This window comes from Acipenser ruthenus, chromosome 9 (assembly GCF_902713425.1).
Source record: "Acipenser ruthenus chromosome 9, fAciRut3.2 maternal haplotype, whole genome shotgun sequence".
Classification (NCBI taxonomy): domain Eukaryota; kingdom Metazoa; phylum Chordata; class Actinopteri; order Acipenseriformes; family Acipenseridae; genus Acipenser; species Acipenser ruthenus.
Window position 1 is genome coordinate 50396630 of NC_081197.1, and position 144179 is coordinate 50540808.

A 144179-nucleotide genomic window follows, 5' to 3' on the forward strand; every position below is an offset into this window, starting at 1 on the left:
AAATATATTTTTACACCTCATGAAGTGCCAGAAGACTAAATTAAATTATACAAAGTTGGTACTTATACAAACAAGGTCTATTGCATTACACCTATGTGTTCAGAGGCTTTTGCCCCAGTATATAAAAACAAGTCCCCAAAATAATTACACCTCATTTTGATAGGACTGCCCCTATTGAACTGCAGTAGTTTTGTTCTGGAGGATAAATGCCAATCAAACTACCTCCCTTATATGTTCATTTTGTCCATTGACAATAGATTTTTTCCGTTTTCCGAGGCTTTTTTTTATTATTTTTATTTGTTTTATTATTTGTTTATTTAGCAGACACCTTTATCCAAGGCAACTTACAGAGACTAGGGTGAGTGAACTATGCATAAGCTGCAGAGTCACTTACAATTACGTCTCACCCAAAAGATGGAGCACAAGGAGGTTAAGTGACTTGCTCAGGGTCACACAATGAGTCAGTGGCTGAGGTGGGATTTGAACCGGGGACCTCCTGGTTACAAGCCCTTTTCTTTAACCACTGGACCACACAGCCTCCGTTTATGCTATAGTTTAATTGTGTGCAGTGTATTACTGTCAGGTTATTTAATCTGCTATCACTGATGATGACCATAATTGCACTAGTCAATATACTAAAGAGCCACTAGGTTGTTAATCATCTTATGGGGTCCAAATGGTTAAAAAGTATTTTTATTCATCCATCTTTGAAGTACTGTATAATTTGAACAGTGACTTTTAATATCAAATCCTGGAGAATGTTGATGTTTTTCTTAGATGTTTTTCTAGGATTTGTGTTACTTAAAATAACCACTAGGTGGAGATGTTCAAATTACAGCATTCCGATAAGATAAGGAAGTGGTGTAAGATTGTTAACCTAACATTTTAAGCCCAATATAACAGTTGTTTTTGTATTAACGTTTCTGTTCTTTACATATATTTGTTTTTATTTTGTGTGTCCTTACATTTAGAAATTTGATTTATTCATATTGTTTATTTTCTAGTAAGTTAATAAAGCTTAAATGCTGTCATCAAATAAGTATTTGGAAGATTTATACCAAGCATTAAGAGCATTCGACACTGAAGAAGATGTACTTTCTGTAGAGAGTTATAAATGTCCTGGAGGTCTCTGGGCTCAGATTGTAGAAAAATGTGGTCTTCCAAACACGCAATGCTGAGTGCTGTAAGTTTATACATAATGTGTCTTTCCTATACTAACTGATATAGATAGACCATGAATACCACCACATACTGTACAGAACCTACTGAACGCTGGAGGCCAGGGCCTAGTAAGGGGAATCTCTGCCAAGTCTTGTGCACCTGATCAGTAGGGGTTACCAAATCATGTTGGGATGAACTATCCCCAGAAAATCACACTCCTAAATCCTGTGTGAGGCTAAAGCACAGCTTCCTGTGGTCCCTCGAGCCAAGATCAGCAACAGGACACAAGCAGGATTTGACCTACGCTTGAATCGAACACCCTGCACGTCTAACGACAGTGCTTTTCACTAGACAAACCACTGGGTATCCAGGATAAAATGCATTTGTTGAGTATTTAATTTTACTAGGGTTATGTTTCAGAAGGATTAGAAGATTATACTTTGGGCAGAAGAAAATAAAATAATATATATATATATATATATATATATATATATATATATATATATATATATATATATATATATATATATATATATATGTAATCAGGTAGCGGACCAGATTCTTTATTTCCTAGGGGAGTAGGTTATAGAAGTACACATTGACCCCAGACATGAATTCAGCCAGGTGCTGTGACATGTGACCTGACTGCTGGCATCACCGCTCCCCAGCTTCCTGGAAGACGCTGTGGGCTGAAAAACAGATGAAGGCACCTTTTTGGAATAGTGATATCTGATTCACTGAGGTCAAGAATTTTTGATTAAAAAGACAAAAAAAAGTGAACAGCAAGCAATGGATTTCTTGACTGTGGCAGTATATCTAAATGCAAACTGTATGGTTTTATTTTTACCTAAGGCAGCAGGCGGAAAGCATCTTGTTTAGTGTTCCAGTAGTTCTAGTGTTAATACAATATGAATTATGTCTGTCTAGATTTGTTTGGATTTCTGAATTCCAAACCTTACCTTTTGCCTCTGTGAGAATGCTGTTCTCCTTTGATCACAGCACTGGTTAACTTCAGCTTGGACATGGCACGCCTGTAGACAATCTCCTCTACCGTATCTCTCCCAATCAGACGGATGATTTTCACAGGCCTTTGAAAGGCGGGGGGCGAATGAAATGTGAAATACACCTTCACTAACTGCTTTCACTCACAGAACCTAGCTATTTAAATATTTAGTATCATGACATACCAGTTCTACTATTCTCCAGTTTCATAGCCAGTTTAGCCACTGTTTAATCCAATATTTTCTTGAAGATTTAGAAAGTCGTACCATTCTTTCTGTTTAGACCAAGCACCAATTGAGATTTACCCCCTAATAACAATTCATTTTTCAAACATTGAGCTGTAGTTTGGATTTAAAACTCATTGCAATCAGATGGGGAGGGGGGGGGGGAATCAGCAATAAATCCAGAACCCCCGTTCACTTCACTACTACCTTTTTGGCCAATCCAATGGGCTCGAGCTGCGGCCTGTAGGTCATTCTGGGGATTGAAATCACTGTCCACAAAAATCACTGATGTCAGCAGCAGTCAGGTTCATGCCAACTCAACCTGGGAAATGATTAACTTGTTGATGCACAGCCAGTCTCCCCCAGGACACATTTCAGTACTTACACGAGCTAGAAAACAGTTCCTTAGCTGGAAGATTTTTTTTATGTCATCTAACAGGCAGTCATCTCTCTTGCAGGCCTGTTATTTCGCCATTTTTTTTTTTTTTTTTTTTGCTTCCTGATTCTTCAGAAATTATATCAAATTGTGACCATTTATCTCTAAAAAAAATGTAAATTGCATTTGCAGTTATTCAGTACAGTATGTCCTTCAGCTACTACATGAAAATCACTCATTCATGTCACTTCTGAATCATTACAGAATGTGCCTTGAAACTGCTTAGATGCATACAAAATATGCAAAAAGACATTATGCTGTTTTGTTTGGCTGAACTGCTGTGTGGTTAAGTTTGGATCTTCAGGGTGCACTTGCTCTGCCAACTATTCCTGTTAGGACCTTGTGGCAATGTGCTCCGCCCCTGTGTGCATTTCTGTTTTGTACGTTGCGTGTAAATGTTGGTGTATAGAGATGGTACACGGGATATAAATGGGTCTGTGTTTCACGTGTATTTAAAAATGTAGATTTGTATTTAGGCACGAGGATGGCACAAATCACTTCACGTGCTGGTTAAAATGTAATGTGTGGTCACGGGAGTGCACTTTAATTAATTCACGTGCAGTTGTACCGAGATTCCAATTGAATGATTGACTAGCAATCGAGTCTCGGTACAACTGCATAAAAGCAGCATGTTTTCACTCACTCGGGGTTGGGTGTTCGGTGAGTGGAGAACGGGTGTGGAGAGGAGTTAAACGAAAAGAGTAATAAAATAGTGTTTTCCCTCACCGTGTTTGTTCGTTTGTCTGTGCATCCACCGTTTGTTAAGGTTTGTGCGTTTTGTTTGTCTGTTTATTTTGGCCTCAAGTGCCGTGTCCTGTTTTTGTGTTCTCTTGTTTTGTTTATTAAATGCTGAGCACAACCAAGTGCTCAGCTTCTCCAACCTCGCTGTCTCTGTCTGTCTGTTTCTTCCGGGTCTGACGTGTCACCACTCAGCCAGCCTTGTGACAGACCTATACAAGACACTTGAACCCACTGTGTCTATGGGGTTCATAGCACTCACCTAGGGGAAGGAGTATGGATAAGGATGTTTATTTAAAAAAAAAAAAAAAAAAAAAAGTGTGCTTTGCCATGTTTTTGTTATGCCTCACAGTGGAACAATGGGAATACAAGGTACAATATCTGTGATTCTATTTCATGAAAACTCACATGCCATTACCTGTCACTTAGTCATCAGTGTCATGAGTGGAGCCGGTCATGGCTACAACTGTAGGTTCCTGGAAAGCAAAGTAGACTATGAAGCTTGTCTTACCTGCTTTTGTGCTCAAGAGAAATACCAAGACATCTTTGGAACTGAAATTCTTGATTACAAGGTGACTTTCTTCTCCCCTCACAGATCCATCAAGCCGTTCACAACTATAGTCTATAAAGAGCATGTAGCTTGAGGAAGAATAGAACTTCGCAAGACTAACAAAACAGGAAATGAAAAAGTCTGGCACAAGCAGCTACTTTCAGTTCTAAGCTTAGCAGACATTTACCACTGAAATAACGACAGCTGAAACGGACTGGCTCAGATGATCTTTGAGGTTTGTAGTTAACAATAAAACTGCATTTATCACAAAAACAAAGGTATTAGGTTTAATTCCAAGTGTTATATTCATTTTTACTATTTATAATTTGGTCACACCTATCAAAACTGCTGTATCACAGGTGGCATACTTTTAGTTTTTGAAGGAAGGAATATCTTTCACTCAAATGATAAGGTAATCGAGAACAAGCCAGCAACAATAAATAATGTACATCAGTTTGCTGCCAGGTGTCTCGACACCCTATTAACAGTGTTATGGCAGGTATTCCTAGTGCTCTGTATGTATGATTGCATACCGCTTGCATAACATGGTTATGGATTATCTGTCTGTCACAACATCTGCCTTTGTTATTGACTTTCATTTGTTAGTGGTCTAATTTTTCAAGGTGTTATTTGTGTAGGAGTACAAAATATATCCATGTGTTGCTCGGCTAATGAAGAAAATGGGCAGAATGGAAGTGTTCCAAAAGCAAACAAAAATGAATTGTAGATTTAAATGAAGCTTGGTTATTAAATAGAACATCTTAATGTCTGCACAAGTTGAACAATCCTATAAGCCTATCTGCAAATGTTACGACACCAACGTAATGTTAGTCGCTGTCCACAGTTTACCTCTGTATTCCATCTAATCCTGCAAGATATCCAGCATTCATGTCATCTGAGAAAACAGCAATACACGATGGTCCCTATTGAAAGGGAATGATGAATCAGTAAATATGTATCATTTATCACTTCTCTCATGGTAAAGTCATTGCCTTCTCATGGGCACTTTGGGAGGACAAGAAGGTGGTCTTATGTCAGCTGCATGTAAACCTTATTATAAATTATCTTCAGTTAAAATGAATATGAACATTGGTTAGAGCCCATAACATATATTAAACATGTGCATATAGTTATTTGTGTTGATTTAAATGGAATAAATGCCCCATCCTACACTTACCCCCCTGCTGTGTTGCCCCTTCCGGCACACAGTTGTGCCCTCCCAACAATACCCTCCCCAGCTCTTATTTATACATGCAGCAAACACTATGCCTTGTGTGTCAATTTTCAGATCACAATTTAATTTTTTATTTTTTTTTTTAAAACACATTGGGCTCCCGAGTGGCGCATCCAGTAAAGGCACTCTGTGTGGAGTGCAGGATACATCCTATAGCCTGGAGATCACTGGTTCGGGTCCAGGCTATTCCACTGCACGTTTTTTCACAACTGGATTGGTGGTTATCTTGGAATTCATCCCCAGGGGTATGTTTAAACTATTTATCTCAATATGCCTGTACATGTTCCAAGGTCAGGCTCTGGTAGCAGCAGCAGGCATACCCAGGTCTTTGGTGAAGACAGCCCTGTAGTACTTCTTCTGCAGGACTGACATGTCGTGATACACCACCAGCTTGCTCTTCCTTGGCGGCTCAGCCACCACATCCGTCTTCACTCTGCTCAGCAGGAACGGCTGGAGGAGGCTGGACAGCTCTGCGGCTAGGCAGGGGATACACCACACTGTTACCCGCTGCGTTGTGTGTGCCCGATTCAGAGAGCGCCAATTCAGATGTTATTTAAAGACTGTGGGAGAGATTCTAAAGAAGTTTTTTTTTACTCAAATGAAAAACAAACAACTTAAGACTACTTACAATGTATTATTCAATTATATTTTGTTAAAGAAGCAGTCTTGAACAGTTTCATGCACAAAAATATTCAAAAACACAACGTCATATCTAGAAATTCCAAAAAACGGAATTCAATGACAAACATTTTGACTAGAAGTTCTTTTCAATGTCATATTTAAAATATAAATGAATCTCACCATATCAACACATACAGTAAATAGTGTTAACTTTCATTAGCTTAATGCAGAAACTGGGAAGATCTATACAGTCAATTCAAATTTCAAAACCCCCATAACAGTACACCAATCATAAGTAGGTGACCCAAACCTTGATTCCATAACCATCAAGAACAAAAGTGAAGTGAATAGTTTTATCATAATTGTGTGAAGGTGTGCTTCTCTTTATATAGCTAACTTGAAATACACATCCTATTTTAAAAGGGATTGTAACCAGGAGATCCCCGGTTCAAATTCCCCCTCAGCCACCGACTCATTGTGCGATCCTGAGCAAGTCACTTAACCTCCTTGTGCTCCGTCTTTCGGGTGAGACGTAATTGTAAGTGACTCTGCAGCTGATGCATAGTTCACACACCCTAGTCTCTGTAAGTCACCTTGGATAAAAAGGAGTCTGCTAAAAAAAACAAATAATAATAATGTTACCTCGCTCTTTCTGTGTCTCCACATCTCTGTAGCTCGTGACGAAACCCTCTGCCTCATGACCTGGGGCTCGATAAAGCTCAGCAGGGAGAGGAGCTCCTGGAGACTGTTCTGAACGGGTTTTCCAGTCAGCAGCACAGGGAACCCCACTGAAAACTGAAACAACAGCAGCATTGTCAGCCGGGGAGCGGCACAAGAGACTGGCAATCCCACATACAGAACAACTTCACTTTGTCTTTAAACTGAGTGTAGCAAGCAAAATAATTACATACATTTTCCAGGCCATGCACATTGATTCACTATATTGGTCAAAAATAGGAAGTTTTTAAAGAAACTTATGTTTTAGCAAACTTGTATTTTTATATAAACTACAATATTTGGTACTACACTGAGTCCCTTTCACACTGGTTAGAATCCAGTGTCATGCGGATCGGCTTCGTGATTTCACATTGCTTTTGATAAAGCAGGGTTGGCCTGGGTGACACCTCTGGATTGAACCAAGTGCCTAAATGTTGATTAGAGCAAATGTTTCTTCATCCCTGCTGCAATTTGGCTCATGGTTGTGTCTCAAGGACCAAAAATATGGCTGAACAGAATAAATATTCCTTGTGGAAGTGAAACTTTCTCGCAGATGTGGCTGTTTGTTATTGCGTCGGCTCATGAACAGCCGTCAAGCATTTTGTCTCGCTCGATCCAGGTCAAAGTGTGTTAACCCACATCCTGAGGTGGGTCACTGGGCGGGATTGTGACCCGGTTAGTCAGGACCTGGGTCTGGACCCGGGAAGGAGTGCCAGTGAGAAAGGGGCTCCGGTTAAAGAAATCTGGTTGCAGGCCCTTTCTTGGTAATTTAATCTGGAGAGTGAATTTGCAATCAACCTGCTGCTTCCCCTATTACCTAACATTCTTTGCAGCCAGTAGGATGCTTTGACCAAAAAGACACTGCTGAGGTGAAATGACCTAGAAAGACAAGGAATGCAAACTTAGAACTTTCTTTTACCTTGTATAGTACCAGATGGTATGTTTTAAAATGGAAAAGTATGCTTGCAAAACATGTTTCTTTCAAAACTGCACATTTCAGACCTACATAGTATATGATAGTGCATGACAGGTAAGATGTATGTAATTGTTTGGTTATTGACAAACCCTTTGTGCAGTACAGGCAGAGACAGATAAAGCCAAGTCAACCAAATGCATTTCTCTATGTGCAAGCAGTAAATAAGCTAGAGAAGAAATTGTGATTACTTAAACCAGGTGTAACTGTAATTCAATTTGAATATGCATGATATGGTTTATTTGTACTTCGCTTGCTATATACTGTAGTGTGCTTAATATCAGTGAATGATGTAAATCACTTTTATTCAATTTGAAAGTTTACTGGAAATATGAATCAGGGACATATGGGTAAAATGAAAGGCTGAGTTAACAGTCACATGTAACAAACACATTATATCGTATATATAAATCTTATTCAGAATTCAACAGAAGGACTTTCAGGTTCTGAGGTCTGTGATGATTACCGTATCTTACAGTATCAGTTAAGCGTGAACTTCTCTGTGGATGGTTTTCTCCTCAAGCTTCATCACATCTGATAAGGCACAGTGAATGGTACATGTAGCAGCATAAATAAATAAAACTTTAGAAGTATTTTATAATCTTAGTTGTCTCACAGTGTATGTTTAAAACGTTACTTGGCCCTATCAAGTTCCTTTCTGATGAAATGTATTTATCAGTAAAAATTGTGTTTTTATTTGTTATACTGTATTACTCCAGTATGCAAACATGTGCACAATTAATTCATATACACACAATAACAATGTATACAATCTGTTTGAGATACTGTAGTAGCAGTGAGACCTCCCCCAAAAAAATCAATAAAACCTCATATCTTACTTAATAAAAATAAAGCGACCTGCTCACAGAAGTATCTGATTTACTGGAGAGCAGCTTTTAGATAAACGTATCAAGCGTTTGCACGGTATTAAGGCCATAAACACATTTTCTATTTACATTATATTCTACTGATGTAAATTGTCTAAATGTGTTATCGTTGATAGTTAATCCATAACATTACCCAAAAACCAAGACTGAAACATTTTTTAACATTTAGCCTAGCTATTGAGTCAACTCTTTAAAAATGTACATTGTAACTCAATTCGCTATTGAAGCAATCTTTAAAAATGTAACAAACTTCTGCTGGAAACAAGATGTTTAAAATGTTCTGCATTTGGCTGCAAAAAAGGAGCAAGCAGACAAAATTGATTTTTTAAAAACAACCTTGAGTGACAAATTCAGCAACATTTTCGAGTTTTATAAGCCTTTAAAGCTTATGTTGAAACATCAATTAAATTGGCCGTGTAATTCCCATAGCCTGTTTTGCTGCCTCTAATCCCAAAATACAGGTATTAAACATGGGAGAAACGTTAACTGCAAAACCTGGAATGACAAAACCGAAGCTTTTGTGTTTTTCATTATACACACTGTACGTCATTAGTAGTAGTTTATGTAGAAATGTCATTGTACAGTATGAGGAATTCACCAATCATGAAGCCGGTGTTTGTTTAACCCCGTTGCCGTAGTAACTAAATGCATGGCATTGAGACGGACAGTGTACACTACAGCTGCCTTAGGGCTGCTTCTACTTGATAAAAGTATTACATGAACAGGGGAGGTGAAGAGTACAGTAATGTAAAATACTGTAAGGAAAATAAAATGCATATTTTTCACAGAAGGCAGTCAAATGCACGTTTCCGTGAAATTACTGATATCGTGAATATCTTACGACGGAGAGTTCTGGCTCCTAACCTTTCTGAACAAGGAACTGGAGAGTACTGAGAAGGGAGAGTATTTATGATCTGCATTACCCTTTTTGATCTCCCCGAGGACGAAATTATAGCTCGATTCCGGCTATTTCATTATGTGCAATTGTTTTTATTGGTCGTATCATAAACTTGGTTCATTATATCCTTTTCATTATGTATATTTGTTTTGATCTGTCGTATAATAATAATAATATAATATAAAGTCACTTAGTCAACACGGCCATTGCCTCTCCAAATGACCTACCTATTGTTCAATTGAGGTAGACAATTTGGATGGGAGGCGATATTTTTCAGATTGGTCTGTGCTACTGTAGCCTATTTTTAGGGTTTGAGAACACTGGAGCTGTCGAATTTTCGCATTTAAATGCGCCAATTTAGTCTCATTCATTTTGGGCCATTTATTGCATTTTGTGCTGCGGCAGAGCACTACTTTACACTCCGCCAATTTAGCGCTGCGTCGGCCGATCTTGATACTTGCCCCTATATATGTGCACACCGTGGGGAGGATAGACTAAAACAAGCATGTTCCTAACATGTGCTCCACAGATGTGTAACTAGATAATAACATGACATTGCATGACTGTGTGTTGGAAATGGAAATGGAAATGGTCTAGGGGCTATAGAGTTCAAACAAATTGTATGCAGCCTGACTTTGTTAAGAACTTGCTTTGTTCCTTCCAAGAAAAGAAGCAAAAGCAGAAGGAGCACAATAGTATAAGATCTGTACAAGAACAAAATAATACAGCTTTTCTAAAGTTTGGATTTCTCATGGTAATACCTTAGATTTCCATAACATTTGGTCCTGTATAAAATGCGAAGGAAGTTATTTCTCTGCATTACAACATTTAACAAAACATATCAAAGCCTATAATCCAGTGCCTATTTTGTCCTTTAAAAAAGGAGTCACTATATTCCTCATGGTATTCTAACTTGACTCAAAACACTATTATTATTATTTTCTTAGGAGACACCCTTATCCAGGGTGACTTACAATTGTTACAAGACATCACATTATTTTTTACATTTAATTACATTATTTTTTTATATACAATTACCCAGTTACACAGCTGGGTTTTTATTGGAGCAATCTAGGTAAAGTACCTTGCTCAAGGGTACAGCAGCAGCATCCTCCACCGGGGATTGAACCCATGACCCTCCAGTCAAGAGTCCAGAGCCCTAACCACTACTCCACACTGCTGCCCCTACTGCTGCCCCTACAGTATATGTAGACCTGCTGGGGTCTCCTTTGCATGCTATATATGTTGCAGTATACAGTAAATAGCTTTCCAACTAGCTGTAGTCTTTTCAATTCCAGATTTCTCAATAAGATTTGTCAATGTTTAGCTCACAGTTTTTCTGATCATATGCATTTGAAAATGGTCGCTTATAGTGATGAAGCTTTTTGATATTTTAGCAGCATATCTGAAAGCGGGTGCTTAAGATTACTCACAGGGAGGATATCACAGTGACAAGTATTTTCATCTCGATTACTGATCTATCAATATTGTGATATGGCTGTTGTAATTTGAATGGTGGTGTTGCAGTGGGTTTTAACCATGGGACTGTCAAAAGATATTTAGATTCATTAGAGAAGCCTGAGTCACAGTCAGAGTCAGAGAATAGATTAAAGATGTTGGATTATTAATTATCCATGCAAACCAAGGTTTGCACAAAAAGCTGCTTAGACAGCATCTTGTTCAGCAAGGAATTCTGATTCTTCAACCTGTGAGCCTCATCCACAACCAATACCCTCCAATCAAATCTACACAAATAAATGGAATCTGTCATGTTAACTATGTAGTAGTGAAGATCATTGTCCAGCAAAACCTTTTTTCAGAGAAGTGCTTTGACTGTCCTAGAACAACATCCCTAATTTGCAATCTGACAACGTCTTCTGTCATTGTCAGAGAGGTATGCAGTACAACACAGTGAGTCCTGTATGACAGGTACACAGTAAAGTTGGTATTCTATGACAGTGTTCTACAGCAATCATAGAGGTACACACTGGCTATTACAACAGCCAGTTATAAACTGCTGCTGTAAGTGGATGTGTTCCAAGGAGCTAGCACAGGCAGCTATGTATGACTGTCATACATGGATTACTTGAGATAGCTAGCAGTAAAAAGCAATGCCAGTAGTACCAAGTGACTGTTAAATGTCAGTATTTAGAGAAATAAATGGCAGTAAAAAAGCCTCATGAGTTATACCCTTATAAAAGATTCCCATAGTAAAAGTACAGCAAAGCCTAATAAAGTGTTGAGAAAGCATAGGTAAGCATTGCAAATATTAGAGGTATGGTAAAGCTTATTAGAAACCATGGTAAAATAAGGTAAATTAATAGCATAACTATGGCAAAAGCATGGGGAAACTGTAACATTACTGTGCAAATGTACTGTGGTAAACATTTCTGTTTTGATGATGTAACTGTTCCAATCCAGCTTCTCCAACAACAGTCTAGAAACAATTGATAACTGCTAGTCATTTTAATAGTTAAATCCTCATGAACCTGGCTCATTGAGTCCTCAGAGACGAATCCATCCTCTCCTAGTACCTGCAGCTGTCAAAGCAAAACCCCTCACCTCTTCAGAAATCAGGCATCTCTGATGCAGATCTGAAAGAAGGAAAAATATTATCTTGAAATGATTTAACCAAGATGAAAGTGCAGCTCAGGGCTGTCCAGAGGATGGCTCACATGGCTTACTGAGTTCCACGTATGGCTCTCTTGAGGTTGAGATTTCTTTCAAATGCATATTTTCTTCAGTTGTCAGTATTCTTTAATTTTAGTAAACAAAAACTATTTAAGGTGTTTTAAATTTAATTCAATTTGTATTGTTTTTTTTTTCAAAGTGTTCTTTCCAACTTGACTGCGGTCTGGGATGCATGGGCTTGGATTTCGACAGAGAAATATGAGGCAGTTTAAAAGAAAAATGACATAAAAAAGAAAAAAGCATATCGTTCTTCCTGCAGATAACATTATGATTGAACTTGTATGCAACTAACTTCTTTATATTCGTTAAGAAAAACTATGAGGAAGATACAATAGCGAGTTTTAAACCTTGCACACAACCAAGGTATAGTAGTACATATCAACAGCAATGCTTTAACTAGGTGAGCCACTGGGAACCTCTTTTAGTCATCTGTACTCAAATCCAGTTAGCCTATTTGTTGGAAAACTCTGTGAGCTTACCAGGAAGTAATTCAATAAAATATTTAAAAATGCATCCATAACATTTACAGTTGGGGTTTATATATTTAAATTAGGGCCATCAATTAATCTCAGTTAACTCCTCTTTCTTGACCCTCTTGGCATTCTGTAATCCATTCCCTGAGGCACCATTTTAATATACAGTACTCGAGCGCATGCAACGCAAAGAGTGCAGTCTGCGTTATAGTAGAAAGTTATAATACATGATCAGCCAAAACTCAGAAAGCCCTTAGTTTTGTAGTTTGCTGCACCCCTGTAAGACTAAGGTTTTCTGGTATCATTTTGTTCCTTTTATGTCTAGATTCCATTTCTGCCTGTTGCCAAGCTGAATAATTGCCCATTTAGATGCGAAACAACTTGTTTTGGACCTGCCCTTACTGCGCTTCAGACAGAAAAAGAAAAACAATCAACAAACCTATCTGCTCACAATTTTAAATGTAAATAACATTATGTAGGTGCCCAATGAGCTATTGATGTAAAACTTAGACTGTTGCGTTTCATTGTGCATCAGTATATATAAATGTATAAGGCCATTTTCACACCTAGTTTACTTACAAGTGATTCAAATTGTCATTCACTTGCAAACAAACCACATTTTTTGAGGTTTGCTTTGGTTAGTTTCACACCAGAAACATTCAAGCAAATTTGAGTTTCTTTTAAAGTGAATTTGAATATGTTTGTTTGGTTCACGTGCGGCTTCATCCATAATAGAGTTATATTGGTTTCACATTGCATATTTCCATATTTGGGTCTCATGCTGATTACTAGAGCGGAAGTTCTCTCTGAGAAAATGTTTTCCATCATGCCCAATAATGAGAATACCTCACGTGATGTGCTGTCCGTGTTCTTTTGGTTTATTTGGTGCTTACAACATCAAATCATTGCCGAAGAAATGGAGCGTGCCTAAAAAGGCTGGCGTTTAGAAGATGTTTCAAGGAAAGGCAAATATTGATAATAATAATAATGAGAATAATAATAATAATAATAATAATAGCTTGTTGTGATTGTTGTACTCGTGACAGTGTGGTGAGATACAGATGCAACATAACAGCTGGTTTACTAAACTCAGGTGGAGCAGCGAAAATACAACATTAATTGTACCTCGGCACGATGTATGCCTGCGAGTTTATAATGAAGCCAGACGTAATACATGTGCTAAATAATTAAATAAATTATCATTTCATATTGTCCCCAATTACTTTTCTTTGACTTGTGACAGTTTTGGTAGTATGAACGCACATGCTGAAACAGTAAATCTCAAACATTGGTATTAACGTAACTTCATTGACTAGCCTCGGGTTGGGCCAGTTTGTAAACCTACTTGCGTATGTGCGACAGTGGCGAGACACTTTCCTTGGTGCTTGCTGAAGTACGTCACTTCCACAATTTGCTTCACTGTTTGGAGCGGTTTGTTTCCAAGTGAACTGGAGTACGTTTGGTTTCACATTGCAAAAAGTTGAAGCATACTGTGTCCCCTTCCAAGTGAACCGAGACCACCATTTCAGGTGATCTCGGTTCACTTGGTTTGATGCACATCCTGGTGTGATTACGTGGTTCTCAAGAGGTTTCACATATAACTCCACACAAACCGAACCACACTTCAATCCACACTAATGGGTCAAACAAACTAGGTGTGAAAGTGCCCTTATTCTCTTTTTACGCTGGTCCCCACCACAACTGTCTCATTTGATCTTGGTGAAAGCCGAGTAATATTAGCATGAAGTAAATAACAGCTACTGTCGTGTCATAAAAATAATTGAACATATCAAATCTACAAATGACGTGTGTTTTTTTACACTGTATTTTATTGTATTAGTTTAGATGTCAGATTTGACATTAACACAGTTTACAACTACCCTGTGCTTTTCATCCAGTTATCCAGGCTTAAATACAACGTTTCATCAGGCACATCTGAACTTGTTACCTATAAAAAAAAAAAATAATAAAAAAAAAAAGTGTAATTTGCACTAATCTGTATTGAAAACAGAAATCTGAATAGGGTATTAGTCAATACAAATTACACTGCTGGAGGGAGATGTGTTGCCTATATAATTTTCAAGCATAGTAGCACAATAGCCAGTTGTTAATATTATTTTATTATTTTCATACTTCAAGAATTACACTATGCAGTGTTTACAAACAAAACACATTGTTTTACATGAATGTATCCTGTGAATCTGTATCACAGACATGTTTTCTTAAACCTCATCCAGATTGTTTAGACATTTAAACCTCATCCAGATTGTTTAGACATGTTTATTCACACATTATAGAATCCTTTAAAATGGCGTGCTTAAATGTATAAAGGCTGAATATTTTTCAAGTTATTCCATGAACATGTTTACCATAAAAACAACACTACCATAAAAACAACATGAAAACAATATTCTAAATATAAGACTTGTTACCTCAGTCATATCAGTTGAACTGGGCTAACTCAGATTCATGTTAGTAGAATGTTTTACTTCTGTCCTCACATTCCACCCAACTGAGCCATGACCAATCAGGAGTCTTTATTTCCAATGCTGTGTAATGACAGGGGTTCAATCCAAATGGATTCTTACTTGGCAAGTCTTCCCAAGACCCATTTCGTCTCCCAGAATACAGCCATGCTGGTTGTCAAAGCACTGGATCAGCCACTTTAAGCCATCAAGGTGGTAGGATCTCAGCTTTATCCCTTTGCATCGCAACATTAACAAAACAAAACTAACAAACAAAAAACAATATCAGCATCCAGTGGTCTTTTATAGACATAGTGTGCACAAAATGGTAAACTATGGAAAATGTATCCAGGATTAATGCTAATGGTATATGGTAAATATTTAGTTCAAGTGCGACAGATGTAATTATAAACGTATCAATATCGTACATAGGCGCCTTAGATCCCTTAGGGACTTTTTTTTTTCTGAACCAGCACGGCCAGTTAAAAAACAGCAAACCATCAGGTCTGACAAGAATAAAACCGTGCCGACAGAACCCGGTAGTAAACAAAACCGCACTGCTTGTGGTAATGGAGCGATAAAATACGATGTGCGCTTCTTATTTCCAACCGCAAGCGTAGTAAATGTCAAATGGTATTTGTTTTCACGTGTACACTGTCACTATTGACATTGTGCTGAGCCAGGTACAGAAAGCAGCAGCATATACTGCATCTGCATAATCCGCCGCCCATCTGCCGGAACTAAACTTGTTCAGACTTGTTGTACTGTAACATTTTTGTAATGGTGAAACTAGGTGTACAGAGCAAAACAAAGCATTTATAACTTAAATACAGTATCTGACTTTAAATGGGCATATCGCCAAAGCACATAGTAAGACTAATGTACTGTGACGGTTCATTTTTTCCCATAGAAAATACAACTAACAGTAGCAACCAACTTTTTGTTGGTGCCAGACAGTTTTAGTTTAATAACATGTTCAGAGTGAACCCTGAATTGAAATTTTTAAAAAGTAGCGATCCTGTCAGCCGCCATGTCCCCTGGTCCCCAGGTCCTGCTCCTTTATGTCCCCTTTAGGCTGTTTCGGTTTACATTTTTGCTTGACATTTTGCAGAAACTGTGACATGTTATCGAACAGCCGACGTGAATCGGCAATGTTGATAGTTAACATGCAGCTCAGGAATTCCTGGGAGATGAAAGCCTCAGCGTGATACAGGAGTATGCCAGCAGAGGGCGCCAATGTTCAAATTAAAACTGCAGTGTCCCTGGTTCAATTTTATACTTCATCATCATGGGTTGTTCTTTACAACATTCCATGTAAGAAGAAACAATACGGTTTTTTTGTTTCTTTTTTTTTTTTACTGGATATACAGCAGATATGCTTTTAAAAAGTTTGCACAGCTTACGGTTGCTGCTTTTACAGCACATTTGAAGAGTCTGCTTTTAGATGTCTGGTTTAACATCTAAATTATTCAGAAAGAATAAATCAACATATATTTCTTTGTAAGCATTGCTCGACTTAGACCCAGAGGAGCCGTGCGACTTCCACACCCTCTCCACGTCTCTCCAGCGCCGCTTTGGAAAAGTGGAGTCCGCCATCAACCTGTGACGAATGTGTGAGAGAGGCAGCACCTGTATTGAAAACCAGAAGAAAGTGGGTGAAAAAGGAAGTTGTGGAAGATGCAAAGGCTGCCCTTTGAATCAGTGATATAATGGGGCAAGTTCAGCTCCTCCTACATGGAGTAAAGTACCTTGCTCAAGGATACAACAGCAGTGTCCCCCACCTGGGATTGAACACTTAATAGACTGAAACCAGATAGACCAAAAAACCATAAGTATCTATTGCACGACATAAGACCCACCTTGATATACATCAGGTTGTAGAATGCACTGGTGAAATCTACACTTAGAAAACCGAGTTCTGTTTTGGTCTCTGCATTACCAAAAGGACATTTTGCTCAGCGCTGCCAGGAGCAGTCACGCTAATCGAGGATGGTGTGAGTTATGAAGATAGCCTGAGGGAACTGAACCAATGACTATAAGTCATTGAAAAAGACTTTGAGTCGAAACATTTGTGTGACAGAGATTGACTGATTCTTGGTGTTAAATCTCCCTCCTGACCTGTGAGGGCGCTGTGTAAAGGGAACAGAATGCCCTGGACTAGATGGCCCGACAGTTCATTCCCAGGGTTAGGTGGAAGTCGGCCATCTAGAAAGGGGACTGAGCTATGGTACACTAAATCATCGACCCGGAAGGTTAACGGTGTGGCATCCGCGGATCGGAGGAGCGGGTGTGCTCGTTAACCAAGGGGTCATGGTTGACGGTATATAAAGGGGACGTAGTGAGGTGATCTGTTCCTTGTGATGGTTACGCTAAACCGAAAGGACCTGTATAGAGAAAAGCACTGTGAGTGTTTTGTTTGTTTGTCCGTCTCGTCTTTAATAGAACTGTTTGTTTGTTATTAGATTAGACGGCTAACACAATCCGGAGCTGTCGCTTAGGGCCAGCACTAAAACCGGACAACACTGCACATTGTATCACAGATAACTTGTACTTCACCACGAGCATTACAGCACTCACTTTGGACTTGTGACCGTGTTTGTGTTTTATGTGTATGTACTGGATTATTGTTATTTACGGGACTGGAACCCATAATTATCCACGGCGCAATACGCATCGCTGTGTACTGCCAGCCAGCCCTCCTTTTGTTTACTGTTTGGTCATCAGACCGTTTGGATTTACAAAATAAAACAGAAACCATTTCAGCCGTACTTTGGTGTCTGTCTTTCATTGTGGGATTACTGCACCAGCTCTACACCTGCACACTTATTACCACTATGCTACAGTTTGTCCATGATCTTTAGTTTCTTTTCGTATTTGGAGACACATTTAGAACAAATGGCAGGAGACAGCGTGGCTGGTATATGGAATGGGTTACCAAGCCATGCTGCTGCTGATCACTGGTATCCTTTGAGAGCTGACTAAACAACGTTCTGGGATCAATCAAACAAGCACTGGTGGGCTGAATGGCCTCCTCTTGTTAATAACTTTTCCTAAGTTGCTGTGAAGCTCTCATTCAAATGACTGTTTATCTCACAACAGCCATTACATCCAGAACACTGTAACCTTGAATGAGATAAATGAACTATTTCAGCTGTCAAGCATCTCCCCATTATAATCCTTGGAACCTGTACAAAACCTGTTCACATTCATGTACATCAGAAATGTGGTGTCGCTTGCCAAGTCCTTATTGGAGGCATTGAGTTTTCATTTTATTACGAACATGTGAAAACAACCATTATTTGAAAAACGCTTTGAAGAGGGCAAACAAATATTACAGTATTATAATTATGTTTTTTTTGGTAAACAAATAAATGCAAATAATAGCAATAATTGCAATATATTGCCTGTATGTGCAAGTATCAGAAGCTATTCTCTGCTGCCTACAGAAAGTAAACTTTGATTTCTAAGTAAAAACATGGTTATCATATTTAAGGTGCTTTGGTACCTTTTTTAATGTGCATCTTTTTCATGTATTGTCTTCCAATACTCATAAACTGACATAGATCTAACAAATTAGCATGGGTACCCCTGTTCTTTAAATCAATGTTGTTGTTTTCTACTGTATAACGCTTGGGATTCTAATGTTTGTTATGGGATAAACAATTTTCAAAAATGTATTGTGGCAGGCTATTGACAAGGACTGGGAGAACCAAACATATTTCTCTTGTACTCCCATTCAGCCACTGGCTGCCAGTTTGTCTTCAGAACAATTCCAAGATCCTGTCCCTAACTCTGCATATGGTCGGGCCCCTGCATCTAAATGAGCTCAGTCTCTTCACTCCCCTGACCTTGGTTTACTTTTCACCCCCAGTACCAAGCACTCAAGGTCACAGGGCTAATGCGTACACTCCCAGACTGTGAAATTCCCCCTCCCCTCCCTCTATCATAGACTCTGGTACAGGGGATGTTTTTAAATCTTGTTTTATGCAAAACATAGCTTGTGGCATTTGTTTCGAACCAGGTCTATTCAGCTGACCTGAACACTGCAATTTAAATCATTAAAATTGAGTCTTTCCTGGCATTTGCTTTTAAATACTAAAATGCACTTCATTCTCTTGGCACAAAAAAGGTCCCACAGTGCTGAGATATGCTACTGTTTATTACACAGTTATTGCTTTTTAATGAACATTAGGCAATACAAATACAAAACACATATAAATAACAAATATCCACTTTTTGTAATATGTGCAGAACACACTTAAAGTCTATATCATTTGTAATTTTAAAAGGCGTACATCTGTACACATTTTCTTGAAAATAAACAAAGAAGTATAAATTGAGGCACTTTTAATGTGGGGGGGGGGGGGGGGGCAAGGGTTCAATGCGATGACCATGCCCTTAGAAAAGTCTCCCATAGTAAAAGCATAGTAACATGTAATAAAGCATATAAAGCATAGTGAAAGCATGGTAAAGTGTATAGGTAAGCATTATAAAGCACAGAGAGGTGTGGTGAAGTATGTTGAAAACATGGCTAACCATGGTAAATGCAATGTATAACCATGGGAATACTGCAAAATGACCGTGGAAATTTACTCTAGTAAACCTGTCACCAGCTCTCCCAACCACATTTGCTATCATGACGGCCAACCATTAATTAACATATGCACTCTGATCCCAGATTAAGATGCCATAACCCTGTAACTGTTTGATCATCTTTAGGTGAGGATTAAACTCTTTCCATTAGAAGGCGTGAGATGAGAGTGTTGTCCAGTGTGCATGCTCTCCTGGCGTTTCCATGGCAGCGGATCCTCGCAGCACTTGGTTCTGAGAATAACTCATAGCTCCCCCTGCAGGACTGGAGGTGTTGACAGTGCAGTTGCTGACAGTCCATAGACAAGGGTGCTGACTGGGAACAAACAGAACACAGACTTAAAACACGGACACAAACACAAACTTGTTATGGAATGCTCTGTATTATGCAGTAGCAGGCCACTTTCTGTACAGAGGAAAGTGTTTTGGGGAAAAAAAAAAGTAATTATGGAATTGATCCAATTAAAGTAATTTTAGCTATCTCCTCCTGTATCTCTACCTGTCTCTCAGCCACCTCTTCCTGGATGCACTCGCATCATCTTAAACTCAACCTCTCCAAATCAGACCTCCTTTTCTTCCCCCCCTTCCTCCCCCACCACTGAACTCTATCTCAAGTCTTCTTGAATTCACCACCCTCTCTCCCTCCTCATCCACTAAGAACCTTGGTGTCACCCTCGACCCCTCCCTCTCCTATTCTCAGCACATCTCTACTCTGGCACTTCTGTCGCTTTTTCCTCAGCAACATACGCAGCTCCTAGTTCAGGCCCTTGTACTGTCCCGCCTTGACTACTGCAACTCCCCCCCCCCCCCCCCAGTGATGGAACGACCTACCCACAGATATCAGGACTGCTCAGTCCCCGACCACCTTTTGGCATCTCCTCAAGACACACCTGTTCAGACAGCATCTGTAAACCTCACAACGACTATACTGGACTATATGGCATCCAATTGTATCAGTACTTGCATTATCTTTTACTTGCACTTGACTGCTCCACACTTTGCTGTATTCTACTACTGCTCTCAGTCGATACTTTCTGTATCTTGTACTTCATTTTACTCTTAAAGGTAACTGTATTCACATTTTTTGTAAGTGCTCTTATTTGAAATCGTTGTTATCCATTTATTGTACTTACAACTTGCTCCTAATGGAATTTACTCTTATAACCAAATATTTTTAAGTTTAACTGCACTCAGTCATAATCACTCTCAAGCATAAATATTTACTGTATCTTTTACTTTCTCTCATTTGAATTTGCTCTTACTACTGATTTTATTGTATTTTATAACTGCTCTTATCTGTAATGTGATATTTTGTATTCTGAGACATGTGTCATATCAGACATACATTTTCATTTAAAAACATGATATCTGGTACTGCATTCTATACCTCATTCACAGGTTATCGGTTTGCTTTTGCAGTTGCTGGGTCATTTCACCTCAGCAGTGTGTTCTGGGTCAGAGCATGTTGCAGGCTGAAAGCACGTCACTCAGTAGGGGAGGCTGCTGATTGGTTATTGACAGGAAAGAAGACAGTGAAGGGGTGGGACAATTTTAACCTCCAGGTAATTTACAGATCTATTTTGGGCACGGTATTCAGTTCTATTAATATTCATAATTAAGTCTGAACATTTATGTTATGCTGAACTTGTCTCTTACGGCATACAACCGTCTCCCAATGTATGATATCCATTACAATAATCATCTTTACTTATAAAAAGAACATCATGTAATTGCAGAGGGAGGGGTATAGGTCTAGGAATTTTGATGAATTCTCAATCTACATACAGTAGAGCTCAACCATTCCAGATTCTTAATATTGTTAGTAAAGGAGGTGAAGCAGCAATTTAAATACGGAAGCCACCACGTGTTTTATCTCGAAGCCTGTCAATGACCTCTGTCCTGGACATTTCCCAGCTGTGTGTTCTCACCTGGCACTGGAGCTGGCTGCTGCAGACGCGGGGGTGATGGGCAGCATGCTGGCGTGGGGTGGTGTTGGCGACAGAGCTGAGCAGTTCTCATGAGCAGGGAAAACCGGTAAGCTGCTCAATGTGCTCTCTGTCAGCGTCACAGCTTTAAAAAAGGCAAAGTAAAATGATTAATAGGCATCAAACTGCTACATATTTCTCTCCTGGCCTGAGAAAAACTTCAGCTCCAGAGAAAATTGTAATGGATATCAAACTTTGTTTAATTACTCACGAGTGGAAGTTTTGTGACTAGCGCCCAATGTTACAATATATAGAGGTTATATACAATCTATCAAAAAAATGTACTCATTATGTTATTACCAGTTCCAGATTATGATAACAAAATATAAAAAAAATTAGATTCATGTATATAACCATCCTAAACTAAAGTGTTAATGTTCATATACAGCACTTCCAGTCCTGTTCCACTGGGGTCTGGATTAAATTAAAATGATGGCACAACCTTAATTAAATATTGCTATGACGTTTTTTCAACATGTATTGTCATTAACACTGCTCTCCAGTGCACAGAAAAATTGCACCCAGCCACAACCCACATGTGCATCGTCAGACCACAATAAACTATAAAAGACTAATTCATTCACAAAAAAAAACTGGACTGTTAGTGGCCCTAGGACCAGTGGTTAATTTGTATTTGGTCATTTAAAAAAATGGGGGATTGCTCCCAAAGTAATTTCACTGTTACTCAGACTGCTTGTCTCATTGATCAAAATGACAGATGTGTGTTTTCTTTATAGTACAAACAAGCTTGTGGAAACCTGAATTGAAGAGTGCAAGGCACCCCTTGCTGGCTGTGTTACCTGAGGAGTGATTGTGATGGATGTAGGGCGTGGGGTAGGGGGCTGACCGGTGATGGTGTAGGGAGGAGTAGCGCTCGTAGCTGTGGTGAGAGGGGTTAGGAGGCAGAGGCAGGCCCCCGCCGTACTGATAGTTAGGGCTTCCAGGAGCACACAGGGCTTCTGAGTTTGAGATCAACCAGCCACCTGCCAGTGAAACAACACTGAGAACATCAACACCAAACACGTACAACATCATATTCACTTTATAACAGTGTACACTTGGGGCCTGATTCACGTACCAGTGGTAAAACTGGAGTTAATGACTCAACAAGGGAGCACATTTGTAATAAGTTTGTTACATGAGTTACTATTTTAAGCAACAGTAATGTGTATTATTGTATACTGTATATGATTTTCTGTGACTTGTCTTTTTTTGTGAGATTATTATTGTTGAGGCACATAGAAAACGTAGGTCTGAGATATCAGCATTCAAACAATTCCTGATTTAATTAAGTGATTACAATTCCGTACTATAATTAATAAATTTTTAGTCATTCTACCTGTAGCCTATATTGAAACAGACAGTGGGTGAAAGCTGGACAAAACTGCCCGGAAGGGGCACTAATTGAAAACTATACCACATGATTACTCCATCTCTATAGTGTACATATTAAAAAGAATTATCATTATATGAATTTTCATATATTTTGTCATAAATTGAAATGCTTCTGGAGCAAGACAAAACTGCCCCGAAGGAGCACCAATGAAACCCATAGAATGATCATTATTTTTAATATATAGACTAGAGTAATTGAGCGGTACCGTTTTCAAGATGTTTCGCTTTGTTTTAGAACCCTGTCCGGGTAGTTTAGTCTTGGTCCAGCTTTCGAGCACTCCCATTAAAACATACGTGCTGCTACAGCTCAATTGCATTTAGTTGAATAAACTATAAAATGAAATGTGGAAGTCAAGGAACAAAACACAGCTAATCAAGGAGAGGCATCATTTGGAAATCAATATTGCAAACTAAAATAGTGAACAAAAAAAATTTTGGACTGAATTAGAGTGAAATACTAAAGAAAAAATAGCCTTGGCAAAAAATCAGCTTGAGGGGTGAACCGCCGCTGGATACTTATTTAACCCCTCTGGAAATAAAAGCACAATCAACTATTTACATGGAAAGTATCTAAGGATTGGGGGAACGGATAAGGCATTCAGTCTTCAGACATTGTATGTATCTCCAGGTTTGTTCAAATAGGCTATGTAATATAAGCACACTTTTGCTTTTATTTAATTTGTAACCTACATTCATATTTATTCATTGGGTGGGTGTGTATTTGCAATAAGGTAATGTAATAGGATTATATATAACCTTTTGTTGCAGAAACAATACATTCTTAAGAATTTGGTGGCAAATGGTTCATTAGAAGCATTCTCTGTGAAATCTGCAGCAAGACAAGCATAGGGATTTGGTAGCCGAAACCCTGAAATAGATGGTGGCTTGAACCAGGGAACTTTTTTTTTTTTCATTGCCTTACTATCATATTCAAACTGCACACAAAGACAGAAAGAAAACACAGTAATAGGGCATATTGGACACTGATCACACAAGACATATTAAACAGACATTTCCCTACATCTCCAAAATGTTTGATTCTTGGTTTGCCAGAACATGCTCAACATTTATCACCCAATTTGATGCATTGGGTTCTAGTGTTAATCGTCTAATAATACGAAGGGGTGCAAATCGTTTTGAAAATGGGTGCTAAACTGTTTAAAACGTTTAGCACCAGAGAGCCTACTGGTGCTAAATTATCAAACCCTGCCCTAATAGAGTCCCCTTCCCCCGCTCTTCAATTTGTTTTTAGTGCAGTTACACTTCCCACATGACACAAACCTTCTGTCCTGTGTATGTGGATGAGTGTGAGTAGTGCAGACCCAAGAGAAACTATTATCATCTATGGTTGCTAAGGAGTAAATAAATCATTTGCTCCAAGAAAAACCATTTTCCCACCCACAGTACTGAGATGGACGCACATGATTGGAGCAGGATTAAGCCCATTGTCTCTTCATTATTCTCCCAAGCCGCGGCGCTTAATGCATTCTATTTATTTCATCATATGTGATGTTTTTCACGCATAATGTAGTCTACTGAACAGGCTAATCAACACATCCATAAATTGTTAAATTGTGTCAGTTACTGTGACTTATAAAAGGTGTTTGCCAAACAAAGAAATAATAAAATAATAATTATAAACAATCTGAAAGATTCCTATAGGATATTCTTATAGGAATGTGTAGTATTTAGGTGTATGACTTAATTATAATAAGTATAATAGGAAATAACACACACATAACATGTTAAATGCCATAAAATTACAGAAAATTAAGCTGATAAAAAACAGATACTGCATGCCATCACCTGGTAGCAGATTCCACTGCTGGGAAATTGGTTACATTTATTCAGGGTCTGATCTGGGATGGACGGGATTTCCCTTGCCTAATTCTTGCTCACTGACGTCTTCTACAGTATGTAACCAAACATCTTCCCATACTCCCATGTATAAAAATCGGGTTAACACCTCATTTATTTAAAAGCTGGCCTCCATTGAGAAGGTGCTAACAAGTGTCCTAAACCTTGCATAGATTGTATAATTAACACAGGAATGCCCCAATTGCATTCACAAAGTGCTATTAAGAAAATATGTTAATAGCACTAATTCAAGCACACAGACTGACCTTTGTGAGTTAGATAATTTGCTGAAGAAGGATATTAGCACTGATATGAAGTCAGAAATGGTACTTACTCATAACGGTACTGTCAATGTCAAGTTTTTGTTTTTCAAGACTAGCTAATATGCTGCTCGTAAAGAATCCTTCATAAAATATTATTAATCACATTGTCAAGCGCTGCATTTCAATAAAGATGTTAATGAGTTTAAATTAAAAAAAATTCCCATAACGGTATCAACAACATGTCACAGAGATATCTGCTGTACAGCAAACCTCTGGATATCAACTTCGATTCTAAAAATGACATTTCTAAAATTGAGTAGAAAATGTGAGTTGCACATGGTTAATAAAACACTTTAACGTTTCAGTTACTGTAGTCCTATCGTGTTTTACATTTCTTGTTAGGGCCTCATCGCTCTACTGTTTACAGGACTTACAGTGGGGCATTCCCATGTGCTGGTTTTCAGAGGGGCTTTCCAGGATGTCCTTAGGATGGGTTCTGAGGAGGCAATGAAAAGGTAACAATAACATGGTGATAATCACAGTGAGATGAAAACATGAAGTAAACCCTATTGAGTTCAGAGGAAGTCACAGGACGTATTACAGCAAAACTGATATTGCAGTTATGATAGATAGAGATAGATAGACAGATAGATAGATAGATAGATAGATAGATAGGAGACCAAGAAGACGACCTCCAGGAAGATGGCAAGATGAAATTGGGAAACACGCCGGAGCAACGTGGATGAGGGAGGCAGCAGACAGGCTTTTGTGGAAGAATCTTGGGGAGGCCTTCATCCATTAGTGGATTGAGAAAGGCTGAAGATGATAACTGCAATATCAGTTTTTAGGATTTTAGGATTGAGACAATTAAAAAAAAAAAAAAAAAAAACTATGAACAATTTAGATATTTTATTTAAACATGTAATATCTCAAAAGTCTACTTGAAGCCATAATAGTTCAGTATTTCATGTTAGATTTCGAAATGTCACATTTTTCAATTTTTGTTAGGTTTTCGTTAAGTATATGGAAAAGCAGTATGTCTTTAAATATGTTAAGGTGACATTATTCAGCAACTTTCATTGGCCTGGAGTGAATGCTTTGTAAATTTAATTTTTTTTTTTTTTACGGATCTAAACACATCTAATAAACAACACACGCTTGTTTAATATGGGGTGTTCACTATGTGGACTTACCTTTCCTTTGCATCCAGGAAGGCTTTGGCAAAAGGGTTGTACTTGATCTTCAGGGCTGTAATCTTGAAAAGAAAAACAAATAAAGTGGGAAATAGACAATTAAAGCAGGTCTGTTTGGATTTCTGTCTCTCTGTTTGGATGTATTGCTTAACTGTTTCAGCACTGAATAAACTGTATACAGGTCTGCAGTGTTGAATAAGTTATATATGCAGTATCAACTACAATGGTTGTTAAAGGACTTTTTGAATGGATTTGTACAGACCTCTTCATTCTGGTATGCTGTCACAGCAATAAACTGCGTTTCGGGGAACAAGAGATTGGTGACCATCTTGTGACTCACTCCAACTCGAATGATGTGGATCTGGGGTTCGTACTTGTGTAGAGAATTCAACATAATCTGGAAGAAAGGGGGCCAGATATGTCACTCAACAATATATTCAATGTCGACAAGGTACCATTCTTAAATATTTCAACACTACATTCAAATTAAAAGGGTCTTTGCCTAACATGCCAATGTAAGCTCACAAATGATCATAGGCCTATTAAAACCCAGTGGGTGTTTTTGAGGATCACTAATAAAGCCATATACATATTTTCAACTCAATGCAGTTCATAGTTTACAAGAGTCTTGAGCTTTCATAGAAACAAATAAAAATCTAAACATTAATAAAAGCAGTATGGAGTAGTGGTTAGGGCTCTGGACTCTTGACCGGAGGGTTGTGGGTTCAATCCCCGGTGGGGACACTGCTGCTGTACCCTTGAGCAAGGTACTTTACCTAGATTGCTCCAGTAAAAACCCAACTGTAAAATGGGTAATTGTATGTAAAAAATAATGTGATATCTTGTAACAATTGTAAGTCGCCCTGGATAAGGGCGTCTGCTAAGAAATAAATAATAATAATAATAATAAAAGAAAACATAAAAATAGCATGTGTGCTGCAAGCTCGCACACACTTAAACACTTTGCCAAATCCCCACTGTGTCCTATTGCCTTTACCAAACATCCCATTTTCGAGCATGAGTGTTGATCTGATGGACCCCATCACACAGCCTACGTGTCAGACACTGCTAACCAACAAGAGCATTCAGAGGGACTGGTATCCTTGTAGCTTTAGAACTGTCACCCAGAATTGTTCAGGAGAGTGACCCAATACTACAGACAGCAAACACCTGGCTGTGTCCCTCAGGATTTATCAACACACTCAATACATAGGTACCCCTGTACCTCAAGCTCTTCAGAATCATAGCTTAACCACAACCATAGCTTAACCACAGCACAAAAGAGCCAGGCTCTCATGTGAAAGCTGTTATAGACCTGGTATATTTCCCTTTGCATTACCTCATACCTCATCATTCTGAATTTACAGCCTGGTTGGAAAATCAGTCAAGGTGCTTCACTGTCATTTAAATTGCACCTGGGTTTCTGTTCTGCGAATGGTTGTCATAGCAGCCGTTCGTTCAGTATCATAAGTCTATGTTTTGGCAAAGCTCACATTAAAAAGCCTAGATTTTTGGTCCTGCAAGAAGCCTGTTGATATAAACATTTTAATACCCACCCCCCCACCACAAAGTGCTCATCAATGCTGTTCATTATAGCTTAACTTTGCAGCAATGGCCAAAAGTTTGCTTCATAAAGTCGAATGAAACCTGCTGAATAATGTTACCTTAACATATTGAAATACATACTGCTTTGTAGTTTTCCATATACTTAATGAAAAACTGACAGAAATTTACAAATGTGACACTTCTAAATCTAACATGAAATACTACTATTATGGCTTCTGGTAGACTTTTGCGACATCATTTTGTAGCTTCTTTGATTACATGATGTTAAATAACAATTTATGGATGTGTTGATTATTCTTTTTTAATTATGTCTCATTCCTAAAATTCTAGGTGATGCAAAATTTGTGACCATAGCTGTAGTGTGAGAGTATACACTTCTAAAACCTTCAGCATTTCCAAATACATCATTCACAGGCTTACCCTCTCTGACAGAGAACCTAATAGCAGCAAAAAGGTGTTAAGCCTGATGTAGATGTTTTGTGTTTCCCTCGGGGTAGTTTCAACAGACCTGGCCAACCTACCTCTGCCTCTGTACATTTATTGAGCTTGCTCCGTAATTTAACAATTATTATTTAAAATGCCTGAAAAAACAAACCATTTTCATATTTAATTGAGAGCTTAGCTTTACCTTTAACATCAAAATCATTGAAAAGGACCAAATGCCCATCATTTTTTTTCAGAACATCTAAAGACTGAGGGCTAAATTGACATAAAAAGATAATTATTATAATGTACAACTAAACACAGCAATTATTTCACTTATTGCCTGGTTCTCATTCCTGGTCCGGCAGTGTTGCCAACATAGCATTTAATGCCAAAGAAAGCGGAGAAGGGGGAACACAGTACAAACAAATACCAGCCACGATTTCAGCTCTGAAGTCATTCTTGAAAAAAAAAATTTAAAAAATAACAAACGCAGTCTCTGAAAGCCTGGATGACTACCTGAAGTATAGCTCTCTTTTTAAACATCAGGAAGTCCATTAAATCCCAAAAGAGGCAATTAAGACCTGTTTATTCCTGTTTACATGCACTCCCCAGTGAACAAAGGGTCTCCATGGGTGAAGTGGCCCGAGAGGGTTTCTCTAATTGTATAAATGCACACTTGATATTTTTTGATTGCTGTGCCTGTGAGGCTGGAGAAGGTTTCTAAAAGCCTTGTTGGGCCCCAACACACTAATGACTTGGCAAGATCCTCAGAGCAGGGTTTCTAAGAGGACTGGCGGGTTAGGAAGAAAATATTGTTGTTCTAGAAACTTTTTTTTTTTTTGGTCTCAATACTATAACTATATATTTAGTTGTAACTTAAGGCAAGCGACATCTCTATGCAGTGCAGGAAGTGTGATGGAGATGCTGGTTTGCAGTACTTGTGTGTTGGTCTTGCTTACTTCTGGTCCTTGATTAGTCTTTGCTTTTACAGTTGCTTCAAAAAAGTGTTTCACATTTTTCCAATATTTGATATTAATTATAAATAACATGCGACTAAATTTCCATTAAATTATGTTTGTTACAGTATGCCATTAAAAGTTGTGACCAGGTCTTTTTTTTGTTATAGTAAAATACTGTATGGCAACGCAAACACCTTATTTTGCTGAGCATACTGCGTATCATTTTAAAACAAACTATTTACAAAATGTTGTTCACAAAATACCAATTATTTTAGGATGGTACTAAACATTGATTTAAATTTCAAAAAGCCTTTACAAAACACTGGGTCTGAAAAAGACAAGCTCCGTATTGCCCACTCTGTACTGCCTTGTAAAAAGCAACAGATTATCATACAGTACCTTCAAACGAGTTAGGGGAGCTACAATATATTTTATTTATACAGTATCTTCTAGCAATTGTAAACATTCAGTGTGCAGTGGAAGAATAGTAAAAATTTGCCCAAATAAAGTATAGCACACATGTTCATAAATTTCCATACTAACTAATTAAGGCTGAATTATTCCAATGGCTGGTTCTTAAAATAAATTACTACCAAGTGCGGTACAGTAAATGTTAAGGATTGTTTTATTAAAGTAACAGAGACTGGATACCTGTCCTCCCACATTGAGCTTGTTGGTCAGCTTGACTTTGCTGAAGGAGATGGGGGATTTCATCCAGTGAGCTCCGAAGTTGGGGGAGTCAGGGTGGATGTACACGCAGCTGTGGGCCTGTGGCTCAGGCTTGCCAGCAGGGATCCACTCCCCGTTCACGTACTTCCAGCGATGACTGTCAGCAGGCGCAAAGTCCAGCAGAAAAGAGTACATGGCGTTGGGATCCAGACCTGACACACTGACCCTGAGCACAGGGAACATTCTCCTGCAACAGCCAGAGGAAGAAAGAGCAGAAGGGTGACATGAAGGTCACAAACACCACAATCAAAGTTTGTTTTGATAGAAGTTACTATCAGCACAAAAAACAGAGCTTAACCGAAGTACCAATAGTTATTTCTACTACCACTGTGCACTGTGTATGTCATTTTTAGTAAACGTGTTTTCTCGAAGACGAGACTGCCGAATCCTGCGTGTGAAGCGTCTGTAGCCAGGCTGAGGTCAGGAGCTGACGTTTCGGCGGGCGTGTACCTGAAGTCAGGAATAAAAGATGGGATTCAGGCATGCGGCGAACCTAGTATCAGAAACTGCACGCATTGACTTGGCCAGAGTGTTTGGGAAAGGCTGCATCAAAGCAGAACTGAGGTCAGGATAGGAATCATGGGGAAAAAGGCCCTCTCCTGCACCCCCCCGAACTGTGCCTTAAGGCTGACATACATATATATATATATATATATATATATATATATATATATATATATATATATATATATATATCTCACACACACACAGTAGATGCTGGTTATTAGCAACCCTAATAAATACAACTTTCGGTTATTAACATTTGCACGGGAACCAATCCCATCCCACAGACTAATGTTAATGGACTATGTGAACCCGGTGATAAACAAGTACGGGTAGCAGAAAAGTTTGGCAACTCAAAATCTGTTGTATGCCACATTTTTAAATTGACTATGAAGCTGCATGCAAAATTGAGATTGATTTACAGCTGGAGGTGGCGAATCGTAAAAAAACAAACATTGGACAACTACTTCTTTTAAAATGATGCTTCTGTATTAAATGTAAGTCCTGTATGCCAAGTGTGTTTACTGTTTTTAAGGATATTGATAGTACGTTGTTGTAGTACTATACTGTATGTACAATACAGTACTGTGTATATGATTTTGTTTTACACATGTGTAGTATTAGTAAACAGTTGTTTGTTCTGATATTTGGTGTTTTTCGTGTTTATTTTTTAACACTGTAATGAACCAAGACGTGTATTTCAGTGCGTTGTTTCTGCAACTATAGTATACATCGTTTTTCCAGATACATACACTTGAAAATGTGGCTTTTCACTTACTAACAACGTTCGGTTAATAACCGAATAAGCTTTTTGCTTTATATATATATATATATATATATATATATATATATATATATATATATATATATATATATATATTACACACACACACACACACACAAGGGGTTTTAATGTTAACATTTTCTATTGACCGGTTAATCATCCGATCTACGATCTATTAATCAATTAATCACACCTGTTTGCTAGGGATATGACATTCTATTGAAAAACAATTACAAGTAATCACTTTTAGTGACGTAATGCCATGTCTAAAAGAAAAAGATTAATCGATAAGCAAATGTTGCAAGTTGCAGTCTTTTTCTTCTTTCTGAGATAGTGAAATATTGGGTATACCATCCAGTTGCCCCTTTGCAAAGGTCTTTATAAGTACCCATTTTTCTAGATTTCCTTGCACGCGACTTTTGATTCTGCTGTTATTGTTTGTAACAAGCACTGTACTGAGAATCTCACAGAAATCACTTGAAGTGGGAAAACACAGTTCTAGATATAGCCATTTCTAATTTTCAAAATATTGAAAAACACTACTGAGACAGAACCATCATTTTAATTCAAAACTTGTATACTAGTGATAGTATTTAAGAGGTAGAAATTCTCCCCCTCACACACATACACAAACAGACAGACACACATATGGCGTATTGTGGTCACAAACTGGATTCAATTACAATATACAGATCCACTTTATGTTCTAGTCTATTCATCTGTTTTATGGCGCTATTCAGTCAAATTTCCATATGCTGTATAAGAGGACACCCCTTAACACACCACTGCCTTTGAACTGAAAACACTGTAAACCTGTTAAACAGTAAGAAGATATAGAAAATGAATACGGACAGCATGCACTGTGCCTCTCTGATCCCCTAGAGGAATTGTTTTCCCAGATGCATCGCAGTCGGAGGTAGCATCTTCACCCCTAGCCCTTCGCTCAGTTTGGTAATTGATCTCCCAATTGATCTGTCCAGGGTCCTGGAATCGGTGGCTACCTCCAATGTATTTGTCCAATTCCTGTTTTGTTTTTTGTAACAGATTAAAAAAGTTAAAGGTTTGTGTACGCTCTCTTAGACAAAAAATGGTTCCTGGCTATTCTATAAATAAAACCATATGGGCTGTCAGTCTTTGTTTTAGGTTTTACCATTATATTATTATTATTATTATTATTATTATTATTATTATTATTATTATTATTAACATATTATATTAACATTATATTGTATAAAACATCTGTTCTATATGTTTACGGATTAAACAAAATAAAATTAAATAATGACAATAATAATAATAGTATCTTCCTAGTCTGTATAGAAATCATACACATGCATTACATTATATATATATATATATATATATATATATATATATATATATATATATATATATATATATATATATATATATGTGTGTGTGTGTGTGTGTGTGTGTGATTTCTATGTGGTTTTTTTAAGTAAAACAATTTGGTTCAGTTTGATGTCTGACGTCATATATTTGAGGCAATCAAAAACACCCAGACGTCATTGACTAAACTGATTTGGCAAATTAAGTACATCACAGTGAAATGTGCAATACATGTCGTCGTCTTCTTCTTCATAATATTATTATTATTATTATTATTATTATTATTATTATTATTATTAATAATAATAATAATAATAATAATAATAATAATAACCATTGTGGCATTTGATAAAGAATCACGTGATGTATATGCATATATATTATAAATAGATAACTAGATATTAAAGTCATTAAAAGCATACCACGAACTGTTTACACATTCTATGTTGGATGTTATCAATTGTATTGTACATCATTATTATTATTATTATTATTATTATTATTATTATTATGAAGAAGAAGAAAAAGAAGAAATAACAATGTGGTACCGTATGTCAATCAAACAAACAATTTATAAGTGAAAAAACAAAAAACAAATAAGTGAGTTATGTGAGACTCAAATGCGCAGTGTGGGGATGACTTGGAAGTATGGGATTTCTTAATAGGAGACTGTATAGATGTCATTGATAACGCTTTTATTAACCAGCAGCTATAATGTTTAATACATTACCAAGTCTGTATTTTTCCTTTTATTTCTCTAAGCCTACTCAACACTAAGTTTAATTGAATAAGTACTGACCGTTAATACGGAGAAAATTACAGACAATTAGCTAATAATCACTCTGCAATATCTAAATTATTGTCCTGTTCATGTAAATTGTGAACGGTTATTTTCCCATTATTGTATGGCTGTTAGCCGTCCCTTCTAAATGATTTATGCTGCTAATCTCTCATGAACCCTGTGCCTCTAGGCTCAGCGTCTTTTACTGATCGAAAACGACTTACTGTAGCCACATTTTTGTCGTCATTAAATAGTTAAGACCTGTACATCTCCTCAGATTTTAGTATCCCTTTGGTAGTAAATGTAACGTTTTTTTCCACCACGGTAATCAACCTGTCTAATCTCCCGCACCTGGTTCTATACAGTACACCTGTCCAAAACACCCTTATTCGTCCAGGCACATATTGGCTTTTGCAGGACAATTTAGGCATACTTATTTATCAATCAATCAATCAATCAATCAATAAAAGGCCAATATTAATAGTATGCCTCCTAAAGTGCGTAAATGCACGCTTTCCATATAGATGTGCCTGGTTTCTATGTGATTTTTTTAAAGTACAAAAAATAGGTTCAGTTTAATGTCTGATAAAGTAAATTTCATTCAAAGCAAACAAAAACACCCATACTCCAATTAATAAACTGATTTGGCAAATTAACTACAGTGAAACATGCTATAAAAAATAAATCAGTTTGGAAAAATAAAGGGCTGGTATTTTGAAAAATAGAACGCTGATTTAAAGCACATTGCTTCGGAAAACACCACAGTGAACAACTAAACAGGCTTTTTGACTAATTTTCAACATCTTTAAGTATCTTAAGTATGGAATAATTGGAACTTTAATAAAGTGTAACTTTAGATTAAAAACAAACAAACAAAAACAAACAAACAAAAAACACCTTTTAAAAAACACCAAGGTAACAAAAAAATGCATCGCATCTATCCTCCACTTCCTTTAGGACATATTTGGATCAATGCCTTAATAAATTAGTAAACATTCTGTTTTAAAACAAAATCTTATATCTGTATAATAAGTTCCAACAGCCAACTTTTTACTGGTTACTAGATTTCTCTATTAATACATTCATGAACAGATTGTGTTGTGTAAGAGCGTCTGAAGTTACTTTTGCACGTTATCCACTGTGAACTGGACATGGATTAAATATTCATAAACATAAGAGCGCTGTCTCTCTGGGCAGCACAGGTTAATAAACTGACCTTCCGTTCTTGGTGACGATCATCTCATTAGTGATCTCCTTGAATTTCCTCCAGAGTTCCCCATCCTCCAGAGACACTTTGAGTTTCTTCTCGGTGGGATCCCCCTTCTCTCGACCCGCCTGCAATTCACTTTCAACCACACTGAGCAAGCGGGAGATACAACACTCGCTGCCCTTCTTACAACGACTACTGCCTCCTAGATCATTCATGGCGATTTCTACTTTCATTGGGTGAACTAAAAGAAATAAAAAAAAAACTGAACAACAACGTATCAATCAATATCCAACAACACAGTAACTTCACAAGCTGGCTTTAAAAACGAATCAATTGGTCACAACTTTTGCCTAGGACTGCCGCTATACTGCACGGGGTTGAGCAGGGATGCGATTCAAATTCGTTGTCACTTCTGAAAATATGACACCATCTCCTGAGAAAGATCCTACCTCATTCCCAATTACTTGCACGGTCACATGATGGAGAAGTAATTTACCGATTGGTGATTTTATTAATTTTATCTTTAGAACAATTTTAGTCCAGACCTCCTCCCTTCTCCCACTCCCCAATTCGTTAAATGTGAAGCAAAACATTATGTGCAGCCCAACATTCTCTTAAGCAAAGAAATGGCTTATAATTATTATTTAATTGCATGGCAAACAACTCCAATTTAAGTACACATTATTTATATTAAAAGGTTACATACAAAAGCAGCTTCTTTATTTTAGAATTGCGAGACAAATCTATTTGAACACGTTGTTGCAAGTAATTAGGCGATGTACTACAAACTAAGGTTTTTATTTTACATTGTGTTTCTATTAATGTACTACATGACTCATTCAGCTCAAACCCATCTTTTAATCCAAGAGTTTTGAATGGCCCCTTTTAATATTCATGGACTGTAGACAAGTATCACTTAAAAACGGAGCACAGGTTTTACTATCTCATCTTTGAGAACCTACGTCATTTCTGCTCTTCATTCTGAATGATGAATATTTATGATTTAACGAATAAAGGTTAAACACACACACACACATCACCTTATTCATGACAGGCGTATCTTCAGATATGTTTAACCCTCTATTGGTCCTTCAAATACAGTTCACAATTAGTATGAATTACTATTTAAATGAAACATGTATACTTTTAAGTTGTTTTTTGGTTCTGTGGAGATACTTGACCATTTCTCAGTTACTTCATTGGGTAATCCTTTTGGAGGTTATCACAAATTAAGAAAATCTAAATTATATCCTTGTGTGTTCTGCATTTTTATGATTCATTCTACACATTTACATGGTGTCAGGTATCGAAAGTGAAGCTGTTTTCATGTCCATATTTCCCAACGTTATCACTACACCTCCAGCTCATGTGTCATGTTTATAGGAACACCCTGACATACATTTCTGTGGTTTCAGTCTAGTTCCTTGTGCACAGATCACAAAATACAACAACACATAGCTGCTAATGTGTGAATGGATGAGCTAGACCCAAGGTATACAGGTAGGGCTCTTATGGTTCCTGCTCTGTGGGTTCAGCACCTTGTATTGACAGAGGAACATGAGAATATCTCAGCAGACTTATGACCCCAGAGCGATCTTCACAGTGATTCACTTCACTCTGATTTTTCACAATATATGAGCAGGCAGTCACAAGAGCCCTCTGATTCTGACTCAGTAAAATATTCTGAACATTGAGATAACATTAATAGGCACTGGCATAGGTCCATTCAATTGATTTGAACAATGGTGGATCTAAATACTTTCAAAACTGCACATTTGAGACCTATAAAATGAATACTTCTGCATGGCATAAATATTCTATGGAACTATTTTGTTAGCTATAAATATTGTAGGTGACTAACACACCTGTTGGAGATACAGCAAGAGCCTCACTTTGCAATGGTAGGGAAGAAAACTCAAGTGAGTGGTATTAAAATAGCACATACATAATCAAACATTTTCCATCTCTATTTAAAATGATCCACGTGTATTTGTTATAACTTCCCACTGATTACTAATCAAACACAGTCTAGGTGGATACTATTATTAGATTAGGTTGGGTGGATACTTGTGATAAAAAGTACTGTACAATATTAAATATCTTAAAAGGAGCTCCTAGATCCATTTAAATGTAAGAATGACTAAGACTAAAATAATCAGCTACACAGGACAATACCGTTTTCATCTTGATTATTCCCTCATAAATAACTAGCATTGTAGTCACAAAGAACACGTGAAGTGTCTTTTGCTTGCTGATCTTGCTGGTTTGTTGATAGAAAAACAATGGTTTGTTGTGGCCATGGCCTGGATCCCTTAAACAAGTTTCTCATGGGAAAAGGATAGCAAACCATAACACTGTGAAAGCATGGTAAAGGATCAGTAATCATTGTAGAGACAACAGAGATAGGGTAAATCATATTTAAAAAAATATGATCATTACTATTTTTTTTTTCTATAAAACATTAAGCTGCTTGGAACAAAAACGTAATATTGATGTAGAATATTCAGAGGAAGAGGAACATTATATTGCTTTTACTGGAGTAGAGAATTTCTGTACAAAAATAATTAAATGTATATTGCAGCCTTTTGTACAGAGATACTGTACAGAAAGTGTTTGTCAGAAAGTTTGGGTTGCACTAATAAAGCCCACTACAGCACCTCTGCTGACTTCTAGTAGCTCCTTGGTGAAACGCTGGGGTGCTAGGAGGACATTAACTGGATTGCCAGCACATCACATTTAATCTTCCTATTTTGCCGGTGTGTACACTCAGACCCACACTTCCTAGAAACAAAACAGCAAGCTTCCTAAGTTAGAAGACACCCAAAAGAAAATACACCCAATCAGTATTTCCACCTCCTGTACATTATCCAAATCAAGCGAAGCAGAAAAGCACACTGCATGTTCTTCGGTCCTGCAGAAACCAGATCTCTCCCCATCTACACAACTGTCATCAATTGAGGCCGAGCTGCTTCTTAACAATAGTTCAGTACTAATTGAATTATTGCAAACCCAGCTGCCTAATCAGTCTTTTAATCAGCAGCAGGTCGGGTACAAAGATTAGAGGATTTAGGAAGATTTAAGGCAGATTAAGGTTTTATTAACAGTGGACGTGTGTGCCCACTGAAAGTGGGAAATTTAATGCTGGGCTGCTTATTTATTTATTTTTTTTTTAAAGTATGTTTCACAAAAAGCACTGGTCTTTTTCTTTGAGAATAGATAATTTTACATCTTTAGAAATCAGTGTTCAGTCAAATCAAATTTGTTTCACCTTTTAAAGAGCCTGTTGGAAGTTGATTGTGAAATGTTTTTCTTTTTCATAATTCTTGTCTTGTGTGGTAGTGAGGTTCGCATCTCTAATTTTATCATATTTTTTCCAAAAGGCTGCAAATCCCAATGCAGCCTTGTGGAACAAGAGGGCAGCGGATGCCAGGCACTGCACAACATCACCCCCCCCCCCCCCCCTCCTCCTCCTCCTCCTCCTCCCTCTCCCTCTCCCTCTCCCTTTCCCTTTCTGTCAAAGATTCTTTCTGGTTAAAGTCTATCCGTTTGTCCATGTCTAACAAGCAGCAATGTGTGTTGTACTGCTCTGGTGTGTAGCAGGTACTGTCCATGTCATATCCCAATATCCTTATAGCATGAATAATACTAACCAGTAAAAATACATTATATGAACTTTGGCACTGTCTCTAAACTGCTACAGATATGTCACACATAATTCATACTGTACTGTAAAGAAAGTTGAAATACAAAAGCTTACTAAATTAGGAAGAAGCACAATGTGGAATTATCTACCAGGCGAAGTTTAAGTGCACCCAGTAGTTATTTAAGAAGCAGTGGGATGTCAACCTCATCAGATAAATTGAAAGGGATAAGCAAAATGACCTATTTGCATTTTTCTTTTGGGTGAGTGTATTGACTGTCATTTTAATGAAGAAAGAAAAAACTGGAACTGTTTGGCCTATGAAACCTTGGCTGATGATTGAACAAGCTTCAGTCAGGGAGCACCAAATTAAAACCACTATAATATGATAATGAAACAATGAAGCAAGAAAAAACACTGTAAAGAAATAAGAGAAAATAGTCTTATGTAACTAGTTAGATATCTATGTTGAAAGAATTATGCAAATTAAAAATATCACCAACCGGATAGTAATGCCTATTATAAATTAACAGCAAATAGCAGGCCAATTGAGAAACCTGAACAGTCATATGTAGCACCTTTTTTTTTTTAACATCTATAGGAAGTTAGTTCACAGATCCATTCCAAGTATAATGTATAATACCTAAGTTTAAATGGACAAATGTTAAATAGTATTGATACTTATTTGCAATATTTTAATATACTGCTGAAATTCTATGGAACTACAACATATGCTCTGTGCAAGCAGTAAACTTTTTAGCAGATATAACTGATACTTAAACATATGCCAACCTCTTGGCTAAAACCTGAAACACAGATTGATGTTTACCCCAAGAGGTAAATAAAAGCTTGGACTAATTTGTGTTTTTATGAAAATTAATTGTTTGCTTTTTAAGGTAATTTTGAAAGGACATTGTTGGATAAAACGCAACAGTTCACAAAGAATCTGGTTTATTTTTAACCTTGATTTTACCACAGCAAAGACTGAATGTTTTTAAAGTAACAGAATATATATATATATTTTTTAACCTTTCGTATATTTAAAAGCTAAACAGATACATCAACATAAAATGCATTACAAAAGTTAGCATTCAAACAGTGTAAAGTAGAAGAGATTAAAGTACAGAACTTTGTCTTACAGTGTAACTCCCTGTAAAATACTTAAATTTTCAACAAAACGTTAAAAAAAAAAAAAACAGCCACTCAACCACAAGACCCTTACTTTGATTCATAACATGTTTCCTTTCTCCCCAAAATAAACTTTTAGTGTTTTACAGTGGTATATTCCTTGCCAACGCACTGCCAAATACATAGGTTTAAGACAGAACTGAATGTACTTTGTAATTTCTTGTAATTATGTTGACTTATCACTATTGTACCAGTGTTTAACCTGTTTGTTCTCCATTTTGTTGGAATTTAACTCGTAACTGTTTCACTAAGTTTTATATATTTATAATTCATAGACTGTCAAAATGCTTTATACTACAGATGTAAACTGCATGTCTGTGCACATTTCATGTTGGCCAAAATTGACAGTGTAGCTAACAGAAGGATTTTCATAAGTAACAAGATAAATATTATTGAAATAATGTTGGGGCCAGATTGAAGATAGTGGAGGAAAGGGGTGATGTGGCAGAACATGGTCTATAAAAGGTTGCTTCCTAAAGCGGCAGGCACTTCAGACGCACCTGTTCTTTTTTTAATTTGTAATTTTAAAGTGGCGCAAACTTCACTGGAGCAAAAGCTCAATAAATCTAGTGCTTTACACAATGGAGGTTGTAAAGTTGGCTACATCATATAATATTAATTTACATTCTTAGCCTTAATCTGTTTTTCCATTAGGAACAAATTACCAATATTGGAATGTAAATATTCTCATTATGTGTTAGTAGGATTATTATATTTACATTTTCCAAATGTTGGAATAAAAATCAGTAATATGTAAGGACACTTTCAATACAATCGATATCTATCTATAAGGACACTTTCAATACAATTGGCAGCAACTTCCATTATTCTTTTTCTACAGGAAACTGAAATTAAAACTGTAAGTCTTTCAACACTGCATATCTCTTAACCAGGCACGGTCTTGGGTATGCCCTTGTATTATTATTGTTTGTCTCCATATAAGACACTGAAGCTCTTTAACTAGTTACAAGATAAATGGCATATTGGATGCATCGATCTACCAGGCAGACATGGTTTGGACACTCCTGCAGTATCAACACCATCAAAATATTTGTACCAAAAGTTTGTTATCATTATTTTTAGGTATGTTTTCTCTCATATGGTGTAAGATTCCTGTGAGCTTTTTGATGCTTTGATCAAAGCTAAATCTTTATTTATTTTATTTTATTTAACAATTTAATAATTATTTCACCAAAAAAAAAAAAAAACAGTAGGCAGACATTATTAAGACACTGTGAGATACAGTATAGGCTTGTTAAACATAACTTGCCCCACATGTGAAGGAGCCTGTGTGGCAGAACACTGTTTAAACTAAGATTTTTTTACAGTATAAAAGCAAATTACCCCACCTGTGTTAGTATAGAGTTTAGTATTAGAGCTTTGGACACCACATTCTCCCCTCCTACAGACCACCTTCACACATATATATATATATACACACACACACACACACACACATACATATACATAAACAGAGCAGAACAAGGCATCTTTAAGACAAGCAGACTGAAAAGCAACTCTTCACAGCATCTCTGAAAAAAAGAAAAGGAAAACATACATATTTTTTCACCATAATTTCTTTTCTTTAAATTATTACATGCATGATGCTTCAGCAGGGTTGTGAGTTTTAGGGTGGTGGTGGCATTTACATTCACAGCAGTTTAGATCATTAAAATATATCCTATTAATTAAAAGCTATACCAGCTACTGTTATGGAAACACCAGATTCTCAAATGCTGAGTTTAAAAATAATTCTATACAGGGAATTTACACGGGACAAATGTAAAGCTGCTGTTACGGCAATGGGTTAGCACCACACTTAACAGAAATATTAAATCTGTTAAATCTCTCACTCACCTCGCAAATGGTATAAAGGATAAACTATACCTGTTAAAATAAAATGAATAAGTGTTAAGGGTGTTAATGTTTTTTAATTAAACATTTTTTAAATATATACAGTATGTACAGTCAAATCCGCTTAATATCGCTCCGTTTATTATCATCAAATTGAAATGTCCCGACCACAATATAATGGAAGTCAATGGAAACACACTCCTGATAATATCACTTTGGTTAATGCCACACTCCGCTTAATATCAAGGAGAGGTCACAGTCATACAATTGATTTACACTCCACTTAATATCACTTCAATATGCCTGCACAGCTGTACTGTATTTTGACACATTCTGTATACACCATACTCGACAGCCTTGTGGTCACATGATCACCCAGCTTGACTTGTGCAGATGAAAAGTGTGTTCAGTGATTTTTTGACCAATGCATATTAAAATGAAAAAGTTGTGAAACTAACAGATTTAAGAAGGCTGAAACAATTGCTCTATCCGAGACAGGAGAAAAAAAAAAAAACTCTCACTGAGATATATGTATATGTATATATGTTTATGAATGTGTAATCAACACACACACAATGTGATGAAGAATGATTAATGTTCTCAGCAGAAGTTGCAATTTAGCAGTACATCATTTAATGATCTTAATTTAGCTAAAGTGAAGTAGCCCATTTCTGGACTTTTAATTGTTAAGCTAATAGAAATATTATTACAATCAATCAAAGGTTTAGAAATCTAACTATATACTACTAATACAGTAACTATAGAGTTCTAGTAACTATAGAGTTACTAGAGTTAGAGTTACTAGAGTAACTATAGAGTTACTAGAGTGTGCAGTGTACCAGCTGAATTCATTTTCAACAGGAAAAGCGAGCTATCAAAATAAGTGCTTTAAGTACTGCTATTTTGTCAATCTCTCCCTGCGTTGTGGGGATTTGTTAGAAGGGTGCTTGACAAGACAAAGGCCAGAGCATTTACCAGGCTTCATGCTAGCAATTTTGCCCTTATTTAAATTAGCCAAGCTAAAAGCTAGACAAATAATGTTTTTTTTTTTTATTTATTTGTTTTTTTTTTTATTGTGATGTCTGCCAGGAAGCCATCAGGGAAAAATAAGCCTCCTGGCATTTTCAATCCCCTCCATGCTTATTTTTCTGGCATCGACACCTTCGGGGTTGTGAGCCTGAGGCAACTGTTTAAGTGCTTAAATACAAAGTAGTGAAGGGGCTGGTGGCTTTGCAGACAAGACAAAAAAAAGTAACATTTAGATTTCAAACCATGCTGGGGCTCTTAAAAAGGTTGAATCCGTCCTGGGAGATCACAAACATAATCATCATAATTTTGCCAAACAAAACTGATTAAGATCTTTACCAGTCTAGTGTCTGCAACAGTGTAGTCTACATTGTTAAAATAATCCTGTAGTGCAAACATTTTTCTAAGACGATTACAAAAACATTCAAATTTTACTTACCATGCAAATGCGAAAAACTGCATAATGCAAAACAGCACAGCAAGCCCCTTGTTCTTCCACTGCAGACACAAACATTAGAGTATGTTTCAATCTACTGGAGATACACTAACACCCTCCACTTACTGTAATAAAAATCATCATCATCATCTTTAATTTAAATATAGCGCCTTTCACACGGAAGTGTCCCAAGGCACTGCACATCAAAATGTCCATGATACAAATTAATTTATAAACATTGTGAATTTAAATACAAACAAGATTTTAAAAAAACAGCATTTTCCAATTACATTGGTAAACAGTGTAAGAATAAAAACAAGAAAGAACTAAGGAATCTTAATTCATATTTCAAAACCTAGGAAGCCTTAGAAGAGAAGACATACAAATGGAACTCGTATGTAGAATTTCAAATGCAATTGGGCAGAGAGTTCCATAAGTTCCATAAGGAAGGGGCAATGCAACTAAAGCTACACCCACCAACAGTAATACGCTAAGGTGAAATGCATTTAGAAGTCTGGAATTGGAAGACCTGAGCTGTCTCCCTGGGATGTATGGGCTAAGAAGGTCCATGATGTAAGAAAGACTCAGACCATGTAGAATCTTGAAAGTAACATGGGAACAGACTGGTAGCCAATGCAAATATGCAAGAACAGGAGTAATGTGTTCAGTTCGTCTAGTGCCCGTCAAGATTCTAGCTGCTGCATTTTGTACCAACTGTAAACGATTGATAGTGAGCAGGAAGACCAGCAAAAAGGGCATTGCAATAATCTAAGTGAGCAGTGAGAAAGGCATGAACAAGGATCAGCATGACCACAACATGTAACAGTTACAGCAAACAGGCACTAGAGGTTGTCAATATCAGGTTCATACTGTATGTACAGAAGGCTTGGGAATGATTGGAGTATGTACAAGCTGTACCTTTTAAAATACAGTATAAATACTATAAATAGACATTAGCCAAGTGTTAATTGTTAGAATTTTGCCAACATATTTAACCACTGTCAAAAAAAACACTGTCCAAATACAGGTGTTAGTCTACTGTACAGTGTAGACCAACTTTTTTTTTTATGTTCAATACTTCTCCACAGCCTATTTCATATACAATTAAATGTATACACAAATACATGTTTACACTTAACAAACATGCTTAATAAATAAATGTTTGTAGCAGGGCGATTGCCCTGCACATGGGGAAATTAGTGTTGGTGTAATTTATATATGTGCGAATGGGTTTGTTTTGTGTGCTTTTTGGAGTTGTGTTTGATTAAATTATTGTTTACAGACGGGCGTTCAGTTGAGACTTGCTGCCTGTTAGGTTTGGTTGAGAGGAAGGGCAGCGAGTGATTGGCTGTGCCGGACCTCAAAGAGCAGGTGGGCGGGACTCGACTGAGCATCTGTCAACATAAAAACATCCCGTGGGGATCGTTCTGGGCGACTGCAACGCCATACTACACAGAGGGGCGCTGCGTACACTCAGGAGGAGAGCGTCCGCTCTGCAGGAACTACAGCTATGCAACCCTTAAACTGCAACACGGTGCTTGTGAAGGCAATGCCCAGCCAAGGCCGCATGAAGAAGCAGGAGTCGTCGTAAGAATACTGGCTCATAAGTAAGTTAGTTTAGGGGATATTGATCCTAAGTAATGTATAGCAAGGGTTACGTATTGTAGCAGGTTCCTGGAGCGGGACGCCTCGTTCAGTAAGGCTAGCGCTCGCCCTGTGTGGCACCTTTTATTTGTAGTTTTTGTACTGCGTTTTAGTTTGCCTTTTGTACTGTCTACTGTATGTGTCCTCTGTGCATTACCATCGCTGGTAGGGTCACATGACCCATTTGTTTACTTTTTTGTGTGTGATAATAAATCCTCCATGCCTGAGCAGCGTTTCAACTCCAACTCCCATGTCTCTCTGTCTTGCATATCAGAGGATGCTCACACACGTGACATGAGTACCCTTTCACAATGTTACTTTTCAATCACATTCAATAAAAGAACTATGTACTCACCCAAAATGCAGAGCACAGTGTTAAGATCAGAGACACCTACAGAGAAAATAATGGTTCGGACATATCATACTGGACCAAAGAATAGGAAAACCAGTGCAGGCACATACAGAGGGTCCTCATAATCACATAATAAGTACAAGTTTATAATTAAATGTTATCTGAAACTTCTATAGGAGGCTAGGAGTGTATAGTAAAAGTTTGGTTAAGATTGGTGCAAAATCAATGCAATTATTGAATTCACCATGTAGAGTGTGAGACAGACAGATGTGGGTCACTTAAATAATTAAATGAAATATACAATTTCAATTTTAGTAATAAGCAACATAAGTCTTACTAGATACTATACTTTATAGAACACTGACTCTATCCATGTAAAAGTTTAAACTGTATATGCGATATATTCATAGTCGTGGACTACGAGGGAATTATAAATCAATTAAATGGGCAAAAAATCCTTTAGGCTAAAAACATTAATATTTTGTTCATGTGTTGTTCATGCATGTGTACACCAACAATACACAGAACAAATACATAAATAAACATCCCGCTGCATTGCCTCTTGCCAGTGTAGCACACCTGAACACGGTGAATGATTTTGGATCTAAAGACAAAAGTCAAAAGGGAAGCACATACTATTTACCAAACTTTGCACTGGAACCCATAGATACTGTACTGTACATGTCGCTTATATCATTAAATGGTGTATAAATGTTTTGGATAATTTATTGTGACTTACTGTGCAACTATGTGCACATTTTAAATCAGGAAGTAAATAATGTTTTGCTTGTAGACAACGCCTTTGTCCATTTAAACTAAAGACCATTAACATGTTTATAAAGTTTAACTATGCATGAAAATAGGACATTAGAAAATGAAGGACAACCAGCGAGTACAGTAAATAATAAAATGGCATGCATTATGTAGGAAGCTTGGTGGTCCAGAAAGAAAGGGGCTTGTTACCAGGAGGTTCCGGGTTCAATCCCAGCTCAGCCACTGACTCACTGTGTGTGACCCTGAACAAGTCACTTAACCTCCTTGTGCTCTGTCCTTCGGATGAGATGTAAAGACTGAGGTCCTATTGTAAGTGACTCTGCAGCAGCAGTTGTGATGCATAGTTCATCCCCTAGTCTCTGTAAGTAGTTCTGGTAATCATGTGTGTCTAATGCCACTGGAGGCTTAAATAGTTATTTTATAATGAATTTATTTTTGCTCACTGAAATGTAATGCATTGTACTGTACAGTTAACTGCATTGTATATTATTTGTGCTAATAATGTTACTAGCAAGCTGGTAAATCTTGGATACACTAAATACAATCAATTACATTACAACAGGTTAGCAAAAAAAAAAAAAAAAGTAATAGATCAGCTACCATAAAGAGTAAAATCAGATTTGAAACAAAGCAGACAATCTGTTCAAAATACCAAGTGAATGATGAGTTTCACATTTACTCTGAAACCATTAAAAGCATTGTTTAGAACAAAATGCTAACGTTGCGACAGAAATATGATATGAATGTTGTTTTGGTTTTATGTGTTGGAAATGACAATCAAATGGCTCATAACTAGCTTCCCCTAGCTTTCTACTAGTCTGTTATATGCATTGCCTGTACAATGTACAATGTACTGTAGACTCCTGTGTAACATGAATAACTTTTGACCATTCTCTACAGTATGTTTTGTGCATGCACATTAGGTTGATATGGGGTAAAGTGATGGTGTAATGTTTTTGGACTGCTTTAGGTAAGAAAATGAATGAGAGCATGTACAGGTTAAAAATATGAATGTAAAATCAAATGCTAATCAGATTATAGCCAATCGCAACCCAAAATGTCTATAGGAGGCTAGAAATGTATGGTCAAGTTTAGTAAAGCTTGGTATAAAATGAAGGCAGTTATCATGTTCACCCACTACAGTGTGAAAGATGGACAGAGAGACAGACAGACTCAATCAGTCTATAAGGGTATCCATTTTTTGAAGGGGGTAATTTATTCTTCCCAATACAAAAATGCAGAAAAACAAATAAACAACTGAGCTTGTGCAACTCAGTGAACTGCACAGAATAGATTGTCTAGTACTTGAGTGATTTATTTTAATTGTATTTACCAAGTCTATTCTTAGTGAAATGCAATAATTGGTTTGTTTGTAACTAAGGCACAAAGTATGTCAAGTGATATGCAGAACGATGCACAAGCATCGAATAAGCGTCTATGCTGCTGTAGGATACAAACCCAACACTGAAAAAAACTGAAACCTTGTGTAAGCCCAGCAGTGTACTGCAGCATGTACCTGTAGCTGTGGAATTTCCGAAGGACTACATTATTAGCAATTTTAATATTGCCAAGTTTTAAGTTTGAAAATGCCCCCTCAATGTTTATGTGTTTTATTTTACAAAACAGTACAGTAAAAACTGGAATCACCGGAGACCCATTATATCTGCAGTCATGTATTTATTTATTTTACATTTTTTTTAAACAAACTTAAAATTAGACACCATCAATTTTACAGTTAAAGACAGTATGGAGTCTGTGAAGGCACAAGCGAAATCGTTTGGCTGTTTAATTAGTTCTCATTTTATATAACATGTCTTTGAATAGACTTCATAACCCTAATCCATCTCCCAAGGCCAGTACATCTGTATCAAGGTCATTTAAAGTTTAGGTTTGAGAATTTAAAATGTATTTATTTGGATTCAACTAGTATATGTTTTTTATATCGGAAACTCATTTTAAATTGGAAGAAAAGGCAAAAGAGTGACGCTGTAAATAAGGCTTACCAACATTACAGTGGTGGCTATGGCTCGAGTTGGCTCAACCATTTTCTTCATCTGCTTTAAGGGTCCCATTAGAAAAAAAGTGCTAAAGTTAAAAAGCAAAAAGGCATGTAATGATGTAATGATTCCCAAATTACAATCAAAATATTGAAACAGCCCTACCAATGTATCTGTAATATTGATAATGAATGACATACCTTCACCAAACCACCTACTCAATCACTACGTGTCTAATGCACCAAATTCTAGTCTACCCACAAAAAAAAAGATTTCCAAGTCTTCAATTGATAATCCAATCAAGTGTCACTAAATTGAAAAAACGGATTAACAGTACAGTAGACTCAATTACTTAAACATGACAACAAGTTCTGTTTTGAAAAAAATCTCATTTGTATTGAATATGCTTTAACCATATTGGAAGACATGACATTTGTAAGGAAAACCGAGTGCCAGCTAGAATAGCTTCACTTAGAGTTTGATAGGTTTAACAGGTTTTATCACAACTGGTAAAAAATAAATGTGTTTTGCATACACACAGGTGTTTCCACCAAGTGCCTTGCACTGAAGACATAGATCACTGTGGAGGTTAACGACAGACATGTATCAGAATGAATAGAGCATGACGTGATGAGGTTATTAGGAAGTGTAACTGGAAGAAGGCTGGGAGCAACCAAGTAAATCTATCTTTACATTAGAAGTTATAGAGCTTTTAACCTAATCTCATCAGCAGAGGTCTGAATCTGTAACAACAGCCACACAATATCAGTTTAGGCTCAACAGTAAAGTAATAAGCAATAATTGTTTCTGAGAAAACCTACTAGCCCTACACCACAGTGCAATTTGCTTATTATTTTTGGTGTCCCAATTGTATTGCAACATAGTACATGCACATCATTACATTGAATTGAGACATGGTAGGTTTACCACGATCTGTCCGATTAGCATTTAAGATACAATATTTCAATCCATATAAATTAAAAGCCCTCAATAAGTACATGATGTCATAATTTAAACAGTTCTAAAGTGTAATGTTCCTTGTCTTTATTTTTAGTTCAGAGCTGATTCCATTTCCACACATTCTTGGCACGTATCCAGTAAATTATGCAATGTTCTTGTTTTTCTGAACTTATTTTTTTTTAAAGTAGGCTAACAAATAGCCAATATCATGTATGGCAGGCTCTGTGTAAACTATTAAAATACCTTCAAATATTCCTGTTATGGTTTTTTATTATTATGTGCATCAGAAATCCCTACTGACTTCAGAAACCTGTGAGCTGGCTGAATAAAGCATAGTTAAACTTTATAAACATGTTAATGGTCTTTAGTTTAAAGAAAAGGCTAAGGGTAGTTATATTAAAAATTAAAAACAGGTAAAGCTAATAACCTGCACTACACATCAACGGCAGAATGGCCATAATTAAGGCCCTGTGAAAATCACTGACATTTTTTTTAAATTCACAGCAGTGTCACTGGTATCGTATTTCACAGACTGTGCACAGAACTATTTTACAAATTATGTGTACAGGTTATTGTTATTTTTTAAACATCAAATATAGAGATAAATGCACTGACATCAAAATTAACGTCAAAGTTATTCAAGCACTTCACTCCACCATTTGCTACACTCAGTCTGAAGAATTGACGTAACTTTTGGTTGTCCAATTTTTCAAAAGGGATATTTGCGCAAACAAACACCTCTGTCAGGTCAAAACTGAATGTGTTTCGTGCTTCATGGTTTTCAGTGGACTTTTGAAACATGGAAGTCACCGTTTTTTGTTTCTTTGCAAGTAAAGCAGTCGCAGTACTGCTCTGGATTTCCGCCTTTCTCTTTCGGTGGATACTTGAATCTAAATACAGTAATGTTGCAGGACAGAACAGCTTACCTCCATCACTAAAACTCCAGCTGGATACTGCTTTACGCAATCTGCTGCAGACAGATTTTTTGCTTTTTTCTTGTTTACAGTGTGTAGTATTTTAATTTCCTACCTAGATTGTATATAGTCACATGACATAATCACTGCACAGTACTGTGTGCATGGCGAATAGTACACGCAGGCACACAGTACAGCTCTACAGTTTTGTTAATGTGATTTTTTTTTTGTATGAAATACAAATAATTATGAAAATGTATTTTTTTTCTTAAGAATATTGTAAAAATCACGGTATTGGGCTAATTTCAAGATTTCCGTGCAGCCTGTGAAATCAGGATTTAGGGCCTTAGCCATAATTATTATTACATAATGTGTTTTGTTTTTTTTGTTTTTTTAATTAGCCAGTAGTTAAGGTGTTTAAAAAATGATGACGTGAATTTCTCAAGGCCTGAGTTATAAAGTCTTATAAATCAAATAGTTTATCTAATATGATTTTAACTCACCTTCCAATGGCTGAAATATTTCCAAGTGTGTAAAAGACAGCAAACAGTACTAATCCATTTCTAGGCACCCACAGTAAACAGACTCCCTGTAACGAATAATAGTAAAACAAATGCAGTGACCTTCCATATACAAACACCCCGTTTTTATTAAATGATTTCATCAGTTAAAACCCCTTTTACACCCCGGGGAATTACGCAATTACGAGCCCACATAATTTTACGTATAAAACGTATCACCACGCATAGGCACGTAATAGTAAATAATATCGTCGTTAACAGAGGATAGAGAATAATGTTGGATCACACGGAGGATAAAGGGAACATTGATCGATTTTGCCAGAAAATAAAACAACAAAGGTCCCACATTGCAAATAGATCAGCAAAAGGGAGAGTAAAAGATGTTCTTTGCTTTGCTTTGTACACTGTGAAGGTGGCACCTGATGCGATCCAGAGCGCTTTACCACCAGGGGAAATTGACATGGACTTGTTTTGATCATCGACCGCCGACTGTCTTCCTAATCTAAAAACATTAGCTTTCATTTACATAAATGCAGTAACAAATACAGCTGATGCTGAGCGCAGCAACTCGCTGTGTAATCTTGTCCTGTCCGATCGGAGGCGTTCTCTTTCGGAAGACAAACTAAAAGTGCTGGTGTTCCTTTATTTCAATCTTGGAATTTAGAAAGACTATGTTCAAAAAATGCCACTGTTTTCTACTTTTTTTTTTTTATTTCTTTATTTATTTTACTTATGCTAGTATTTTGATATCCAGTACGACAGAAGGACCCAGTACAACTGCACAATACTTTTGGTGCTTTGTACATACTTGTACAGAGATACCACATACTTTTGCATAATTTTGATTTCTTCTGTGCATAATTCCCTGGGGTGTACCCTTTACTTGTGAGAATATGTTAAAATATGCTAATTCCCTTCTAACTGTAATGGGCATCTTCCTTGACTAACTTATTGAATAATGCATACAAGTCATGACACATTAGGGTTGGGCATTTCATTTTACACTCAAGATGCTGGATTATTTAAAACTCTACAAAAACTACAGTTAAGAGAGACTGAAGCAAGTACTCACCAGTATTGAACACAGCACACCTATTGCGAAGCAGGCAATGAACCCTTTCACCCTTGTGCTCCATCCTAAGGATGTTGCATCGGATACTGCCTTCAAATCAGAGAAAAGTCACAAATTAAAAGTGTATAAAATCCCCCCACGTGACATACCTGAGCTACACAAGCAAACGGAAACCTGGTGTGACAATCAACACTGTGTGAATAAGCATACATTGTAACCTAAAATGTAAAGTTATTGGTGGAGAGGGAACTAACTGTAACGAGTTATGGTCATCTCATTGCTGCTCAAACCAGTCCCCATTTACAAAAATAAATACATAAAACTGTTTTTTATTGCATTCAGTAACTCCATCCACAGTAATTCTGAAAGTTTTCATTTCAAATGATGAAGCATTGAACGTGTTTTTGTGGTAAGGCAATTTTGTTTGGCATAATTATTTACATACAACGGTTTTGTCGTCCGGTTCCTCAAAATAATTACAAACATGGCTTTGCCTCGTTCCTTTGTTTAGAGATGCAATTTTATTAAAATATATAAAAACCGTCAGGGGAAAAAAAAAAAACTTTTTTCCCCCCCTTGTGGCCATATCACGCCCACTACAGCATGAACTGTGCACCAATGAAGCGCCAGATTGACCAAGAATAAAACCCGCCCCAGTGTCAATCTTTCTGTTGCACCAATTAGAAAAACTACTTGGAGGCAATTGCCAAACCCCTTTCTTTTTATAATATCCTCCCTTACTGTGGCACCATAGCAGTCAGATACACAACGTCCTGCTGTATATGATAATAAATTACTAAAATAAATAGATTAAAAATTATGCATTTGTTGAAATTTGTCACGGTTATACATCTAACATATTATTGAACGTTTAACCACTTCTTTAGTTTATACGTTTAAACGTTTAAAATTCTCATCCCTATATGTATGATGTAGTTATCATGGTTATCTACCATCTTCCTAGCCTACATCTTCACGGAGATTCAAACAGCATTCAAATTATAATTTTTTTTCTGCAAAATCCTCCTCTACTACAGTAGTTACACCTGTTTTTACCCTGATAAAAACAAGACAGACACAACACAAAGCGTGTAATTTCAGATAAAAACAAAAGTTGCCGTTTCCCTATGAATCAGATTGTGTCAGAACCAAATTCAACTGCAGCTGATCACTGCAATCGTTTATACTTTCTAGAAAATTATGACATTACAAAGGTTCACACATGTTATAATGGGTGTCCTTGTATAGTGCGATTAGTCACTCTCCTGGCTAACAACACTTTCCTGAGGTGGCTAAAACTAGCTAATTTTCTCTATGTATAGCGACATCAGTTACTTTCCAACTACTTTTCTGATCTATTTTCTCCATGTTAACTGAAACCTCTGAAAAAGGCAATCGTCGAATCTGAAAATTAATTTGTCTCTTTGTACACTGATATATGTGCAAATGAAAAAGCAATCAGCAATAGCAACCAACTTTACGGCCCTTATCAGTACCGTCAAAACATAGCCAAAGTAGTTCATATTAACACACGAGCGCCACCTAATCCTTCGATTATTCTGTAACTCGTCAATACATTTTTCTTCATGTAATACAGTATCATTACGTATATGTCTACACGGTTAAAACGAATGTATTTAATTAATTTACGTTCAGTAAATTAACTATGGCATGTTTTCACAACCCAACAACTCGCCCTGTGTTGTAAACAGGAATAGTTGCGTTTCATTTTCCAACACATCGAAAATTCCTAAAGATATATTTTTATGAAACTAGTTGTACCTCTGACAATACGTTGGAGTTGTCGTTACTGTCCTGGCCAGTGAGTACTCGCTTTAATTTGTCCATGAAGGGAAGTTGTAGTCACAGTGAATCAGTACAGGAGTATAAACTCACTTCCAAGATCCTCCGCTGATGCTTTCGCTCAACAGGTGAATTCACCAACCTCCTTTGTTGTCCCTGGTTGGTTGCTGTAACTACAGAAGCAGTGACGGAACTATGCTCGTGAACGCGCTCAAAACTCGCGGCGCTGCAAAAGTAATGTAAGAGCACCATCTTCTGCACGACAGCAGAAATGCATGCATTTATTAACCAAAGAAAACAGTGAATCCGTAATAATATAAAACGTCCTCCTGCTCATTGTAATGGGCTATGTGCCATCACAGCTGTGGCAATATCTGAGGACATCACCATTGTACTCTTGAAACATAGTTTTGTTACCTAATTTCAAATGACCTCATAGCCATTGTATAATCGCAATATCGCATCCAGGGTGTGTGTTGCTCTGGGATATAACCACTTCTCGTCCAGGTGAAGACGCTGCTTTGTGCCGATATCACACAGTGACACTAGTGCTCTATTATATTAATTATCATATCTATCACATGGAAAAGGAAGAAAACATCCTCTGACAGCTCAATATGGTCCAAGTTAAATCATATATTCAATTATTTCTTTTAGAATAATACATATTGCATCAAAAAAACTGTGCCATTCAGTTCATGAAAAACAAAGAATTACATTACATATAGTGCCAATAAAATTATTTTTTACAAATATCAAGTTAAAGTATGAAATCAAGTGAAGCATGATGATTAGCCAACTTTTTTGTATTCATACATCATTTTGACAACAGCATTTCATTTAGGACAATTCATTTGTAGATTAAATGACACAGGTATCTTCATTTGGAACAACATGGTTTAAGAATGGTTTTATTCTCTCTCAGTACTCGCCTGAGTTATAGTAAAGTGTGGCTAACTTTGATTTAATCCAGGCCCTTATCATTTCTGTAAGCATTAAGTTTTAAAGCGTGGCTCTTTTTATAATGTACAATCCCCAGGTTTGGTTGGTACCAACCTCATTGGTTACCTTGCACAAAATGCTACAAAAAGTGCACAGGCCCCATTTCACAACAAAACCGCTCTTTGATTTCTGAAGCCTGTTGGATTGTATTAAGTAAGGTTTGGTATTCATAAAACTTTTCTCATACAGTACGTTTCTAAACAGCGTGAGGGTTATTCTCATTTGTCAATGTACTTTTTAAAACTTTGAGAACTGGAACACTGGTATATATATAAAAAAAAAATAGGAGAGAGCTCCTCCTGATTAAAATATCCAAATCAAATCGAAAATAAATACAAAACAATTTTCAGACCTTATTCAGAAACTGTATAGCTGCTTTAGCAAAAATGGATTTACTACAATCACCAGGAATGCTGACATTTTCAGACAGTAAAAGGAATATAAATTATTTAAGAAAAATAATTCCAAGCACTTGACTTTAGGTTCCATACCAACAAATAACAAATTAATTTCAATAGTTCATGATTAATTTCATTATTTGTTGTACATTTTTTGATTATATATATATATATATATATATATATATATATATATATATATATATATATATATATATATATATATATATATATATAACATTAAGGGGTTAGTTTGATCAAGCTATACCACAGCAGTAAAACTAGTTGAATTTTACTGGAATATTTTACAACCTGAATTGTATCAACCACATACTCATGGTTATTCTAGGGTTACCCCTAAAATATGTGGTTGATACAATCCAGGGGATTCCCCAGTGCTGTAAAATGATCAAACTGTGGCAAAGGTTGATTCGACCCCTTTGTCAAAGTTGCAAGCTTGTTGAACTAAATCATGTATTCTTAAGATACTTACAATTGGAATATATGTACAAATATTTCCTATTTCATTTATTTTACAACCTGATTACTGTCTCATTTAGGATTAGTTTTCACAGCTCAGTATCTGCATTATTGTTTTTCCATTGTTTATGTGTGTTTAAAGATCATCTTTCCTTCTCAGCATTGTATGTGAACCAACAGAACACCTATACTGTTCATTTAATGAAACGTAGCTTTCTGAGGTGGCATGCAGTTTGGCCAGATTATGCAGTGAGTGGCGATGTCATTGTTCCTCACAAGATGGCAATATTGTATAAGCACCAACCAGTACACTTTAAATTGCCTTCATTAAACCAGCATTGTATTATTTATTATGAATGCATGGGGAAAAGCCTCTGTTTTGATCTCTGTGCTATATTGTTTGTTAAACGCACACAGATACTATTAGTTCAAAAGGCATGATAGCAAGTAAGAAGCAAATTAACTCTGTATATTGGAATTAATTTCAACCCCAAATCAGTTGTCTGGAGCTTGACTGGAGACTATCAATAGAAATAAGAGTTTCTGACATGCTATATACAATATACCATAGAGCGTTAACAAGACTTCTGATGTGCTTATTGTCTGCAATCCATTATTTAGTGCTGTGGTGCACAGTCTTGCTAAAGTAAACTCCTTTCTCCTTGTTGACAGTTGCATGTAAAGTCCTGCTCAAACTTATTCATCACCTGCCTGGGTAAAGTGAAGTCAATATGGCTGCACTAACAAAAAAAAAAATGTGTAAAAACTCAAATGTAGGTTTCCTTGTCTCTTCAGGGTGCAAAGCTGATTGTGTGGACTGAACTCTATTACTGAATCGCTAGTGCTAAAATATGCTGGTTTGCAGTTTTTTTCGGCATTGGCAAAAGCATTCAAAGTGACATAAAAACAAAAAAAAATACTGCAGCCTTTCTACTATATTTAGCAAGGGAGGCAATAAAGAACCAGTAAATACCAGCTGGGTTCATATAGAATTGAAGGACTGTAGTATTTAGATCCAATGATACCATGACAAAAAAAGAACAATTACATGCAAACAAAATAAATACCTTAAAATACCCTGAGATCCCTAGGACACCTTATACATGTCATCACACATGAGTTTGGTTAGCACACGTTAATATTTTCCAGTAGATGTAAAAGAGTCACGTAAAAGAGACACAGGAGGGAGTGTATTTAATAATCCCATGGTAAAATACTAGGGGTTAAATCTTAGTTATCTGTGGTACCATAATCTGCTATAAAGAAAACTCTCGTGTCAGCAAGTGGTACCCTCACTGTTCACAACTTCTGCTTTTTTACTGTGTCAAGACTTCAATAAACTGTGCCCCAGAATCAGCTATTTGAAAAAGTGAGAGGGTTCAGTTACAGATTCTTTATACATTGGTGCAGTAATGGGTAAACCAGTATCCACTGTTGAGGTTTGAAGCAGCTACAGGTCTTCCTCTGATTCTTCCTCCCTCTCCTTGGTCTTCAGCAGCCCCATCTCCAGCTGTACAGTCTTCTTCAGCTTGGTCCGAACCAACCTGAGCAAAGAAACAGAAAGCTGTCAGCGGGGACCTGTCAGAGCATTCCCATCAACTCAAAGGTAGAACCCGGATGGGAGCTGGGGTTAAGATGGGTTTAGACTGAGATGTGGCTTACCAGCTAATGATGGTGAAAATGGCAGCCACAGTTAGCAGGGCGAAGGCGTAGTGCCAGCAGTAGCACATGGTAATGAACATCATGTTGTTATGATCCATGCTGTCCCACTCTGGGAAGCTGCTGGGGGGGTACAGCACAAACCCAATCTACAGCAGAGACAGAAGAAACAGATGGTGAGAAATAGGTGCTAGTGCACAGCAGCCCTGTGCATACCTGAGTGGGAGCCTCCAGCTTAGACTACTACCCTCATATAAGCTTACTGTGACAAACAGTAATAAAAGCACAGTAAAGCACAGGTAAGCAATTCATTAGGAACTATGATTGGCAAGTATGGTAAAATCCATGGTTAAGAACAATGGTTCTCAAAAAAAAATGCTAAGTATAACATATGAAAAATAAATGAAATATAGACATTTGCACTTCTAAATGTTTTTTTTTATTTATTATTATTATTATTATTATTATTATTATTATTATTATTATTATTATTATTATTATTATTATTATTATTTCTGTAATAAAGCCAAAGTGTTCTTATAAAAAAAAAACAAAAAACTGGATCTTAAATCCCAGGCCCTTCTAACTGGAGACATAAATTAGGTATTTTGCTAGATTTTTTTTATTTTTTATTGTTCTGACAACAGGTCAGACATAACAGTTCAATCATGTATATTAATTGATATAAATAATACAATACATAAGCTAAAGTACATTACTAACATATGCCTTTTTTTTTAGCTGTACACGCAGATTAAAACTGTCTGATTTAACTTAAACTCCTAAAATAGATGTGGAAAAGGGGGTATTGTACAATTTAAAAAAAAAAAAAATGTTAGTTTTCATTTATTACATTCCACAAAACAGAAAACAGGACCAGAACATAGAACAAAATGTTGATCATTATATAACATTTACCTTGCAAGTTGTACTCCCACTTGCCATTCTAGAAACAGACAAGCACATTCTGGCAAGGTGGTAAATCAGTCTAATGCAAAAGACATTGTGATACGTATTTCTAATTTATATCAACTATGTCATTTATGGCAGACACTGACATGGATTTTTGCCTTTGAATTCATGTGCAGCAATGTTTGTTCTAATATATTTTTCCCAGTACTAAACATTCTTTACCAAAATCCATTGTAAATTTGCAGGTCATTTTGCAGTTCTCTTATGCTTTCCCAAAAGTTATACTATCCATTTATCATAGTTTAGCAAGGTTTGCCATGTTTTTAATATGCTTTACCATGCCCCTCAGTGCTTTACTATGCTTAGCTTTCATTGTGCTTTATTACATTTTCATTAAACAACAGTAAACCAGACCTAAGCAGACCCCTCACCTGCCAGAGCCAGCTACCCTGCAGCAGACACAGGCTGCACCTCAGCAGCTCCAGCAAGATGTTCCCCCGGAAGAACACCTCCAGGAAGATGGTCAGGGCTCCTCCGAAGATGGCGAAGAGGAGTAGCTGATGCACGTGCACATCCAGCATGAGCCGGCCGTGGAGGTGGTAGTAGAACAGAAACCCTGAGGGAACAGTACAACCAGGATTAGGAGCAGAGAGTCCCGAGCATGTCAATCTACCTTTCACTGATTAAGGGCCATGTTCACAAAACATTTACTAGCGTGCAACTTTTTCAAAACTGTTTGTAAAATGACACACAAACTACTAATGTTACAGAACTAGCAAGAAAGGGGGCTTAAAGTATAGCAGGGGAATGCAGCAGTGTGGAGTAGTGGTTAAGGCTCTGGACTCTTGACCAGAGGGTCGTGGGTTCAATCCCAGGTGGGGGACACTGCTGCTGTACCCTTGTTGTTTTTAACAACAGAAGAAACAGAAGTGATGAGCGCTTATCTTTCTTTTGCCGAGATAATGATGCACCTGCCTCTGCCTGCTGTCCCCAATTATAATCAGTCGAAATGTGTGTCTACGTGAGTCAATAGAGCCATTTGGCTATAGAAAATGCACTGTAGCAAATAGCTTCCCCACTAGGGGTCAAATGCCAAATCTTCCTTAGCAGGGTTAACCCTCAAACTGCCAAGCATCTTAGCACTATTCTATATCTATTATGTGTGTCTCTGTGTGTGTCACTGTATGTGTGTGTGTCCATGTATTTGTCCCAGTTTGTGATGGTGGAACCTGTATTTAATCTGTTTCTTCTGAAACAAGATCTTTCAAGATTTAGAGTTCTCCTTCAGGATGAGATTAGTGATTTTAGGGGTTCCTTTATGAACTTTTTTTTTGGAAATCAAATGACCCTTGCTTAACAGACTTGCCTGGCATTCCCTTTTTGCACCCCACTGCCAATCTGCCTTAATCTGATGCAGCAACGTGGGTGATGTTACAGATCCCGTAGGTATAAAATATCAGACAGCGCTGATAAACCCCAGTGTTAAAAATAAAAGTTACCTTAACAGGATCACTAATTTAGAAAGCATTTTCTCTTGCTTTAATATAGTCATGATTAAAATGCCTTGCATTGGTGTAGGTTTCACATATTCCTCCATTAGATCAGTTTTCAAATAACTAAAAAGGCATTCTGGATTACAATAATTAAAGTCCAGAGTCCATGCAAAATGCAAAGTGAATGTGAACCACTATTCTTTTTGAATGATATTAGCAGGGATGGGCAGTATTGAAAATACATATTTTCATTACATTTATATTTTTGTAATTTGTAATGCAAATGATAATGTATAAGTAGTTTGTATTTTGTATTGAAAATACACATTGCTGCTATGCCACCTGAGCCTAAGCTAAGTTTATTGCAGGATTCGAAGGGGATGAAAGTAAAGTTTTAGATAAAGATGTGCCATTTACCAAATTTTTACTTTTCATTTCATTCTAATAATAACAAAGGCCAATGTGAGTTAAAATCAATCATGTTCTTTATTAAAAATAATACATCACGTGAAGCTCCCACATTTGCTCGCTTCAAAAAAACTCTCAAGACCCACCTGTTCTCTCTTGCTTTCCATGCTCTTTAAGCCTGATATCAGTTATTAGCTGTTGTCTAACTTGCTATTTCAGATTTTTCACTGTATCTTTGTTATGATTCTGTATGACACATGCATTTAGAACTCACATCCTAGCCTTGTATTGAATGTACTATGCCTGTATTTTGTTGTATTTAATGTATTGCATTGTTTTCACTGTTTAATGTATTATGCATTGTTCCTCACTATCTTGTAAAGTGCTTTGTGATGGTGGTCCACTATGACAAGGCGCTATATAAAATAAATATTGACTGATCACCTTAGGCATCAGACCACCAACCCTTGCTGAAATGTAAAATACTCTGAAGGAGAATTGGCATAATATTCCACCGGATATCTATCAAAATGTAGTGCCCAGTGTTAGTAACAGGGCCCTACACTCTATTGATATTGGGTTCCCTGGTGGAAACAAGGACCCACTGCATGTCTGCTTAATGTAGCTTGAAACTTGTTAATTGTTAACTGTTTCAGTTCCTTTTTTGACAACATAGATTTGTCTGGATGACCTATGAGAATCTTGGTTTGTTTTATTAGAGGTATTTTGCCATTTCAAATGGTATTTTCCAAATAAAATTGTATTTTGTATTGAAAATACAGTGTTTCCAAAGTATTTTGTATTGAAAATACATTTACCTAAGTATTTTGCCCAAGCCTGGCTATTAGGGATGTTAATAGTTTACAGTTTAAAGTTTTTTGCTGGACTCATCAAAAGCAGCACCAAACTGAAAGCTTTCTTGATTGGTTACAACACTGTTTAAAGTTTAATCATTTAAACATATTTAATTTTAGGAAAGTAAACAGAACCTAACATCTCTAGTTGCTGTCACTGTGCCTCATTCCTGTACTGTACCTTCCACAAACACAGCAATGGCCAGCAGCAGCCGGTCAAAGGCGATGGGCACGACACCCATCGTGTGGACGGTGATGGAGACAGCCGCTGAGATGCCGAAGAACAGGTACATGGTGGCGTGCTGCCAGTTCATCAGGTGGTCCCAGTGCTTGTCCTCGTAGTTATAAAGTTTCAACTGAGGACCGTCCGGGACAAACTGCTCGGCCATCATACCTAGGGGCAGGACACAGACACAGGAGTCAGGCAGGAGGGCTAGGTAGATCTCATTCTGCACTCCAGATTACTGGGGAGACAAGGTGAACCATTTAACTTCAACATATAATAGTGTTCAGAATTATTTGTATAAAAACAAACGAAAATACAATTTCTTGGAAATATTTTAAAAAGATATCTATAATACTTGCATTATGTTAAAGTTACTACAAACTGGAGGATGTGTGGTCCAGTGGTTAAAGGAAAGGGCTTGTAACCAGGAGGTCCCCGGTTCAAATCCTGGCTCACTCACTGACTCATTTTGTGACCTTGAGCAAGTCACTTAACCTCCTTGTGCTCCGTCTTTCAGGTGAGACATTGTTGTAAGTGACTCTGCAGCTGATGCGTAGTTCACACACCCAAGTCTCTGTAAGTCGCCTCGAATAAAGGCGTCTGCTAAATAATTAATTATTATTAATTATAAATACAATAAAGCAGGATGCTCCAATTAACAGTGCAGAACTGTAGTAAATTGTTTCACTATAAGTACGTAAGTATTATGTTCATTCCTATGTTGATCAAGATCAACATCAAAGGAGTGTCCCTTATACAAATTTGACCATGCTTTCTATAATTACTGCTTTAGCTAGAGTTGAACGATAATTACATTTAAAGTTATTGGTTATTGGCTAAAAATGAACAGTAACTTTCTCCATAATTAGTAGCTCTTTCTCACTCACACACCCTTTTTCTGCTTTTTGTATGCAGATCATGCAATAGAAGAGATACTGAATTAAAGTTATAACTTATTTGACACCCCCAGAATCTCAGGAAGACAGAGAGAAACAAAACCTCTGTTTATCTGTTTTAACTTTAGATTATCAGGAACATACAATTATAATATGATTAATTGATAATAATGTATCAGTATAACAGATTAAAAAAAACACAAAACATTGTTATTTTACTGTGCTAACTGCCATTTTAAATCCCGGAGAGATTGCCTTTAGTTGTTCAAGGTAGTAATAATATCTCCAGTGTGTTGCCCGGGGAAAAAGAGACCGAGGAAGGGTGTTTCACTGTGCTGATGACAGGATTAACAGCGGTTGCCAAGTACAATAGAACATATCCAGTCCTGTAAGATATGATACCTTCTATTAACCGATGGACCTCTGGTATGTGTCATTTACACATGCTGCTACCAACTGAATGGTACTGATGGAAACTGATCAATGCACATTTTATTACGTGTGTAAAACCATAAGCAGGACAGAATAGATTTGGGGATTCGGTTTCACTTTTTATGCGCTGTCACTTCATGTAAAACAATTTAACAATGTTCAATAAAAGAAAAGAAGAAAACAAGAAAGCAAGGGATTATATAATTAATGTACCATTGAAAAAACAAGAACGCAAGGGATTATATAATTAATGTACCATTGAAAAAACAAGAACGCAAGGGATTATATAATACCATTAAAAAACTGAAACAGGATTTTTTCACAACCTCCAAAGCCAGTTTGTGTTTGTGTGTGCACCTTTTTTTTTTTTTTTTTTTTTTTTTAAACGCCATTTCTGTCTCAGGTTAACACATCCTTACTTGTACAGTGCAAACAAAGCTGTCAGATTACTTTGAGAAAGCACAGTAAGAATTGTTTTTGGAATGCTGTTTTGTGAATTCACTGATTTTCTTTTTGTAGTATATGTGCAGCACCATACATTGTAATGTCCCAGCCAGTGTTCCTTAAGCAACTACAATGTAGTATAATGGGTTACCTCTGAGATACAATATTTTCACATATCTGAGGGACCACTGGAACCAATTAAATCAGATATGACAGGCTCTATCAGATATGACAGGCTCATGTTTTTCCATGGATTTCACTATACCTTCCATGAACACAAAAAGGGGTATTCAAGTATTTTATGCAATGTCATCCACAAGCCTCCTTATAAAAGGGTGAATTTGTATGATCATGTTGCAGTTTCCCATGCTTATACTGTGTATTTACTGTGCTTTACCATGGCTACATGGTTACCACGGTAGTCTGTGTTTCACATCACACTTTTACTGTGCTTTACTACACTTTGCTATGCTTTTACCACACTATACTACAGTAAACGTATTATTAATATTGGAACCCACTACTAAAAAACTTAACTCACAAACTCACCCGGCCATCATAGTGAATAATAGCCAAAACCCCCACATGAACACGTTAAAAAAAAATAATGACTAAGGCACTCTCTTTCATCTACAGTGAAGTGCAGTAGGTTGCCATGACTGAGTCATCAGCACTTGAAAAGAAGGCTGTTGGAATATTTTTAAAAAACTGCCGCACAGCCGATTAGTGTTTCCATGCTAGAATACAAGAGCCTGGATATCTGGAAGCCAGCCATCATGTAACATGGTCAAACTGTATATTTTCCGTTGCAGTAACATCCCCCATTTCTAAACACATCTCTACGGACTGAACCTTGAACTCTCCTTGGTTCCAGGCTTAACCTCTGCCCCCTACAAATACATATGGGCCCTTATTATAAAGCAAGTGTGAAGGCAAAAACTTGGTTTTCAGAGACAGCTTAACTGCAGGAAGGAGCAGTCCACAGTAGTTTCTTGCTGGTCTCACACCATTCAAATTAGTGCATTAGCACCTGTCTCAGAAATAGGGCCTTTTGTGTGTAAATACCCTAGGATACTCTTTAACAACTAGGGGAAGAACATACTGTACAGTAAGTACTTCCTTCAGCCGCTGATGTAACAAACGCATGGAGCTCATTCCAACTCCTGCATGGACATGGGTTTTTTATGGTTTCTCCCTTATGGAACAAACATAGATTTTTAATATATGGTAGAAAAGTATGATCCTTATACTTTTCATATATAGAAATTGGCCCCTTTTTTATATATTTAAAATAGATGGGATATATTTAAAATATATTTTAGTCTGTAATCCATATAAAATAAATATATGGATTACATACTAAAATATATTTTAACTATATTCCATATATTTTAAATATATAAAAAGGGGCCAATTTCTATATATGAAAAATATACGGATCATACTTTTCTACCATATATTAAAAATCCATGTTTTTTCCATGAGGGCTGGCTGTTACAAGCAAGCCTAAATGTTGTGACTCACCTACTAGTGCAAACAGTAATATAACACAGGCCTCGATGACTTCCAGTCGTCGATACGTGATCTTGGAGGCCAGGTGACAGGCATTCTTGTTTCTCCGGCTGGCGTGCCACAGGGAAAACTTCACTGACCACCAGAGGCCCACTATCAGGAAGAAGCTTCCGGGTAAAGCGTGCCCTTTGAAGTTCCCCATGCCTCTTCACAGTGCTGCAACCGAAGAAAAGAAAGTAAGACACGACATGTACAAATCACAACCTTGCCTCCGTCAATCATGTCAAACACAAAATGATATTCTACAACATTTTTAAATACTGGCTCCCTGGTTCCTTCCATTGTACTGAATCTTAGCTCATCCATGACAATAAAACAATTGTAACACTACAACTCATGTAACTATGCAAACCCCATACAGGGAATATAAAGGGGATGGCTATGGCGCTAATTTGCAAAAACGGGTGTACTTTGAGTAAATGTAATCACTTTGATCAAATTTCAAAGTATGCATTTGTTTTCCCTTTATATTGCAACTTAAGTATAATGTTCTGTTTTTCTCTCTGAAGTTATGTTGTTCAATTAACTAGGCACACATTAGATTTGTATGTATTTAGTTCCAGAGCTTTATTTTCAGATAACTACATCCACATAAAACTGGGTGCTATCTATGTCACACTTGGTATGGGCATTCCCTAGAGATGCAGAAGTGCAGGCTGGGATTGCCTTGGCGACTGAAGGCTATCACTTGGGATCCGTTCATGGACATTTGATATCTTTTATTTATTTATTTTTTTGCATGGAACTTGGCAAACCAATTTCTTATGAATTTCTACTCTTGAAATGCTGTGGATGTCCATGATACCTTTTTCTAGTATACTAGGAAGTCTCATTTGGAATGTATACTTCTGTGGCTGGGGATATGTATGTTACTAACCTTCTGAGTATGAATGTAACCGGGGGTTGTAGAACTTAAGAATATCCTGGTATAAAACGTCATATGATCAAAATGGACCTGCTTGTTCCTGGTTCTATAACTGGTCTAAAGAGGTCCATTGACTTTCCCCAAGAATACTGTACAGAATGTTCTGGATCACCATCATGTCTTTCTGTGTTAATATTCAGCATACAGCAGCTCATTTGTCAGGTCATGTGCAACTGTAGCAACTGTTAGTAAATGACCATGTGAACGTATGCATATACATTTCCAATAGAGTGTAGTAATTAGTAATGACATCAGTACCATACTGCAGCTGTGCCTGCTTTTTCACCTTGACCTTCCCGAGGGCACAGTGCCTCCCCGGACAAGGTCAAGACAACTGGAGTGCTTGCATCCCTGTGGTGTGCACAAAGAGGTTTAGTTCCTGGCGCAGGCAGGAATATAAAGGAGGCTTTTATCTTTAATGAGATACAGCAGAAGCAACTAAATAAAAGGCATGGCAAATATCTGGATTTTGACTATTATTATTATTATTATTATTATTATTATTATTATTATTATTATTATTATTATTATAACTAAAGTCTGCCTTGTAAGTTTGTCTGAGAGATGTAAAATGTTTCTGGGGCTAAAGCTTGGGAGAATGATCTTTCTCAGCAATTTCATTGTGCATTTGGTATACTCTTCCCCACAATGCACTGGAGTGGGGTAATCTCTGACTGGCACACTCCTCTGCAGCTGTCGTTTTCCACTATCTTTTGAAACAGGGGTCCTTGATTTCACAGTTGCAGTTGTAGTCTGGGATATAGATGCTATATACGTTTAAATCCTTATTCTTCTGCCCAGTCTATGGTTAACATCACATGTTCTGCTACCGTGTATGTCATTCGCCTCATGATAGGCCTCATTCATTTCCTAAAAGTTCCTTTAAAAAAGATGTTGAGGGTAGTTCAGTTTCCTTCCTATCTAAATCTTGGCCATGCTACAGAGATCATATGCAAAGTCACCATTTCATCTTGATTATCACAGTTGGGATTAAAATATTGGGATTACTACACTCCAGCTGCCACCTGATGTGAATGTTTTAAATACTACCGCACAGTGCTGGGGGAGTGTTGTTTTTTTTAAATCCTACTACTTAAGTACTGAGCATCTCCGCCCACACTGTTTTCCTGTGTTGTTACCACAGTATTTGTTTGTCCAACTGTACCCCTGCCTCATTAATTAACAAAATAGTGTATAATGCCTGGACAAGTGCTGTGCCTAATATAAATATCAATGAATGAGCATCAGCCCCCCTTGTACAAGTTTTCTGTTCTTTCTGCAGGTGCACATGAAGTGCCATGCCTCTGATGAAAATGAGAACCACTCAACAAACATCAAAAACACAAAGCACACTGTGCAACCTAGCTGATGCTACTCAGGAAAACTAATGAGATCTCAAAATGCAAAACATGCTTAAAGTACATATAGCTAATAAACTCATTCCAGTAAATCTTATCAGATATGTACTACAAACAAACTTCTAATTTCCAGCATAAAAATCAAACAGCACCCTTCACTTTGACCTGTGACCCACGATGGCTGCCATATTTGGGGGTCACGTGACCATTTGGTTTCTGGATGATAAAGACCTAACATTTAGAGATACTGGCTTCATACTCGCTACATGTGTATTCTGTGTTTCCCTAGGTCACGTTCCATCGTGAGTGCCATGCAAGAAAAATTAACCCTTTCCTGAAAGTTTGGGGTTTTTTGCAAAGCTGCCACTGGCAGGTAATGCCTACCGTTTCCTACTGCTCTGAAGCTACTTTTTATGAAATGTGACATATTGTTTATTCAATTTTTTTACTAGATTTTGTTCATGTTGACTTTATGTACAATATAACATTTATATGTGTAGTTTATATTTCTATTTGTGAATTTGTAAAACCATTTAATGTTAATAACAGTTTGTTTTTTTTTAAATAAAGAACTTAAATATTTTTAAAAAAATGCTTAGGACTTCAAAACAATATTTATTCAATAAATATGTGTTTAAATAATAGTCTAACATAAACTGTTTGTATGCATTTAAATAATAAATAAATAAGTTAACTGTGTTTATGTATGTGGAATGCATTTGCACCCATTCCCCTTGTAGATGACAAAGGGTTAATTTACAAGAGCTGTCATTTGTATTTAAATAATTGAATTTCATTTTTAGTTTGATCTGAAATCTTCATTTTATGTACTGTTTGCATATACATTGTTGATATGAGTCAGGGTGACAATGTGTTATTGCATGAAATTTAACATATATATTGCTTCCATATATATATATACGTCCATATATAGTAAAGTATTTTAGCCTCTGGGGAATTTCTTTGGAAAACACCACAAGCTGCCACTGAAAAGGGAAAAGCAAATACTGTGAGGTTTGAGTTCACCAGAGACTCTTTTGGTCATCATACCAGTCAATTATTTCTTTTTGCCAATTTTACCAATTTTGCCAATGTCCTCAAATCAATAGTGGTCAGATTGTATTGCTTGAACCTTGCACAAGGTGGAAATTGCTTGAAAAAGTAAACTATAAAAGGTTGCCTGAAGGTTGCATTGCGTTTGATGAATTTTAACTTTAGCACAATGAGATAGCAGACACATGCAACCCTGAGTACTGGCTGACAAACATTTCTTGTCCTATACGGACATAACATTTTTTTTACAATGTTGGTAAGTTTGAATTAACTGGCTTTTCTGTGCCTCTTGGTTCAAGATATGTTTAAAAATAGTTACCCAGTGTTTTAAAATCCATTTTCTTACATGATCTGCTTTTTGAACCCCCTTTCTTCTGTTGAAGATCTTTTGGTTCTGTGCTTGTATTTTATACTTCAGTTTAGAATATGCAGACAATTCAAAGAGAGATGAAAAGTTGCGGCTAATTCTTGTACTCATTCACTGCATGTGCTGAAACGTTTGGCCAATTAAAAAGATACATGAGTCTGTAATTCCCAAGCTATTGTGCTACTGTTGGTTGCAGGTCCTCAATATTTCTGAAGAGGAGGAGCCACAGCTGTATCTATGGTGACAGAGTGGCGGTAGGAGCTCATTATTCTGTTATTAGAATTATTACAGGTGCTGTTATTGAAGTGGAGATTGCAGCGTCAAGGGAGGCACTAATTAGACAAAACAAGTCCCTCGGAAGTTGCTGCTTTCAATTAGACTGTCTATCCAACTGAGAAGCAAACAAAGTAATCAGGCACATACTCTTCAAGATGGGTTACCATGGGTCAAACAGAGAACAGCTGACAGTTTAGCCCCCAAGAAATATCGTGAGGAGAGCTTCATGCCTTGCCATGAAGATTTAAAAAAATTAACAAGAGAAAAGAATGAACTTGTTGTCGCGCACATTCTGAATTATCACACAACTTGTCTGTGTCTCATTACCTTTCCAACACACACACACACACACACACATAAAAGTATTATAAAGTAAAACTTCTACTAAGTACACGTTTTACTACTTAAAAATTAAATATGCGTAGCACCTAAAAGTTTTATTTAATTAGTCTATAAATGTATGTGGAAAATGTAAATATAAGATTGAGAACAGGGGGATATGTAAAAATACATACAAGGTTCTTGAGCTGCTTCATTCACTGGCCTTTCTATAAGCGGAGAGTACCAGACTGAGCATCCTAATGTTCCTGTACACATCTGCCGGTCCCTATACCCTGCCTCTGCTCCGAGAAGCCAGTGACTGCTGGTCTGCAGCTGCGGTAGAAGTGCCAGGTGCAGAATCCGCTTAACACACACACGCACACACACACATTATAATGAAATGTGGATGTCTTGTAATATTATAAACATTCAAACAAAAGTCTTTATTTAAAGAGATATGGTACATTTATGTTGTTAGTTAACTATATCCATTAATTATTGCACAATATGCCAATTGATGCTAACAATTCATTCCAGATCTGTGCGGTGGGAGAATAGGTGGAGCTCTGTTGTTCCTGGGACAACTTAAAAGAATTATAGAAAAAAAATCTGACTACTATGACGACTACTACTACCAATAATAATAATAAGAAGAAGAAGAAGAAGAAGAAGAAGAAGAAGAAGAAGAAGAAGAAGAAGAAGATTACTTATGCTTAACAACATGCATTTTACAAACATTAATAATAGGCTGTATGAGAGGTTTACATTTGCAGCGTCTTTTGCATTCTTTCGTGTGTGTGTGTGTGTGTGTGTGTGTATGTGTGGTTTGGTACGGCTTTGCTGAGGAATAACGTGAGATTCAGCCATTTAAACGGGATCTTAACTGCTGAAATCTCGTGAGTCACAAGCACGATTCCTGCTCCAGTTTACATGGGCTTTAACAGCTGTTTTTATCGTGAGAAAGCGATTGACCCTGCTCTTGAAGTCGCGCTGACCAAAGAACGTTCTTTTGCTGTTTCACAATGTATTCGCGAGACCACGTCACACAGTCATGACTGAAGAGTCGACTTTCACGTGCATGTAAACCCAGCCATTGAGTTTTAAAAACTATACATCCAATTTTACATTTTAAACACAAAATGAACATTCTAAAAAGTAAGATAATCATAAAAAAGGCTATTTTTTCGTATAAATTATATTTTTACGCCTTGAAATAACAAAGAATTTGAAGCAAGTGCTGTATTTTAAAAGCATCTTTACATGTGTTCAACTTGAGATGTGGAGTTACAGCAGTGTAAAGCTTCAATTGCTATTTATAAAACCTCTTAAAAACCCTTTCAGCCAAACGTGGTTAAAAGTGACAGGCAGACCTGGCTTAGCTATGTCAATGCAAACACACGTGTGCATACACTTCACAGCATGCAAGGGACTAACAGAGCTAAAGACATCAAATTGCAGGCACCGCTACAGTAATACTGCACTCTCAACAGAAATACAGTATCTATGACCCACGTAAGATCAAGTATAATGTATTTACTTTCTGCGAAAGAGCTGTGGTACAGATGTGGATCACAGGTGGCACAAACAATCGAGCACACAACACAGCTGATCTGTTTCAGCACCTACTCTCTCATTTTGGGTTACTACAGTCCTTCACAAGCTATATAAATAATATACAGGGTGATTTGAAAGAAATATCATTGATGTGGTAAACTTACTTTCTAATCACTCTGCATACAGATAACAGATTCATTTTATTAATAAATTCTGATTGAAACTCACCTGCTACTATCAAAGCCGCTTCCCGTGCTATACTGTAGAGATATACTATAATGCTGTCGTTTTTTTAGTTCCCCAGTTTTCAAAGTATTTTCCATTTTATAATAGCAACAAGGAGTTGGAGAGGAGTGGGTTGTGTTGAATATTATCACCAGACTAGTTGACGGCACTCACATGGGGTGCGACAATGTCCGGTACAACCAACGCCCCATATAATTGCCTTATGATTTAATGATGTTACTAAGATATTGCTATTTACAAATAGTAATATCAACCTACCTGTTACTCAGTCATGCAGTAAATGGGCATTGACTTAAAAGCAGAATTCCAGTTTAAATATGTTACCACTTACTTCATTACAGGGTGATTAGAAGGTAAGTACCACATCAACGCACCACATTATTGACGTGGTAAACTTACTTTCTAATTACCCTGTGTGTATATATGTGTGTGGTCGAGCACATGTTGTATTTCAGATTGTTAAACTGTTTGCCAGATCAGTTAGTTTGCATAGATACTACAGAGTGATTTTCTGGAACTTCAAAAAATGGTTTGATGAAAATGGTCTGATCTTAAATGAAAAAAAAAGACAAATATCATGCTATTTGATTCGGAGAAAATAATACAAAATACTGGTTCAGATTTTACTATTGTTACTTGTAATACTACACCATTGGAGAGAGTTGACGCTTTTAACTATCTAGGTGTTTATTGACACATCTCTTAAATTTGAAAAACATATTAAAGATGTATGTAGTAAAACTGGTAGGAAGCTCAGAGTATTGTATGGTCAGCGACATTGTTTAAATTTTACAGCACGGTTTAAATTAGCTCAAACTTGTATTCCCTATTCTAGACTACAGCAATGTGGTTAAAAGGAATGCTAGTAAGGAGTTACTGAAGAAGATCGACACAATGGTTAACAGGATCTGTAGATTTGTTCTTCAGTGCACTCTCCTAGAACATCATTGTACCTTGTATTCTAGACTAAATGTGTTATCACCTGCTAATAGAAGGAACGATCATTGGAACCAGATCCTTTTTAACACATTACCTGTTTACTTAAACAGTTTGTTTCAGGAGTTCACGTGTGAGTAAACATTTTATAACACCTACTGTAAAAAGTGTTGCGGGTAGAAAATCTTTTGCTTTTGCAGCTGTCTCTGACTGGAACCGTTTACCTGCTGCACTTAGATCAGAGACCTCACATTGTAATTTTCAAAAAGCTGATGTTTCAGTACACTGTAAACCCCAAAGTCATTCTAAATAAATCAAGTTACATTAACTTAGAAATTCAAATTTTATTCATAACACTCATCCATTTTAAGTTAGTTGAACATTCAAATTTACTTTAGTTGTTCAAATGTAAATGGTTTAAGTAGAATCAGGGGACTAGATTCCCATCAGCCCTTGCGGGACTTGTACAATTTATTTTTGGAATTGTTTGTTGTTTATTGTGTTGTTCTTTTGTGTATGTGCGGTTGCACAAGTGTATTGTGTTTGCTTGTCTTGTGTCCCCGCCTGCTCCCTTACATGTGTTCTCCTTGTGTTGTGTGTGGCCGCCACCCCCGTAACCTGGTGCTGTTCTCGTCAGGACGCCGTTGTAAACGAGCTAAGTGTAGCTCATATGGCTTTCCCGAATAAACACTTTTTAAATAAATTAAATACATGTACTATAACCAAGAACTGTACCAAGTAGCTGTTCTCGCTTAAACATCAACAATATAGGCAAACAAACAAACAAGAAAACGATACCTCCCGTGGAGCTGTTTTAAGGAAATGTTTTCCTATTTAAGAAGCCAGGTTTTTAATATAGAAAACGGTTCACATCATAAACTAGAATGGTTTAAAGTTTGTATATATCACACAACTGTTGAGTTGCAGTTATCCCTGTTTTTCCTGTGGTTATACTATGTATTTATCATAGTTTACCATGGTTTGTCATGTTTTTAAATATGCTATGCATTAAATCTCTGGGCTTTACAATGCTTTCCTATGCTTTACCATGTTATTGCACTGTAATAGGGATATAGACCTGATTATTATTTAACTCTGGTTCGGTGTTCTTATGGCTTCCAAAATCAAGTGGTATGTAATAAAATGTGTAAATCTAGTACTTACTCTATTCATAAGTTATCCTATTTTTTATTTTTATTTTTATTTATTTATTTACAAATTTATTGTCTATTCCTACAAGTTTATTGTCCGCTTGATACATTGATACTTTGAATCAAGACAGTAAGTTACGTGCTGTCTACAGTACCACGATGGCTGTACAAAAAACTGACACACGTAAGACTCGTAACATCCTCTTACCTTATTTTTGTTCTCTGCAGCACAGTTGCTCTCCTTAATTCACAAAAATGTTCCAAGTATCAGAATGGGTTTATCACATTAAAAAAATCTCTAGAGTTTAAGATCCTTTTTTGATATTGTTAAGCATTCTATTAAAACATCAACAAAAACAGCTCTCGTGGTAAAACAATTTAAAATGATCAAAAACACTTTGCTTTCCACGGAGCAACCGTGCGAGTTAATGTGTTACTACTGGACAAATCTATTTTTCCCAGACTGGTCCCCCAAAAGACAAGTTTTCAGCTCTGCCCACAAACAGTACATTCGTGTATCCCCTCGTTCTCTGATTGGATAAGATGTTCATCAGGGGAGTCAGCTTCCACGTGTGCACTTTTACTCCCCCTACCGGGAGACTGTTTGTTCTGTAAGTGTGCATGATGTGGCACAGGGAGGCGTGGATCCGCTATTTTATGCTTTACAGATCTCTCCCTATGCACAAAACTTAAAGAATGTTTTGCAAGGACCGTTTTTTAAAGCTCATTTTGCGGTTCATGAAACCTTTTTCAACTGTTTTAGGGAAAGTTTATTAGTTTAATCTATTTCATGTTTTGTGAATAGTGTCCTTTTGTGTTGAATGTTGTATAATCAAATATAAATCCGTGTCTTGTTTGTGTATGACCTAAAAGTGTATGTCCTCTGTTATTCTGAATATTATAAAAGGAAAACCTGGGATATGTAGCACATACCTGGGTTGTCCCTCAATTGTATTGCTGAGATTTATTCTGTAATATATAAAAGCTGCTTTGTAGCTTTTTAGATGGTTAATACAGCAATCACTGTACATTTCCCCGTGTTTTTCCTGTGGTTCTACTCTGCATTACCGTTTTTTTTTTTTTTTTAATATGCTTTACCATTTCTATAGTGCTTTCACTATGCTTTATTAAAATCTGCTATGCTTTCACTATGGGACACTTTTTAAAAGGAAGGAAACACTGCAGTTAACAATCACATTTCTTATTCTATCACTGCTTTTACTTTTGAACAGTTCACCGTACTGATTACATCTCCACACTGGATGGATTCCCCTTATCACTCAGCATTCAAAGGGAAGGCGAGAGTGTTTAGCCCCACTTCTTTCTTCTTCCACTTGGTGAACCACAGCTCTGTTGGCAGTACAGCAAACCCTGCATGCAGCGTGGAGTGTACAGTACGTGCAGCCTGTCACAATGCTGTGAGTAGGGGAAAGATGACTCAGCAGTGATAACACACCATGGTGATAGTGTACAAAGCCTGGACCCAGCCCTGGCTGAATGTATACATACTAAACAGCTGCTTTCTGGAATACCCAGCAAACAAATCATTGTTGACTGGGTAACTAACAACATCGCAGCTGTTGTGTGTGCTGATGTGCTGGGGAGGCAAAATAAGCTGATCAATGGAGCCAGCATTACACTTCAGCCATCAAGACCAGGCAGAAGGATATCTACATCATCAGATGGAAGGAAACACAAATGGATGGAGACGCAGATGGATCACATTAGTTTACTGTAAAGCTACGTCTTAGTTGGTGCTTATCTTGGCGAGACCCGAGTTCAAATCAGCATGAAGTTTTAACATCTACTCTCATGTAATGGAAATCATGCTCTAAAATGCAGATTTTCTTATTCAAATATGAAATGAGCAAGTAAGTCTCAGTACTGTAAAAACTCACGTCACTGACAGCCATTTTACACTGTTTATAGAAATAATCAAATCCATGAAATAGTGTGTCACCCTGACCTACACCCACATCACATGGAATAGGACCTCCAAAAAATGACCATGTACAAATCAGTCATCCTACATCTTTAAAAGTGAAACTCTCTTCCATTCACTTTCATTATGATTTCAAATGTACAGTGATACACTTTTATAAGGGGTTACCTTGTGTTATGATATTTGTAGTGGTTCTGACTTTTGTTGATCTAAAATTGAAATTGAAAAAAACTAGACAATGATTATGAAAGAGGAAACATTTGAACAACACTGTCAATAGGGTGTAGGGTCACCAGGGCAGCCAACACTACACATCAATAAAGTCTGAGCAAAAACATCTATCTAAGGGGTCCTGCTATGAAACAGAAAATAGTTTTATAAAACTTATAAATTATGCTGTAGTTTTGCACAAGTGATAGATCTAGTCACAGGCTAGGATGGACTGGAATTGTGACAAATCCCTTGCAGTGATTGATTGATTTATTATACATGATTACAAAAATGATAAAAGGATGTATATTTATTTATTTATTTAAAATCAATTTCCTAACTACAAAATGAAATAATAATATGAAAAATAAATCTCAAAAAGTGTTCTACCCAGTATTTATTGTCCCACCAGAAACATTTTAACTTTCATTCTAACATAAGAACATAAGAACATAAGGCATTTTACAAACGAGAGGAGGCCATTCAGCCCATCTTGCTCGTTTGGTTGTTAGTAGCTTATTGATCCCAGAATCTCATCAAGCAGCTTCTTGAAGGATCCCAGGGCGTCAGCTTCAACAACATTACTGGGGAGTTGTTTCTAGACACTCAGTTGATCACTCACATTTGCAGCCTTTACCTTGTTAACCCACAGCTCAAACCCACTGGGCAAGTATCTATAGTATCCAGCTGAAAGGACAGAAATCCATTTTATTGAACTGTGAGCCCTGCTGCTTGAATGAGAACAGCTGACTTGTTTTCTATTCTGATCCAGCCCAGCGTATCTGCTGGCACACTTGATTATTTAACCTCGACACAGACAGTTTGTTTTTACATTTTAATTAACTGTAGTGTTGTTTCACTCCTCTCCTGATAATTGAGAAGTTGAAGGTTTCATATTTTGTGTGTATTTTAAGATTTGTCTGGATAAATACCTGCCCACTTTTCTCCCAAGCGCAATGAAGCATGCAACATTTAGGTATGACAGAGTAACAGACTCCCTCTGCTGTTCTGTCACATCAAAACATGTAAATGCAGTCAAGCCTTTGTACTTGTATGCTTTGACAGCAGATCTCCTTGAATAGATTGAATCAAATCCAACTAGAAAAGTGTTTGCCTAATCACGCCAATGTGAACTTGTAGCTTGTATACTTGTCTTGCAAAGTCTTTAATTAACCACGCAGAGTTTTGGATGAAATATGATGATAACCAAACAGAAGTCATTTGTGTTTTGCTGGTGCTGAAAAAAAACCATGCATGCAAAATTGAGTCAATTAAAGAATCAGGGAGGAATTTCTAAATGACAATTTACACAAAAAAATGTGAATTGTGTGATTGAGCAAGCAGGTAAAAAGCTTTGTTTCTTTGCATCCTTGCTATGTGTAAATGAAGAGCAAGTCCCATTGCATCCCATGACTCTGCACAGATCAATGGGACTTGCTGTTTGATGGTTCACTACTGGGCACTGTGCTGTTGACTCAAGGGTAAAGGGGACCTGTCACAGCACTGTATATTGATTATATGACTATTACTTTCTATTTTGCTTCCCTTTTTTGTTTCCCTTATTTCCTATCTCTACATGCATGCTGTTTTATTGACTTGCTTATTGATATCATTAACACAGGTCTCTGTCAGAATAACCTCAACACCACAGTTTGAAGGCAAAACTTAAAGTATTCACTTCTACTGTAAGTATTTTTTTTCAGGTCAAAAGGTTAAAAAATCCATCAGCAATATTTCCAATAAAGCAGCAATGTCAATTTCAGTCAATAGGTGGCACAGTGGAAATGCAGCAAGACTTGAATGACAGTATGCAAGGATGATATGTTTCATTTGCTGTGGTGATTAGGAGATGAACGCTTAACAGAAAACAGGAAAGGCAATAAAAGGGGCAGACACTGGGCCAGATTCTCAAACGTTTTTACTGCAAATTGTCGTCAGCACAATCATTTTAGAAAGTAAAAATGTTGTTACGTGTAATTGTTTTTAGAATTGTAATTAGTGTTTCAGAAAGAAAAAAACATTGTGCTAATTACAATTCTGACCCATTGTTATTTCACAGATACATTTTCTCTGAGCTTACTATATTTTTTTTGATTACATCAAGCCACTCTGAATCTGCATTAAAAATAAAATGCCAGTTAATTATGATCTTTGGTTTACTTGCTGTAATCCAGCCTTTCAGAGAACCATTGGCAAACTCAGACCACAACATGGTCTCATTTGAAGTGCTTTTAAACCCCCAAAAGTGATGACTAAAGCTAAGGTTTACAAGTTTAGGAAGGCAAACTATGAAGGTATGAAATAGAGACTAACAGAAGTACACTGGAGTAAAATAGAGAAAACATCCCCAGAAAAAGGATGGCTGTTTTTTAAAAAAGTAGTACTAAAGGCAATTACACAATTACATCCCAAAAGTAGACAAATCTAAATCTAAAACAAATTTGCCAAAATGGTTTAATAGATCAATTAAAAAGAAAATATTCAGAGAAAAAAGGCACTTTACAGAGCATTTAAAAGGGACCAAGAACAAAGTACACAGAAATAGTACTTGGAACAGCAAACACAACTCATAAAGTTAGAAAGGCCAAGAGAGTTAGGAAGTTAGAAAGGCCAAGAGAGAGATAGAATTGAGCATTGCTAAGGGGGTTAAAACCAATTCCAAAAAGTGTTTCCAATATTATAACAGCAAAAGAACATTCAAAGAGGAGGTAAAATGTCTAAGAGATACAAATGGCAAAATCATAGATGAAGAGAAAAAATAGCGAATATATTAAATGATTACTTTTCACAATTTTTTACAAAGGAGGATATGGACAACATGCCCCACATGTTAACCTATTCCTATCCAGTTTTAAATAACTTTAGCATAACAGCGGCAGAAGTGTTAAAGGGACTAGGAGCTCTTAAAATAAACAAATCCCCTGGGCCGGATGAGATCCTCCCAATAGTACACAAAGAAATGAAAGAAGTACAGAATCACTAGGGGTTCTATACAATCACTGGATTTCACACTTTCACTGTAACATATACATACATTTAACAAGATTAGGTTTGCCAATATGTGCATTTGGACATAATTATATTTAATAAAACTTAAGGTAGAAAAAAACAATGACAAGCTATTGCAAAGTGTAACACTGAATCTTAGAGTGCTGCACTATTATTGGACTAAAATCTAATAAATTAGTTCAGCAAATCCTGCTTTTACTCGGCTTGTCTCAGATTCATAGAATAGGTACTATTCATGACTAAGGGGCCACAGTAATTGTTTGTCGCTTGCATAGGCTGCTGGGAGACGAGTTACCAGAAACTCTTTTTCAATTGCTGTATCTCCTAAGAGACACGTAATTAGATAATAATCCCATGATTCCAGCAAGCAGGAAACCTCAACCAAATTATGATACACACACAAAAACACTTGCTTACAGGAAGCTGGTGACCAACTAACAAAAGATGAAAGATTTTTTGTTTTAATTTAGAACTTCCTTTCACTTTAAATTGATAATTTAATTGATAATTTTCCTTATAAATCGAGGAAAGATTAACTTTTAAATTTATTTACTTTTACGTCTGGTTTCACAGACCACGATTAGCACTAGTCTTGCCTTAAGTAACATTAGGTAGTCCAGGATTAGTGCTAATCACAGTCTGTGAAACCAGCCGGTAGTCTTTACTATGAATCTGGTTTTAGACTACATGTGGTGCTTTCTGTTCCTGTTTCATACATGTACCTCTTTGTGGAACTTATGCATGCAGTGGAGTTCTGTGACAGTGTCAGACTTGAGATCATCATGACAAATCACACAGGGGTCATCGTTTTCACCCTTTAGCAAGAAAAAAAAAAAACATTAAAGAGAGAAAAATTGTTTTTTAGGTCAAATGGCTAGGAGAATGATCTTAGTGACTGGTTGCTAAGCATGTCAGTCCTAAAGGAATAGGAGAAGTGGGGAATGATGTAATTATTTTTACATACAATTACCCATTTATACAGTTGGATTTTTTACTGGAGCAAGCTAGGTAAAGTACCTTGCTCAAGGGTACAGCAGCAGTGTCCCCACCGAGGATTGAACCCACGACCCTCCGGTCAAGAGTCCAGAGCCCTAACCACTACTCCACACTGCTGCCCTATGACTGATGACAAGCCCCCTGTCTTATCTTACAGTGGGGGATTCAATCAAAAAATACAGCACTGTTTCCATGTTCTATAGTGTTCTATATTCAATCAAACTTTTCAGGAGACCCATAATGTATATGTGGGATTTAAATGAAAGATTCATAGCCCTTTCACACTGACAAGTTAAACCAGCACTGTCATTCTGGTCTGTGTGAATTGCCTATACTTTCACAGCGCCATCATATTTTATGCTGTCTCTGAACCACCTCGCGAGGTGCTTCAGAGACTGCACTGAACCGTCTTAACTCCTGTGTGAAATGCTATGCCCGCACTGAAGCGATATCGTGGGTGTGGATTGAGTCAACATCCCACGTGACTGTATACCGGATGTGTTGGGTATTTTTTTTGTTGGTGTTACACTCTGTCATTTTTTCCAAACACAATGGCTGATCAACTATGAACTATTTATCTAATGCAGCTATACCACAGGGAAATCCAGGCCTTTGAAGACAGATCAAGATAAATAAGTGTCCGTTGCCCCTCAGATGAAGGAGCAGGCTCTGGTACCTACCTGGGAAGCTGCTTGTCGACTGTGGAAGCGGAGCCTCCCCTTGAAGGATTCAGACAGCTCGTGGATGGTGCTGATTCGGTTCTCTGGTACTGAGGCTTTCTGGCGGGTCTCTCCTGAAGAGGAAGCTCTGCGCATTTTCATGTTGCCTCTGAACTCATTCTCCTCACGGGGCTCCTTGCAGCTCTGCAGGTAGACTGGAGATGGCCCCATTGAGGACACCTGCAGCTTGGTCAGGTGCATCGCAGACAGCTGGGCCTGGGGGAGGAGGCAGGGAGGAAAGAGCACATTCACAAATTGAGACAAATTCATGAAATCATTCTACTACCCATGGAAAAACAAACACAGTCACAGTAAAGCAGGGTGAGTATTTAGTTCAGAGGTGCAGTGACAAGAAGTTTTAACAATCCTTCAATACACAACCCAAAATAAATAGAACTACACAAAAACAAAAAATGAAATTAATAAATAATTCAAATATCGAAAATGTTTCAAATATCGAAATCATGCATTCACCAATTAATCTTTTTACATAGAACTCCTCCCTGAAACACGTATGCAGCATGTCAGCACATTACTGGACTTGCACTGCATATAGTTTAATGCAACTGATCACATACTCTCACCTCGAATTAGCTGGTACCAGAATTAAAAACCTTCCTGGGAACCACTGATTAGTTTCTTGCTTTTTTATAATGTTAAAATACTTTTAGTCCTGGCAGAAAAAACGGGGCAATTTGTGTACTCACTGCAAATTACAGCTTAAAATAACGACTTGACAACATAACCACTCACTCATGTGCTATGGCTACAATCATCAGGCTTAATAGCTGGATTTGTACTAGGGATCTTATTTGTATTGCAGGATCTATTTTAATTTGAATAACACTAGCACACATTCAGCACATATTGCAGGCTTAGGCATTACTAGAATCAACTAGAAGCCCAGCCTGTACTCAATAATGGGTCATACAAGCATGTACAGTATTTGTATCACAAAATAAAACAAGTTCTCCTTTATCTTATACTGAGATCTTAAAGTAAAAAATGCAGATTAACTACAAGTATATTGAATTTAATTATGAAAAGCATATTTTCTTCCTGCTTTTTTATTTTTAACTTTATGAGTGGGACTGTATCTACTAGACTGGAAACACAGGGGATATTCTAAATACATCAGACTTTGGATACAACCAACTTCTGTATGTGGAAGGTTTTGTTTCTTTAACATTTAAGTAGAATAACCCTGATTTTAGGGAGCATTAACACGTGGTAGATGACCACGACAGGAAAGTCCAAGCCATAGGTGACAGAGCTCATCGAACAGGCAAGAGTTTGCTTTTCTCTCTGCAACTGAAAACTATTTATTTCAGTGTTTGGGAATAATAAATACTTAAAAGTGCTTGGGGGTGTCAGGAGGTCGTAAACCATATATCAACCATATTTATCCATTCAGGTATACTATGCCAATGTATTGCTGTATAGATCAACTAAACCAAATAAAACAAACCTCTTATTGGCAAAAAAATGTAGTAACTTCCACACTACACAAATGTAATTCCATAAATCTTTTGCATTTTCATTAGCTACATATGCCTCAAATGTCAGTTTTAAAAGAAACACATGTTATAGTACAGATGTATGTTAATTTTAAAACATGATATCTGGTAGTTCTTTAGGTTAAAGGAAGGTCTCAGTTTCTAAACATTTTTCTTGGAATATCTGTTTGCACCTACTTACTCACTGGCCACCAATTCACTGCCCCTGTCTGTCTGCCTGCCTCTACAGACATGTGGAAATCTGGATTCAGGAAAAGCATGGAATTATATTGCTGACACTGGCCTCCAGAACTAGATACAGAAGCTTTTTTTTCATTTGGCTAATATGCCTTAAAAAAGTTCATTGCACAGTCATCTTGCAGTTTACTATATTTTTCCACCCATTCTTAAACTATGCATTTACCATGCTTTTCCTTAGTTCCAAGGGCTTCACCATGCATACTCTTTCTCTGGGTTTGTATTCTGCTTTACTAAACTCTGCAATGTTTTTACCATGGTCTGTTGTAGAAAAGTTACAAAACATTGTGCTTTCCTGTAAAGAAAAATAAATATTAAAGACCCCATTGAAGCCTGTCCCCAAGGCACGGGTGTCAGGGTGTTTCATACCGGGCAGGGCAGAGAGGCTCTCCTCCCAGTCTCCACCCTGGGCTTCCTTCTCCAGCTGGCTCTGCGATCCCTCTTTGCCTCGTCTGGCCCGCTGTGCCCCCAGAAGCTGCTCATCCACTTGGCAAAGTTAACATCCTCATCCTCCTCATGTTCCATGTGCGGAGAGTAAAACAGTTTGAGGGTGGGTGAGAGCGGGAGAGAGAAAAAATGGCTAATCTCACTTGAGAAGAGGAACAACTGCTCGGCTCGTCTCCTCTGGCGTCTCTCTCAGAAAGGGGCTGTGTCAATTAAATTCCCCTGGTTTGTTTGTTTGGTTGGTTGTTGGTATGCTGTGGTTTTAAGCAGACCCAAAAATATTCTCACAGCTCTTGGCAACGTCTTTATATATAGGCCAATCCCCTTTAATCTGTTTACTGGAAGGGAGGATGGGGGCTGCTTTTAATCTTTCCATTACAGAGGTGCCTAAGGGGGTCAGAGCTCTCACTTTCCATACTTTCCACTGTCTAGCGCATCTCACTCGTCGATAATTATGGAGCGCTGTCTCTTCTCTGACATGCCTGGAAGTGGCAGGAGCATTTCAATTTGCAAAAAAGGTCACATTACGAGAGCAAGCAGAGGTGGGGGTGGGGAACTGTTACTGCTGTGAGGGAGAACTCACACTACAGGCAGAGTTTTTCTTTTTTTATTTATTGTTTATAGTTGTTATTCTGGATGGAAATTATACCCTAAAGAGAGATAAACCCCCACGAAAAAACGTAAATCATTAAAAAGAGGACTATTGAGGCCTCTCCTTTTCACTTCATTAACCTCAGGGTAGCTTCTCATTTGTGACCCAGTCTTTTACCTGCCATTACCTGCCATGGTAACCCTCTTATCAAGGATCGGGGGTGGGTGGAGGGGAATGTTTTGGTTAATATCGGTTCCCAACAAGTTTGTGAAGATTTTCATCACTTTTTATATTTATCTGTCTGAAGACAGTTGTCGCAGGGTAGCTGAGTCTCACACCTCCTTGGCTAGGGCACTGTGGTTTAAGGGTATCTGACTGAGTGAACCAGAGTCCATGGAAGATACATATAGTACCGCCTATAATAATTTCATTCCATCTGTGGAGAATGGATCATTTCAAATCAGCATGAAAGTTGTCATTAAATCTCTGGAATAGCTGACTCATTTACCACAGCTGACATCTTGCTAGTCTCTGAGCCTGGAGACTGGGGTTCAGTCCTGGCCTCAGCATTGTTAAAATAATTCCATAAATCTTTTGCATTTTCATTAGCTACATATGCCTCAAATGTCAGTTTTAAAAGAAACACATGTTATAGTACAGATGTATGTTAATTTTAAAACATGATATCTGGTACTTCTTTAGGTTAAAGGAAGGTCTCAATTTCTAAACATTTTTCTTGGAATATCTGTTTGCACTTGTACTCCCTGGGTCCCCTGGTTCACAGGTGTGTGGGTGCGTGTGGGGAATATTGGGTTGGCAGAAATTAAGTAGGCAGTGGATGCTCTTCGATACTACCTCGTGGGACAGACCTTCATTCTGGTAACAGACCATGCCCCTCTCAGATGGCTTAACACCAAGAAAGGTAACAATGCCCAGGTGACACGACGGTACTTGTCACTGCAACCCTTCTCCTTTCGGGTTGAACACTGGCCAGGTAAGCGTGTTAACAGGACAGCGTCACAGCCCAAGCTGGTGGAAATCAGGAAGTAGACCCAGAGACCAAAGCTGCAAGTTTAAGCGCTATCATTCACTTTTAATAATAGCTTAAACAACAAAAACAATAGCCAAAACACACGGACAAACAAACAGACGCAGTGTCCAAAATAAATGGTTTGAAACGAGACAACAAGAACTACTAAACTACTAAACTACGACTCATTCATTTTTCCACTTTTCCAACCCGTGTATCTCCCGTGACTCCACTCACCTAAACACCAACCCTAACCAACACACATACACCTTTTTTATACCCCGTGACTGGAGCCTAATTAATCATCACCTATTCAATTTACAGCTCCAGCCACATTCCCACGTGTTTCTGCAGGGAGGAATTTAACCCCAAGTGCAGAAAAACAGAAGGCTTGTTTGGGGTCCTATTAACTGTAACACAGTCAGATATGGATGTTGTTAGCTCTGCAATGAATGGGATGTTTTATACTTGAGAAGGTTTATATAACAAGTATGATGTATGTAAAAGAAAGTACTACAAAGTTATTAGTACTACAAAGTGAAGCAAGTAAAGAAACAGCTGCTTGTGAGGATTGCTGTTTTCTCAAGCCCCTTTCACACTGGCATTCCTACCTGGGTCCGGACCCAGATTCTGGCTGTGTGAAAGGGGCTTTAGACACTGGAGAACAACAGTCAAGCAGCTGTTTCTTTAGTTTGTTTCACTTGGAATGATAAATTAGCCAAATCAACACCAATGACCCTCATAGGATTGTCAGCACCTGATTTCTGTGGAGAACTCAATCCAAATAATTGAATAATCAGTTTGTGCAGCTTGAATGTTTATTTTTGAACAGCTGAATTCTGAGAACTATCTATAAACGCCCATGGTGTATCATCTTTATAACACGCACCCAACTATATAACAAAGAAATATATCTTACATGTTGCATCTCTATCAACATACAAACTTTTTGAAGGTATAGTTGGGTTGTTCTGTAGTTTGAGAAGTGAAATTCAAATGAAACATTTGTTTTTCAAGCGCAATTGAACAACTCTGAGGTTTCATCTGTTGGTGAACAGAGGTACTGCATCCTAGCTGCAGTGAATCAACAGATCTAAATCTGCACTTTGGAATCTGAGACACTGCATTGTGGGTGTGGTAAGTCAATGGCATGAAATTAATATTACAGTACCTGTAATAAACCAGATCTATTATAAATGCCAATAGCGTTGTCAAGCAAAGTTGTCCTTGACCCACACAGTAAATCACAAGTCAATACTTGTTGTTTTGCTTTAATACCGGTATTATATTTTCTGCCTGGAATAATATTTTAAAATGGTGTGGATAAGAGGCATAGTCGTAATATTTTAAAATGGTGTGGATAAGAGGCATAGTAATATTTTACATTTTTTTACATGTTTAAACCTTTTTAGAATATCAGTGCTATAGTATTCGGCTATGTCCAATGTGAATAAAAAGATGAGCCTCAGGGAAAAAAAATAAAAAGTTTGGCTGCTAAAATTGTTTCTGTAAGTTTGACCTCAAGATAACACTTCCTATATTATTAGCACCTACACCTATTGGGACTGTTGGGTAACATGGAAAGAAGTTTTAATGCAATATAAGATACACGTTTGCAGGTTTGTACACTCTGTTAGTTCTAAAAGGTGATTATCAGCGGAGGTATAGTAACTGGTAAATGCGAGATGGAATAAATACAATCGCATATTGCTGGAGGAACCGATGCGCTCAATAGATAACAGAGGTTAAGCACAAAAGAACAAAGGGCCACACCAAGATAACACCATCTTAGGCAGTGTGAGCCAGAACTAGGGTTGCCACCTTTTGCACAGACCAAACCTGGACATATTTCTCAGTCAGCCTTGGTCTATCAAAACTGCAGTATAATGTAATACAGTTCCCAGTCCTTACATAATATATGCCTTTACCGTTAACAGAATGCATTATGATACATTTATTATTTTACTGACTAATATGAAATCACAGAAACATCATAATTTATAACATATTTAAAAGCACAATAATTGCAAACAGCATCCATCTACCTGTAATTTTAGGCATCTTGAAAACTGAACAGAAATCGTTATGCACATACCTTACATATTGTTAATGCTGTGCTCCTTTTTGTCTAAGGAAAAAAAATAGTACCTAAAAAAACAAAGAAAACTACAATTTCTGACAACAAAGAACAGTTACACAAGTGCCTTATGCTTCTTTACCAAGGGCAAGGCTATGAGATATCCTGCAAGTGTGCAGTGCTGTTCTAGAACTCCTTCAGGTTGCTTCACAAGCAGCAGCTGCAGAGGTTATTTTAGAACCTGAGCTGTTTTTATCACTTTCTAAACCTGATTCCTGATGCTACTTTTACTGGCTTAGATAGGGGGCTGAGGTTCAACTGTGTCGCTGTGCCACTGAAGATGAGCATATGTGTGTGTGTGTGTCTTAAGAGAAACACTTTAACATGAATAGTAGACCTAGAATACATTAAACTACATTACACTGCAATCCTTTACACTATGAGCCAGATATGTATGGCTAAGATGTTAATCCATATGGAAAGAAAAAATGTATTGTTTAAAAATGATATAACATCATATAAAATGTAGGTTCACTGAATGTATTGCAAAGCTATATATTTTTCAATGCATGACCGATATATCATTTATAAAAAATATACATTTTCTATCCATATGGGTGAACTATGTCAATGGGTTTTATGATCCAGGGTCAAGAATGCTTGGGACAATCTTCTGTATCCTTACGTAATAAAAGTTTGCTGTTACACATAATTCACACCAAACTGACTACAAACCTTTGTCATGAGTCTACAGTGGCTCTCAAAAGTATTCACCCCCCTTGGACTTTTCCACATTTTATTGTGTTACAACATGGAATCAAAATGGATTTAATTAGGAGTTTTTTCCACTGATCAACACAAAAAAAGTCTATAATGTCAAAGTGAAAAATAAAATCTACAAATTGTTCTAGATTAATTACAAATACAAAACAGAAAATAATTGATTGTATAAGTATTCACCCCCTTGAGTCAATATTTGGTAGAGGCACCTTTGGCAGCAATTACAGCCATGGGTCTATTTGGATAAGTCTCTACCAGCTTTGCACATCTGAACACTGCAATTCTTCTTTGCAAAATTGCTCAAGCTCCATCAAGTTGGATGGGGACCTTTGGTGAACAGCAATGTTCAACTATTTCCACATATTCTCAATTGGATTGAGGTCCGGGCTTTGACTGGGCCATTCCAGGACATTGACCTTTTTGTTTTTTAAGCCACTCCAGTGTGGCTTTGGCTGTATGTTTGGGGTCATTGTCCTGCTGGAAGATGAATCTTCTCCCAAGTCCCAGGTCTCTTGCAGACTTCAGCAGGTTTTCTCCAGGATTTCTCTGTACTTTGCTGCATCCATTTTGCCCTCTATCTTCACAAGCTTTCCAGGCCCTGACACAGAGAAGTATCCCCATAGCATGATGCTGCCACCACCATGCTTCACGGTAGGGATGGTGTTCTCAGGATGATGTGCGGTGTTAGGCTTGTGCCAAACATAGCGCTTAGCATTGAGGCCAAAAAGCTCTATTTTGGTCTCATCAGACCATAGAATCTTCTTTCACTTGGTCTCAGAGTCTCCTACATGCCTACTGGCAAACTCTAGCCGAGATCTGATGTGAGTTTTTTTCAACAATGGCTTTCTTTTTGCCACTCTCCCATAAAGGCCAGTTTTGTGAAGCACCCGGGCTGTTGTTGTCATATACACAGTGTCTCCCAGCTTAGCCGTGGAAGACTGTAACTCCTTTAGAGTTGCCATAGGCCTCTTGGTGGCCTCCCTGACTAGTGCCCTTCTCGCCCGGATACTCAGTTTTTGAGGACGGCCTGTTCTAGACAGATTCACAGTTGTGCCATATTCTCTCCATTTCTTAATAATGGACTTTACTGTGCTCCGTGGGATATTCAATGCCTTAGAAATGTTCTTATATCCTACCCCTGATTGGTGCTTTTGAAGAACCTTATTCCGGATTTGCTTTGAATGTTCCTTCGTCTTCATGATGTAGTTTTTGTTAGGAAATGTACTAACAAACTGTGGGACCTCCCAGAGACAGGTGTCCTGAAATCATGTGAAACACCTTAATTGCACACAGGGGGACACCATTCAACTAATTATGTTACTTCTAAAGACAATTGGTTGCACCAGAGCTTATTTAGGTGTGTCATAGCAAAGGGGGTGAATACTTATGCAATCAATTATTTTCTGTTTTATATTTGTAATTAATTTAGAACAATTTGTAGATTTTATTCTTCACTTTGACATTATGGACTTTTTTGTGTTGATCAGTGGCAAAAACTCCTAATTAAATCCATTTTGATTCCATGTTGTAACACAATAAAACGTGGAAAAGTCCAAGGGGGGTGAATACTTTTAAGAGCCACTGTAGATAAAATCCTCAGTAGGTACCGTTGAATTAGTGCAGAGGTTTACACTCCGCCCTGCACATTCATACAGGTTCTGGAGAACCAGTCATACAAGACAGCAGTGCGCATTTACTGTATACATCTTCCAGTTCCCGACAAGGATAAAAGAAGGATAGGACAATGATGTCATAGATGGGCAGAGCTAAGAGAGGGGGGAGTGCCTGGAGCCCAGAAATTATATTATTGTTCAGATTGCATATGGGAATAGAGTGGCAATAAATACATTTTGCAGGTATTGTGCAATGACTACTAGAGTCCAGCCAAGCTAGAAGAGAGGCTGGAGTAACACTGTTGTGACTCTCGACAGTCAATGCAAAATTAATTCTTTGATGTTCTTAAATAACCGTTATACAAAATAGGTATCAAAATGGGGTTCTATGCAGAATCGTTATATGACATTTTCTCTACCGCCAAAATATAATACTGTATAAAGAGTCAAAGTTATTGTTTCACCATGTGTTCAAATCTCACCTCTGCTGTTTGTTGCAATAATTAAACACTTTCAAAAACTAATTGTAAGTGATTAAGCGAAATATGCAGGCAAGAAGTGGTAAAAAAAAAATATATATATACTTTTTCTTTCAGTATTTTTATTAGTTTATTGCTCCCACAGCCAGTATGCTCATAATTAAATGAGAATTGAAATATTCACTCTTTGGAGGAGCAGGAACAAATAAACACATGGACAGTTTTTAAATGTTTCAAAACAAAGAACATGTGGTCAAGTAAAATGTATGTATCACACCACAATATTTAATTCCATATGGATGAAACAAAGTTCAGTTCTTATAATTACTATTTAATTCTACAAATTAAAAAAAAAAAAAATCCAAAAACAGAAGTTTGAGTGCACCGAAGGGCATCAAATAAATAGGGAAAAAAATACATATTGCATAAAAATTAAGTTGTAAGTCATTAAACTGCATATATAAACGCACTAGGAATCAGACAACTGTGAGTATAGCACTTACAAACATAACTTGAGGTCTATTCGTTATATATAACAATGACAACTAAAAAAAAATCAATATAATATGACAGAATTACAAAATCAATTTCAAGTGTCACATAATCATAAATTGGTTAAAGTATCTTACAAAATTAGAAATACAGTGTACTGTATTGCCCAATACAGTACACCCTCGCTATAACACCTGTTGGGGTCCAAGCCTTTTGTTCGTTATATCGAAATGTTCGTTATAGCGAAAGGACAATCAAAATGAACGATAAACTGTCGGAGTAAGTGAATGAGATGAGATTGTGAATACAAGTAGAATTACACACACCTGTTCGTCTCATGTATGCAGTATTCTGCCTTTGCATTATTTAAACGCAGTACAGAAAGCACAAATCCTGAATTGAAGCTGAACATTTATTCAAACCCCCTATTCACACTGGGTACCACTCCTACAGAAAACAATGCGTGGACTATAGGGTTACGCAATGTGGAGCACGTTTTCCTATGCTCAGTGGGTCTTGGGACCTGTCAGGACTCCACTGGGAAAGCCCCTGGCGATTTGTTCACATTTCCACTGCCAGTGCAGTCAATTTTACACCTAAAAAGATGAAGAAATTAATTTGGGAGTTTGGGTCCATGAAAAATCACACTGTTTGTTGGATGGGAAAATGTATATTTGCATGTAAAGAATTATATTTTGTGAAGACTGGAAGTTTTAGGCTACCAATAATCAGCGTGATAATTAGAATTAACAGTAGAACATGCTGAACTGGAAAATGCTGCTAATCTCAGTGCTGGGTAGATTGTCTGTGGAAGGTTCTAACTCTCTCAACTAGGAGGGCTATCCTTGCATGTTCTTGAGAAATATAATTTGGCTGCAAGGCTATATTCGGTCCAATACTGGATTTTCAAAAATGTTAATGCCAGATGTACCCAAAGAAAATTATTTAAACATTTAAAATAACAGTCATCATAATCTTTACATTAGATGGCGTATGTCATTATAAGGATCCTAATGCTCTTATACAAAGAAAAAGCCATAAAAAAGACCATGCAACTGCAGGTGTAACGTCACAAAATGCATCCCATACTATTATGCAGGTTCATTTATTGATGTTATAACATTTACAAGGAATACACACCCCCTACAATAACAAAGCATTTAAAAAATATATCATTCAAGATATTAAGAGTATAAAGTTCATTTTTGAAAATGTTAGTGGTTTATTTGTTTTTAAGAAGATCGTTGCTACACAACTCTTGTAAAATGTTAATGATTAACAGAAAAACATCGAATACCCAAACAGATCCACTAACCCAGTTAAAAAATATATTTTACTTAAATAGTAAATAAGAGTCCATTTTCTAATACATGACTTAATGCCAACATTATATTAAAAATAACATTAAAGTTTTGTAGACGTCTACTGACACTAACATGTAAAAATAACATATGCATGTGTAAATATGAATGTATCTTAAATAAGGAACGCTAAACATGTTCCCAGAAGAATTTATGCTTTTTTCCATGATGTGTAAGGTTTGATTTATTCTTAAAAGTAATAAGCCAGTCTTCTTCAGGTAGTTTCAATCAAGAGTTTAAGTGCGCCAAGGTCCGACTGGAAATGACATTAGTAGATTCACGTGACAAATGCGTAAGGGAGGCAGCACCTATGTTGAAAACTGGAAGAAAGTGGGTGGCAAAGAAAGCCGTGGAAGATGCAAAGGCTGCCCTTCGAATCGGTGATATTATGGGGCAAGTTCAGCATGGAAGAGGGGGTCTTGGTCTCAGTTAAGGCAGCCCCAGCTCAACGAAGGAAGCTGGAAGTCAACGCAGGAGGAGAGGATGAGGTGGGTAAAGGCCGTTTTCCAGGTCAAACAGGGAGAATGGATGAGATGGGAGAGTGTGGAACAACGCAAGATCGGCTGGCAAGACCTATGAACAATGGAACAGAGCAGGATCAGTTTCCTCGTCAGATCAAAATATGATGTTCTCCCATCACCACAGAACCTAAACCCCTGGGTGGGTGAGGATCCCTCATGTCCTTTGTGTTCATCACCTGCAACATTAAGGCACATTTTGACAGGATGTAAGGTGGGTCTTAGCCAAGGCCGGTTTACTTGGCGCCATGACCAGATGCTGCTATGTTTGGCCTTAGCATTGGAAGACAAGTGTATCATGACCAATAAGTTGCCACCAATTCCATCAAAGCATTACACACAAAAGACAATATTCCTCCGTCCAGGAGAGCAACCACCAAGAAAAGGTGTTAAAACCAAGCCTCGCCCAGGACAACTGGAAGCTGCTAGACTGGAAAATGCTTGCAGATGTTGGTCAACGGCTTATTTTTCCACCTGAGATTGCCACCACTAACCTTCAACCAGGCATTGTCTTGTGGTCTGGATCAGCACGCCTTGTTCATCTGGTATAGTTAACAGTGCCATGGGAAGATGCTGTGGATGAGTAGTATGAGAGGAAGAAACTTCGGTATGCTCAACTAGCTGCTGAAGTGGAACAGCGAGGATGGAGAGTCCGGGTTTACCCAGTGGAGGTGGGTTGTCGAGGATTTGTGGCACACTCTACAACCCGGTTTCTCAGAGATGTCGGGTTCAGTGGTCAAGAGTTGCGTCGCACAGTGAAGAACTTATCTGAAGCAGCAGAAAGGAGCAGCAACTTACTGTGGTTGAGACGGAAAGATTCTGGCTGGGGATCTCAAGCACAATAGAAAGAAAGCAAGTGGGGGACGGAGGGGAGTGATGCTGGGACGCCAGAATCACTGTCGAGCCCTCTTGAGGTGTCGTGGGCTAGTCGACGAAACACCGAGGATGGAAGGTGCCCACTTGAAGACCCCAGAGATGTACCCTACTTAGCTCAATCCAGATGGTTGTCATGCTGATGCGCTGGGGAGACCACACTGTGGTTGATCCCCGGAGCCAGCATCGCAGCTGTTGTGTGTGCTGATGCGCTACGGAGGCAAAATAAGCTGATCCCTGGAGCCAGCATTACACTGCAGCCATCAACACCAGGCAGGATATCTACATCATCAGATGGAAAGAAACACAAATGGATGGAGACACAGATGGATCACATTAGTTTACTGTAAAGCTACGTCTTAGTTGGTGCTTATCTTGGCGAGAGTCGAATTCAAATCAGCATGAAGTTTTAACATCTATTCTCATGTAATGTTAATCATATTTGCTATTAATAATAAGGTAAAATAAATTAATTTTAAAATACTCCATAGGTATTATCCCTGTAATAAATTTATGTCTAATTTTAATCCCTTGATTTCCAGTGCCTGTGCATTCTGTGGTCAAGAGGAGGATATATATCATTTATTTGTAATCTGTGATTACACTAAGTCTTTCTGGACTGTCTAGTTTAAGGAAAACCTCTCATTTTGTTTCATTTGACGTAAAGAAGTTTATCTTTGGTTATGAAGAAAATGTCAGTATCCAGTTTTGTTAACTGTATTATTTTATTGGGAAAGTTTCACATTCATAAATCTAAATTTACAAACAATAACCCTTCTTTCAGGCTTTTCAAACAAGACCTAAGCAGCTTTAAGAATACTCTGGATTGTTCTTTAAATCCCAACATTAATTACACCCGATCTTTGTTATAATTTAAACGTAACATGTATATATACATTATTTTCCTTTTTGTTCTGTACTTCTTGTTTGCAAAAAAAAAAAAAAAAAAAAATTTGCAATCGTAACAGGAAGCACGTGCCCACTGAGTACATGCAATAAGTCCGATCCACTGTTTGCCCATCCTGACCCAAATAAACGTACAGATACCAATTTTGGCAGAACAGCATTCTGCTGTATACAATTGTGTGTAGGAATGTTGGCTCCAACATACGGGGATGCTCGTGAAACTTGAAAACACCTTTGTCACAACAGAAACATTCTGTTTCCATGGAAAATGTACTTATGTTGTTCGGTTACATGTGGCCAACCGCCACCCAATCACTCAAGTTGCCAAAAAGGGTTCTGCATACAACATAACGACATGTTAGTCAATATGATTAATACGAAAAAGCCGAGTACCTTAGAAACGCAAAGGTGCACACAGAACAGACCATTACAAAAGCATTGCTTGATGTTTTGTTTCCTATTCATACAGCATGCTAAGTACCATGTGCAACCTGTCACTCCCCGATTCAAGGACACTGAAAGCATTTCACTACACTGTTTCTATAGTGATTAGATTCAGGAAGTTCCCCGGTTGCGTGCCCCGGATCGGGTTGTTGTCTGCCACCCCCGTAGTATCCCGTGATGCAGTAGCGTAGCCCTGACCTCTTGCTGTCGCTCTCTCTCTGAAGCTGTCTTGTGTCTGTAGTGGTGTGCTTCTGCATGATGGCGGCCTCGAAGCCTGTGGAGCCACAGTCTGGCACTGGTCTGCCCCGTTGGCAGGTTGCACTCATGGTGGGAGCACCAATCCTAATAGGGGCCGGAGCGGTCTACCTCTGGAACCGCAGCCGTAAGAAGTCAAAGAAAGGCAAGCGCAACGGGGAAAGGGAAACTCCGGAGGGCAGCGCGAGTCCCGTGTCGAAGCCGGAGAAGCCAGACGGCGACCCCGAGGAAATGGTATGACAGTTTCAGGTGCCACTTGTAAGACGTGTAAAATATATTAGTCGCGTATGGATCTGGGCGGGAATGCAAAATAGCAACGTTGAAGGATTTTTCAAGGGCACAGACTGACACTCTACTTGTCGCAGACACAGCGTGAACAGGTTTCTAATTTAAATAAATAAATAAATAAATCATTTCAACACTGACAGATTATAAAAAAACGAAGTATAGTGTGGTACAGTACGGTTCCATGCTAATGACCAGAGCAGGTAACTCAACGTGAGGGGGGCGTGATGAGGGTGAGAAGGTTGACCTAGTATATTCAGTACCGTATATAAAATGTTGTTTAGCCAAAACAATACGTCTTAGATTTTGCTTGCACTAAATTAATAAAGCAAATCTGTTTCACGAGATAAGTTTGCTTTTGGCTGCGCCGTGCTTGCATATTGCTATGTACATAATTAATTGAACAAAGTGACTTCATTGTGTGTCTTGATTCGATCACTGCCATCACTTGTTGTTTTTGTATGCGTAGTGATGGCAGACTAAACTGACCCATGTAGTTAAAAGCGGTAGTTAGTTTCCTATTAAAGTGCGGTCAAGACATGATGTAATGACGGCAAATTAAACTGTAAATCTGCGAGGAGATGCGCGTGCTTTTTGCGTGTGTGTATATATGCACAGCAATGGTCAAACGTTTTGCATCAGCTAGAATTTTAGGATTGAGGCATAATATCTATCTATCTATCTATCTATCTATCTAGCTATCTATCTATATAATCTCAATTGTAGATCTTTAACAAAATGTACAAGATTTATAAACAGTTTATAAACTATTCGACCTGACAGTCTCGTAGTTTATGACGTCACAGGAACCCTAGATGGAATTATTTTCTTGTAACTCACTGAAGCCCATTCTGTCTCTGTGTATGTATGTGTGTGTGTATATATATATATATATATATATATATATATATATATATATATATATATATATATATATATATATAAAATATACAGTGCCTTGCAAAAGTATTCAGACCCCTGACCAATTCTCTCATATTACTGAATTACAAATGGTACATTGAAATTTCGTTCTGTTTGATATTTTATTTTCAAACACTGAAACTCAAAATCAATTATTGTAAGGCGACATTGGTTTTATGTTGGGAAATATTTTTAAGAAAAATAAAAAACTGAAATATCTTGCTTGCATAAGTATTCAACCCCCACACATTAATATTTGGTAGAGCCACCTTTCGCTGCAATAACAGCTTTAAGTCTTTTGGGGTAAGTATGTACCAGCTTTGCACACAGTGTCGGAGTGATTTTGGCCCATTCTTCTTGGCAGATTTGCTCCCGGTTGTTCAGGTTGGTTGGACGACGCTTGTGGACCGCAATTTTCAAATAGTGCCACAGATTCTTATTATATATATATATATATATATATATATATATATATATATATATTTAAACGTGGCAGCCTTAGGCATCAGGTACAAGGGGATTCCCATCATCTTGTATCTGGGTCCCACGATGATGCTGTTCAATCTTAGCTTGGATATCTTTGGGTAAATTTCAATTTCATTTATTTAACCAGGATGAGAACCTTTTTGAGGTATACAGCATGGAAAAATGGCATAAAAAAGTTCATACATTCATACAGCAATTCAAACACAAACCAGGACAAAAGAATTTCTTAATAGAATCCTGTTTGAGTGCTGAATTGCCCAACCATGGATTGTTGTATTACAACATCCACGTACTGTAGGACCCTGTATTGTGGCATCTGCTTTTCTATGAAAACTATTTTGTTCTGGAGTGGAAGGAAGGAAAGAAATATGTCTATTGGCACAGTGTATTGACCTGGTTCTTGCTTTAGAAAGCTGGCAAGGTTGCTATGATTCAGGGAGTGTTTAGTACAAAAGGGCTTTGCCTCCACTATAGGATTTCCATTTATTCCCAAGGGAAAGTAGGAAGCCAGTGCTAAGTATTATAAAAGGCTCCTGAGGACTGGTCAAAGGTCAATTTAATTTTACTGAGCCATTAGTATTGAAACTGGAGTATAGTGGGCAGAATTCTACTAAACTTTATTGATTTCAAAGTCCTGCACTTAAAACCAGAGAGGGACAGTGCATAGCAATTACTGAACCAACATTTCTAACATAGTAACAGGAAAAAAAAACCATACGACTCTAATTGAATATTAGTTTGAGTGAGCCATTTCCATTTTCCATACCTGAGTGAGAAATATGAGGAAGGGGGGTTAATACTGTATACAAGTCTAGACTGTACTGCAGCTCCAAGAAGCTACAGACACACATATTAGAATCTCTGGTCATATGAAGTCATCTGTTTTTCATGTTTCTGATGGATCTGATTTTATTACATCTGTGGTGGAGTATTTATGTAACTTACATAGCCTACTTGTTCAAAGTTGAAAGGATTCCACTGGTAAAACCATAATAAACTAATTCAAGTAGTCAAATACAGCCAAAGCCTTCATTGGTGTAATGACTCCTTCTTCAGGACAATGCGCACTTCTTCTCACACGTTATAAGTTTACTGTGACACTGGTACCTAATCTGGCTTAATTGTCCCTCTAATCACTTACCTTACTAATTACTATGAAGAAAACACTGTGGGTGGTGCAGTATTATTCCTTAACTCTATTTGTATTGTACCGGAAATGTTTGTTGTTTGTTTATGTAAGTAGATACAAATCCAGGAGCTACATACTTTACATATTGATGCAGTACTTTGCAAAATCTACTTGTCCTTGTTAACAAAACTACTTGCCGCCTTAACTACATAACTTGTAGGATTTAGCTTTTATTTAACAGTGAACACAATCAATCAATTAGTGATTAACCATTTTAGCTTCATGAAATTTAAAATAAAAAGTGTCAGTGGCCGCATTATCATTGGCACCAGGTTTACACGGTTCTTTTTTTCATTATTTCTTTTTTTAATCCTCATTTTTATTTCATTTTTTTTCTGAATCCGAAGTTGAAAAGACTTTCACAGTGACATGCTGTTGTGACCCAGTGTCATGCGGGTTGGCTACGCAATGTCACACTGCTTTTTGATGAAGCAGGGTCGGCCTGGGTGACAGAAGCAAGTGCACAATGCCCCGGAAGCAGCTTGTTTCAGACGCTTCCATCCAAGCTTTTCTGGATTGAATCATTGGCCCAAATGTTGATTAGAGCAAATGTTTCTTCATCCCTGCTGCAATCTGGCTCATGATGTGCCTCAATCAACAAAAATATGGCTAAACAGAATAAACAGAAACGTTCCTGGTGGAAGTGAAACCTTCACGCAGACGTGGCTCTTTGTTACTTCGTCCTCTTACAAACGGCCATCATGAATTTTGTCTCGCTCGACCCGGGTCAAATCGTGTCAACCCACATCCTGAGCCCGGGTAGGAGGGCCAGTGTAAAAGGGGTTATAGTTAAAACTACAGTTATTTCCTAATGATGTATTTAAACGTGATTTGTTATAATACAGCACACCTGCCTCGCACAGAAAAGTGGCAAGTTATGGTGACGTATCACTTCAAATAATAAATAGACACATGGGAAAACAAAAACTCTATTGAAACAACCCCACGGTGCTAGCTATTGGTCTGTTTCTATGCTGTTTTTTTTTTTGTTTGTTTTATTTTTTCAAATCTTAAAAGTTTTCGACTGTCCAAAATGCAGACTCAGCAGGGCCGGTAGGATCTTCTGGGAGCCCAAGAAACAAAGAGATACAAATTCCAAATATTAGAACAATGAGCCTTGAACCACCCAGTGAGCTTGGTCATTGTATAGTATCACAGATGAATTGTATCACTGAGTTATATAAGCTGATAAGCAGTTTAATCACAGTATTATAGGGAATGTAGTGGTTACTGTTTATACAGGAGATGGGGGGAATCCATGTATATATGCTCACTATTCAGATATAATGAATAATAATGAAATCAGAAACCAAAAGTAAATTAACAATGTAAAAATGGCTGCAGTAGAATAACTGTCATCCTACTGCCTTTCCTCCTAGAATCCTCTGGACCGGGCTCAGGCTGCGAAGAATAAAGGCAACAAGTATTTCAAGGCAGCAAAGTATGAGCAGGCAATCCAGTGCTACTCTGAGGCCATCAGCCGGTGTCCCACTGAGCAGAAGGGAGATCTCTCTACATTCTACCAGAACAGAGCTGCAGCATTCGAACAGCAGGTACAGTGGGGACTGCAGAGTCATGCAGCTAATCTGTGCTGTACAGAGATACTTTATCTGCAGACGTGCATTCCAGCAGCTGTGAAATTGTTTCAATAAGATTGCAATGTGTTTGACAACACAATTTAACTCCAATTATGATAGTTAAATGTGTGCCCAGTAAATAGGCTGCTTAGTATTTTGTCTTCTTACAATGAAGTACTTAAGACATGCATACTTTTATAGGCCCTATGTCTATAGTGTATATTGTTTTGTTATTTCAATGTCTGCCAACTCCCTTGTTCAGTGTTGTAGTCAGTGAATGAACCAGGTTTAAGGTGACTTGTCCCAAAGTGTTTCATTTTTATACGGAACTATTGGATCTCCTTTGCAGCAAAAATGGCAGGAAGTGGTGGATGACTGCACACGAGCAGTGGAGCTGAACCCTCGCTACATCAAGGCGCTATTCCGCCGAGCCAAAGCCCAAGAGCGCCTGGACAACAAGAAACAGTGTTTGGAAGGTATGTGCGGTGCTCTGCGCTACTACTGCAATAATCTGCAGAACAGCTGCAAACTTAATCCCTGGTTATGGTTCATTACTCTTGATGAGATGCTGTGATTGGCGCAAGGCAAGTTTGTGGGTTAATATTAATTCCCAAATTGACATGTGTTTTGTTTTTTCTCCCCCTTTCCTCCCTCCCCTCAGATGTGACAGCTGTATGTATTCTAGAAGCTTTCCAGAATCAGCAGAGCATGCTTTTGGCAGACAAAGTGCTCAAGCTGCTTGGAAAAGAAAAAGCAAAAGAAAAATACAAGGTTTGTTTCAACTAGGGGGGAAATCATGATAGTATGTGCTTTTCAAATTCATCAACAAATGCCAGCCACAGTTTCACAGCAGATATTTAGGGAACTGCTTATCCAGTTGTACAACTTAGTCAGACATTCTTTACTACATAGTTGTTGAGTATCAGAATATTGGGATACATGGAGCTACCGGGTTATCTGTGTCATTTTTTACATGTGCATTGGATTGAGGGCATGTATTAATTTTTCATGTAATTTATAGCTGTAATAGCTTTGTATTAACAGCACGGGGGTGTAGGTTACAAACATGCTGTTTCAAAAAAATAAAAAGTAAAGCTTTTCTTTAAGATGCACAGAACAGACTTCTTGTGTCAAGATTTATACATTACAATAAATCTGAAGGTGTGAATTCTAATAGTGTGCTGCTCACTTAATTATCCTCTAAAGCTCCTGTCCTTCATTGCCGAGAGTTTCCTCCTCTTTTCAGAACCGAGAGCCCCTGATGCCATCTCCTCAGTTCATCAAGTCGTACTTCAGCTCCTTCACAGACGACATCATCTCGCAGCCCCTCCTGAAGGGAGAGAAGGCAGACGAGGACAAAGATAAGGAGGGGGAGACAGCCGAGGTCAAAGAGAGGTACAGCAGGAAGGCCATGCAGGGGAGGATCTGCTCCCAAGCCCTATTTATAACCTGAGCTCTATTACACTTCAGCGCAGGAAACCACAGGGTGACAAAATGTCTCAAATTTAACTTCAATCTTTTTTTTTTTTTTTTTCTCTTTTTTTCCCCCAGCTCTGGCTACCTGAAAGCTAAGCAGTTCATGGAGGAGGAGAACTATGACAAAATCATCAGTGAGTGCACGAAAGAGATTGAGACTCGCGGGAAGTACGTGGCAGAGGCTTTGTTACTGCGGGCTACTTTTAACCTGCTGATCGGCAACGCTACTGCTGCTAAACCAGACCTGGACCAGGTCATCAACATGCAGGAAGCCAGCGTTAAGGTATGGGGGCTGGGACAATTGCAGTCCCTTTGGGAGTTGTACAGTAGTCCCTTGCGAAACCGGATGTCTGGAGACAGTCCGGTTGTCAGTGTAGAGTAAAATCAAATGAATACCTAGCCTATAGGCTGCTGTAAATAATACCGGTAACACAAAATAAGTTCTGCTGCTGCATACTGCATACACATTGCTATACAATGCGGACATAAAAGATTATTTATAATTGAAACTAAATGAATTTAGCAGATTTTCTTTTATTTACCATAGCCCAATTAACACAAAATAGATAATGGTGCTGCATTAACACGTTATGATACTATACGGTACTTTACATATACTGCACATACTTTACAGAAATAATCAATCATTTTTAAATTGACATAGAAAATATTACAATGTACGTGTGCCTGCAAGTAAAACACACAGCCTACCTGCTACTTTTGTATTCTGTTTGTACGAGTCAGACTTTCTTTTCTTTTCAAACAGTAATTAAAGACTTCAAATTCTGAATTTTAATGTGTCCACATCTTTCGTTTCGAACCAGTGGAGTCCAGCAGTATTTCTAAAAGCTTCTCACCCTTTTCCAGCCGATCAGTTGCAGTTAGTTTAAACTCTACAGTGTGAATTTATATTCCTTATTTTACTAATGTTCTTAATTTTAGCGATTCTAGTAGGCTACTTGTATCTGTTTTTGAGTTTTATTTTCACCCTGTCTTTGGTTACTGTTTTGATCATGAAATTCACAGTGACCTGTGTCACACTTAATTAGTTATTAGGGGACATATGTTGTGTCCAGCATATCCGAATGTACACATTAGTGTCTGTATTAGAGAGGTACTACTGTAAGCATATAGAAAACTAGAGTTGCCAGCAACCAGTAACAGTACCAGTACCAAACACTTTAGCAAATACTGCAGAATGCCAGTAACAGTACCAGTACCCAAATTTTTAGCAAATAGTGCAAAATGCCAGTATTAAACACTTTAGCAAATACTGCAGAATGCCAGTACCAGTACCAAACTCTTTAGTAAGTAGTGCAGAATGGCATTTTTACAAAGTAACATGGGTTACTATATGTGTTCCATAGTAACAGTGACCTTATCTGCACTCTATTATGAGTTGTAAGCTAGTTTTACATTTTACCTTTAGGAGAGGTCAAAGGTCACAGGCAATGACATTTTTTGATAGAGCATACATGGGTTACTATATGTGTTCCATAGTAACCATGGCCCTATCAGTACTCTAGTAGCCAGTTTTGTATGTTGATGATGTCATCCAATGTGGCCACCAAACGTGTTTTTTTATTGTAGCAACATCCCATGAACAACCTTTAAAGACAACCACACCAGGATCATGTGTGCCAATTTTTGGTTCAATCAGACAAGTGATTTCAGAAACAAAGGTTTTTGTAGCCAGTTTTGTATGTTGATTATGTCATCCAACGTGGCCGCCATGTTGTTTATTGTAGCAACTTCCCTGTAACACCCTTTAAAGACAACCACACTACGATCATATGTGCCATTGGGTTTGTTTAAATCGGACTAGCGGTTTAGGAGAAGATCTTTGTAGTTTGTGATTATGACGACTGTACCGTGTGATTTTGACATCATGCATCATTATTATGAACACCAGTTAATCTTGGACTATCCCTCAACAACTATACCAACTTTCAGCACTCTGCAATAAGTCATTTTCCTAAGACACATTATTACATTTAGGCAAAAAAAAAATTTTCAATCCAATATGGCGGCCAAACCCTGTGACTTACGGCATAAGTTCTTTAGCATTTTCCATCTTCCCATAAGCATCTACCAACCTACCGAATCTGGTGAGTTTTCGAGCAACTCTGGCAGAAAGAATAATAATAAGAATACTCCCAGCAATAACAATAGGCTTCCCAGCCTTTGGCCTGGAAGCCTAAAAAATAAAAAACGAATATTTTTAAATGGAAAGAAAAACTAAATCTGTCACTGTTTGAAAAGAAAATAATCTTTAATCAAGATATATTTAATTAACCATAGATAACCTTCATGAATACGGCTGTGTATGTCTTAAATTGGTATTGAATGATATTTTAATATTTAGGAAATTGATTTTAGAACAAGCACCAGTATTGCTATTTTATATCCTTAAGCACTCCTTGTTGTCTTATAAGCTGCGTAAAATATATACTGTGAGCCTTGTAATGTATAGGTATAAGCCTCCGTGGAAATGGGTTCTTGATAGATATGGATATAAATAGATATAAATATAATGTATGTTTTTTTCTCAGCAGCTACGCGCTAATGCCCTGATCAAGCGTGGCAGTATGTACATGCAGCAGCAGCAGCCCATGCTTTCCACACAGGACTTCAACATGGCTGCAGACATCGATTCTCAGAATGCAGACGTGTACCACCACAGAGGCCAGGTGAGAAACCATCGCTTCAGCCTTTACACAACAGTGCGATTCCTGTTTGGAGACTACATTTTAATTCAGACTGAAAAATATATACTGTTTTCTTTAGTATGTACAGAAAAAATTTGCCTAGAACACGTAGCTTCCCCAGCCCTGTTGGAGACATTCTTAAAGACATTTTTTTAACCCTTTTTGTTTTTAAAACATGCTAAAGAATTGGTGACCTTGTGGTTAAAAGCTCTGGATTTTAACCACTAGAATGCCTTCAAGATGAATTCTGAATAAATCGTTTTTTCCCTTTATTAATGTGTCTTTTTTCTCTGCAGCTGAAGATCTTGCTTGACCAGGTAGAGGAAGCAGTGGGAGATTTCGACAAGTGCATTATACTGCGTCCAGATTCTGCTTTAGCACAAGCCCAGAAATGCTTTGCTCTGGTAGGCTGAGTTTCACTGTCAAAATGAAAATAAATACAAATGTGCTGATATTAAAGAAAAATAACTATTCTAGGAGTTGTAACTTAATACAATCAATGCTGAGTAGAGTTCATGTTGAGACGTGTAATTGAGAGATTGTTGGTTCGAATCCTGGTCTTGCAAAGTGGCTGACCTTGGAAGGCGTCCCACAGGAAGCGCTGCATTGGGATAGTTCTCCTCATCGCTCTTCAGTAACCCCTCCACTTAACGTCCAGTGGAATAAAGTAAGTTACAAAAATACGTAATATGGCATACAGAAAAAAAAAATCTTAAATTTTTTTTTTTTTTTGTTCTGTTCTAGTACCGCCAGGCTTACACAGGAAACAACCCTTCACAAGTCCAGACTGCCATGGACGGCTTTGAAGACGTCATTAAAAGATTCCCAAAGTGTGCAGAGGGGTATGCACTGTATGCACAGGTGTGTTCTATAGCTTTACGTCCTATTCAGACTTCAACCTTCTCATTCTATATGTATGTATATAGACACTATGGTATATACCACAGTGTGTATTTATTTATATAATGTAATGTAATGACGTCTCTGCAACCTTTTCTAATTATTATTTTTCTGTGTCAGGCATTGACAGATCAGCAGCACTTTGGAAAAGCCAATGAGATGTATAATAAGTGCATCGACCTGGAACCAGACAACGCCACTACATATGTGCATAAAGGGTGAGGGTCTTCTCCGTTTTGCAACACATTCATTTTAACGTGTGTAGCAGTTAGAGATTGTACTCCATCACGTCTTCAGAACTCTCAATTGTACTTTAACTAGAGGATGCACTGATTTTACTTTTAACTATGAAACTTTTATCAGTGTAACTATTATGGACTATATATTGCCTTACAGTACTATAATACAACAACAAATTTATAATGATAATACCAGAAAATAATCGTAATATTTTATTAATAAAAGTAGTCGGCTCATATATAGTATTAGGATCGTGCCGGTAACATGTGTACATTAGTGTCTGCGGAGCCAGACTGGCAACCACCACAGGCAGGGTCAAGAATTATTTTCTTGCGAAAACGCTTAAGTAGGGTGGCATAAGATCTGTGTATCAATTTGAAATTGGTCGGTTGCTGGGCTAGAATAACCCTTTTGCATTATTCCCATTTGGTGTGTTAGGTTGCTATCTGCATCACTGAAGTAGCAAGACAAAAAAGTAAGGCTACAGGCCAAGACCACACAGCGAAAGCGAACTAGCTGTAAACTTTTACATGTTTGTATTTACCCATAAAGTGACCGTTTGTTTTTAATGGCTATCTTGTCTTTTTTTTTTCTATTTTCCCAGTTTACTACAGCTCCAGTGGAAGCAAGACCTTGATAAAGGTTTAGATCTGATCAGCAAAGCCATTGAGATCGACAACAAATGTGACTTTGCGTATGAAACAATGGGGACCATTGAAGTTCAAAGGTAATGCTTTCATCTTTCTGCTGACAGTGTGCACTTCCATGAAAGCTACAGCAGAACCAATGAGAATGCTTGAGATCTATGCAACAGGGCCTTGGACAACAGGGCAGGACACATTCACACCAGACTTGAATATAGCTATCAGTAGCTTCATAGTTTTTACTTGTTGGTGTTTGCAACCATTCTGAGTGGTTCAATTTTCTGTTGCTCTAATATTGAGGTTCTATGTAATTTTTCTCTTATCCAACTGTCTGCTGTCATGTCGTCCTCATCCCCCCATGAACTTTCAACTCTTATGACACCACCTTCTTCACAGCAAAGTACAATATGGAAGCAGGTTGAGTCAAGAGTTGAAGGAGCCATGAAAATATAGGGAAACCACACAGGCCTGCAAGCAAGATAGACTTAATAAATGATTAACACAACCATTGAGAATGATTGCAAACTTCTTAAAATGATAAGGAATGGATAAAAAGGCATTTGTAGCAGTGTGGAGTAGTGGTTAGGGCGCTGGACTCTTGACCAGAGGGTCGTGGGTTCAATCCCAGGTGAGGACATTGCTGTTGTACCCTTTGAGCAAGGTACTTCACCTAGATTGCTCCAGTAAAAACCCAACTGTATAAATGGGTAATTGTATGTAAAAATAATGTGATATCGTGTAACAATTGTAAGTCGCCCTGGATAAGGGTGTCTGCTAAGAAATTAAAATGTTCGTAAGGTTATAACTGAATTGAGTTTGGCGATACGATACATAAAAACTGAACGAAAAAAAGGTGTCTTGCACAAAACCATTTCTCTTATCTTCTTTTTTTACTTTTATCAATTAGTCACCAGTACTAGATTTATTCAGTAGTGCACATAACCTAGAGTGGTAAACTGACTACGCAACACAGCATAGGTTTAATAAGGGCTACTAGTTAACATTTGAGTGTACCCTGGTTTGAATGAGTAGTAAATGATTCCTGAATGTGGTACACAAATTTGTAATAGATTTACAAAATTTCACAACATCATCTTGACTATCTGGAAGCTTGAGGGAATTGTTGTCTTCTTACAAAAAAAGGTATTGGTCTAGAGGCCTAGGCGTTTAACCCTTAGCGGTCCATTTATTCAGCGCATCTCAGGCACATCTGGTCCAATTTATTTTCACACACGCTGTTTATTTTACACATGCTGTTTTAACTGTTTTTTCACTGTAAAACAGGTTTAAAAGGACACTCAGTACTGTATCTCCAGCTCCACCCCACCCCTTGTTTGGTGTATTTTTCACATACCTCTTCATAGTCGTGCATACTGTAAATACTGTGTAAAAAATTATGTAATTGTATGTAAAACTATGTGATATCTTGTAACATTTGTAAGTCGCCCTGGATAAGGGTGTCTGCTAAGAAATAAAATAAGAATAATAATAATAATACTGATAAATCATCTCCTGATCACTCGTTTTATCACCAAACTCCTCAAAAATGCGATCCAAGTCATTATTTTATTACTAAACATCTCAAAAAGCTGTGATATTCTTTGAGCGCTGGATATGGAAGCAGCTATCTTGTTTGTTTATGGCCGTGTTATCTCTGTGGTGCTGGGGCTAAGTGTTTTGCTCAGATCCGCCCCTTTTTTTTTTCCTGCTTCTCTCGGCTCCTATCGGTCTTAGCAGACGCCCTTATCCAGGGCGACTTACAATTGTTAAAAGATATCACTTTATTTTTACATACAATTACCCATTTATACAGTTGTTTTTTTACTGGAGCAATCTAGGTAAGGTACCTTGCTCAAGGGTACAGCAGCAGTGTCCCCCACCTGGGATTGAACCCACGACCCTCCGGTCAAGAGTCCAGAGCCCTAACCACTACTCCACACTGCTGCCCACTGATTTTATACAGTATACCGTATTCCTTCAAATTTAGGCACAGCCCGAATTTCCCACCCTCAACTTGAAGAAAAAATAAAATATCAAATAAATACGCATTTACAAAGATACAACTTCAGTTTCGCATATGGAGGCAGTTTGCGGCCATCCGCTATCACACAGAGCATTACAGTTATGTGCTGCTTTTCATTTCCAGTCGTGGTTACTCACACCTGTTTTTCTCCCAATTTGTGGTATTGCTTGGCATGTCGAGTGTTTGATCAGCATTTATGATCTGTCCAAGCTGGTACTGTGCTAGAAACGCTGAAATTGTTAAAGCTTCTCTTCGAATTCCTCAGGAAGCTAATGGCGCTTCTCTAAAATGTCTCCCTGCATGTCATGGATGATTTGAAAACGGGCAGTAACGCTTTGGTTCATCTTTTCTCGGCAGTCAGTCACGTTGCTGTTTGTGTACTCGGGTAGTCGCGTCTTTTGTTGCCGATTTTAATACATGCATCACTACACTGTACTTAAATTTAAGACGCAGGCTATTTTTGAGAAGCAGATATGGTTCAAAGTGCATATTAAATTCGAAGGAATATGGAATATAGAAATCCCTTACAGACTGCTATCTTTCCTCTTGCAAATTCTGGTAACTGGTAACATGGTAAGTCAGTGTAAGGCAAAATACATATTTCTAATTTCCATCAATTATGTAATTTCTGGCAGAAATTGTCCAAATATTTCTTTAGACATATTCAAAGGCATTTGTCCTGGCACGACTAAATAAGCACTTATTAAGATAAATCACATGATTTCTTTCTGTTGACAATTTTTTCTCTTTAATGTCATTGGAAAGCATATTTGTTCCGTTTAACACTAATACTTTGTTTTCACAGAGGCAACTTGGATAAGGCGATTGACATGTTCAACAAAGCTATTAACCTGGCCAAGTCAGAAATGGAGATGGCGCACCTCTACTCGCTGTGTGATGCTGCTTACGCTCAGACAGAAGTGGCTAAGAAATACGGATTGAAGCCCCCAACACTGTAACGCTACATTCATGCACTCTCCCAGTCGCTCCACTGCTGACCCTGAAAGTTAACTTTTTTTTTTTTTTTGTAACAGCTGTGTTGGATGACAAAATGTGTTCCGTGATCCTGTAATTCTATGTTCGATGTTTAAGTGTCAAGGGTGTTAAAGCAGCCTGTAATAAACAAATACTCCTGCCAGGGGAAGGGAAAGGTTTGCTCTTCAACCCCCCACCTTACCCCGTCCCCCACTACAACTCCCAGCACAGCCGTGCAGTTCAAAATATGCATAGCTCCCCAAACCCCCCTTGTACATGATGTTAGGCTTCAAAGAATCCCTGCTGGCTGTGATTTAACCCTTTCTACCTTCGTTAACCCTCGTCCAGGGGCAGCCACTAGAATTTACAGTAGTAGTAAGTCACCTTTTTCCCCCTCCCACCTCGTGTCCATGCTAAACAGTCCAGTCCAGATTCCTGTCTGAACCTTGTGGATTTATTTGAACCAATTCAACTTCTAATCAGGCCCTGAAGTCAACCTGTAGTGGAATGGCCTTAAGGACCAGAGTTGCCTTCAACTGCGTATTCATTACAGCGTATTACTCAAGGGCTTCTGCAATCTGTGTGTTAGTAAATACTTCAGGGCCTGGTTTGCAGTTTTAAGAGGATCAATTCTGTACATTAAATGGCTATCAAGGACCAGTGTTGCCTGTACCTGGTTAAAAGTTACTGAAAACTGTTGTGCTGCACAGGGTGATCCCATTGTTATCTTACTCGCCACATTATGACACCTTGAAAACTGACAGGCATCCTCTGATAAGATGTAAAGGGTTCATGAATCACAGGAGAGCTGTAAAAGATGTGTTTGCCAATATACACACATTTGTTTTTGTTTTTTTAATTGATTTTTTTTTTCTTTTTATATTATGTACAGCATGTGTGGGTTTTCTCAAATAAATGTTAATATAATTATAGTACTGTAAAATTGCTTTATAATCCAGCCAATTTGTTAGTGTTGGGTTTTAATGTGAAATTCAGCAGTTATGTATAATTAATGATTAGTTTTTCTTTGTCCTCAAATGTGAGAAGCCATGAGGGGAAATTAAACTTTATTTCTTAATGTGCTTTTTATATGCGCTGCAGCTTTGGAAAATGGCTTGTCAAGAATGGCTTGTGCTGTACTATAGTTTTGCTGGACAGGAGTTGGATGGTAATCCAGTACTGAACACACTCAACAAATTTTGAACAGAGGCATCTTTCAGCTAGACAGAAAATACATATATTCTGGCTAAAATCCCTTACCCTTTAATTCTAATTGTGTGTTTGTTTTTTTGTTTGTTTTTTTACATAACAAATCGCATTCCTGTATTTTTATAGATAATGTGAATGTGTTTCCTTAAAGGCAGTACACCTCTAAATCTGTGAAGGCAAGGTTTGAACACTTAATACATGACAACCTGATGCAATAAACTGACTGAAGTTACTGATTCTGATGCACATGTTGCAGATGAATCCTTAAAACCAAGCCCCACTTCCAATAGATCTGTTCAGGTTCTTATCCTGTGAGTGTGCGGTGTGCGGGGGAATCTCTTCACATCCACTAAAGTAGTTCAAACCTGTACATTGTTATCTTGTATTGGGTGTGCGATTCCAGTTGGGTGGATGTTTGCATGGATACTCTGTATGCATACTTGCTCACAACCCAAAGAGCAACCAATAAACATGCATTTTCTGTTCTCGAGTTCCACAATGTGTTTACTTTCTCCGTAGGGTCATGGTTAGCAATTTTTAAATCCGGGCACCTTCCATCCTTAGATTGTTCCATCATACATTTTTTATTTTATCTTTTTTTTTTTTTGTAAACACAGCTGGCAAACATATCCTACCTTTTATAAATGACTACTTGTTGCTTAAACATTTAGTAGAACTAATTTATTGAAGTTGAGACTATGGTAGAATGCACTAAACCAGGGTTTCCCAAACCCAGTCCTGGGGACCCACTGTGTCTGCTGGTTTTCATTCCAACTGAGCTCTCAATCACTTAACTAAACCCTTAATTGAACTAATAATTTGCTTAATTAGACCTTTTTACTTGTTTTCAGCTCTAAACAGTTGCAGATTTCAAGTTAGCTATGACATTTTATAAGTAACTTGAACTCTGCACCTGTTTAAGCGCTGAAAACAATTAAAGGTTAATTAAGCAAATTACTAGTTCAATTAAGGGTTTAATTAAATGATTGAGAGCTCAGTTGGAATGAAAACCAGCAGACACGGGTTCCCAGGTCCGGGATTGAGAACCACTGCAAAGGAAATGTCGCACCCGATAAGCCAGGTGTGTGTATATATATATATATATATATATATATATATATATATATATATATATATATATATATAGGCTTGATTTGCAAGCAGCACACACTATTGCATTAAATATTAACTTTGCCGTCTGCACTTAATTAAATCATAAAATCAGAAATGGGAGGTTTCTACAAGCAGCAGGTACCATCCCGACCAGAGCAAAAAGCACCCAAATCAAATCAGTTCAGTTGTAAATGCAGTATTTCTACTTCAAGATGGAACTTCATTACATCACAATCTCTGAAAATTTAAACTAGGTCAGTCAAGTCGGTGGTGTTTGTTCAGGTTTACAGAGGCTGTTTGTGTGGCATGTCTGGAATGCATGATCTTTATTTTTCCACCATACCTTTTCATCATGGACTGTTGCCTGTTGCTACCAACTGCACTGAAGATGTCTTTTTGTAAATGGAATGTAACAATGTAAATTCACCAAATAAATAATGTTCAAAACTGATACATAGATCGGTACTGCTGTTTTGTTATTTAGCCACAGCTGTGATTTTCTTTTTTAAAAGTATTTTACAATACCTGGGAATTGATCTAGATTAAACCAATCATTCACTTTTTGAGGTAAACCCAGGATAACTGCAAACAGGTGATTAATGCAATCCGGGGTGATATCTAAGTACTATAAAATGCTGTAAAAATGGTGGGTATAGGTTGGTATTATAATTTTTATAATCAATTATGACGTATCAGTCATTCAACTTGTCAATGCACCTGTTATGACAGTGGTTTATCCAAACTACACTGTATCATATCACAAGATTTGGATTCCTAATGGAATGAAAGGCAGAGATTCCACTTGTCATATAATGTTGTGTATTTAAATGTAGACTTCCACATTTTACCACCTCAACCTGAAGCAGTGGCACAGAGTGATTCCATTCCTGTGTTTCACCATAAGAGGGTGCACGCATTGGCATTCACAAGCACCTGGACTATACAATGGTTGAAAATGTTGTATGGAATACATTCCCTTTCATCGTTATAAGTATGAACACGTTTTTTAATAGACTAAAATATGTATAAAAAATATATAAACTTGCTTTTGATACCACAATGCCTTTCACAGCCCTTAATAAAATATTAGTAAGTTAAAATGTTCTGAATACAGTATTTTGGCAAGTAGCATTTCAGTCCAGACCTTGCTTAGATAGAACTGCAGTATTACGTATTTTCTGATGGTCTGTATATTGAACTATTTCAAATATCTTTGCAGCAGAAGCGCTGTGTTCTATAGCCTTACTTCACGTCAGCCGGACTCGGTTTGCGGTAGTTTTGACGTGGACGTCAACAGCAATGGCGGAGGGAGAGGATCAGCTCCTCCAAGGCAGCTGGTAAGAAGCCTTAAAAAAACTGTCGGCAGAACCTTGGTTCACCCTAAAATATGTGCTGGAACTGTGGTGGATGTTCTGTATCCTGGTTTGTTGGAAAGAGCGGAGTATTAGGGAGTTTGTGCTCTGGGTTTGTCTGTCGGTGTGTGTGTGTCGGACAGAGCAATTGAAATTACAAGTCCCGCAGATGAGTGGGGATGAGACGGAGATAGGCTTGGGACTAGAAGAAGAAAGGTAGTCGGTGCGTTCACATCCAGATAAAGAAACGAGATTTAAAGAAAGAGACTGAAGTTATATGTGATGCTAACGTGACCGCATTCGTGTGTAGTGCAAGCTGGTTTATTGTAGTTTGAATTATTGTGAAGACAAACTGTTCGATCTAACGCTAATTATTATTATTCCAGTGGAATAGTCTTAAGAACACGCATTTGTGTTTATCATCATTGCTCATCTCTAGATCCTACTCCTACGGGTGATGATGACTATATACAGTGAAGTACCCGTATGGATTGTTGGACTTTAACTACGTCGTTACATACATCTTGCTTGCACCTTGTCACATTTCCTGGTAATATTGGCTTTTTCTCAATTGTGCTTTATATTGTAATGTACAAGAAGTTAATCGTTATAGTTGGCTGTCCACTTTGACGCCAGTTTTACTTCCTGTTTCTCAAAAAAAACAAAAACAAACAGAACACAAGAGACGTATTAAAATAGTCTTTGGAAGTACAGTAGCTAGTACTTCCTTTTTCCACGTAATTTTTTTTTGACTTACAATCTTACATTGTTTGATGCACACAATATACTGTAGCGCCTAACTAAAATAATTTAAGTTTATGAACCCCGTAAATTTCAAGTCGCCCATTAATTATTCATCGGGTATTTCCATTCACTAACCTATATTTTCAATGCAAACTCCCTTTCACGATTTTCAGTCTATAGTTTCTCATCATTTGTAGATTTCAGTTAGATCTTTAAAATTATGAATCGAAATATGATAATAATTACTCCTTTCTTAAAGTTTGCTGCCTTATTGTGTTTTTTAATTTAGATACAAATAAGGTGACAAGATTTTTAAGCCCTTAAACTGGGACAGTATGGACATATTGTGATAACTTCCAAGCTACGGTGAAGCTCTAGGGTTTTTATTTTCACTTTGGCTATGTTTGATCTAATATCAGTTTCACAAAAAATACATTGAATTGCTGATTACTGCTGCAAATCTCTCTTTCTATGCTATCCTCCAGTGTCCAATCTGCAAAACACATTCCCTGAATGAAAACATTACATATCTCAATATGTGTATTTATTAAATGGTTAATTCATAGGATATATATATATTTAAAATATTTCATTTCTTACCATTTTAATACCATGATATTTGTTCTTTTTTCCTATTGCAGTTTCTGCTTGGATTAGATAATAAGTAATTATTTTCTTCAGCCACTAATTAATCTACTATCTACTATTAAACAAGACTCCTATTTTAGATTGTGGTGGAAAGCCTAAAGGTGATGAAATGTGTTAAATATCCTTTTGAAATGTTTTAAATATCCTATCTTTTGACTGTGTGCAATAAATGAAGCCCACTGTATCACCCATAATAAGCTTCCCCACCTTTTCACAGAAAATCGGCTTTTCTGAGTTAAGTTTAGAAGCTGCCCTTACTACAGAAACAGGAATTTCTTTCTGAAATAGTTAAGTATGGTAAATAGTAATCCAGGTACTCAAACGTGTTTTTCTTAATAGTTGTATTCCCGAACTTCACCTTTAACACGTTGCAGCTGACAGGTATTGTTTAACGGAAAACAACCTGTTAAAAATAAAGTAAATAAATGGCATGATGAAAATTCTTGCCTATTCCATTATTTTCAATCTACGCAGTTTTTCTTTACCAATTTACTATTTAAAATAATTTACTAATAGCAATAGTTCGTACGTATCTGACCTGACAGCAGTAAAAAAAAAAAAAAAAAAAAAGAAAAAATTATTCCAAAAACTTATTAAACATCACTCGAGTCTCAGAATAGCAAAAATAAATAAAAAATCAACACAGTCTTCTGTAATCTGGCTCAACAAATGACATTAAAGTTGAACCCGGTATCCTCCACAATTGAAATTGGTTGTATGCCAATTGCGATCGTCTCATAATCAACCGTGTTGTTTTCAGACCGAATTTTATTGTATTTCCTAACATTTAGCTTGCATGTCTGGGCTGCACCTCCTCCACGCGAGATCAAGCTTCAGTAAAAACAGATTAGTCACGTGACTAAAGCCAGGCATGCTGGACATTGGGAGGTGCATATCCAATGACGATGATGCCACGTGACAAAGGTAGGAAGTAATAAAAAAAAAAAAACTAAACAAAAAAACGGAGTAGCCCTTATTTGAAGACCCTCGCTTCTTAATATTTGACCTGCACATTTTTGACAAAGTTTAAACGATTAAGCAAAATTAAAAACATTTGACACTTTACTAACTTTTAAACGCTAAACGATTTACACCCCTAATATGAATAGAGGCGGAAAGCAGCAGTGGTTGTGTGTTGGATACTGAAGTAGCTATACAAGTTATTAGCTCAACAGTGCTGACGAGAGTGATTCAATCTATTTGGGTATCCTAGTCACTAGCTTACTGTACCCCAGAAAGATGGAATTCAAGGTCAGCTGATACAAAGGCTTTGCAGAGAACCCCAGACGATAATGCACTAGGCTTCAGGGTCTATCTCAGTTATTTTTGTCACAGTTCCAGTAGCATGCTTAGTTAAAGTAGAAACTGCTGGCAATGGGGAGTGACGGTATTCACTCCCCATGTGGAAAAACTGTGGTGTGTTTCCAGCAGAATATTGTAGAATGATCTTGAAGTCACACAATAGTTGGGCTTTGTTAAAATGGCATGAATTGCATAGCACAAGCGTGAATGATGGATGGCTGTTTCACAGGGCTTTGTGCAGTTGGATAATTTCTTACAGCAAGTTTTCACAGAGTAATCTGCATCTAAGTGTTGACCATGGTATTTCATGGAATGTGGGTAAGAGATCATTTTTCTTGCTTAGAGTTGAAAAAACAGGTTGATTGCCTGGTGTCTTTTTCTCTTGTTGAATTGGATAATTGCTTTGTAGCACAGGGTGTGGCTAGTGACATTCAGACTATTGTAATATAATAGACAAAGGCCTGTTTGAATTTGAACTGAACTCATCAAAATGGGAGGGGTGGCACCTGAATTTCTTATATAAACAAAAGAAACAGAAAATATAAGGTTTCAATTTAAAATAAATACATACATCTACAATATATTGAAGCAAACAATTTAAGTAAAACAAGTGTTTTTGTATTTCAGGATGTTAGAGCATCCCGCAAGGTTTACAAGAAGTCTTTACGTTACCTTTGCTGTGTCCCGTGTTGTCCATATTGGAGCGTTATATTTTTAAACATATTTCGGACTCATTAGACATTTTAAATCGCACAGCATGGGTCATAAATCAGCTTAGCAATATATTTCTCAACATTTACTTTGGAGCATTTTCCAGGACAAAAAATATAAAAATAAAATCTCTTCTAAAGATCGCAGTGTATCCAGATCACGCACCTCCCTGCAACAGTGCTTCTTTTCTGTTCCCACAACACACCACCTCTTTCAATCAGAGCACCAGCATTGTTGTAGGAGGGAACACGCACTGGATACACTGCAATGTTTAGAAAAAAAGGTCTTTCTCCTGGCGAACGTTCCCAAGTAAAAGGTGAAAAAAGTGATTTACCAGGGATGAGTGAACAAACAAAAAAAAGATCTACGTTAAACAATTAGCAATGTGTTGAAACAAACATTTAGGGCCTAACTGTCTGTACTGTGGAGTGAAAGCTCTCTGCTTCATGCAAATTATTTATCACATCTGTGCATTAATGACAAAGTCTTTGTGTTCTCACATCCCTTGCTCTTAACATAATCATAAAGTTTGATTTATGATTGGGATAAAAAAAAAAAAAAAACATTTGTTAGGCATGAGAACTAAAAGGCATTTCAGAAGGCATGTCCTTTCATTACATGCAGGACAGCCGCTATGAGATCGTCCCCTTTAATAAAAATGTGCACGGATGAATCTACCGATTAATCAACTAATGCCCATAAATTAACCGATCAAAATTTGAATTGAGTGACAGACTAATTTCAATATATACTTTGGTGTGTATGTGTTTTTATTTTTAATTAATTATATTAAATTGCTTATTTAGGGGTTCTTTGCTTGGAAAAATACTAACCAGAGCTGTCAGTATAGGCTACATCAGAATGTAATATAAAGAGTGTGTGTATGTAGATATGGTTTAAACGCTGACACCTTATAGCATTTAAATGTTCATAAAAATGTACCAAAAGCACATCCCTAGTTATTACTCACTTGCAGTGTACAAAGCAGTTATGGTACAGTGCTTCACGGTTTAGGCCTACAGTAAGCTCTTGAGAAATACTGTACCTAGGCCAAGGTTTGTGTTTGGCACCTTGGCAAAAGGTGACGTGGGGGCAAATACATTTGTTTTAAATATGAAAGGTGCACAAACCATGGTGTGAGGTTGGTATGCAGTTCAGGAACTATGTGCTATTTTATTTAAAACTCGTAGGGGCTGCTGTGCCATGAATTTCACACATGGTTTTATTCTAAATAGCCTAGAGCTGCATATTATATCTCAACACTGGAGCCCTGTATACAGGTCCAAGAAAGACAGCTCCACAACAGACTGCTGACTGCTCTAGTAGTAGCCTACTGGAAAGATTACTTACAGCAGGACAGTACAAGACTTTCAGACTGTTTAATAATTATCCAAGGGCAGTCTTTCTGCAAAGTCGCTCAGTGGTGAAATAGTTTAAAGGTTTGTTATACACTCTGATTTGTTACTATGTGCCCTTTTGGATATACGGCTTTGCTTGGCATTCTTCCCTGGCACTACCGGTAAATGGAATGAATTTTCCCAGCCTAGATGTTGATGGGATTAAAAGTTACAAATCTGGTGCTGTACTTTTGAATGTGGACAATAAGTCTTGACACGCTGTCAGGTGAAACACAGTTCCCTTCTCCAGACCCTGAACCGGGGCTGCCGACAGGATCCAGCTTGCAGTTCAAATCTTGGTTTACTGAAGCAGTTCTGGAACGCCCTGGTCCATTTTCTCAGGCTGTTCTGTAATATTGCAGTATTTTTGTTCTTTCCCTCTCTTGGGTGATGTACAACTGAAATTTTAAATTCACAGTAGAATCTAAAGCAAACTTCCCGCTCAGTGACATTTATGTACACCACCTAATGTGAAATGCCAGCTGGGATCTGTTTTGTCTAGAGGTGCCTGCTTGCTGGCAAAAATACAACAAGGAGGACATTTTACATTTTAGCTTCCTTTAACCTACAATTGGCCTCCTGCTGGTTTGAAATGATGAGGCTGAAATGAAGTGACAGGAGCATGAATTTAATTTCCTAATCTTCCAGCTAATGACAAGCAGTGTCCTGAGTGACTTCCCCTTACAGCTAGTTTATGTGAAGTAATTTCTCCGCCTGCCGCATTGCTATTGTGTGGTCAGACAAGACAAAGACAGTTTCAAGGAAAGCATCCCACAACACACCCCAGTACTAGACAGGCAAGAACACCACAAGTACACTGTACACAGACAGACACACATAAACATTCTTCCAGGTGCACGCAGGTTACATGCTGTAGCACTTAATATGAAAGAAAGGGACAGTTGTGTCTTTTAGACACACTGCTACATTACTGTACAGTACCATGTAGCCTACATATGCTGGACTGACAAACTCTTGTCCTTATTCATCCCCAGATACTACATAGTACACAACACTTATGCAAACCATCAACACACATATCCAAACTAGCTGAGTGTGCAAACCCTTTCATTTTGCATTGAAGCACACCATACCATATTTAGGGCCCTGTGAAATCCACGTTGCAGAGAACACGGACGGAATTGCGGAATTCAGAGAAAAAAACGGAATTGTTTGTTTAAAAATCAGTTTAAACTAACAAAATATATATGTATATATTAAAAAAATTACATGAAACACACATCGTGGGAACGCATGAAAAAACTATTTTTGCACCTCTCAGCCACCGTACACGACCATGATTTTTAACTGTAAAAAAGCATTGCCTCTCGTGCCATTTCACTTGCTAGCTACCGTTATCGCTTGGGGGGGGGAACAACTACCTATAAGTTATTCTGAGCAGATAGTACTGTAATGACTACTGCAGAATGTAGGGGCTAGTTGCTGCATTTTTTTCTCAAGCTGTCGGAGATATTACGAAGTGCCTTTTTATTAAATTACATCAAAATATGTAGGCTTTTATTTACATTGTTTATCATGGACTATTAATGAAAACATTAAATCTATTTTGAAGTGTTATAGTTCATCTTGTGTTGAAAAGAAGAACTGCTTAAAAGCCTAGTTCCTAGTTTGTTTCTATTACATTGTGCCAATTTGTACCCTTTTTTATTAAAGCACTTTGATTAAAACCGTTTTTTTTTTGGTCATATTTGTTCATGCATTTCTAACTTCATCATTGCTGTCATTGTATCAAACACTTGTGGTTATAAAAAACAAACTAACAAATTACAGATTTTGCCATCAACCAGTATTATTTTAGAACCGGCAAGGACTACTGTCCCATCAGAAAGCTAAAGTACTGCACCTGGTAAAAATAATTTGCAGTGTCAGGCCTCCTTTTTCATTGGATATGGTTTCAAGGTGATCTGTAAAAATGCATTTTTCTTTTCCTTTTTTTTTTACACAAAAAACTGAACAATCATCTTTTTGTTTTTTCTTCTGTAATAATATTGCCTTCAAACCCTGATTGGTTAATTTACAAGAGTATTACATTTTCTCTTTGTTTGTAGAGTGAGAATCTGTTGAATGTGTTTTCAGTTTACTCAGCGCAGTGTTTATTTTGTCCTAGTACTGTACACAATGTACTGCATATACTGGTTTTGTCATTGAACAGTGCAGTGTGTAGCCCTGGAGATAACAGCTTGTGTGGGAGCTGACGCTTCAGGTCCAGGATGACAAGGTTGGATGGACTTTGACCATTCGTTGAATTTTCTTAGTGCAGTGTTTTCATGTCGTTCATCAATTCGGAATATTTGACAGTAATGGAAACATCAGTTCAGTAGTCACTAGTGATGACTGCTTCTGTTTGTATGGCAGTTTGATTCAGTTTAAAAGAATCATCTGTTTGTAGTTTGTTAAACTCCTTCTTTAAGCGTGACAGTAATAATGAAAAACATCCATCAGTTCAAGAACAAGAAAAACATGCAGACTTGGAATCATAAAGAACATTTCTATTAGCATGTAACATGAGATGTTCACAGTAACTTAATGAAAGGCTATCTATCACTGTATATACCCCCTTGTTGGAGAACCACTGGTCTAGGATACAGAGAATGAATTTACTTTAAAAACTCTTCTGCTGCAGCAGCATACAGAGCTAGATGAAGATCTAAGATGTATACAACAGACTATAGAGCTGGTAGGCAGTACTGTGGCAATTCAGTGTGAGTCTGTGCCTGACCGGGCTCACTGATCCTCTCTGTGTCTCTTCAGGGACAGAGACCTCGCTGACGCTCTGGAGTCTGGCGGCTGTGATCTGGAAACAGTGAGAAACATAATCCAGGGGAGAGAGCTGCCTTGCGACCAAAGGGCCAAAATTTGGAAGGTAAGTTGCAGGAAGTCACTATTACATTTATAGTAAAACTATTAAACTATACAAGGCAAATTAATAGAGTAGATATTGACTACTGACTATTATTGTGTTTGCAGCTTGTATTGTTTAAAGAGCAACTAAGGTTATTAAATATCACAGTAATCTTAACTAATGTATTCTTCTTGTTTAGATTTACTTTGTATATAATTTACTGTTTCAGTCTTCACATCCTCTTAACTTTTTTTAACACGTGCATGTTTAAAGCACCCCTGTAGCATCAAAAAAGCAGTCAAACATTTCTTAATACCCAGAGTGTAACCATTAGCTTGTCCCCCCATTGGTTGTAAGAAGTACCATATTTGTTCTGTGTGTGTGTGTGTGTTTTTAATGTATTTCTTACATCCACTATGTGTAGAGTGTTGTATAGTTACAACCCTAACCTAATGTATTCCTGAGGACTGTTGACCTCATAGCATCCACTCCTTTACTCATCATTCCATCAACTCGTTCATGAGAAGAAAGGGGCTGACAACACTGAATACCAAGACACATAATGGGATTTATTCCAGTGATCTGAACAGTGACAAACAATACTGCCTCGCTAATTTGAATAAACCTGCTCTGCTGTAACGTGAATCTCTTCCACTGTATTTGAACTGTAAAGCATTGATTGCAGGTCAATAAATCACCAGCGGGACGAGTTCAGTAGCAGAGATTATTTTTAGATTATTGAAATACCCCACTGACTGCTGTCGAAATGGGGTTTAACCCAAGAGCAGTGTCCCTTTTTTGCCAAGTGATAAACATGAAAGCTGATGGCAATCCTTTGAGCTAGGAGTTAATAGCTGGCTGCGATAATCTCTGTTTTTGCTAGCCTGGCTGAGGCTTTGTCTTGGAAAGCTGCCTGATTTATTGATTTGCAGCTAATTAACAAAAACGCATCTGTCTGTCATCTGAGACACTGTCTGCAGACTGTTGTTGAATAATACTGTACACATCTCCTCTACAATATTACAATAATGTGAGAACAACATATTAAGCCAATGCAGCATTTGAAAATAAAGCTGTATTGTTTGACCACTGTATACTACGATATATATCTTGCTCTTTCATATGTAAGTGTGCGGGATTGAGATCCATATGCTGCCTGCTTTGTGTTCCCCTGGTGGGGCTCAGACTACCTGAGGGATGATGGGTCAGCACTGTAGCCTTGCACTCCTTTGCTCTGAGCCCTGCTATTGCTGTCTGCTTGATGATAACTTATTAAGCAATGTCAGGTCCTCCAGACCACCAAACATTTAACCACAACACAATATCATACCTTTTCCATCTTAAAGGACATCCAGTGCTGTCTTCTAATTCACTGTTCCCTTCTGTTTTAGATTGCACTGAATGTAGCAGGGAAAGGAGACAGTCTGGCATCATGGGACAGGTCACTAGATCTGCCAGAGCAGGCCATAATTCATGACAAATGTCAACAGCTAATAGGTGAGTATGTCTTACTAACATGCCTCATGTTTTAAGTAATTGTGCACAAAATGCACCTCACCTTTTCAATTCCTTCTTAACTGTTGATTACTGAGATTTATTTTGCGTATGTTACCAAGCTTTGAGTATATTGTTATACTTATTTGGTTCTACTTCAGTTCCTAGTGATAAATATTTCAGATCCTCTAAATTGGGTACATCTTCATATTGTTGTTATTGAATATGAACATGCGCATCTGAAAGTAGTTTTGGTGTGATACTGAGCCAAAACAAACACTGAGAAATGTGATGTTTTTCAACAGCCCCAAACCACAAAATAAAAGGCAGTCTGACTCCCTATAGTAATCTTTCTATTATTTTCATGTCAGAACAGGATGTAGAGCTTACTGTCTGGAACGGTGTATTCTATCAGTATTGTGCCATATATGAGGAATGACCAAATAACTTCCTGAGACACTGTGCAGCTCTGTGTTGGAAAAGGTAATTCCTTATGAGAGGCATAAGACTGATATAACATTCCAGACAGTAACCCTTTTCTGCCACATGTTTGCATTTAACTGTCCAGTGAGACAGATTTAGAATCTCTTTCCATCTGCACTGCAAACAGTTAAACAGTCGACAGGCACAGAGTGTCAGCAACAGTAGTATGATTTTAATTGAAACTGTAAACTAGGACATAAATCCAGCTGCTTGCTTTAATTGTGACAAGAAAACTATTGCATTAAAAATTAAGATTTTTATATTTTGGATTTTACATCATTTTGTGTGGTAGGCTTTGCTTTTAGGTATTTCTACAGACATAAATGGCATGTTGCTGTTGGTGTGTTTATTTTAAGTTAAAACTTGCTCTCCAGCAGCACAGAAAGCTGATATTTTCTCCTCAAAGCGCACCAGGGTGAGGTCACCGGATCCCTTCCAGCGATCACAGTGCACAGAGCAGGCAGCATGTGGAGGCAGAACGCTTCATTGCTCAATTGCTGGCAACAGCCCACTCTTAATGCAGACAGTCTCTGAATAAAACAAACCAAATCTGAGACTTTTAATAAAACCTGCTTCTTCAGTTGTAGAGACTGGGGCACTTTACTTCATCAGTAATACAATCACCACTGATGCTGTTCGAGTTAATTGCTGTTAGCATTGCATTAGTTTGATAGATTATCCTTGTTGTTATAAAGATTATATTCTATATATATATAGCAGTTCAGTATGTTAGTATACAGTAGCTCCTCACATAAATTGTCTTTCATTTTTGTTACAATGTGCTTTTTTAAATATTTAAACAAAAAAAAAAAAAATAAACAGTATTACCTAACAGCTATATAGCTATATATGTACTATATTAGAGCTATATACTGTATGTACTATGGCATTCTGAATAAATGCATAAATGAAAATGTGCTTATTATTATTATTATTATTATTATTATTATTATTATTATTATTTTGTACATTTCATATCAATTACACAGATATTGGATGTAAATTAGCTTTTGCATTTCTTTACTGGCTTTAACCATTGTTCAAACAAGCTTAGCCCACATTATGCTTCTCCAAAATCGACTGCTGGCAATAATAATATGGGTCTTCATCTGTTAGGTTTGGCAAAACAATCAATAACTTTACTCTCCGTTCCCAGTTCACATTCCGTTGTTTTTTCATTTTTATTTCTCTAATGCCATTTTCATGTTCCAAGTCTAAAAAGTCCTCATTACTATCTTCACTCACGTACACTTTTGTCTGTTTAAGTGAAATTTCAAACTCAAACTCCAGGGAACTGATGACAACATTCCCATAATATAAGAGACAAACATTTTAGCTTTTTGAACAAAGCATAACAAGAGCAAAAACCAAATCCTATTACTAAATTAACAATCAATTGAAATATTATTAAACATGTATCAATTAGGAAGAAATTTAAGTGGCATAAACAATGATAAGTGTTGCATCGGTAAAACAATTATCCACAGTTTCTCGTGCCTAGCGGCAGTCGAAACAGTTATTAATGTTACAGATATATAGTTGTAGCTGACAATTTTATATTCTTATCAGTTTTTGAGGTTGTGAAATCATTGGTCGCACACATGAGTCTAAAACTAAATTAATGGTCACGTTAACAACTTTTTTGGTGTCACATGCAACCAAACTGGGCGCACCATAGAGCCCTGAGATTAGAGCAGCTTAGTTTGTGGAGGATAATATATCAAATAATAAATACAAAATCTGTAGGTCGTGAATACTCCTGCAACTTTGAAATTGTACATAAACTCTGTATCAGATGGTAAACCTTGAGGTACTTGTATATTTGTTTGTCTGTCACAGATGCCACCATAGTACATGATATTATGTGTTAAAAGTACTTAAGTTCTATGCATTACCTACCTACAGATTAAAACAACTAATGAAATAATTTTACCGGTGCACAAATCGCATTTGATTTTGGACTGAAGCAAAACTGCATTTGTAATTGCCCTTTGTCAAAGTAGTTTACTTCTTAGGCAGTGGATCTGAATACCAACCTAAAATTGTATAAACCTGGTATTTTGCAGACTTATTTTTATTGTGCGTAAGGGATTCAATAAATCAACCATGAGGTAAAAAGGTAGCAGGATTAAAAGGTGCTAGTATTAAGATCTGCCACTGTTTAGATCAGTAAAATTGATCAACTCATCATATTGGTATGTCTTTCCGGGGGTAGAACACTGAAGAGGTATGTATTATTATTATTATTATTATTATTATTATTATTAATAATAATAATAATAATAATAATAATAATAATAATAATAATAATAATAATAATAATAATAATAATAATAATAATAATAATAATAAGTCATTTAGCAGACGCTTTTATCCAAAGCAACTTAGAGACTAGGGATGAACTGTGCATCAACAACAACTGCTGCAGAGTCACTTGCAATAGGACCTCGGTTTTACGTCTCGTGCACTTGTATTCCTGTAGATCGTATGATTTATTAAACAGAATGATCAGTTTTTTTAGCTTTCTATCTGGTAATGCATCATTCGTTCAATTTATATAATTCAACCCAAGAACACTGACAAATTCACTAATGCATAAAATCAAACTTGATGAACTTCAAACAATATTTCATGTCACTGGCATAAAATTAAAAATACTTGGATAGGTGAGTGCAGATTTTTTTAATGCAACTTCATCATTTATTTATGAAGGGAAAGGCATGCAAGTTCCTTATAAATACAGTTTAGTTGGTATATTATTTATTTCTTAGCAGACGCCCTTATCCAGGGCGATTGTTACAAGATATCACATTATTTTTACAAACAATTACATTCTTTTTTACACATTATTTTTACATACAATTACCCATTTATACAGTTGGGTTTTTACTGGCGCAATCTAGGTAAAGTACCTTGGGTACAGCAGCAGTGACCCTCACCTGGGATTGAATCCACAACACTCCGGTCAAGAGTCCAGGGCCCTAACCACTACTCCACACTGCAGACTACTTAACAGCTACTTAAATAGGCTATTTTGCCTTTCACCAGTCGAGGCCTGGGTTCGAATGTGGCTTGTGTCATAAGTGAAATAGCAGCCTCATTTGAATTTATTTTTCAGTCAAAAGACATTGTTTCCTAAGTTACCCAATGGTAATCTCTTTGCAACATTGAAAGTCAAATTATCAAGGTGTTAAGTCATGTATCAAACACCTGCATCAGCAGATAGAAAATCAGTAGCAAAAGTTGCTGGACTGTGGGGATGCTGTTGTGAAGAACAAGCCAGAAGATCTCATGCTGAAGTATAGTTCTGTGTGCAGATTGGTCATTAACTCTTTCTCACTGTTCAGACCTGCAGCCGGTGCCAGAGGAGGAGAAGCCTGCTCTGCTGGTGGATGTGGAGTCGGTCATAACGTTTTACTGCAAGTCCCGGAACATCACCTTCAAACAGAACCTGAACTGGCCAGAGCTCCTGAAGCCACTGCTGAGTCTGCAGCTGTCCCGCAGTGACCTGTATAACTGCTTCTACGCCATCATGAACAAATACATTCCCAGGTACACACCATGGCTTTTTGTAGATGAAAAATCAGGGCTCTTTTTTGTTTGTTATACCCCACTGGGGATTCATGTCCTGGTGACTTTTTGGGTTTTGCATATACAGTATCTAGAGAATGCTTATTTTACAATTAGCTCTAGATTTAAGATATTTTATATTTACCAGTGCTGTCTGCCACCCAGGAACAGTCCTTAACAGTTATTTATAACAGGCTATAGTGTAATGAGAACATGTAACAAAGGCATGTCTACATTTGACTGAAGTTACATTACTAGTCTTGTGATGCTCAGTAGAATTGCTGTTTCTGACAGGGACTGCGTTTCAAATGGTCGTCCGTTTCACCTGTTCCGGCTGCTGCTGCAGTACCACGAGCCTGAGCTTTGTTCCTTCCTGGATACCAAGAAGATCACCCCTGACTCCTACGCCATGAACTGGGTACCTGAGACCAACATCTAGCCTGTTTTTCTCTTTGGATCTCAGATCTTTCTGTGATCTCATGCTCTCCCTCTCTCTTCAAAATCCAGGGCATACATTACCGTGTTTGTTTTGTTGTCTGATGTATCAAACAATAGAATATGTAGTAGCTATCAGAAATAATAAAAAAAGAACCATGTCACTAGGTTCATTAGTGTTAACTAGTGTCTGAAATATATAAAACAAATTAGGTTTTACAGGAGCATGTTTAGAAAGTAATAATTGCTCCCTGCACACCCTTATCAATATTACTTGATTAATCAGCTCGATTTTAAATCAGGCCCTATAGATTATCTGACCGGTCAGTAATTCCTGGTAAATTCGGGGGGGTTAAACCTCTTCCAGGCTAACCAGCATGTGTGGTTTTACCATACCATATCATACCAGTTTAATTTATATAGCATCCTTCAAGAATAAGCATCATAGGGAATCACAATAGCTGCACAGAGCCATCTTATGCTTGCTCTTTATCATTAGTGAGCCGGCTGGTGTGGCTGTTGTCCCGATGCCTCCTGACTCTCTTTATTCTTCTCCAGCTGGGAAGCATGTTTGCAGGGCAGTGTTTGCCAGAAGTGACCCAGGCCATGTGGGACGTGTATTTGCAGCAGGCTGATCCGTTCCTCATCTTCTTCTTAATGCTCATCATGCTCGTCAATGCAAAGTAGGTACCCAGTAGAGCAAGACTCCCAGTGCTCCATCTATGTACACCAGTGTTGTGGATCTCATACAATATATGATATTAAAAATATATATATATATATATATATATATATATATATATATATATATATATATATATATATATATATATATATATATATATAATTTTATGTTAGTATTACAATCAAATCATTTTTTTTAACCAATTAGGATGAAAACTCTCAGCTCTGAATAGACTTTTTTTCTATACACAGAAGTGTTCAAGAATCCTTCACGATCTTTTGAAATTGCTAGATCCAGAAAATTAACATGATCTTTACTATATGCAAGACATAATTTTAGATTATTATTAGTACTGTTAATATATTCATGAAATCACAAGGGTTCAGTTTCTGTACCTGACCAAATAAGAACATCATCAGTATAACACCCCCACCACTTGATTTTGTTCAAAAAAACATTAGAGGATTTGTAGATAGATTGATTCTCCCAAAAGCCCCAAAATAAATTGGCATAATTAATGTGCTTGCTAAGGCTGCCACCTTTGAAACGTGTAAATGCCAGTTTAGTTTACTCGTAATACACATTTAGAAAATCCATAAACTTAAACCACCACCAAGCAGCTGTCATCGCTTTTCCTGATGTATATTTTTGTATTGCGTTGCAATCGCATAATGACTTAATGGTATTCCGATTTAATTATTAAAGAACCTAGCTCTTTTTCTCGCAAAGACTGACTGTAGATGTATTTTTTTTAAAAGAATTGCTTGGTAGTACTGGTATGCAAGCCCATGTTTTGAAATTAGCCCACAAAGCACCTCACCAAACTTCTTGCCAAATGAATACTCAGAGGCTGAGCTGTGGAGTGTAAATTGCCTTGCTTTATATCGTGATAGTCAGTGTCAATATTTTAAAATAATTATGTTTTCATCTCTATTTGGAAAAGGAGACTGTGTAGGAAAAAGGTAGACGAAGTTCAATCAAGAGGAATTGTTGTTGTTTCAAATGATGGTATTTAACCAACCAGTACGATTGCTAATAATATTTAAGTAAGGCCATTTTTGCCAAAATAAAATAATTTGTATTCTTAGTTTGCTTGGGCAAGTTAACGGTAGATTTGCAAAATGTTTGATAAATGTGAAACTTAACCAGCAGTTGGTGTGTGTTTTAATAACCATCAAGTTTTCCAAATGCCCTGTATTTCAAAATATTGCCATCTACTTTGCCAGATGAGCCGCCTAAAATAGTTATTTCAAAAATCAAAAATAAAAAAAAATAGTTTTTACAGTGCTCGTATGTTCCAGTGAATAGTATTCAAAATGTTTATTTTCTTACAGTGAAATAGCGGCAATTTCCACAGTTCGTTACGTATGTAAGTCAAGTAAAACATTCCTTCTCTGAGGGCATTTCGTTTCCAGACTTTCCATGGACGCCATGAAACGTGATGGACCAATCGGTTTCCAGCTTCTAGGTGATGTTGGTGATGAAGGCCGAACTGTACAATTATATACCTGAGTCATTAACCGTACAGAAGATTTATGAAGTTATATAACTGTTTTGTTTTTTTTGTTTTTTTAAACAAACAACCTACATTTTCTATGTAAGATTATCTTTTTTTACTCTTAAGTTTACGAAATACAGTGAGTATATGTTATAGCATTGTAAAATGTCTTCTGCATTGACTTAGATCGATCTGAAACCTAGCATATAACTAATTCAGGAAACGATATTTGCATTGCACATTAATTAATATGACTGTTAATTATTTTATTTTTATGTGCTTTGTTTTTCTGATTCAGTTTTTATTAAATGAAAAATATCACTGTATGAGCTACAAGATGTACCGGTCAGATCTTTTGCTGCATAATCAGTTGCTGTAAAACTGCGGTCTAGTATTATTGACTGTTTACACACAACATGTATATATAGATAAAAAGTACACTCACATACACAAAAAAAAAACACATAAACACACACGCACGTACAAATACGCATAAACACATACTGTGATTGTCTGTCTGTTTAAATAGGCACGGTACTAAAGATGATTAAAGACAAAGGTTCTTCATTTTAAATATATAGATTTCCCATAGTAGCCCATGCTAATTGCCTAAGGAAGTGGTATGTCGGTTTTTGCTAATCTGTATTAATAAAATGAATAAGAAATATCCAAAACCGTTTGTGTATATAAATATAATTTGAAGACAAATGTGATTTTCCGTTTCAACATTACTCTTTTCCATTTGAGATGTCCATGTTTTTCCATTTCATACACCTATTAATTGATATTTATGTACTGGACTTTTACTTTCAAACTACGTTGTTTATGTAAATGTATACATAAAATACATAAACAATATTTATGTACCCACCCGCGCTGGGGGAGGACCCCCATACCCCCCTGCACCCGCGCTGGGGGAGGACCCCCATACCCCCCCTGCACCCGCGCTGGGGGAGGACCCCCATACCCCCCCTGCACCCGCGCTGGGGGAGGACCCCCATACCCCCCCTGCACCCGCGCTGGGGGAGGACCCCCATACCCCCCCCTGCACCTGCGCTGGGGGAGGACCCCCATACCCCCCTGCACCCGCGCTGGGGGAGGACCCCCATACCCCCCTGCACCCGCGCTGGGGGAGGACCCCCATACCCCCTTGCACCCACGCTGGGGGAGGACCCCCATACCCCCCCTGCACCCGCGCTGGGGGAGGACCACCATACCCCCCCTGCACCCGCGCTGGGGGAGGACCCCCATACCCCCCTGCTCCCGCGCTGGGGGAGGACCCCCATACCCCCCTGCCTTCTACTTAGGACTTGTAGCCTCCTACTTTAAATGAAAATGAAAAGACTGCTTACTAGTTTTGCAAAGTCAGGTTTTTATTCCACTTGTGGTCCTCAAAATTACATTTTGTGCTGTTTTAAAGGTCCATTACAATATTGCAACTGTTTTAAAACTATTATTTTTGCTAACCTGGTCTGTGTGTGTGTGTTTTCCCATCAGAGATAATATTCTGTCGCAAGAAGGAGATGGTAAAGAGGAACTCATACGTAAGTCTGATCCTTTATCCAACTCACGAAAAACATGTTTTAGACATGTAATAACATAGGGAGTATGTTTTAATGATCTAAATAACATCATCCCACTCCCCAGTTTTTAATATGAAAGATAAGAGATGCAACAATGAGGCTGTGTTCAGAGATTAAGAAAACAAGCATTCTGGCTGCACTGTGAGAGCTAGTTAGCTTTGCTGTATTGATCAATGGGAAGGATGCTGATGTGCGTATTTCCTGTGCTTCAGAGATGCTGGAAACCTCGCCAGCTCATCTGGAGGTTGAAGACATGGAGGATCTCTTCTCCCTGGCTCAGTATTACTACAGCAAGACGCCGCTGTCTTTGAGAAAGGTACAAACCCCAAAGTTAAACCAGTGCTACAGTAACCTGAGATTTGTATTATTTGGCCAATATGCAAGAATGTTATTTAAAGTAAATAGCATTTTTTCTTTTCTTGAACTCTGTTAATGTTAATTTTTTCCTTCCCTTATTACCTTGATCTTTGTAGGATAATCAGAACCTGTTTGGCAGCAGTCTGGTGGCACTGAAAGATGAGGAGATGGACCTGAGCCAAGCTCTGTGCCTGCCTGTCTCGGTACCAGAGATCCTGCAGGCAAACCAGCTACAGGGGGTGAGTCTGGACAGTCTGTCATTTCTTGACAGTTAGGAGTCCAACAGTCACTGAAGAGATGTGTCATTCAAGTGCAACTCACTTTTTTAGCAGAGTATAGGTAGGGCTTCTGATTTCGGTTTTAACCGATAAAACCCAATAACCGCCCCTCCCCCCCACCCCCCCACCGATACAAAGAAAATAAATAAATGGGTGGATAGCCAATAAACACTGGAAAACACAGGAAAAACTATAGAAATGGTTAATCAATTCACGTTGACTTTACCCAATAAAAAATAAAACTTACTACAAAAATAATAAATACATTTCCCAGTGCTGCGGGGCAATGTCCCGCCTTCCTGGCTTGTATCTATCATTGATTCGTTCTGAATACTTTAAACCCACCCCAACTACTGAGTGGCAGCACATTCCTACATTTCTATTGGAGACTCTGCTTGCGAGATTTAAAACGAGATTACAATCAGGAATGGAGGCTTGTTAGCGGGATTTAAAGCTGTATTACAGTTGAATTGTGGCGAAATGTAAAAAAAATGCCTGCACACAAAAAACCCAGAAGAATGTCCCTGTGACCATAGGGATTTCGTTGTGGAAGACAGCTAAGGAAAGAAGGTACAACTTAAGTGTGCAAGTACTGTCGAGTTACTATACATATTTTGACAGAAAAAAAAGTGGGCTTCTGACCTTAAGTGGTGGAAATCAGCTTGAATCTTGCACAATAACATATACTCCTAGATTTTGTAATACATGGTTAAATAAGAACAATTAAATGGTATCTCGGGGTATAAGGAGAAACCTGTATGTGTCACACTTCCATTTTGTACATATGGTGTTCAGTATGTAGGTCATGGTGATCTGCTTTTCCATGCTGCTGATAGATCTAATTGATAGTGATGTATGATACAAACAGACTTGTTAGCCTGTGCTCAGTCATAATCGTGGCTTGTATTGAACAGTCTGTTGATTTCCACTGCAGGATAGTGTGCGGTTCTTTGTGGTGGATTGCCGGCCTGCTGAGCAGTACAACGCAGGACACCTCTCCACGGCTTTCCACCTGGACTCAGACCTGGTAAATACAGCTGCTGCTCAGAGAAAGTGGGGTTGATGCTATATACAAAGAGCACCAGTAGACTGGTCCTGCTTTCTCTTGTTTTTAAAATGTGCTAGACCTTGAATGACTTGGTAATCTGCAAACACATACCAGAATACAGGAGCCTAGTTTTGTGAAATGTACAGGTGATTTTCTAATTTAAAAAAAAATAGGATTTAATTCAAGACTAGTACTTACAAAAATAAGATAATGCCTCTTATCTTTATGTGAACCTTTTTATTGTTGGAATTAGTTATTAAAGGACGAATACAGTGCTGATATGATTCCTAAAAGCTTCTTCACAAACCACAAAAACAGGATGTTTTGAAAGCATTACCAATAAATCACATGATGGTCATGTTGTGTTCAAAATCCAGTATTAATGGCTTAAACATGAACCACTAAATACAAAGATGATGATGATTTGGGCAGGGTTCTGTATACAGGTTACTACAAATTTGAACCTAAAATATCTTGTTGGTCTTGTTTTATTTCTCTGTTTTTCTGGCTCTGCATTGCTGCGGCTGGTGTCATCCATAGCTACAAAAGGCTCAATCAGCATTTGGGTAACAATCTAGTCAAGTAGACAAACATTTCAAGCTAGTGCCATCTTCAGTACACTGAAACATTTGTCCACTTATCTTAGTTTCTTATAGAATGCTGCAATGTTGAAAATGCAGTCTCCTGTACCGGTCACGGCTGTGACTGGGAATGAAGTGGATGGTGTTTGTGTTTGTGTTGCAGATGCTGCAGAACCCCGCTGAGTTTGCCCTGTCGGTGAAGTCTCTGCTGGAGGCCCAGAAGCAGTCCCTGGAGTCTGGCTCCATCGCCAGCGGGGAGCACCTGTGCTTCATGGGTAGCGGCCGGGAGGAGGAGGACATGTACATGAACATGGTGCTGGCTCACTTCCTGCAGGTAGGGCAGGCAGAGCGGCGGGGAGGGAGGCAGGGGAAGCTAGTGTAACCTACACTATTTTCTGTGTTGCCCTGGCACAATTCTTACCCCTTTTAAACAAGAATCATTTATATAGTGATTGGGACACTCGCTTGTGGTGTGCAAGGTTTCAATTTCACACCCATTCTGAGAAAACTACTGACAGTGATCACCAACTCTGTTTGTACCACGGCTATAGAAATATCCTAATTGAGGCGCAGTGCACTAAAGTGAAGCTTTCTGTCTGCTCTGTAACTCGCAGAGTAAGTCCATTTCTGTGAAGTGGCTTATCTATAGTAACTTTTTATTGTGGGTTAATAAGCTAGGAAGGACATCAGGCTTACTTGTATGTTTTATAAATGAAATGTTACAAACCTAGAAAGTGACAGAAGTATGCTTTTCGGGAAATGTTCATTAGTCATGTTTTCATATTTTCAATTTTCATTGCAGAAAAACAAGGAGTATGTCAGTATTGCAAAGGGAGGGTTTATGGGTAAGTTCTTTTTCCCTTGCTTGTTAGTTTGGAGACTTGATGGTTAACATTGACTAAGTGACCCTTTTTGATTTGTCTAGTTAGCATATCTGATATGTTTACAACCCAGCATGTAATATTTTCACTACAGTTTTTCTAAAAAACAGTGGTAAAAAAATAACATTATAAAATGATCTGTTTGAAAAGAATGCTGGAATGCAGTTGTCACAGCTATATTTAAAACATTATTTGTTGTGTTTTATTAATCTAAATATATAAAAGATGCGATGGCTGCATGAAGAGAAGCAGTATGATTTCAAATGAAATGGGCTGAATGAAAGCTGCAAATCATTTACCCAGTACCAGCTCAAAAACTGATTCAAACTATTTGCTGTATAATGCTGTTTGTTTTAACAATAAAGCACAACAGAGTATGTTGATGTAGGTCATTGCCACTCCTTGTATGTGTTGTTTGTGTCTGTTAACTCATCATTAAGGTTACTTTAGCTTGTTGGCCGCAGGTCAATAGGATCCTCCCCTGGCTCCTTGTACATTATAGAGTGTATACATTCTGCACGGTTTGCCCAAACAGGGTGCCAATCTGTTTTGTTTTGCAGCACTTCAGCAACACTTGGCAGACATTAATGTTGAGGGTCCTGACAATGTTTATGTCCACTGGATTGTGAGCACTTCAGGATCGAGAGGCAGCATCAGCTCACCTGCTGATGTGAGTATGCATGTCAGGGGAATCTAACAACTAAACTGCAGGGCTGAACTACAGTACCAAAGCAATAAAACCTTTCTCTTCTCCACTGGCACATCCGACCCATGAGGGATCAGTATGGTACGGGTGGTTCAAGCCGAGCGAGAACCAAACCATGAAACTCCGGCCTCGCAAGACATCTGAATCCGGCTGAGAGCCGAGCCAGAGGCCGGGTTAAGGATTTTTGTCATTATGTTGCGTCAGTCAGTACACTCCACAAAGACAAACGACATGCCGGGCAGCGAGTGTGATGAGAGAAAAGATCAGCCTTGGGATGCTGTGGAAGTGCAGGCTCTAGTTTATCTGTGGGCAGATATAAGTGTTCAAGATGATCTGCAGTCGTGCGTCGGAAATGAGAAAGTTCATGCCCGAATTTCTGACGATTTGAAGCAAATGGTCATAAACCGCAGGTACGATACACTTAACTCACACACTCAAAAACACAAAATTCTACCAAATTACTCATCCTTGACCTTTATTATATCACTATAAAGAAAACAAATGCGGAATATAAAAAAAAATATAAGCTTATTTTCAAAAATATAGTAAAACCAAATACAGATGGACCATTTTTTTAAGCACCCAAACAAAAACTCTAGAAAAAAAGATAACATTTACAACATAAATCTGAAAAACATTATCATTCAGAAATTAAATTTGAAAAAAATAATCTGGGTTTTCACAAACAAAAAAATATATATATTGCCAGCTAAATCTGAAGCTAACATGCAAATAAGCCCCCACCCATTGACACGCTTGATTTGGAATTGTATGCTGCAGAGCTGCCCTTAAACTCCGAGAGCCAAAAAAACAGCTGTTAAAACTTCAGTGCTGTTTTTTACACTTGTCGCCCCATACATGGAAGCTGCAATTTCGGCTCTGTTCACTGCAGTTTCACTCTCACTGGTCACTTCAAACATAATTTCTCCGGTTGTATTAGTCGTAGAGTAATCGTCAATGGCTACTTTTGAAAGGTAAGAACTTGGACTAATTAGCTGTCATTTATGTATTTATTTAAAATGTTCTATCCTTATCCCTTTTTTATTTTAATTATTATTATTTTTTATTTTTTTTACAGAACTTCCCCTTAAGTCATAGTCGCGCCCCCCTTACTGACTCTCCTCGCCCCCCACTTTGCGCACCACTGAACTAGATTATGCCCTTCAAACTGTATACTACTTTAATTCTCTGCTTGCTCACTAGGAAGGAGTAAAAGTGTTAGATTTTCCATTTCAAGAAGCTATGAAGTTGATTGAATGTGTGCCTTAGCTGTATAATGTGATTAATGTACAACCTTCTAATAGCCCCTGACTGGTACTGAATATAAACAATACAAAGAGGCAGGGTTTTCAATCACAAATTCTATTTTACATGCCAGTCAGCACCTATCATATTTAAATTTCAATTTTCTTTCTGAACCTCGATCGAAAATTCTTGGAATTGCTACCTGTCATTCTGAATGCCCAATCCCCTAAAATTAGGATCCGTGCCTGCCTCTGCTGCATCTTCTGACTCCTCTTCTCAATGTAGGGTGAGTCTCCGAACGGCTCGGGCGATGGGAAGGGAGTGAAGTCCCTGGTCAACAAAATGACGTTTGCCCTGAAGTCCAGGTCGGTGAACGTGAAGGAGAAAGTGATCAGCTTCATTGAGAACACGTCTGCCCCGGTTGAAAGGTAATACAGCCTCTCTTGGACCGAACTTTACACTTTTACATTTCACTGATCTTCATTGCAGAGTACGCAGCGTAATGTTGTGATTTATTGATACAAGACAAGAGCATAAAATGGCAAATTATTCTGTCAAACATTTTGGTAATTATTTAGGGAAGAAGGGCATATTTGTTATATTTGTTTTTATAGTTATTTATAAGTTACTAACTCTTCCACTAAAAAAAATAAATAAATAAATAAATAAAATAAATCAGTACATTTTAAATGCTCATAAAATAAGAGAAAAGCTGAAGAAATGTAGTCTAGTTTAAACGTGGGAATCATGCTTTTTTTTATTTACATTTGTATACTAGCGTAAAAGGATTAATTAATTTTTCGTTGGAGATACATTTCTTTAGCTGAATTCTGTGATCTTTTGCAGTTTTTTAAAATATCTCACACCCCAAGAGTCAGACTGATTTAGTTTTTTACAAACAAAAGTGAATTTACAAATGTAGCACAAAAAAAAAAAAAAACCCTGCCCAAATCCAAAACCAAATGGCCATTGTAAAGCCCCTTCTGTGTTAAGAAATATGTCAGTCTGGCACTCCTGAAAGTGAGAGAGATATTTATTTTCAATTTATTAATAATCTTTTGTAACGTTTTAATTCACAATAGAATATCTTTCAATCTACCTTGGCCAGAAAATGTGGTTCCGGATAGGTAAGAAAACACAGAGAACCTCCACATCTTAAAGTGTCTGTCTTCACAAGCATGAGCCCCTGGCATTACTGCCTGTGACAAACACAGCAGTGACAATCGCAAGCCTGGAAGACCAAGCAGCTTAAATGCTTCATAGGTTTTCACTTGGGATTTAACAACATTTATTATACAAAGCGCAGTCCTGGTAAATCCAGATATTAAATACAATTGGGTCTCCTTGTCTTGAATGTCACTGCTGTTTCCTTCAGGCTCTTCACTCACTAACAAAAGCTTGGCATTGGCTCCTGTGCATTTAAATATTTACTGACTTCTCTAAGTAAGCAGCTGCATCTTGGGGATAGTGCTCTTTGTCTGTTAGCAGTTGTTGTAGCAAGATTCTTCACTGCTGCACTGCTATCACCGTCTCTAGCTAGGAAGGTATGTTTTATCAGTGTCATTTGTCTGTGTGGAGAACCACTTTATGCTTAGAGTGATTGTAGCTACCAAAGTACTTCCATAAAACGTACCTGTTTTTTGAAGTTCTGTTTGCTACTGCTACTTCAGATGTGAAGTTTTTAAAGAAACACTGGTGTTAAAGTAAATGCAGGTTTTCATTTTAAAACATTATCTCTGGTACTGCACGAAGTAAAAAGAAAATTCAATTTTCTAGGCCTTATTCACAGGGAATCTGGAAATGTGTGTTATTGTCTTAAAGCATGTCAGTCAAGAGGGCAACATTTGCTTGGTTAATGACAGGAAAGAAGCTGTTGAAGGGGTGGGTGCAATTTCACTCACCAGGTGAAATGACCAAGGAAGTACAACACTCTGAAAGCATGGATAGTGCAGTACCAGATATCCTGTTTGAAAACAATACCTGTTTACTGTAATATGTTTCTTTAAAAAACTGCACACTTGAGACCAACATTATATAGCAAAACAGCAGTGCTCAACAGGTACATTTCGGGAATTATTTTGTTAGCTGCATTTACTTCATTTAAACAAACAGCCCTATGGCATTTTTTTCAGCTATGAACATTTTATAGTGTAAATTAGGGGTTTCATACATGCATTCTGATTAATTACTGCATTGTTTTGTGTTGCCACAATAGAAAAGCATTTTGGGGGAGTCTGTGCACTGACCACTTTCTTAGCTGTTTCTGTGTTGCTTTTATGATTTTTGCATAGCAGTGTGTCACTTCTGAGGGGTGACAACTTTTCTGTTTATCTAGTTTAGTGTTTGTGGTCTGCTTGTTTTTAGAATTGTTTCAACTTGCTGACAACTCTTCTGACTGTTTACAGTTTCATTCCTCTCACCAAGACCAGGCATGTCTGTTTGTTTATAGTTGCATTCCTGTTTAGTACAGATATTCGAAATGGAAGCCTCTGTTACTGAACAGAGGGGGCATCGATATCTGGATCAAGGGGTGTCCGTGTTTCCAAGGGCACCATGAGATCTCTGACCTTCTCCTGTACCTACTTTTTTGTGGTCCCTGGAAACATCACATTGTGTCACATTTCAATAGCCAAAGACAAAAGTACAGGAGCTTTCAGACACGTGTCTGAAGGTGGGAATAAAATACACATTTTGAATTAACTTTGACCTCATTACAATTAAGAGAATCAAATAACTTTGGACACAGGTTACTGATATATTCACCATTTTGATAACTTTTTTTTTAATCTTGTGAAAACAGAGGCAGATGTTCGTAATATGCAGTGCCTTGATATAGACTCTGTTACTGCTGATTGTGGAAGTGGTGATGAGGAGGCCCTTGTTTCAGACTACCTTTAATTTCACAACAAGTCTCGTGAACTGGATATTTTTGCTATCAATTTATAGGCATGTGAGTAGCAGTGACAGAGTAGGAAAGCCATACCGAGGCGTAAAACCAGTGTTCAGCATCGGGGATGAAGAGGAATACGACACAGGTGAGAATTACATTACATCCCAGTGGTCCAAACAGCTCACTGGCAGTCTTGTTGTATGAAGGGGGCTTGTGGGTTTTGATATTTCTCAAAAAAGGTAATTTACTAGCATTGGCTCCAGCAGTTTTTAAACACAAGTAGTTTTGAACTTCAAATAAATTGCATACACGCAAATGCTTTGCGAATTCATCCCCAGGAAATCTTTGAAATAGATCTGTAGGTTAGCAATGCACAATGGACTTTATGTACAATGCTTGTGGTGATGTGCAGTACAACAAAAATAAAGGTAATTGTTGTGCTACAGATGAGATTGACAGCTCTTCCATGTCTGACGATGATCGGAAGGAAATTGTAAACATCCAGACCTGGATAAACAAACCGGATATCAAACACCATTTTCCCTGCAATGAGGTGAAGGAGACTGGCCACATGTTCCCCAGGTAGGACTTCTTCATAAACAGATTGAGAAACTGCATTCCTTTCCAGGGCCCGTTGCCTATTCTGCACCAAAGAGGGTGTGAATGTACTAGCTTGGCATTGACTGTTTTATTGGCAGGACCCTCCTGGGGTAAAACCAGGTTAAACCTCCTCGGTCTTGGAATGAAACAAAAGCCATCTTGGGATGTAAAAGTATGAACCCTGGCCATGAAGCTTTGACACTATACACCAAATCCCGTAATTATCCACTAGTGTGTGCATGTGTGTGTGTGTAAAATCAATATATATCGTAAAACTTCAATTAAACGCCTCCAGCGTTTATTTACAATATTTGCCAGCAGACCCGTCGTGTTTCGAGACAGGTGATTATTTGAAACCTGGCAATTATTTGAAGTTTTATGGTATTTGATGTAGTATTTACAGTACAGTACACCCATTCTTACACCCAGCTTGACAATAAAACTCACGAACAGCATTTAATTTCTTTATTTGTTCCTCTCCAGCCATCTCCTGGTGACGGGGACGCACATGTACTGCCTGCGCGAGATCGCCTCTCGCAAGGGGTTCACCTACATCCAGTCTAGACAAGCCCTAAACTCTGTGGTGAAGATCACCTCCAAGAAGAAACACCCAGAACTCATCACTTTCAAATTCGGAAACAGCAACTCCTCGGGAGTGGAGGTACTTGCTGTCGAAAGGTAATGCATCAACTTTTGTTTGCAAATCGGGGCATTCATCATATATAAATCATATATTGTGTTGTTTATTTTTTTTATGGTTGGCAAATCTACTGAAATGTTTTTGGATCACTGTTTATTAACTTTATCTCTCATTCCAAACTAGGTACTTGATACCAAATGCAGGCGATGCCACCAAAGCCATTAAACAACAGATCATGAAAGTCCTGGATGCCTTGGAGAGCTGAAAGGAGGGAACCCCCTGCGTTGTGTTAAAAGAACCGCAAAGGCTCCAGATTATTGGAGGATGTTGACATTGTGCTCCTCCCCTCCATCTCGAATGGACAAATACTAACACTCAATGTTAACAACTCCCCCTCTCCCCTTGTCTGCCAGTGGAGTGTGCTTCAATAGCTGGCTTCCCAAGAAAGCAGTTACTGTGGTAGACCATTGAGAAATTAAGTTATATTGATTTACAGATTCTTATTTCTACTGTTTCATATGAACAGTATTTTTTTTTTTTCAGATCGTAAAAAAGATGCAGTATATTATACAGGTCAGTTTAAGCTTTTTTTTTTTTTTTTTTGTATGTGCCTCCAGTCTTAATGACGACGGATACAGGTGACTTGTGAACATTCAGATGCAGGGAGTTTCGAGAAGTCTGGCAGTTGTTTAGTGACGTGCTCATACTAGTCAGGTTAGTGTGATCTCCAGGACTCGCAGAGATTCTGTGCTCGTGAGTTCATTACTTAGTTTCATTGCTAAACAAGTGTTAAAAATGTCAGTATTGTTCTCATCCGGCCTTAATCCAGTATGATGTGGACATACGTTAATATAAGTATACTGTATATATTGTACAAGTTTCCTATTAACTAACAGAAGAGCAACTTTCAGATGTTTTGCTTGAAATGTTATATATATAATCTTGTTAGCTAACATGCATCTGTCTGCAGCTTAGCTACCAGATTCACAGGAGGAAAGGAGAATGTTAACTACTTCGACTTGCGCTTTGTCCCATTCCTTAGTTTGATATTTCCCAAGCTGAATTTTCTCATTCCCAACAAACCATAGAAATGCCAGGATATTGTTGCACTTCCCAAACGGGCTTCGCCTTTAGAAGGTTGGTGGTTATCGGCCTTCCAAGGAATGACGTATTAAGTTTGCAGACCAAAGCAGAGGTTTTTGTTAACTGTCATTACTATGCAAAATAAGCAAGTTATTTGGTATGGTATGTTTGGGTGCTACAGAAGAACGCAGACCCAAGACTCCTGTGTTCTCGTCACTCTTAGCAAATGTCTTCAAATTGACCTTGTTAATATGCTCCAACTTTTCTAATCTTCTGTGAAATGTATTTATAGGAACAATGTTGTTTTGTGGTAACTGCACCTTAATTTTTGGAAACCCTCTTCTGTATTTTAATAAACTATAATGAACCAAAATGTCGTCACGCTTTTTTTTTTTTTTTTTTTTTTTTAAACAAAATGGCATAGCATAAGCACGGTTTTAATGTACAGTACATTTTCATTAAAAAACAAAAAATACTGTTTTTGCATGACTTACCTATTCACTTGCTGGTATCCCCCAACTGTGATGTGTCAGTGCAAGAGATCAAAACACTATAGTATAAGTTAACAGGGTGTCTCTTACTGTAATAAAAAGGTCATATGCAGTTTGGGCAAGAGGACAGCAAAGCCGTTCTGATTTCTGTTGTACATACATGACGTGTATACTATAAATCACAAAAACTAAAATTGTACTGAGGAACTTCTATTAAACATATAGAAAGACTTTGACATGCACAGGGTGACGTATATAGCGAACATTACGTGAAACTGACCAATCCTTAACGGTGATTGATTTTTCTCATACATGGTTTATTTCTATGTTGATTGTACTTATATACCATTTATCTAAAACGGGTTCCCAAACTGTAGTCCACTGCCCAAAGGTGGGCCGCGGGAGCAATGACCTATGTATTTTTTTCTGTTAATAGCGAGAACGAGGCCTCAGCGGCAACTGTAATTATAGAAAAATAAAGTTTTACAAGGCGGTTACTGGCGGACTGTCAGTCAAAGCAGAAATTCACAAACCAGAGCTAACAGATTGCCTAACTGTAGTCGGGATGTAGAGCGAGAGCTCTGACAAGATGTAAACATTGTGTTCAGTATTAAAAAAAGTACAATATGTCGAATCCGCTACCAAAGAATACGTTTTGGAAAGTATAAAGAACAAAAAAAAAGCAGCTACAGGAATTTGAATGCATTCTTACCCTGGGCTCAGTTTTGAGTTGGTGGAATGTTTTGTTTTTTTTTTCTTTTGTAGAAACGTTTTCATACTAAGTTTTGTAATAACATTCATTTAAAAATTCAATTGATGCCTATGATGAATACGTTTTTGTTTTTGTACTTTGATGTATGTTTCAATATTAACTAAATCAAGTTATGAATCAAACTGATAAATCGTGTTACATACCGTACCGGTAATTGATTTATTAAAATGTTTGGATAGACTGCTATTTTATTGATTACTGGCTCTTTCACAGTTGTCTTAAAATTACGCTAGAATATGATTTGTTGGAAAATAATTAAAAAAAAAAAAAAAAGTTTTTTGAGTGATTCAAATTTCACTGCAAATGGATTCATTTTTGTAAGTTTTCTTTAGGTTGTGGCGCAGCTGTGTGGTGGAATTTTCTGCATACAACCGAGCAGGCACCGGTCCCGTGCCGAGGGAACGATTGAGACAGAGACAAGTTGGAGCAAATTCACACTTTATTAGTTTGCAAACTGGAGCATTCAACAGAGTAACACAGACTGCAAGCAATCGCTAAGAAGGCTCAAAAAACACTAAGTCAAACAGTTCCTTATATAATCAGTTTTTGCACAGAGTTCATGACCTGTGGTAATTCTTATCTTCCTTAGTCAGCTCAAACCAACCTTGTGGTATTCTTGATACTGTTGTCTACCGACTTTTCTGATTGGTTGATTTTTCTAGTTGCTAGGGAGAGAGTGTCTATCAGGTCCCACAAAGTTGATTCCCCTAATACAAGAATATTAGCTAAGTGACTGGGGAGAAAAGAGGAATTATCGCTGTCTCAAAATATTCTCTATATCTTTATCATTTGAGACAGTGTCCTATCCTCATGTCGCTGACTCATGCACTTCTCTAAAAACAGGGCTGCTGACCCTTGGCCACATTCCAGTGTGTTAGTTCAACATTGTAAATCTAATACTTTGTTAACATCATACTTCATATAATATCATTATTCAGGTTATACAAATCACAGAAATCATCAAAAACACATTAAATTAAAACTTCGTACGATTAGTCTAAATTACTACGATTAGTCTGAGTTATTCTAACACAGCTGCGCTCCGATTATTTATTAATTTTTTTAGTGGGGGCGGGGGTGGAGGAGGGGATGTTGCAAGTTGTAATTGGTTGTACAGAGTAGTTGCGAAAAAACTAACTTATGCAAGTCTGTTGTTTCCTTCTGTATTGTGTGCATGACAATTATCGTATGAGGTAACGGCGGGATGCACTTTCTTGTTTTATGACCAAGAAAAATAACTGCATTTCTAGAATTTTCAATTATACAAAGGTACCTAATATAAAGGTTTGATAAAAAAAAAAAAGTCGGTTAGTTTTAGCAATTTATTTTATTCACTACAATTAGTGTTTTAAAAAAATCATTCTATGCGATTTCCATCTTTCACAATATTTATTTATATAGATTAGTCCATCTGATTGGGATTGGGCGTGCTCACAAGTGTAGGGTGCACACTCTATGCACTGTGCACACTATGACATTTTTTTTTTATATGAAGTTCACTTCCAAGAAGTATGAGACTTTACATTCTCACATAGCTAAAAGAATACCCTCTGAGGATTTGTAACATTTTAAGGAAATAAGTAAAACAAAATCTCAACAACATTAAGGGAATTTCATGCCAGTGCAAGAATTTCAACTGGGTATTCAGTATGCAGTCGCCAGTATAACACTGGACTAAATGGCTATTTTAACAGTAGAAGTTTTAACATCTCTGTTGACAGCGAGTTTAAAACCAACAAGAACATATTCTTGTCAGTCATGAAAACTTTTAGAAAAGCAGGTAAAAACAAGTGTTCCATGCTTCTTCCAAGACCTTCCAAAGATCATCTAAGCTGCTGAGATTCTTTTTTACTTTTTCTTTGTCCAAATAGTCCCATACAGCTTCAAGGATATTGAGATCTGGGCTTTGAGGGGCCATTTCATGCACAAGTTTTTGAAGATTTTGATCAATGTGCATTAAAGACTGCTAAATGACAAGCTTGGTTTCTTCTTACACAAACTAAGCTGTATTAATAAGTCAAAGTTGTTATAATAATAGAAAACACTAGTGGAGGCTTTGAGTAAATTGTTGATGCTCATAACATCCATATATTGTACCTCCTGAATGTGTCTAAGACTTTTGCACAGCAGTGTATATATAATAATATAGAGTATTAACTATAGGTAAGTGTGTGTAATAAGCCTATAAAGGGCTTCAAGTTAAATTAGCTTTGTTTTCACATTGCAAGCTCTTAAATGTAACTTAAAGAAGGTGCATTGAAGGGTTGTGCTATTATTTTGTATGTACTTCCCCCTTACCACAAGCTACACCATAGTACTATATTGCAGTGCCATGGGAGGACGCTGTAGATGAGGCGTATGAGAGGAAGAAACTGCGGTATGCTCAACTAGCCACTGAAGCGGAACAGCGAGGATGGAGAGTTCGGGTTTACCCAGTGGAAGTGGGTTGTCGAGGATTTGTGGCACACTCTACAACCCGGTTTCTCAGAGACGTCGGATTCAGTGGCCAAGAGTTGCGTCGCACAGTGAAGAACTTATCTGAAGCAGCAGAGAGGAGCAGCAACTGGCTGTGGTTGAGACGGAAAGATTCTGGCTGGGGACAGGTAAGTAAGCTGGGCTGAGTTGAGTGGGGGACGGAGGGGGGTGATGCTGGGACGCCAGAATCACCGTCGAGCCCTCTTGAGGTGTCGTGGGCTAGTCGACGAAACACTGAGGATGGAAGGTGCCCACTTGAAAACCCCAGAGATGTACCCTACTTAGCTCAATCCAGACGGTTGTCATGCTGATGCGCTGGGGAGGCCGCACTTTGGTTGATCCCCGGAGCCAGCATCGCAGCCGTTGTGTGTGCTGATGCGCCAGGGAGGCAAAATAAGCTGATCCCTGGAGCCAGCATTACACTTCAGCCATTAACACCAGACAGAAGGATATCTACATCATCATATGGAAGGAAATGTAAATGGATGGAGACGCATATGGATCACATTAGTTTACTGTAAAGCTACGTCTTAGTTGGTGCTTATCTTGGCGAGAGCCGAGTTCAAATCAGCATGAAGTTTTAACATCTACTCTCGTGTAATGGAAATCTTGCAGGCACAAGCTTCATAAGACACCCATTCATGGCTGCCATTGTTTCTTAACTGTTTAACTTTTCATCTCACACACTAGAACAAACTGGGTTAAGAGACTTTATTAACAGAAATTACACACACAACAAAAACGTCTTTAGGACTGGACCACAGAAAAGCAGGCACATATGCAAGGTACACCTTGGAAGAGCGGGGTCCATTAAACCCTGGTGTCTCTGGATCTATTTGGGTTCGGGAATGTTCTAACTGTCATTTACAGTTAAACCCAGTAAGTTATGTTGTTGTTTTCTCCATTTCACTTCCAGTGTTTTCTTTAGGCTGCGGATCCTCAATTCTGGTTGACTTGTACAGGCCTGTTTCACTCTGCGTATGAAACAGAGAGAAACAACAGGTTTAAAAATTAATCAACTACCTGGTTTCCAAGACATCTATTAAAATTACCAAACACAAACTGTTTGGGACACTATACCTTTAAGACGCCATTTAATATAGGCAAAACTGTTTCTTGTAAATCTGTTACCAGTATAACACTCTCTATTCATAAAGCGTTTACCACTGCACTTCAATCTGCACCCTTATTTATGCACGAACATGGCACTCTATCTCGGTCACTACGGCAAACACCTTTTTAAAATTTCTGTTTTGTTTCTTAAGTTAAAACATAAAAGGGATGCTGCGTAACCACTCATTGCTGGAAGTTGTAGTATGGCCATTTTAATGGTGTGTGTGCCTCTACAGCTGAAATAGAATTAGGAGTGGCAATGCAAACAAACACAGCAGCCTACCTAAGTTCTTTGTAAGTGAGACACAACACCTCTATATTTGGTTTACAAACTCAGTGTGGTAAAGTGCACATACAATTATGATGTTGCGAAACATACATCATAACCTGGTGTGACCCTACTGCTGAACTGAGAGAGGCAGAAAGACACATCAGTCTTACATCAACAATTCCCTTCTCAATATCCGCTGCAAACTTCAGAGCCGCAGCCTTTGGCAGGCCTCCAGCCTTTATAATGTCTTTGACTTGGTAGCCTGCCCGGATGCAGCCGATCACCATGCCTCGCTGGAACTCTGTGAGCGTCGATCCACTGTCCATGCCTCTGCTGTGCCACTGCTGATCACTGTCAGAGAACAAAAAAGGAGTTTCAGATCAGAGGCTGGACAGCGATTAAGTTGAACTGAACAATGCACAGTAGGGGAGATTTCATTTCATGAATGTTTAAACATGGGTAATAAACACGTTCAAATGTTAAGACTTTAATATACTGGGGATGTGTGTAATCAATCAGAAAAGCCCTCTAGCATTTCTTTTTCTAAATTACTGCAACATGTATTTTTGAATATGAAATAATGGCTTACATTTACTGCTATGTAACACAAAACCCTAGCAATTGCTGACACTTTTAAAATATTCTCGCAACTCAGTTGTTGTTGCCTTCTCATGTGTACTAGACATTTACACATTCTTTATAACACCATCACGATTATTATATTTATTATTCATATGCCCTAAAATGTCACATATATATATATATATATATATATATATATATATATATATATATATATATATATATATATATATATATTAATTTTCTTAGTTTCCGTCCATGATTGCACTAGTATTTACTTACTTGTTTTCAGAAGTGTTTCACTATATTAATATCTCATTGTCCATCATTTAATCTCATCATTTAATCTGTAATGCCATGCCATGACTAAACTATTCTATGTGCCTCAAATATAAGCCTATTTTGAGTAATACGTTCAACTCAATTTCTAAATCGACTTTTTGCTACTTTTTCTTTGTCAAGAGCCACTTGCTCAATTTGTTAACATTAGGCTTGTTGTTCAGAGAAAAAAAAACTATGCGAATATAAACGAAAAAAAAAGATTTTTTTGACTCAAAACAATTGTTGTATAAGTAGCATTTAAAACACACAACTGTTTCTTGAAATTAGTTCATTCATTCTCTTTCCAAAGTAATTTCCTTTTCCATTTTTCAAGACACAATACTCTTTACTTTCAATTTACGCTTTTCCCGATTGTATTTAGACGTTCAGCCTATCTTAATTAAATCACGTACACACGCTCTGTGTACTTCTCGCCCGTGCTGGATATGCAGCCTGGCTTATTGTATCAATCTTAATAAATACTATTCAAAAACGTATACAGCCCGTCCGCTATTTTTTAAAATATGTAAACAAACATATTCTAAACACAAACTAAGTGTGTGTGTGTGTGTTTTTTATTTTACCTTTTCTATTTTTGTTTTCTTTTATCCAAGACTAGACTTATCTCTCGCTTTATTCAAACGCAGGTTGATGACATACCTTGTACGTGTCTTTTTAACTACTGGACATCTTTTTGTTTGATTTTACATGGTGTTGCAATTTCTTAAAAATGCTAAGGCGCCATCTTGTGGATGGAGTGTTCTTAACACGATTGATTTATTGGTATGCAACTCTCGGCCTATACTATGCAATAAATAAAACGCTACATATCCCCTTTACAAGTCAGTAATAGTCAAAGAGCAAGCAGACCTGACAAAGTATGTTACAGTATGCTATTCTTTTCTGTTTGTCCATAGGACAAGTACAATACACGTGTATGTGAAAGTTGGGGATTGTGGTACTATACACTGGATTCAGTTCTATTATAACCAGTCTGGTTCTGGTTTAGTTCCTGGATGTAGACAAGTCAACCC

General features: G+C 37.6%; 6 protein-coding genes across 11 annotated transcripts; 2 read left to right on the forward strand and 4 right to left on the reverse strand.

Annotated features, from left to right (window-relative positions):
* Window positions 1-19211: 19211 nt before the first annotated feature.
* LOC117405112 (T-box transcription factor TBX19-like) lies at window positions 19212-35105 on the reverse strand. 2 transcript variants are annotated; one of them, XM_059030190.1, is made up of 9 exons: window positions 34669-35105; window positions 30340-30483; window positions 29956-30220; window positions 26616-26750; window positions 26354-26415; window positions 25595-25656; window positions 22446-22628; window positions 21589-21730; window positions 19212-19976 (listed from the first exon to the last, which is right to left on the reverse strand). In XM_059030190.1, the coding sequence occupies exons 1-9, from the start codon at window positions 34893-34895 to the stop codon at window positions 19811-19813; spliced, it is 1386 nt and encodes a 461-aa protein (XP_058886173.1). In that variant the 5' UTR covers window positions 34896-35105; the 3' UTR covers window positions 19212-19810. The 2 variants fall into 2 exon arrangements, with proteins under 2 accessions (XP_058886173.1, XP_033863804.3); XM_034007913.3 differs by lacking the exon at window positions 30340-30483.
* A 4131-nt stretch (window positions 35106-39236) lies between these two features.
* LOC117405558 (vesicle transport protein SFT2B-like) lies at window positions 39237-53101 on the reverse strand. Of its 2 annotated transcripts, none has more exons than XM_059030191.1 (8): window positions 52937-53101; window positions 51041-51130; window positions 49951-50036; window positions 47580-47661; window positions 44806-44841; window positions 42810-42868; window positions 41348-41377; window positions 39237-41022 (listed from the first exon to the last, which is right to left on the reverse strand). In XM_059030191.1, the coding sequence occupies exons 1-8, from the start codon at window positions 53093-53095 to the stop codon at window positions 40983-40985; spliced, it is 582 nt and encodes a 193-aa protein (XP_058886174.1). In that variant the 5' UTR covers window positions 53096-53101; the 3' UTR covers window positions 39237-40982. The 2 variants fall into 2 exon arrangements, with proteins under 2 accessions (XP_058886174.1, XP_033864605.1); XM_034008714.3 differs by having other exon boundaries at window positions 52823-53011.
* A 363-nt stretch (window positions 53102-53464) lies between these two features.
* LOC117405118 (transmembrane protein 45A-like) lies at window positions 53465-72289 on the reverse strand. The gene is made up of 6 exons (XM_034923231.2): window positions 72015-72289; window positions 63572-63775; window positions 60231-60443; window positions 57726-57910; window positions 56386-56531; window positions 53465-56267 (listed from the first exon to the last, which is right to left on the reverse strand). Exons 2-6 carry the CDS (start codon window positions 63759-63761, stop codon window positions 56174-56176), a joined length of 828 nt encoding a protein of 275 aa, XP_034779122.2. The 5' UTR covers window positions 63762-63775; window positions 72015-72289; the 3' UTR covers window positions 53465-56173.
* Window positions 72290-75859: 3570 nt separating this feature from the next.
* Window positions 75860-81215, reverse strand: LOC117405215 (leukemia NUP98 fusion partner 1-like). The gene is made up of 3 exons (XM_034008089.3): window positions 80806-81215; window positions 78644-78898; window positions 75860-77782 (listed from the first exon to the last, which is right to left on the reverse strand). The coding sequence occupies exons 1-3, from the start codon at window positions 80959-80961 to the stop codon at window positions 77678-77680; spliced, it is 516 nt and encodes a 171-aa protein (XP_033863980.3). The 5' UTR covers window positions 80962-81215; the 3' UTR covers window positions 75860-77677.
* Window positions 81216-92173: 10958 nt separating this feature from the next.
* Window positions 92174-107418, forward strand: LOC117405121 (mitochondrial import receptor subunit TOM70-like). 2 transcript variants are annotated; one of them, XM_034007923.3, is made up of 12 exons: window positions 92174-92534; window positions 96561-96734; window positions 97108-97234; window positions 97420-97529; window positions 98005-98153; window positions 98310-98517; window positions 100787-100924; window positions 101239-101346; window positions 101687-101803; window positions 101963-102060; window positions 102687-102809; window positions 105555-107418. In XM_034007923.3, the coding sequence occupies exons 1-12, from the start codon at window positions 92301-92303 to the stop codon at window positions 105706-105708; spliced, it is 1740 nt and encodes a 579-aa protein (XP_033863814.2). In that variant the 5' UTR covers window positions 92174-92300; the 3' UTR covers window positions 105709-107418. The 2 variants fall into 2 exon arrangements, with proteins under 2 accessions (XP_033863814.2, XP_033863816.2); XM_034007925.3 differs by having other exon boundaries at window positions 92176-92534; window positions 100790-100924.
* Window positions 107419-108967: 1549 nt separating this feature from the next.
* LOC117405937 (TBC1 domain family member 23-like) lies at window positions 108968-137493 on the forward strand. 3 transcript variants are annotated; one of them, XM_034009477.3, is made up of 20 exons: window positions 108968-109037; window positions 109266-109383; window positions 116973-117084; window positions 118455-118560; window positions 122388-122592; window positions 122905-123028; window positions 123604-123728; window positions 126726-126772; window positions 127024-127127; window positions 127285-127407; window positions 128381-128473; window positions 129239-129409; window positions 129878-129920; window positions 130517-130626; window positions 132193-132335; window positions 132990-133034; window positions 134854-134942; window positions 135244-135379; window positions 135881-136075; window positions 136221-137493. In XM_034009477.3, the coding sequence occupies exons 1-20, from the start codon at window positions 108992-108994 to the stop codon at window positions 136300-136302; spliced, it is 2217 nt and encodes a 738-aa protein (XP_033865368.2). In that variant the 5' UTR covers window positions 108968-108991; the 3' UTR covers window positions 136303-137493. The 3 variants fall into 3 exon arrangements, with proteins under 3 accessions (XP_033865368.2, XP_033865369.2, XP_058886176.1); XM_034009478.3 differs by lacking the exon at window positions 132990-133034 and having other exon boundaries at window positions 108970-109037; XM_059030193.1 differs by lacking the exons at window positions 108968-109037; window positions 109266-109383 and adding an exon at window positions 109429-109614.
* Window positions 137494-144179: the final 6686 nt, after the last annotated feature.

Excerpts from the sequence above, each read along its gene's own strand:
- LOC117405112 (XM_059030190.1), bottom strand. The coding sequence starts at position 34,895 with ATGAAAGTAGAAATCGCCATGAATGATCTAGGAGGCAGTAGTCGTTGT. Across the intron at positions 30,221-30,339 it reads GGTAGTAGAAATAACTATTG|GAGAATGTTCCCTGTGCTCA; the intron begins GTACTTCGGTTA and ends TGGCTGTTGCAG. Across the intron at positions 21,731-22,445 it reads CCATCACAATCACTCCTCAG|CTGTGACGCTGACAGAGAGC; the intron begins GTAACACAGCCA and ends CCTTTTTTAAAG.
- LOC117405558 (XM_059030191.1), bottom strand. The coding sequence starts at position 53,095 with ATGGTGCTCTTACATTACTTTTGCAGCGCCGCGAGTTTTGAGCGCGTT. Across the intron at positions 51,131-52,936 it reads ATCAGCGGAGGATCTTGGAA|GCAGTATCCGATGCAACATC; the intron begins GTGAGTTTATAC and ends TCTGATTTGAAG. Across the intron at positions 44,842-47,579 it reads TAGCCACCACTGTAATGTTG|GTGTCTCTGATCTTAACACT; the intron begins GTAAGCCTTATT and ends TTTTCTCTGTAG.
- LOC117405118 (XM_034923231.2), bottom strand. The coding sequence starts at position 63,761 with ATGGGGAACTTCAAAGGGCACGCTTTACCCGGAAGCTTCTTCCTGATA. Across the intron at positions 60,444-63,571 it reads ATTACTGTTTGCACTAGTAG|GTATGATGGCCGAGCAGTTT; the intron begins GTGAGTCACAAC and ends TCCTGCCCCTAG. Across the intron at positions 56,268-56,385 it reads ATTTTCACCATCATTAGCTG|GTTGGTTCGGACCAAGCTGA; the intron begins GTAAGCCACATC and ends TTCTTTGCTCAG.
- LOC117405215 (XM_034008089.3), bottom strand. The coding sequence starts at position 80,961 with ATGGAACATGAGGAGGATGAGGATGTTAACTTTGCCAAGTGGATGAGC. Across the intron at positions 78,899-80,805 it reads GAGCCTCTCTGCCCTGCCCG|GCCCAGCTGTCTGCGATGCA; the intron begins GTATGAAACACC and ends CTCCTCCCCCAG. Across the intron at positions 77,783-78,643 it reads GTCGACAAGCAGCTTCCCAG|GGTGAAAACGATGACCCCTG; the intron begins GTAGGTACCAGA and ends TTCTTGCTAAAG.
- LOC117405121 (XM_034007923.3), top strand. The coding sequence starts at position 92,301 with ATGATGGCGGCCTCGAAGCCTGTGGAGCCACAGTCTGGCACTGGTCTG. Across the intron at positions 100,925-101,238 it reads TGTACCACCACAGAGGCCAG|CTGAAGATCTTGCTTGACCA; the intron begins GTGAGAAACCAT and ends TTTTCTCTGCAG. Across the intron at positions 101,347-101,686 it reads CCCAGAAATGCTTTGCTCTG|TACCGCCAGGCTTACACAGG; the intron begins GTAGGCTGAGTT and ends GTTCTGTTCTAG.
- LOC117405937 (XM_034009477.3), top strand. The coding sequence starts at position 108,992 with ATGGTTGAAAATGTTGTATGGAATACATTCCCTTTCATCGTTATAA. Across the intron at positions 123,729-126,725 it reads ATCATGCTCGTCAATGCAAA|AGATAATATTCTGTCGCAAG; the intron begins GTAGGTACCCAG and ends TTTTCCCATCAG. Across the intron at positions 134,943-135,243 it reads TGAAGAGGAATACGACACAG|ATGAGATTGACAGCTCTTCC; the intron begins GTGAGAATTACA and ends GTTGTGCTACAG.